General features: G+C 50.3%; 2 protein-coding genes and 1 long non-coding RNA gene across 4 annotated transcripts; 2 read left to right on the top strand and 1 right to left on the bottom strand.

The window, feature by feature from the left end:
• Positions 1 to 20,370: 20,370 nt before the first annotated feature.
• Positions 20,371 to 24,495, bottom strand: LOC149127212 (uncharacterized). The gene is made up of 3 exons (XR_016232919.1): positions 24,124 to 24,495; positions 23,286 to 23,522; positions 20,371 to 21,701 (listed from the first exon to the last, which is right to left on the bottom strand). It is a non-coding gene; the product is annotated as an uncharacterized LOC149127212 (long non-coding RNA).
• Positions 24,496 to 47,336: 22,841 nt separating this feature from the next.
• DYNC1LI1 (dynein cytoplasmic 1 light intermediate chain 1) lies at positions 47,337 to 83,031 on the top strand. Its single transcript, XM_002716249.6, has 13 exons — positions 47,337 to 47,496; positions 47,655 to 47,728; positions 66,608 to 66,724; positions 67,338 to 67,568; positions 70,604 to 70,773; positions 72,940 to 73,033; positions 75,324 to 75,459; positions 76,520 to 76,631; positions 78,372 to 78,431; positions 78,551 to 78,595; positions 79,188 to 79,308; positions 81,260 to 81,415; positions 82,170 to 83,031. The coding sequence occupies exons 1-13, from the start codon at positions 47,363 to 47,365 to the stop codon at positions 82,280 to 82,282; spliced, it is 1,563 nt and encodes a 520-aa protein (XP_002716295.3). The 5' UTR covers positions 47,337 to 47,362; the 3' UTR covers positions 82,283 to 83,031.
• A 16,071-nt stretch (positions 83,032 to 99,102) lies between these two features.
• On the top strand, positions 99,103 to 122,980 carry CMTM6 (CKLF like MARVEL transmembrane domain containing 6). 2 transcript variants are annotated; one of them, XM_002716248.6, is made up of 4 exons: positions 99,103 to 99,310; positions 110,697 to 110,873; positions 116,030 to 116,128; positions 120,256 to 122,980. In XM_002716248.6, the coding sequence occupies exons 1-4, from the start codon at positions 99,173 to 99,175 to the stop codon at positions 120,391 to 120,393; spliced, it is 552 nt and encodes a 183-aa protein (XP_002716294.1). In that variant the 5' UTR covers positions 99,103 to 99,172; the 3' UTR covers positions 120,394 to 122,980. The 2 variants fall into 2 exon arrangements, with proteins under 2 accessions (XP_002716294.1, XP_089187369.1); XM_089331243.1 differs by lacking the exon at positions 110,697 to 110,873.
• Positions 122,981 to 140,854: the final 17,874 nt, after the last annotated feature.

The following is a 140,854-nucleotide window of genomic DNA, read 5'->3' as shown; positions in this document are numbered from 1 at the left end:
CAGCAGAAGACGGCCCAAGTGCCCGGGCCCCTGCCATCCATGTGGGAGACCCAGATGTTCCTAGGAGTTCAGGCTCCTGGCTCTGACCATTTGGGGAGTGAATCAGTGAATGGAAAAATCTCCCTCTCTCTCCAGTCACTCTGCCTTTCAAACAGCTAAAACTTAATCTTTTAAAAAAGGAATGAGTTTCACCCCAAAAGACCAGTAAAAGAAAGTTTGCAGCAACTTCATTCGCAGTAGCTCCAAACCAGAAACAACCCAAAATCCTAGAGAAAAATGTGAACTCCAGCAGTCATACAAGGAGAGCCCACGCTGCCATACAAGAACGAACGACTGACACACTCAGGAACGCAAATGAACTTCCTTGTGTTCAGTGAAAGGAAACAAACAAGAGCGTGGACTTTCTGACTTATTTGCTGGAAGATCTTCAGGAACAGGTGAACTGATGGGAGCATATAGCAAACCCTCACGTGGTGCCCCCTAAATGTGCACACTTTTTACATGTCAATTAAAAATAGAACAAAACAGACAAAATGGATCCATGGTGATGGAAGTCAGAATGAGGGTTACCGCTTAATACACTTCAAGCTGTTCATTTCGTGCACTTCATTGTGTGATTTGTTTAAAAGACATTTATTAATTCATTTGAGAGAGAGAGAGAGCTAGAGAGAGAGAAAGGTCTTCCATCTGTTGATTCACTCCCCAGATGTCACAACGGCTGGAGCTGTGCTGATCGGAAGCCAGGAGCCAGGAGCTTCTTCTGGGTCTCCTACGTGGGTGCAGGGACCCAAGCACTTGGGCCATCCTCTGCTTCTTTCCCAGGCCATAGCAGAGAGCTGGATCAGAAGAGGACCAGCGGGGACATGAACCGGCGTGGGATGCCAGCACTGCAGGTGGCGGCTTTACCCATTACGCCACAGCACTGGCCCCATAAATAAATCTTAAAAAATCTTTACCTGCTTGGCTGGCGCCATGGCTCACTTGGCTAATCCTCCGCCAGCAGCGCCAGCACCCCGGGTTCTAGTCCCAGTTGCAGCGCCGGATTCTGTCCTGGTTGCCCCTCTTCCAAGCCAGCTCTCTGCTGTGGCCCAGGAGTGCAGTGGAGGATGGCCCAAGTGCTTGGGCCCTGCACCCACATGGGAGACCAGGAGGAAGCACCTGGCTCCTGGCTTCGGATCGGCACAGTGTGCTGGCCGTAGCAGCCATTTGGTGGGGTGAACCAACAAAAAAAGGAAGACCTTTCTCTCTATCTCTCTCTCTTACTGTCTAACTCTGCCTGTCAAAAAAAAAAAAAAAAATCTTTACCTGCTGTGCCACAGCGCCGGCCCCATTGTATGTATTTTATACCTCAATTATTTATTTATTTATTTATTTGACAGGCAGAGTGGACAGTGAGAGAGAGAGACAGAGAGAAAGGTCTTCCTTTGCCGTTGGTTCACCCTCCAATGGCCACCGCGGCCGGCACACCGCGCTGATCCAAAGCCAGGAGCCAGGTGCTTCTCCTGGTCTCCCATGGGGTGCAGGACCCAAGCACTTGGGCCATCCTCCACTGCACTCCCGGGCCACAGCAGAGAGCTGGCCTGGAAGAGGGGCAACCGGGACAGAATCTGGCGCCCCGATCGGGACTAGAACCCCAGGTGTTGGCGCCGCAAGGCGGAGGATTAGCCTAGTGAGCCGCGGTGCCGGCTTATACCTCAATTTTTTAAAAAACAACTCCTCATGCTAGAGGAACAGCAGACAGGTAATATTCATTTAGTTTAGCTCTTCCATAGGATCACGTCTCCAGCCTTCCCTGTTCCGCGTTCTGCAGTTGCTGACAGTGGCATGATCCCACCTGCTGAGAGGAACACACTGGTGTCAGCCTGCCTGCCTCCCCCTCCTCTCCAGGCCCCTGCTCGCCCCCACTGTCCTTCATGTTTGCATTTCTTAGACTGATCCCACTGACATCCTCTTCTGGAACCATAGTGAAGTCCTCTGGGTCTTGTCTGAATGTTGAAATCCAAGAGACAGAGTCCACGTTCTTATGGTGACGTAAACAGTGTCGAGTCAAGTGGGATAACAGAGGCACTTCTTAAAAATTAAAGTTTATCATTTAAAACATTATTTATTTGAGAGGCAGAGAAAGAAATGGAGACAGATCGTTCATCTGCTGGTTTACATCCCAAATTCCTGTAATGCTCAGGGCTGGGCCAGGCAGAAACCAGGAGCTGGGAGCTCAGTTCAGGTCTCCCACGTGGACGGCAGGGATCCAACGCTGGAGCCATCAGTGCTGCCTCCCGGAGTGTACATTAGCAGGAAGCTGGAATGGGGAGCAGAGCCAGGACTTGAACCCAGGCCCTCACATATGGGATGTGAGTGTTCCGGGATTTCAAGCAACTTCTTAACCACTAGGCCAAATGCCCACCCCAAATACTTTGTTTTGACTACAGGGCCATGTGGGGGAGAATGCTCTTTATTCTATGAAGAATATTCTGTATTTATGTGAAGAATATTCCCAGTATTCAAGTCAGGTACATCCTTTTTATTTCTCTGCCAGTGAGCTATCCAGCCTAGTAATCTCTCCCAAATTTAGTGGATTACACTGCAATGCTATTTCTCAGGGGTCTAAAGAGCAGTTGGGCCATAACGTGGATCCACGCGGGCCTGGTTGACCGCCGATGGATTCACTCTCGGGTCTGTGTCCGGCTGCTGGAGTCAGCCGAGGGCTGGTTTGTCTGGACTCCTTGGCTCAGGTGGCTAATTTTCTCCCGAGAGCTCTTATAGCCTGCCAACAGGTTAGCCTCTGCCTTTTTTTTTTTTTTTTTTTTTTTTTTTGACAGCAGAGAGGACAGTGAGAGAGAAAGACAGAGAGAAAGGTCTTCCTTTTCCATTGGTTCACCCACCAGTGGCCGCCGCGGCCAGCACGCTGCGGCCGGCGCACCGCGCTGATCTGTTGGCAGGAGCCAGGTACTTATCCTGGTCTCCCATGGGGTGCAGGGCCCAAGCACTAGGGCCATCCTCCACTGTACTCCCGGGCCATAGCAGAGAGCTGGCCTGGAAGAGGGGCAACCAGGACAGAATCCGGCGCCCCAACCGGGACTAGAACCCCAGGTGCAGGTGCTGCAGGCGGAGTATTAGCCTAGTGAGCCACGGCGCCGGCCTCTGCTTGTTCTTTTTTATTTTTATTTTTTTATTTTTATTTTTTGACAGGCAGAGTGGACAGTGAGAGAGAGAGACAGAGAGAAAGGCCTTCCTTTTCTGTTGGTTCACCCCCCCAATGGCTGCTGCGGCCGGCGCACCACACTGATCCGAAGGCAGGAGCCAGGTGCTTCTCCTGGTCTCCCATGAGGGTGCAGGGCCCAAGCACTTGGGCCATCCTCCACTGCACTCCCGGGCCATAGCAGAGAGCTGGACTGGAAGAGGGGCAACCGGGACAGAATCTGGCGCCCCAACCGGGACTAGAACCCCAGGTGCCGGCGCCGCAGGTGGAGGATTAGCCTAGTGAGCCGCGGCGTCGGCCTCTGCTTGTTCTTAATAGTAGTGGTGGAACTTCATGGGAGAAAGCTGGAAACCTGCGGGCCCTTTTTCATGTTTCTCTCTTGCATCAAGTTTGCCACTGTGTTACTGGCTGAATCAAGCCAGGGCCAGGTTGAGTTGAGGTATTGGTGGGTAGGCTACCAAAAGTGCACACCCCTAGGTTGGACCCTGAGTGCCATCGGCTTACTGTGCCTGCATCCCTCAAAATCATGTCAGATTTTTCTTGGCTTTGTCTTTCTGCACCTTTCTTTCCCAGGGTTTCTAAGTGATTCCTTTCTATCTGCTACTGAGACAAGAAACATGCTGTCTTTATTCTGTGATGAATATCACTTGGCTTCTTTAGTCTTTTTTAACTGCTTGAAATGTATTGCATGCCTCTTGAAACCATCCTTGCAGGAGCTCACGGGGATTTTGGTAGAAAGCGAATGCTGTGTTTAAGCTGCTTAAATAGCTGGTATCTTGAGGTCTCTTTTCGTAGCGCTCCTGGCGGCACCCTCCAGTTCCTAAACACATCTTCCCTCTGCAGAAAGGGCGCGTGGGAGGCAAAATCCCTACGATTTCTCCTACCTGGTGATCGTTCTGATGCCGGTATAACTTTGTGCCTTTGTTGGTGGTGTATTTCTTGGAAGCTTTTAGGCTCTCAATCCATGTTTTTCTCAAATTTCCTGGCTTGGGCCCTCAAAAAAATAAGTGGCTACCAGGCTGCCCGAGGCCTTGCAAGCCAAGGACGAATGCTTTGTAGGCAGTGCTGCTCCCTGTGTCTTTAATGACTCCCCTCCTTTGGTTCCTGCATTTTCTTCTCACTCACCTCCTGTTATTTGGCTGTGGGCCCTCCTAGGGGGTTTCTGGGTTCACGATCTCTATTTTCCATTTCTCTGATGTTGTTCCATTTACGGGGAGATGTCTTTTTTTTCTTTTCTTTTTTTATTTTATTTTTATTTATTTATTTATTTTTTGACAGGCAGAGTGGACGGTGAGAGAGAGATAGAGAGAAAGGTCTTCCTTTTCCATTGGTTCACCCTCCAATGGCCGCTGCGGCCAGTGCACTGTGGCCGGCGCACCGCTCTGATCCGATGGCAGGAACCAGGTGCTTCTCCTGGTCTCCCATGGGGTGCAGGGCCCAAGCACTTGGGCCATCCTCCACTGCACTCCCTGGCCACAGCAGAGGGCTGGCCTGGAAGAGGGGCAACCGGGACAGAATCCGGCGCCCGGATCGGGACTAGAACCCGGTGTGCCGGCGCCGCAAGGCAGAGGATTAGCCTAGTGAGCCACGGCACCGGCAAGATGTCTTTTTGTTCCTCAAACTCTCTATTGAAATTGTTATATTTGCCATTACATTTCCAAATATTCTTTCTTGAACACATTTTTGTGTTTTTTTTTTCCTCTTCCTTGCGTTCTGTTCTCATTTCTAAGGTGCGTAGCTTCTCAGATCTCTTTGAGGGCACAGAAAGACTTCTTTGTTGTTATGTTTTCTTCTCTCCATTTCCTCTGGGGCCAGTTGTTCCTTTGACTCACTCCTTCTTCGGTCTTAAATTCTCTTAATATTTTTAATAGTTCTTTGTTAATTGAACATACCCAAGAATAAGAGACTGGGTAGACTTTTCAAGGTGATTGATATTGGCTTCCTCCATTGGAGTATGTGTTCTCTCCTTCTCTCTCTCTCTCCAAGATTTATTTATTTATGTGAAAGACAGAGTGACAGGAAGAGACTGAGAGAGAGATTTTCCATCTGCTGGTTCAAGTGCCTGAAACGACTGGAAGCAAGCACCTAGAAGGGTCTCCCACCCGGGTGGTAGGAACCTGAGCGCCCGCGCCATCGTCCGTACCTGCTCGGCACATTAGCAGGAAGCTGGATCCGATGCATGGAGTAGCCAGGGCACGAACAGGCACTTCAATGTGAGACACATGGGGCTGGCGTTGTGGCGTAGCAGGTGAAGCCTCTGCCTGCGAGCTTCCATGCTAGCTCCCTGCTAATCGCCTGGGAAAGCTGCAGAAGATGACCCAAGTCCTTGGGCCCCTGCACCCACGTGGGAGACCCGGAAGAAGCTCCTGGCTCCTGGCTTCGGATCAGCACAGTTCCAGCCTTTGCGGCCATTTGGGGAGTGAACCAGAGGATGGAAGACCTCTCTATCTGCAACTCTGCTTCTCAAATAAGAATAAATAAATCTTAAAAACAAACAAACAAACAAACAATGGGACATAGGTATAAAAACTGGCAGTTGGGGCTGACGCTGTGGTGTAGCGGGTAAAGCCTCCGCCTACAGTGAATGCATCCCATATGGGTGCCAGTTCAAGTCCCAGCTGCTCCACTTCCGATCCTGCTCTCTGCTATGGCCTGGGAAAGCAGTAGAAGATGGCCCAGGTCCTTGGGGCCCTGTACCCGCATGGGAGACCTGGAAGAAGCTCCTGGCTCCTGGCTTTAGATAGACGCAGCTCTGGCGTTTGCTGCCAACTGGGGAGTGAACCAGTGGATGGAAGACCTCTCTCTCTCTCTCCCTCTCTGTGCCTCTCCTTCTCTCTCTGTGTAACTCTTTCAAGTAAGTAAATACATCTTAAAAAAACAAACAAACAAACAAACAACAACAACAAAAAACTGGTAGCTTAGCCTACTGTGCTAGAATACCCATCCCATCCCTTGGGCTCTTTCTTAACAAAAGTTCTGTTTACATGGATAGGATTTTGATTTAGAATGAAAAAAAAAAAAGACTACTATAGGCCTTAGTGTTATAAGATCTCAAGATTCTTGAATGGGGAAGGTTTCATTCAAGGAGTAGGCCCTAGTTATCTTCATGCAGTTTGCTCAGTGTCTTTGGAAAGAGTCAATGGTATGGGGACAGGGGACTGGCACAGAGGTTAACAGGCCCGCATCCCCTATCATAGTGCCTGGGGTAAAGTCCCAGCTCCTCCTCTGATTCCAGCTTCCCACTAGTGCACACTTGGGGTGCAGCAGCTGTCGCTCGGTGCGATGGATCCCTGCCACCTCCATGGGTTGACCTCCTGGGCTGGCTCAGACCCCGCTGTGGCAGGTGTTTAGGGAATGAACTAGTGGGTGGATGGTCTCTATTTTTTTTTAAGATTTATTTATTTATTTATTTGACAGAGTGACAGAGAAAGAGGGAGAGACAGAAAGAAAACGATCTTCTATCTGCTGCTTCGCTCCCCACATGGCTGAGACAGTCCGGGCTGAGCCAGGCAGAAGCCAGGAGCCAGGAATTCCATCCAGGCCTCCCACTGGGTGGCAGGGACCCCAGCAGTTGGGCCATCTTATTCTGTCTTTCCAGGCACATTAGCAAGAAGCTAGATTGGAAGTCGAGCAGCCAGGACTTGAACTAGCACTCCAGTGTGGTAAACCAGGGTCTATTCTGAGGCTTAATCTACTGCTGCATAATTCTAGCCCCTCTCTGTATTTCTGTGTCTGAATGAATAAATAAATACCGATCCATGGTTAACTGTTTTTTTTTTTAAGGATTTATTTATTTACTTGAGGTAGAGTTTCAAATAGAGAGAGGTCTTCCATCCGCTAGTTCACTCCCCAAATGGCTGCAACAGCTGGAACTGAGCTGATCTGAAGCCAGGGACCAGGATCTTCTTCCAGGTCTCCCACGTGGGTGCAGGGGCCCGAGGACTTGGGCCATCTTCTACTGCTTTCCCAAGCCAGCAGCAGGGAGCTGGATCAGAAATGGAGCAGCCGGGACTCAAACTGGTGCCCATATGGGATGCCAGCCCTGCAGGCAGAGGCTTAACCTACTATGCCACAGTGCCGGCCCCGTGGTTAACTGTTAACAGCAAGGCTCCCAATGAGTCACACTTCCCAGAGTACAGACTCCTTTTTTTTTTTTTTTTTTTTGACAGGCAGAGTGGACAGTGAGAGAGAGAGAGAGAGAGAGAGAGAAAGGTCTTCCTTTTGCCGTTGGTTCACCCTCCAATGGCCAGCGCACCGCGCTGATCCAAAGGCAGGAGCCAGGTGCTTCTCCTGGTCTCCCATGCGGGTGCAGGGCCCAAGCACTTGGGCCATCCTCCACTGCACTCCCGGGCCACAGCAGAGAGCTGGCCTGGAAGAGGAGCAACCGGGACACAATCCGGTGCCCCGACCGGGACTAGAACCCGGTGTGCCGGCGCCGCAAGGCGGAGGATTAGCCTAGTGAGCCTCGGCGCCGGCCTACAGACTCCTTTTTCAATGTGACTGGGTTGCCTCTGGTCTGCATCTGTAAGATAGTTGCAACTCAGAGAATTAACTGTCAGTAGTTCTAAAACGAGAAATTCAGCTAACGCTTGTTTCCTGCCCTTCTTATTCCAATACTCTGCCTTAGATATCTCTAAGCCTTGAATCTTTCTCTAAGGCCACCTGACTCAACGTCTGTTCTCTCCTCCCCACTTAGTAGCACAATTCTAATTTTAGTAGTGCTCCCAGCAAAGACAGTGTATTTCTTTTTTTAGAAAAACATTTATTTGTTTATTGGAAAGGCAGAGTTAGAGAGAGAGAGAGAGAGAGAGAAAGAATCTTCCATCCTCTGGTTCAATCCCCAAATGGTCACAACAACCAGGGCTGGTCCAGACCCAAGCCAGGAGTCAAGAATTTCTTTTGGGTCTCCCATGTGTGTGCAGGGCCCAGGTACATTGATCATCTTTCGCCGCTTTCCCAGGCACATTAGCAGGGAGCTGGACTGGAAGTGGAGCAGCTGGGACAGCCTGCTGGGATGCCGGCACTGCGGGCCGTGGCTAAACCTGATGAATCCCAAGAGGCTGTATTTGTAAGCCTCTTCCGTACCTAGGAGCTGCCAGGAAGCGATTCCAGACAATGGGAGAGTTCTGTGAGAACCAGCGAAGACTGCTTCAACGGAGCTGACCCACTAGGAAGGCCGCCTGTTGTTCTGCTCCTTTGTCCTGCCTGGCGCATGTAGCAATGGTTGCAGCTTTAGTTGCCACCTTGGCCCATGAGATGCCTTTGGATGAAAGCTGTAGGCTTGAAAGAGGAGACGATTGCTGATGGCACAGCAAAGCGAGCGGCCCGTGCAGCTCTGCAGGGCACTGTCTACTTCTGGAGTTCCTTTACTTGAGACAGGAATATGCTCCTGCTAACTTTCCTTTGTGTTATGTGTTTGACCCTAAGCACAGCTACGGTGATTCGGCTGCTGCGTGTCAGCCAGGCGTCCTTCTCCATGCACCATTGCCCGTGTTTTTCCTGGGTTGCTTCCCCTTCTCTGTCTCGTCTGTAGATGTTCCACTGGGCTTTTAAAGCATTTTCTGTGCCGCTTCTTTACATGCCCAATCTTTCCTTAGGCTTTGAACATGCAGTTTTTATGATGGTATTAACGCGTTTGTCTGCTAGTTCTAAGATCTGTGTTGATTTAGGTCTACTGTACGGATTGGTTTCTCACAGCTGGGCCTTTCTTGAAGTTTTATTTTATCTTATTTGGAAGGCAGAGTTACAGAGAGATGGACACACATAGAGATCGCTTATCTGCTGGTTCACTCCCCAAATGGCCGCAAGGAAGCCAGGAGCCAGGAGCTTCTTCTGGGTCTCCCACGTGGGTGCAGGGGCCCAGGAACTTGGGCCGTCGTCCGCTGCTTTCCCAGGCCATAGCAGAGAGCTGGATCGGAAGTGGAGCAGCCAGGACTCGGAACGGTGCCCATATGGGATGCGGGCACTGCAGGAGGCGGCTTAACCTGCTGCACCACAACACAGGCTTTCGGAAGCAGGTCTCAATGCAAGGGTTTGGACTGGTGATGATACCTACAGGAGCCGTAGAGGAGTAGGAACGTGAGACAGGAAGAGGAAAATGAGCCAAGGCAGGCCGTGTTGATGAGCCAGGCACTGCTGCGAGCACCCGGGGCCCACTCGAGCTCAGCGGAGTGGACCAGCAAGTCGAGATGCCCTGTCCGAGACACAAGGGGAAAGGACGTTTCAACACCAGTGCCCCTTGGCCATTGGCTGCAGGCAGCTCCAGGGAGATGATGTCTTTGGCACTTCTGTCTGCCCAAGCTGTGCACGACTACTGCAGCCAGAGAGAGCCCTGGGGCAAAGCTTCTTCAGTTCTAGAATACAAGGCCATTGGTATACAGAGGGATGGTGCACGCTGAGGGAATGTGAACCGGCCTCCAACAGTGTCCACAAACTACATCACCTACTTGGGAGTCTGAGTAGCCAATTCAACAGATAAAGAACTTGCCAGTCGCATGGAGGCAGTTGCCTCCCCTGCGTGGATTCTATTGACGCAGCCTGTGTTTCTCGTGGAGGTTTATTTAGCTCCTGGGCGCTCCATCAAACTCTGTGTTGTTCTAGATGTAGGCAGGCAGAGTTTTCTCACTCTGTATATAATCACACAGCTGATGAGGAAGGAGGACCCCAGCAGGCTCCCAGAACCAGGACACGGCCTCCCTCCTAACTGGGCAGCCAGCGCCTGGCCAGTCTGTCTGCAGTCTGTCATGATGTAATTCAGTTTCTAAAAACAGCCCCAGCCTGGAGTCTGATGGCCGGGCCGAGTGTGGTTCCTCTGCACAGAGAGCCTTGTCAAGGACGGGCATGCGTGCCCAGGGGACGTGGCAGAACTCGCCCAGAACTACGAGTGACTCAAGCTCTTGGAAATGCAGTCTGCTTATCTGAAAACGAGGAGCGTGTGCGAGGAGGTGATCATGAGAGCTGCTCAGGGACTCTGCCCTCTGGGTGCTGGCCCGGCCTGCAGTTCCACAGCCCAGTGTCGTCTCACGTGCCCCAGCTTTCTGCCGGGGACCGCTGATAGGAGGTGGGCCCTTACAACGCAGAGCCTAAACCCAGGAGTGCACCCCGACAAAAACACCCAGATGTCAAGTGGTTACCGCAAGTGTTCCACAGTTCTTTTTCTTAATAGAGTTGAAATTTACTGGCATGCTGAGTAAGGTTGAGGAATTGTGAGAATCTGGGGCTGCAGTTATTAAATCTTCAGCTACCTAATACTGCTTCTAATTTATCTCAGGAGTTTCTTCCCCAAAACATTGATCACAGCTGGATCGAAAGAGTATTTGGGGCCGGCACCGCGGCTCACTAGGCTAATCCTCCGCCTGTGGTGCCAGCACACCGGGTTCTAGTCCCGGTCGGGGTGCTGGATTTTGTCCCGGTTGCCCCCCTTCCAGTCTAGCTTTCTGCTATGGCCAGGGAGTGCAGTGGAGGATGGCCCAAGTGCTTGGGCCCTGCACCCCATGGGAGACCAGGAGAAGCACCTGGCTCCTGGCTTCGGATTGGCACAGTGCACTGGCCACAGCGGCCATCAGGAGGTGAACCAACGGAAAAGGAAGACCTTTCTCTCTGTCTCTCTCTCTCTCTCACTGTCCACTCTGCCTGTCAAAGAAAAAAAAAAAAGAAAGAGTATTTGGGAAATGTGGCCATGTTGTTTATGTAAACAGACTGTGTTACATGTCCATGGTAGATGCAAAAGGATTTTAGCCTTTATGGGATTTGGAACAAAAGAATGAGCAGGAAAAGCTATTGAGGTAGGTCTAGATCCTAAAAAAAAAAAAAAAAAAAAAAGTAAAAAAGTTAGCAAGTGTTATAAATGATAAAACCTTCTGGCACAATCGCTTCAGTTTCTTGACAACCCCCGCAGAAGACCCAGGAAAGCCTGGACTGTTTCCTGAAACAGCGGAGGTCGGCGGCTCTACCCTAAGAGTAGCTGTTGAGTATTCATTCAGAAGGAAGCTCATGACAGCAGTGCTGCAGACAAAAAGCCAAAGAAGAAGGGCCAAATGAAGAAGGGAGGTGATGTCCGGGCCGAATGGACACCAGTGCCATGGTCACCTGCGACACGAAAAGCCCCAGGCTCTGAAGCAGGAACGACCCAACCCCGAAGCAACCGCCCAAGAAAAGGAAGTGCCAGAAGTCTAGCTGAAGTCAGAACAGAGAAGGGGAGAGGAGGCCGGAAGATGCTGGACACCTCGATCCCAGAGCGAGAGTAAAGAAATGGCCCCGGAGGACAGCATTACAAAAGGAGCTCCGGAGGCAGGCGTTCGGTGAGGTCACTGCTTGGGGCACCTGTGTCCATTAGAGAGCCAGTTCAAGCCTGGATTTCCATCCACCTTCCTGCTAGTGCACCTGGGAGGCGTCGGAAGATGGTCCAAGTGCTTGGGCCCCTACTACCCACTTTGGAGATCTGGGTAGTTCCTGGCTCTGGGCTTCAACCTGGCCCAGCCCTGGCTGTTGTGGGTATGTAGGGAGTGAATCAGTCAATAAAAGATTTCTCTCCCTCGTTGTCTCTCTGCCTTTCAAATAAACGACTCTTTAAAAATAATAGTAAAAAAGAAACTTCAGGGACAAGCATTTGGTACAAGGTTAAGATGCCACTTAGGGGGCTAGAGCCATGGCTCCAGCATCCCATATGGGCGCCGGTTTGAGTCCTGGCTGCTCCACTTCCAATCCAGCTCTCTGCTGTGACCTGGGAAAGGCCCAAGTGCTTGGGCCCCTGCACCCACGTAGGAGACCCGGAAGAAGCTCCTGGCTCCTGGCTTCAGATCAGCGTACTCTGACCGTTGCAGCCAACTGGGGAATGAATCAACAGATGGAAGACCTCTCTCTCTCTCTCTCTCTCTCTCTCTCTTTCTCTCTCTCTCTGCCTCTCCTCTCTCTGTGTAACTCTGACTTTCAAATAAGAAAAAAAAAAAGATGCCACTTTGAATACTCACACCCCATATCAGAGTGTCTGGGTTCAAGTCCTAAGTCTGCTTCCTTGCTTTTTAAAGATTTATGTATTTGTTTGTAAGGTAGAGTTACAGAGAGGCAGAGAGAGAGAGAGAGAGAGGCAGAGAGAGAGAGAGGTCCTCCATCCTCTGGTTCACTCCCCAAATGGCTGCAACAGCCAGAGCTGAGCTGATCCAAAGCCAGGAACCAGGAGCTTCTTCCAGGTCTCCCACGTGGGTGCAGGGACCCAAGGACTTGGGCCATCTTCCACTGCTTTCCCAGGCCATAGCAGAGAGCTGGATGGGAAGTGGAGCAGCCGGGACTTGAACCAGAGCCCACATGGGATGCCGGCACTGCAGGCAGCAACTTCACCCACCATGCCACAGCGCTGGCCGCTAGCTCTGCTTTCTGAACCAGCTTCCTGCTAATGGGCACCCTGGGAGGCCTAGGGTGGTGGCTCAAGTGCTTGAGTCTCTGCCACCCTCTTGGGAGACCCAGATTGAGTTCCTGGTTCTCACCTGTGGCCTGGCCCAGCCCTGGCTGTTCAAAGCATTTGCATAGTGATACAGTGGATTGAAATCTCCCTGTCTGTTCCTCTACCTTTAAACAAATAGAAAATAGCTTAAGGGGCCAGCATTGTGGCATAGCGGATAAAGCCGCCGCCTGCAGTGCCGGCATTCCACATGGGTGCCTGTTCGAGACCCGGCTGCTCCACTTCCGATCCAGCTCTCTGCTATGACCTGGGAAAGAAATAGAACATGGCCCAAGTCCTTGGGCCCCTGCACCCACATGGGAGACCTGGAAGAAGCTCCTGGCTGCTGGTTTTGGATTGGCGCAGTTTCTGACATTGTAGCCATTTGGGGAGTGAACCAGCAGATAGAAGACTTCTCTCTCTCTCCCTCTGCCTCTACCTCTCTGTAACCCTGCCTTTCAGGTAAATAAATATTTGTCATAAATTTTAAAGAGACATTTCAGTTTCCAAAGAAAACAGAGTTATAACTTCTCTTTTGAGGTTAATAGACACCCCTCATTTAACATATTCAGAATGAATTCTGTTTTTTCTCCTCTGACCTGTTCCTCTTTCAGTCATCATCTTAGTAAATGGTAATTTCATTCTACCAGCTGTTTAGGTCAAAAAATCTTGCCATCATCCTCGATTTCTTTTTTAAAGATTGATTGATTGATTTGAAAAGCAGAGAGAAATATCTTCCATTTACTGGTTCACTCCTCAAATGTTCAGCTAGAGCTGAACCAGGCCAAAGTTAGGAGCCTGGAACTCCATCAGGGCCTCCCACCTGGGTGCAGAGGCCCAGGGAACTTTGGCCACCTTCTCCTCCACCCACATGGGACATTCAGGTGGAATTCTAGGCTCCTGGCTTCAGCCTGAACTAGGCCATTGCAGTCATTTGGTGAGTGAACAAGCAGATAGAAGCTCTCTCTCTCTCTCTCTCTCTCTCTCTCTCTGCCTTTTATATAAATAAATAAATCTTTTAAGGAAAAGACAAAAATGTATTTATGTGAAAGACAGGGAGAGAGAAGGAGAGATCTTCCATCTGTTGGTCATCCCCATGGGCCATAATGGCCTAGTTCGGGCTGCAGCCAGGAGCCAAGAATCCCACCTGAGTATCCCATGTGGTAGCTGGGGCCCGAGGACTTGGGCCGTCATCTACTGCTCTCCCAGGCGCAACAGAAGGGGCTGGATCTGAAGCAGAGCAGCTGAGACTCACATTGATACTCACGTATGGAAGCCAGTGTTGCAGGTGGCAGCTTGGTCCACTGGGCCACTACACTGGCCCCAGGGTTTTACTTTCTTTAGATTTAGAATTCCATACAGAAGAGGCAATGGATTATGGAAATGTTAAGCATGGTCTGTCTCTTAAAAACAAAAAGGGGCCAGCGCCGTGGTGCACTAGGTTAATCTTTTTTTTTTTTTTTTTTTGACAGGCAGAGTGGACAGTGAGAGAGAGAGAGACAGAGAGAAAGGTCTTCCTTTGCCGTTGGTTCACCCTCCAATGGCCGCCGCTGCAGCCGGCGCACCGCGCTGATCCGATGGCAGGAGCCAGGATCCAGGTGCTTTTCCTGGTCTCCCATGGGGTGCAGGGCCCAAGCACCTGGGCCATCCTCCACTGCACTCCCTGGCCATAGCAGAGAGCTGGCCTGGAAGAGGGGCAACCGGGACAGAATCCGGCGCCCCGACCGGGACTAGAACCCGGTGTGCCGGCGCCGCAAGGTGGAGGATTAGCCTATTGAGCCACGGCGCCGGCCAACACTAGGTTAATCTTCCACCTGCGGCACCAGCATCCCATATGGACGCCGGTTCTAGTCCCAGCTGCTGCTCTTTCGATCCAGCTCTCTGCTTTGGCCTGGGAAAGCAGTGGAAGATGGCCAAGTCCTTGGGCCCCTGCACCCACGTGGGAGACCCGGAAGAAGCTCCCAGCTTCTGGCTTTGGATCAGCACAGCTCTGGCCCTTGCAGCCATTTGGGGAGTGAACCAGTGGATGAAAGACCTCTCTCTCTCTCCCTTTCTCTGCCTCTCTGTAACTCTGTCTTTCAAATAAATGTCTTTTTTTTAAACAAGTAACAAATCCACAGAAGAATGACCAAAGGGTTTACAGTAATCCAAGTGATGGAATATGATCCAACTGATTGAAATGTTTCAAAGAATTCTCAGGGAAATGCAGAATCATGCAGCCTATAATATGCCATGTGAAAAACATACCACCAAGTCGTATGTGTAAGAACCCCAGCTGGTTCCGATACATGGTCATATACAGGAGCACCAATATTTATTTTTGCCTTTTAAATTTAGGTATTTTGTCTATAGTTTTATAAAAGACCATAAAATGAAATTGTGGTTGTTTTCTCCTTCACATTTTTTTCTGCATTGTCGAAGTTTTCTACAAGTACCAGAAATACAAGTATGTATTACTTTTATAAACAAAAAACAATTGTCGTTTTCAGAAGAGGAGTTGGAATGGTCTGTATCTGGGCTTTTGCATTGTCCGCTAGAGCCGTGATGTGGCAAGCGGCTCTGTGCCAGGCGGCTCGCACTCACCGGCGTGGTCAGGCGTCAGAGGTGGTCGGCATTGCCACTTGCATGACCTGGGGGTGACGGAGGCTGAGCCCCTGCTCCTTCCTGAGGCTTGCAGAGGCTACCGTCTCCGTGTTCCGCCGAACGTCGCTGGCATCATCTTCTCCCAGACGGTGCTGACTCCAGATGGAGGGGTGGCCTCCTCTACTCAGAGCGCAGTTGGAGTTGGGGGATGGGAAGTACAAATGCTGGGAGCTTCAGTTCCAAATTGCTTTTCTCCACAGCCCGTGGCTCTACCTGGATTTCCTGCTACTTTACTTAAAGCTACATAGACCACGCGAGCCAAAATGGTCTTTCAAGAGATCATCCTAGGTATTTTGAACGAGGACCGCGTGGTTCCTTTGTCAGCCTGACTTTGACCCTTGGAGCCGACGCTGCCTGTGCCCGGCTCAGGTGGCCTTTGCCTCCCAGCCGGGAGGACTTCCTACGTCTGTCTCAGAGCATTCTCTGAGCTGGGAGTGGGGGTTGTTCAGTCCACCCCAGAGCAGCTGGAAGTGTAGGAGAGTTAATGGCCCAGAAGCAGCCCTCGATCACCGATCACCGCAGGATGGGAACTGGCAGATAAACACCCCAGCCCTCTCTCCCTGGAGGGGAGGTTTTGAGCTCTGAAGATCAAGTCCCAGTTTCCCACCGCGGAAATCTCACTCACATGTGGGGTTTTTGTTGTTGTTGGCTTTCCTGCTCACCTTGCGGTTCTTACCTTCTCTCTCACTGTGATCCTGAATAACCTACTTGCACCAGAATTCTTGCCTCCGGGTCGGCCTTTGGAGGAATACAAACTAGGAGAGGCACATTCCTTCAGTATTTAGTGATGTGCTGGCCCATTTGCAACAAAGGGAATCACCTTTATCCCCCTCCAAAAAACAAGGTGGTATTAGAGGTATTAAGTTTTTGTTTTTTGTTTTTTTTTTTTTTTTTGGACAGGCAGAGTTAGACAGTGAGAGAGAGACAAAGGTCTTCCTTCCGTTGGTTCACCCCCCAAATGGCCACGATAGCCGCAGCTGTGCTGATCCAAAGCCAGGAGCCAGGAGCTTGCATCTGGGTCTCCCACGTGGGTGCAGGGGCCCAAGCACTTGGGCCATCTTCTACTGTTTTCCCAGGTGCATTAGCAGGGAGCTGGATTGGAAGCGGAACAGCCGGGACTCGAACTGGCGCCCATATGGGATGCTGGCACTGCAGGTAGCGGCTTAACCAGCTGTGCCACATAGCCGCCCCCATGAGCAAAATGCATGAAACAGGAAAGTGCTGTGAATTCCAAAAGTCTGTAACTTTCTGTAACTTTGCCTTTCAAATAAATAAATAAACCGTAAAAATTCTGTTTAGAAAAACCTCTTGGTGCAAGTAAGCAGCGAATCTTTCCTATCACTACAAAGAAAAACACTCTTTGCAGACACCGGCTAGAAAGGGGAGAGACCCCATTTCGTTTCCCCAGAGCACGGAAGACATTTCTCCACAGGCAAGCAAGAGATTTTAACTCACCGTGTCCTAAAAATAACCTCCTCTCTCCTGAGTGGGTTATGAAGAATGAAATGGCGGTTTATTTTCATCCCCTCGGAGCAGCCTTGCATGTGAGACAGGATTATGCAACGATGCGGTGCCATCCCCCCACTTGGCAAAGCGGAGCGCTGTTCTGTGCTGGGCTCTCACGGTAACGCGATAGACCATTTGAGGCTGTGTGCAAGGAGGAGGAGGAGGGAACGAAAAGGGGTGAAGAGTGACACAGCAGGAGAGGGTTGGAAAATCCAGGAGGATGGAGGACAACCAAGCCAGAGAGCCAATGTGAATGAATTATGGCTAATAAAAACTGGATTCGTGATTTTTGCCGGATTAATAGATTTTGGCTGCTAGTGTCACCAAAAAGCTTCACTACAGTAACCATTTTGCTCTCTGTATATAACTTGCGACTTCAGGCTGTAAACCTCAGGTATACACAGTACAATCCATCTTAGAAAAAGAATTCTAGTAAAGTTGTCAAGGATGGAATCTTCGGGAAGTCTGGAAGGAACTAGAGCCCGTGGGGCCCTGGAATAGGGCAATGCAGGACCGTCGGTGTGTGGCCGGCGTCCTGGCGTGTCTACTAACAGCATCCTCCCTCGACTCTGTGAATGCCTAGATTTGGAATAAGCGGCATAGGCACCCAGCCTAGGCATGGAAGTTCAAGGTCACTGGCTTGCTTAGCTGTCTCTGTGTGCCTCCGAATGAGCCTCCCCTGTTCATGTTTGCACAACTCCCACACCGTCCAGCAATCACCTGCTGCCGCCCCCGGTGCCTTGGGTATGGAAAGGCGTGGAGAGAGGGAATGACTGTATGGGAGGAGGCACAACCCGTGGCGACTACGAGGGCCTGGAATCACAGAGTAGACGGAGACAATCCCTCCACACCCATCTCGCAAAGGCCGGTGCGTGGACAAGCAGCACCAGAAGCACTTGTGAGATAGGCGGGTTCTCAGGTCCCGCTCGAGACCTGTGTCACGTTCGGTGAAGGATCTTCTGTCCCACCCTCCTCGCAAGCTAACAGTTAGCTCCCTGTTGACTCAGCGGTGCTCACAGAGGACACGAGGCTCTAGGGCCAGAGACAAAGGATTTCATTACTTTTTTTTTTAAGCTTAGAAACTTCCCCACAAGACGGATTTTATTGATGATTATAGTTTATTCCCTCCCAAAAGACCAAATGAAGTGAACAGTGACCTTAAGGTTTTATTGTCAAGGCCGGAATTGTGGCGTGGCAAGTTATGCCATTGCCTGCCAGGCTGGCCTTCCATATGGGTGCTGGTGGGAGTCTTGGCTGCTCCGCTTCCATCCAGCTCTGTGCTGAAGTGCCTGGGACAGCAGTGGAGGCTGACCCAAGTGCTTGGGCCCCTGCACCCATGTGGGAGACCTGGAAGAAGCTCCTGGCTCCTGGCTTTGGCTGGGCCCAGCTTGGCCCTTGTGGCCATTTGGGGAGTGAACCAGAGGACAGAGGAAGGAAGAGCTCTCTCTATCTCTGCCTCTCTCTCTGTAACTCTGCCTTTCAAGTGAGATAATTCTGTTACCGTGGAAGCCGTGGGGTGCGAGAAAGAATTCAGGCATGAGACAGAGAGCGGAGTGACAAGGCTTTATTAGGGACAGGGCATCCATCAGGATGGAGGGAACAGAGAGCGTGCCCAGTCGCTCGGACTGGGGAGAGCCAGGTTACATGGTTGAGTGGAGAGAACACACCTGGGCAGGCCAGGCGGGCGGCTCAGCAGAGAGGCAGAGGGCTGAGCGTGCAGTCTGGTTGGACTCCCTAGGTTTTTAAGGGAGTCAGTTTACCCACCTCCCCCTCTCCTACAGGACAAAGGATGGGGAGTCCTGGCGGAAGGGTTTGTTGGGTGAAAACCAGCAAATTCCTCCCCAGATTTGCTGGTGCCTGGGCAGAGTAGGGGGGCTTCCCTTAGGGCCTCTGAGGAGGTTTTATTGCCCCATGTTATCAGGTCAGGAACCCACTTGGTCCTGAGGAGAGAGAATTCTCCTGGGAGCTTTCCTTAGGGGGAGGGGCTGGGACCCCCTGGGAGGTCATCAGGATCTGGGCAGGACTTTGAAGTCCAAGATGCTGGGCTTCTGGGGCTTCCGCAGTGGGTGCTGGTCTTCAGGCCCTTCTCACACACACAGGCTCAATTTCTGACTTCCTACCTAACAATTCTTCAAAAAAGATTTAAGGAAAAAAGATTTTATTGTCTTCATAACAAAGCAGAAGGTGAAGGTGAGAACAGGATCAGCTGGGCCGTTCTCTACTGTGTCCTCCTAGTCCGAAATATTTCCATCTCTTAGTAGCCGGCACACTCCAGGATCTGCAGCTACACACACTCAGGCCTCGGCACCATCTTCTTTGTAGTTTTGGAAAATCAGCTTAGTCTGTCTGCTGTGGCCACTCTGCTTCCTATCATAACGCTGCTTTCCCAGGGCATACAGAGAGTCTTCCCCCTTCTGCTCTGTGCCACTTTGTGGGGCTGGTGCTTGCCACACTTCTTACAGAAGGCCCAGTGGGTTTTAGGAGCATTCAGCGATCTGTGGAGGCACCATGGGCATGGACAGTGGATTTTATTACTCTTATTACAGCAATCAGCTTGGGCGTAATGCTAATTGCATCTGTTCTCTATCCCCCACATCCCACAGATGTAGGAGATGCTGGGTTTGCATCACAGCTGGGGAGGACTGAGTTTAGGGGATCTACTGCTTTCATAGTGAGCAATAAGCAAGCTTGCTCTTTGTTTTGGGGGCTCAGAGGTAGGGTAGGGAAAGATGACCTTGTTCCCGGAGAAACTGCAGGGTTCTTGTCTTCACGCAAGAAAGAATTCAGGCGTGAGACAGAGAGTAGTGGGAGGTAAAATAGCAAGGTTTGTTAGGGAAGGGACATCCGTAAGGATGGATGGGCACCTCTCCATACAGGACCTGAGAGTGCAGTCGCTCGGACTTGGGGGGGAGGGGAGGAAGGAGCGAGGTTACACGGTTGAATGGAGAGAACACACCTGGCCAGACCAGGCGGGCGGCTCAACAGAGAGGCAGAGGGCTGAGTGCCCAGTCCGGTTGAGGCTGGGGGTTTTTAAGGAGATGGGTCTTTGTCTTCACACATCCCCTCCTGAAACAAAGGCTTTTATGGCTCTAAATATTAAGAAGCTCCTATCTGAGTTTTCCCTTGAAGGTATCAGACAGGAGGAAGCCTAGCTGGAGTCATCCTGGGTTCAGAGGAAGGGTGAGCAGGACCCCCTAGTCCCTCTTTAAAGGATCTGGCTTCTGAGCCAGAGACTGGAGCAGCTAGAAAGAAACATGTTTATAACTGAAGTTTAGCATCATTTCACATCTTGGCACCACTTTTAATCTAAACAGCCCGATTGGTTATTATCTCTGCAAGATGAGAGATATATCTTTTGACATCTCCAGGGGCCCTCTGGAGATACCAAAAGTCCAGAGAATTTAGAACTTTGATTTTCAGAAAGTCTGTTAAAGGTGCCAAGAGAACTTAGAGTATCTGGTCAAAACAGAATTCCTTAACATCCTGAAATGATAGCCATTCATTTGGGGTGATTTTAACACTTTTAGACCAGATCTAATAACAGAGACAGTAGAGTACACAATAGTTTACTTTGGCAGAACATGAATTCTATGTCTCTTGTTGTTGAATAAACCAGAAATAAAAACCTTGCACATAAGAGTTCACATAATTCAGAACTATTTAACAGAGTCAAAAAGAGCTTATAGGACCTAACTCTAGAAATGGCAGAGTAATCAATTAAGCAGACACTGTTAAAATAGACATTACAGTTTTTGCAAAAACAGATTCCAAGATTTATGATTTAGACCATTTCCAGATATTTATTAACATTAGTGCACATTTGAAAAAAAAACCCATTGTTATAACAGAAGATCAGACTTCAACTTTAGGTCAGTGTAATTTTGGCATTAGCACTCAACTCTGTAAACAATATTTTAAAATCGCAAACGTTTTAAAACTTTTCACGAGTTGCTCACACCTTCTGAAACTTTACACCCGTAGTTACTTTTACATAGTCTTGAATTGTCATGTATGGACAACCTATGAGAATACATGCTAACAAACTCAAACAGTCTCTCTTATCGAATTTAAGATGTGAAAAGTACACATAATACATTTGCCCACGTTTTGCTTAGCACTGATGCCTAGATGACTTAAGACACTGAGTTATTAATGAATACCACACCATTATCTGAATTAAAAGTCAAAATTACATTTCCATGCTTTTAAGTAACATGATAACACCTCCCGGACAGCAAACACGGACACTAGTGCATGTTTACAACTTTGAAAAAATCTTTATCTTTAAGAGAATCAAGTTTAAAGCATATCAAAGACATGTAACACTGAGCAAGTGAGCCACCAAGCAAACCGAGCAAACCGCAGGGCTTTTGCATTAACTCAATTCTCTGAACCAATCTGTATTGGTTTACTTTAGTTAACAACATCAAAGTCTTGTATACACAGAATTTACTCTCATTTTCTTAAGACCACTCTAGCTGGAAAGCAAAAACATGAATACAACATAGGTCTGACAACATTTACAACATTTTAATACATTTCACATAATCTGAATGGACTCAAACAGCTGTTACTTTAACACATTTAGAGTCCCATCCTTTGAGAGTTCCAGGGATCCGACTGGAAGCCCAAAGTTGGAAGACTCGGTTTAGAATTTAAGCTGACAGAGAGTCAAACAGTTTAGCCAACAATTAGTACGTTTCTGATCAGTTGGGTAATCACTCAAACATTAAAAACAGACAAATAACGTAAACAAACTTCGCGTTGCAGTTTTCCCAATCAAGACTCTTAATGGCAATAGAAAAACTCGAAACCTTCAAGACAGGTGAACGCTCTCATCAGATAAGTCAGGGACAGCAGCACAGAAAAGAACTCGTCATCGGCGGCGTATGAGCCCATTGCTTAGGCTTCCATTAACTGCAAAGAGAAAAACCCATCAGGTTGGAAAGGGTTAATGGATTACGGGTTCTGGCTCCCTTAGGTAAGGCCAGCAGTAGTATTGAATTGGAAATTCTCAGGAGAGGAAAAAAAGCAGCGCTGGGGTGGGGGCGCTCTCCCTAGAGATATCTGGCTGTGCCTGCCTGGGTGTGGCAGGCCACATGGCCTGGAATAGAGTGCAGAGAAAGGCTGGGGTCCCCCATTTACAGAGAAGACTGCGCACACCGGGCCTAGCAGGGCTGGCCGTGGGGTTGGATAGGTGCACCTTCACCAGGAGTGCTGGGAACCTCCTATAATTCAACCAAAGCCAGATCAATCAGGACTGCTGCAAACACTCAGTCAATTACAACAGATAGTTAACTTTAGCTCCTTTCCAGATTCAGTCCTCAGGCACTCAAAGCTTGGCAACAGTAACAGCGCACAAAAACTTTAAGACGCACCAGAGCTACCATAAGCTGCAAAGACAGAAACCTTCTACCAGGCTGGAAAAGGTTAACAGGTAACAGCTTTTCCCTAGGTGGAGAGACCTGTGGAATTTCCCTCTCCCTTTCTCCAGGCCAGCTGTATAGGAATGGAGATGAGCAGAGCGGAGTGGAAGAGTGGGGGAGGAAAGTGACAGAGGACGAGATGTGAGTGACTGCCCTCACCTTCCCCTACAAATCTCAGCTGGAGGAGAGCATAGGGAAAGGCCCTCATGTCTGGGGAAAGAGTGGGTGTTCCAAATCTCCTATCACTCAAGATTGCCCACTACCTAGTGGGCCAATATTAGCCTCGACTGAAGCTAAGCCCTGCTCACGCAGCAGTAGGCAGCGTGACCAGGCGTCCCTCCAAGAGAGGGACCTGGTCCTCGGGTCACAGTCCGGCCACCGGGAGGCCAAAGCGAGCTCAGGGGGTCTCCAGGCTCTCAGCCAACTGCCCTTCCTAATTTCCCTCCCGTTCCTTACAATCCCTCTGGAGTTCCGGCCGTAGCTAAGCCGTGGCGGGGGCAGGGGGGATACTCCGTGTTCTCGGAGAGCTGTGGGGTGCCTAACAACCTCATTCCTCAGTGTCACCCGTCTGCAAAAATAACCCTACAAATTGGCAACAAGTGGTCAGGGCCTTACGTTCTTGTCGTGCAGAGCAAAAATATCCAGGGGCCCTTGGGGCCCATGGTAACTGCTTCTCCCAACAAACCACTGAGTCAGCCTGCATTTGAGTGAGATGCCGTGGTGGTCTGTTGGCCTGTGAAGGTTGAGAGGTGCCTCTCCAGGGCTTATGCGAGCATCTGCCCTTCACATTGACCAGGCAGCCGAAGCTCGTCACCACCGCTGGCATCCACTGCTCTGCCTCTCACACATTTTCCATAGACCTGGTGTCATGCACAAAGCTGGGGAAGGAGCAGGGGAGGACAAAGCGTGCAGATGGGAGCTCGTGCACTAAGTCCCACAGGGGGCATTCTTTTCTCCTCTAGCAGGGGGTCCCCAGGGTGTCCTTCAAGACTCAGACCACAAATCCACCGTGCCACAGGGAACCCAGCTCTCCGGTCTTCTGTCTCCATCCTTAGCGTTTGGCTTTCACACTCACGGTTGCAAACAGCTGCACCTCCAGGAACCACATTCATATTCAAAGCAAGAAAACAGGAAGAAGAAAATCCATGTGTCAGATGAGTGTATCCCGTCCTTGTCTTTAAAAAGATCATTTTGCTGAGGTCTCATCCAGTGGACTTCTGCCCAGATCGCGTTGTTCAGGAACGAGGCACCTGGCCCGCCACGAGCCAGAAGGGAGACCAGGAGACTGTTTATTTAAACCATCACCTCGCCTCTGAAACGAAATTGTGGTTTTGTGAGCGAGGAAGAAGGGAGGAGAGGATACTGGAATGCCAGTAGCTGAAGCTGTTGAGCCCACGCAAGGTCCCTGGGGCACATGGAGGGTTGGGGGTGTCCAGTCCTACGGCCTCACAAAATTATCACAGATGCCAAGGGACTCACTGGGTTTGCTCTCACAGTTGCGAAGGGGCCTCGGACTTAGTCTTTTGACCTGGGCATATTCTATCATTGCATCTGTGTGGGTGTTTTCAAGTTAGGAATTGGCTCACTGCAAATCTTTAAAATAATAGCACATTTGTTATAATCTTCTTGTGACTTTTCTTTACTTAAAGAATTGTCAGCAGTCTGCAATGTATTAGTAGCCTATACGTCGCTCATTGTGTAGCCCTGTCATAACGGTTTAACTGGTAAAGTGGGCAGTTAAAGGGAGGGTGGGTCCCTGGGAGGGTGGGTCCCCGGGAGGGTGGGCCCCCACATCTACCACCAAGCAGTGCCCTCTGCGACCTGGAGAAGTCGCTGGAGCTAAGTAGGAGAAGACAGAGCACAGAGATTAGATGTGGTTTTGCATTTTCCCTTGAGTGGTTGAAGGTGATTACCTTGGGGCCTTAAGCTCCACCCGAGAGACATACATCCCTGGGTACTTCCCAAGGCAGTGCAGAACTGAATTCTTGCTTGCGTGTAGCCGAAGTCTACTCTGCAAGACAGGACAGGAGGCCGAGCTGTGAGTCAGGATCCTGGCACTCGGGGCAGCCGCTTTCTCCTAAGCGCTGGTCCTCTTTCTCAGCTGTTTCCTTTAGGGGATCTCAGTTTGCCTCCGGGGTAGATTTCCGGAAGGGGAAAGCCGCTGTAGTGGGTTCTTCTTTCCCCAAACCCAGGTGCCCGAAGCACCTGCCGCCCCGCCCCTCTGTGCTGCGCTGGCTGCAGCAGTGGCTTCCCTCTGACTGTCAGTGAAAGCACGGACCACCTTGAGTGTTGCTGCAGGACCACCTGCTGAAGACGCCGCCCACAGCTCAGCACCGACGGGGGCGGGGGGGGGGCTTGGTCGAGGTGTGCAATCTGAGGGTAGGTGTGTGGTGCAGTGGTAAGATGTGGCTCAGGGGGCCGGCACCTTGGAGCAGTAGGCTGAGCCTCCGGCCATGGTGCCGGCATCCCATATGGACGCCAGTTCATGCCCCGGCTGCTCCTCCTCTGATTCAGCTCTGCTATGGCCTGGGAAAGCAGTGGAAGATGGCTCCTGCAGCCAGGTGGGAGACCTGGAAGAAGCTCCAGGCTCCTGGCTTTGAATCCGCCCAGCTCCGCCATTGCAGCCGTTTGGGGAGCGAACCAGCAGATGGATGACCTCTCTCTCTCTCTCTCTCTGTGTCTCTCCCTTTCTCTTTCTGTAATTCTGCCTCTCAAGTAAATAAATAATTTTTTTTAATGTTTAGACTCCTATTAAAAAAAAAAAAAAAAAAACATGGCTCAGGATGCCCACATCTCATATTGGAGAATCTGGGCTCTGCTTCTGATTCCAGCTTCCTGCTAATGCACAGCCTGGGGCAGAGTGGTGATGGCTCAAGGGGTTGGGTCCCTGCTACCCACATGGGGGACCCAGTGGAGTTCCTGGCTCCTAGCTTTGGCTGGTCTAGCCCTCGCTGTTGCAGGCGTTTGGGGAGTGACCCAGCAGATGGAAGGTCTCTCTGTCTGCCTCTGTAGCTCTCTCTCTCCATCGCTTGCGAATGTACAACCTGCAGCGTGACCTCTGAAATTCGGAATGAGTACCTGCATTTTAACAAGAGCCCTGTTGAGTCATCCTCACAGTGAGGCTTGACTGGCAGCCCTCTCGATCACCAAACTGCTCACTCATTCAACCACCTTGTGGTTACAATGTGCTCCGTAGAAACACCTGTCTCAACATCCCGTCCCTCAGCTTCTCAATACCAGAGCTCCAGTGTTATTGGTATATCAGTGTGCCTGGCTCAGAGACTACACTTTGCAGTGTTCCTCATAGCTACACTGGTTACGAGACTCGACTCTCACCCACGAACAGTAAGCAGAAAGTTACTCCTGGGCCGTGGACATCAAGATAAGCCTCCAGCCCTCAACCTGAACCTCAAGGTCATCTAAGAAAGGGCACCACAGGCCGAGGCTGGCAGCACACACGGTGAAAGCTCATATCCTAGATGACACACTGGGTCTGCTACGGCAGCCTGGAGTTGTATGTGTTCAGACTTCTGTTATGGGAAAGAGAAACTTCTGTCTTATTTGAGCTACTGTAATTTGGGGATTTCTGTTTTAAAAAGGCACCATTTGTGTATCTAGAACCCACTGGTAATCAAAAATACAGATATTCAGCCTCTCAGCGGTTAAGACTCTCCTTGCAAATTAATAGAATAATAGTCTGGTTAATACATCAGTCTCTCTTTTCCTATAAATTTTTAAAAAATTTATTTGACAGAGTTAGTGAGAGACAGAGAGACAGGTCTTCCTTCCGTTGGTTCACTCCCCAGTTGGCAGCTATGGCCGGCGCGCTACACCGGTCCGAAGCCAGGAGCCAGGCGCCTCTTCCTGGTCTCCCATGTGGGTGTGGGTGCAGGGCCCAAGCACTCGGGCCATCCTCCACTGCCTTCCCGGGCCACAGCAGAGAGCTGGACTGGAAGAGGAGCAGCCGGTACTAGAACCTGGTGCCCATATGGGATGCTGGCACTGCAGGCGGAGGATTAGCCAAGTGAGGCATGGCACCAGCTCCCCGTCAGTCTCTCTTGACTTTTGCCAATGTGGTTCCACCCCTAAGAGATGACCCAGTGATTAAGTGCTGGGAGTAGGGCAGTACAGGTGCTGACCAAGGAGCATCCCTCTGGTTCCTTCGCAGGCAGCACACTTCCCTCTCTCTTGCTTTTCTTTTCTTCTTCTTCTCCTCCTCCTCTGCTGCCACCTCCCCCTCCTCTTCCTTCTTCTTCTTCTTTTAAGATTTATTTATTTATTTGAAAGGCAGAGTTACAGAGAGAGGTAGAGACAAAGAGAGAGGTCTTCCATCCACTGGTTCACTCTCCAGTTGGCTGCAGTGGCTGGAGCTGTGCTGATCTGAAGCCAGGAGCCAGGAGCTTCTTCCAGGTCTCCCATATGGGTGCAGGGGCCCAAGGACTTGGGCCATCTTCTACTGCTTTCCCAGGATTTAGCAGAGAGCTGGATCAGAAGAGGAGCAGCCAGGACTGAACAGGTGCCCATATAGGACACCAGCACTTGAGGCGGCAGCTTTACTCGCTACGCCACAGAGCCGGCCCCTCTTTATTGCTCTAACTTTAATATGTACAACCAGCAAGAGAAAGGCCCACAGAATTCCAGATTGAATAATGGATCCTTCAATCTCTAAGAATCAATTTATCTATAAATTATTTCTTGACTTATGAATTGATCTTTGTATGTTGACCTTGTCTTTGAATGTTCTAGATAGAAAATTCATCTCTCTTGAAGGATGTTGTTCTATTATCATTTTTTTTAAAAAAAGTTTTATTTACTTGAAAGGGAAGGAAAAAGGGAGGAAGAGGGAGAGAGAGAGAGAAAGAGAGAGAGAGAGGGGATAGACATATATTCTGTCTGCTGGCTCATTCCCCAAATGCCCACAACAGCCAGGGCTGGATCAGGCTGAAGCCAGGAACTCTATCCAGGTCTCCCACATGGATGCAGGGGCCCAGGCACTTGGGCCATCCTCTGCTGCTTTCCCAGGTGCATTAGCAGGGAGCTGGATCAGGAGTGGAGCAGCCGGGACTCAAACTGGCTTTCTAACATGGGATTGCCAGCATTGCCAGGGGTGGCTTATCCCACTGAGCCACAGCACCAGCCTCTATTCTTATTATTAAGCATAAAGAATGTCAGTGTAATTCTGGCATGTCAGCCACTTTCTAAACTTCAGTGATGAATGATAATATTTATATTGTCTCTTTATTACAGTGCCAGTTCCTTGTGTAGTTTGCTTAAGCCTCAACAGCTCTATGTGCAGGCATTCAGTCCATTTGTCTGTGCAAGAGTAAACAAAGACAGAGATGAGCCCAAGTAGGGATGAGAGGTCACCTACCAGCAGCGTGCTCCTCCTGACATGAAGACTGCGAAGCCCAGAGTAGTGAAATGATTGATCCAAAGTCTTAGGGTTGGAGAGCAGTCCTGCACCGTGCCCTCTGAGCCCCTCCACCCCATGGGGGCCAGCGCTCCTTCCAAGACATCACTGTCATTCTTGGTCAATTCCAAGCCGATTGTGGCTATAGCAGCCATGTTGGACCCCAATCAGGGTGTATGCTGGCCCAGTGTATCAAGATACAACTCCTGACCCTAATTCAATCTGGCCCTGACTTCCAGTGATTAACACCCAAATGAACCATTGGCTGTCCCGGGACCTGCATGTTAGTACAGGAACTGGTTCATGGAGAAGCCTCAGCTTGCCCTGCCGCTCTGGTCTTCAGTCAGCACATAGTCACCTTTGAATACCTTGAAGATGTGTTTGAAAAAAGCTAGGGCTCAATAACAAAGTAGCTTTAGACACAAATGTTACACTAGGGGGCTAAACTCACTAAACTGGCTTTCTATGTAAGCCCCAAGGAGTCGGTTTTTCTTCTGATGTAGGAAGTTTGGTGTTTGTTTGAGCATCAGACAAAATGGCTAACAATTAAGCTTCATTGTTAAATGAAAAAAAAAAAAAAATCCGTACATTTAGACACTGGAAACATCTCCAGAGCAGAAATAAAGAACCTTGTTGTGGAGTATTTGCTGCTATCCACTGTGTGACCATTCCCACTGTGGCCAGTTTCAAGTCAATGAACACAGCATGTGTCGGCCTTGGCACTCTACTGAGGTGACCAAGACTGAATTAGGAACCTGAGATTCATGTCTCTTGCTGCTGCTGCTGCTGCTGCTGCTGCTGCTTCTTCTTCTTCTTCTTCTTCTTCTTCTTCTTCTTCTTCTTATTTGTTTCAAAGGCAGAGCGATAGAGAGGGAGAGAGAGTTCCTCCATCTGCTGGTTTACTCCCCAAATGGCTGCAAAGGCTGGAGCTGGGACAGGCTGAAGCCGGGAGCCTGGAAGTCCATTCGGGTCTCCCAAGTGGGTGTCAGGGGCCCAAGTACGTGGGCTGTCACCCACTGTTTTCCCAGGCGCATTATTAGGGAGCTGGATCAGAAGTGGAGCAGCTGGGACATGAACCAAAGCTCTGACATGGGATGCTGGTGCTGTGAGCCATGGGTTAGCCCACTGCACCACAATGCCAGCCCCATATCTCCGGCTTCTGCCTCATTCCAGGGAATATGCTCCTTGCTCAGAGTATCAGACATATTGTGCGCACTACTGAATATTTGAGTGTGTATTTTTTTTTCTCATTCAGTTGAGTCAATGTAAATGAACTGTACCTATGATCCTTCTCTCCCTTAGCTGGAAATAGGCAAGGTACTTTAATTTATTATTTTTAGTGTTTTTTTTTTTTTTTTTTTTTTTTTTTTACAGGCAGAGTGGATAGTGAGAGAGAGAGACAGAGAGAAAGGTCTTCCTTTTTGCCATTGGTTCACCCTTCAATGGCCGCCGCGGCCAGCGTGCTGCGACCAGCACATTGCGCTGATCCAAAGCCAGGAGCTTCCCTGGTCTCCCATGGGGTGCAGGGCCCAAAGACTTGGGCCATTCTCTACTGCACTCCCGGGCCACAGCAGAGAGCTGGCCTGGAAGAGGGGCAACCAGGACAGAATCCGGTGCCCCGACCGGGACTAGAACCCGTTGTGCCTGCGCCGCAAGGTGGAGGATTAGCCTAGTGAGCTGCGGCGCCGGCTATTTTTAATGTTTTTAAAATTTATTATTTGAGAAGCAGAGTGACAACGAGATAGAGAAAAGGGAGGGGGAGAGAGAGAGAGAGAGAGAGAGAGAGATGGCACACTCATTTGCTAGTTCACTCCCCAAATGCCTGCAACAGCAGGGGATAGGCCAGGCCAGTGTTAGCAGCTGAGAAGTCAATACAGGACTCCACGTGGTGGCCAGGACCCAGCTACTTGAGCCATCATGTGCTGCCTCCTAAGGTCTGTGTTAGGAGCAAGTTGGGATCAGGAGCAGAGATGGAACTAGAACTCAAACCTTCCAATACGCGATACAGGTGTCTCTTTTAATTTTTTAAAAGATTTATTTATTTACTTGAAAAGCAGAGTCACAGAAAGGGAAGAAGAGACAGAGAGAAAGGGACCTTCCAGCCGCTGATTCATACCCCAAGTGGCTGCAATGGTTGGAGCTGGGCCAGGCCGAAACCAGGAACCTGGAACTCCATCTGGGTCTCCCACGTGGGTGCAGGGGCTCAAGGACTTGGACAATCTTCTGCTGCTTTCCCAGGCACATTAGCGGGGAGCTGGATGGGAAGTGGATCAGCTGGGACCGCACCCATACCGGCTGCCGGCATCACCAAGGGTGGCGGCTTGACCAGCTATGCCACAATTCTGGCCCCACCAGCAGTATCTTAACCACCTAAGCCTACCCTCGTCTGTTTAGTTGTAAGTGGTTGCTACGGTAACAGCTGTGCATGGTCATCAACTATCCAACTGTTCTCTTTCCTGGCCTTGGACTCCATCCAGCAGCTTCGTCTGCTGAGCGCACTGTGGGCCAGGGATACGTTTCATTTCTGGCCACGGCACTTAACAGCTGGTGTGTCTTCCCTCCTCCTGCACTGCAACCCAGGGACCCACAAGAAGGAAGGGTTCCTGGTTCTCTAAGCTGCCAGCCTGCCTCTCATTTCCTGATGTGCTGGGCCAGTGCTATTTTGTAGTTTATTGTTGCTACAGCACAGCTTAGTTAGTCTCTCCCGACTGCCACAGTGGGTGACATTTAAACTTACTGAATTGTACATGAACGCGTCTGCTCTCCTGACTTGTGCCGAGAAAGGGAAGCTGTGCCAAAGCCGGGTTTGACTTCCCGGCTGGCAGTGGTGTCTGGGGTGGAGTGGCATTCCCAGCTGGGGGGCGGGTATGAATTCTCTGTGTCACCCCTGTTCCCACCACTCCCAGGATAAACCCCTGGCGATCCAGCTGAGGGCAGTTGCCAGTTATCATTACTCTTGTGTAGTTGTTTTCTTAAAATCAAAGGGAAGGGAATACCCCTAGCAAAAGTGGAGAAGGTAAACACAGATCATGAAGGCTATGCACTTAAAGAAGTGACAAGAGAGTAATGTTCTTTCTTTAAAAAGGAATGCTTTCTGTGCAAAGCGTGTCTACATGCAGAGGACCACGAACCATGCTGTTCCGCAGTGGCTCATGGGAGAGCTACGAGGGGCTTAGAGGAAAAGTTGTCTGCCGAAAAACCTATTAACTGAAGATTGGGGCTTAGATGTCAACAGGGGTCCCTTTGATTGTGACTACAATAAGTGGTACTGCCGTGAATGGTCTTTGTGTATCAAGCGAGAAAATTATATGCCGTTCACCTTGCTCGCTCGCCTGCCTGCTTCCCTGAGGCCTCCGAGTCTGAACAGGTTGAAACAGACAATGCCTGGGGAATACCGAATGTGGCATGAAGAGTGGCCTAGCGCGGTGCCTGGCCTGCTGTTGGCTCTGAAAGGACTCATTCATTCCTCTTTTTTTTTTTTTTTTTTTTTTTTGACAGGCAGAGTGGATAGTGAGAGAGAGAGACAGAGAGAAAGAAAGGTCTTCCTTTTGCCGTTGGTTCACCCTCCAGTGGCTGCCACGGCTGGCGCGCTGCGGCCGGCGCACCGCGCTGATCCGATGGCAGGAGCCAGGAGCCAGGTGCTTCTCCTGGTCTCCCATGGGGTGCAGGGCCCAAGCACCTGGGCCATCCTCCACTGCACTCCCTGGCCACAGCAGAGAGCTGGCCTGGAAGAGGGGCAACCGGGACAGAATCCGGTGCCCCGACCAGGACTAGAACCCGGTGTGCTGGCGCCGCAAGGCAGAGGATTAGCCTAGTGAGCTGCGGCGCCGGCCACATTCATGCCTCTTGATTCATTCATCTTGACCCCAGGGAAGGATTTTGAGATCTATTTCCAACTTCACCCTGAAGCCCAGCAGCTCACTATCAGCACCGAAGCAAGGAGGCCGACAAAAGACATTGCATTGAACGGAGTGTGGAGACCAGGGAGGAAAGCCAGACTGAATGGGGAGAAGGGGGGCAGCGTGTTATCCATTCCCCTAATGACAAGCACTTTGCTTGATCCCACATCTTGACTACTGTGCTTGTCTTCATTTTATTTGAATGGTGGAGAGAGTTTCAGAGACGCAGATCTTCCATCTACTGGTTCAACCCCCAAATCCTTACAACCACCAGGGCCAGGCTAGGCACAAGCCAGATTCCAGGACTCTAGCCAAGTGTCCTGTGTGGGTGGCAGGGCCCCAAGTGCTTGAGCCTCTGCCGCCTCCAAGGGTGCACATGAGAAGGAAGGTGGATCGGAAGCAGAGTAGCCAGGACTTGAACCAGGCACTCGCATGAGGGAAGCCGGCGTCCCAGGCGGTGCTTGAACAGCGGTGCCAGATGCTGGCCCCTCAAGCTTGTATTGGCTGCTGTGGCGCTGCGGGTGCACTGGGTTTGGATAATGGGCACCAAGTCACGGTTAGGTGGAAGGAAGAAGTTTCCTCTAGTGCAGCCTACTGGGGAGCCTGTAGTTCATGGTGACCTGTATATGTGTGTGAACAGACAGAAGCAAGAAGCTCCAGGCCTCCAATCATAAAATAATGTCAGAGAAGGGGAGCTGTTGATTCTTCTGATTTGATCAGTACATGTTGTACACAAGTATTGCAGTGTCACGCTGTAGCCCACAAACATGTACAATTATTGCCAATAAAATGGAAATAAATAAATTTATAGAGCAAACAATAAGTAAGTATTGCCAAGTGTCAGCACCACTGAGTTTTGGGGAGCCTTGTTATGCAACATTGTTTTTTTTTCCCAACCCCACAACATTGTTGCAGTAAGAGCTATAGAGACTGCATATTGCATCAACAAAACAAATGCTACCAAGCATGCAATTATGGCAACAGGTGCAGAGGAAGCATTTGATAAAATACAACATCCATTTATGATTTAAAAAAACCCTCCAAAAATTGGGTTTAAAGGGAACCCATCTCCTAATAATAACGGCAAGCACTGACAAGCACATAGCCAGCGTCATATTGAATGGAAAGAAGCCGGAAGCATTTCTATTAAGATCCAGAACCAGACAGGGATGTCTGTTCTCACAACTTTTATTCACTACAGTTCTGGAAGTTTTAGCCAGGGCCATTAGGCAAGAAAAAGAAATCAAGGGGGGCCAGCGCTGAGGCATAATGGGCTAAGCCTCTGCCTGTGGCGCTGGCATCGCTTATGGGCCCCAGTTCTACACTGTGTATAGATTTCCTCCGTCAGCTTGTTCTCTCCAAAGGAGCTATTATCTGGCCATTTCTTAGGATTTTTCTCTCCCGTTAATGATAATAATAACAACAGCTAATACCAAATAACTTTTAGGTGGTGGACACTGTTTTGAGTGCTTGACAGAGTTTAACTTGTTGACCTACACGACCTACACAGCCACCCTGAGTGTTAAGTACCATTGATGTTCCATTTGAGAGAGAGAGAGAGAGAGATCTTCCATCTGCTGGTTCACTCTCCAAATGGCCACAACACCAGGGCCAAAGCCAGGAGCTTCATCTGGGTGTCCCATGTGGGCACAGGGCCCATCTTCTGCTGCTTTCCCAGGTGCATCAGCAGGGAGCTGGATCGGAAGTGGAGCAGCCGGGACTTGAACCAGTGCCCATATGGGATGCCGGCGCTGCAGACAGCAGCTTAACCTGCTGTGCCACAAGGCTGGCCCCTGAAGCTCGGCTCCTGCCTGCTGCTGATCTGGGTACAATAGCCTGGGCACACGCTGGGCAGAGCGTTTGCTCCACTTTAATTTTTCAGACAGAATTGTGCAAGCCGAACCAGCTGAGCTGTGTGTGCTGCTGACTGTCGCTCCTGCTGTTAATCTGTCCTCTTCAACTGGGGCGTGAACAAGTTTAATTTTTTTTCCCGTGTGCTCTGCAGCTGTAGGCTTCATCTCCCACACTGTCTGGTCCCTTCTTAAAGGGAATTATCCATTTCTAGACCGCTCACTTCTTGAGGGCATTGTTGCCATAAACTCCTCATAGACTGTTGCTCCCCCTCTTCGCGGAGGAACGACACAGGACCCTGTGCTGTTCTTTCGTCTGCTCGGCCCTCCCCGGGTTTGCTGCTGGTTCTTCCCGGGTTGGCTGGCAACCCCTCCACCTCCGTGGAAGGGCGGTTCTCCCTGCCACATTCCCCACTTCCGCGGGGGAGCGGCACACCGCTGGCCGGCTCTCTCGGGGGCTGCACAGGTGTTCGCCTTAGATGTTCCCTTAGATGTTCCTGGTGCATGCCGTCTCTCTCCTCCTTTATAGTCCTCCTCTGCCAATCCTAACTCGGCTGCCCACACGCCGAGTATGCTGCTCTCCTCCAATCAGGAGCAAGTCCTACAGTTTATTGGCTGAACTGGAGGCAGCTGTGTAGAAGCTGTTTTCTTCTCTCCCAGCGCCATATTGTGGGAGAGCAGATGCATAGAATAAGTCTTAATTCCAGTAACTTAGTCTAGTCCGAGTTGCTCCCCACAATAGACCATCAGTGATTTAACCCTTCTTCACCATAAATCTGATGTTTGTTCTTGCTTCAGTTTTTTTTAAAGACTTTATTTGTTTACAATAAGAGTTACACAGAGAGAGAGGGAGAGAGAGAGAGAGAGAGAGAGAGAGGTCTTCCACCTGCTGGTTCACTCCCCAAATGGCTGCAACAGCCAGAGCTGAGCCGATTTGAAACCAGAAGCCAGGAGCTTCTTCTGGGTCTCCCCCGTGGGTGGCAGGAGCCCAAGGACTTGGGCTGTCCTCCGCTGCTATCCCAGGCCATAAACAGAGAGCTGGATGGGAAGAGTAGCCAGGACATGAACCAGCACCCATATGGGATCCCAGCACCGAAGGCAGAAGCTTAGCCTACTACGCCACAGCGCTGGCTCCTCTTGCTTCAGTTCTCACGTAATTCACACTGTTCTGGTAGGAGCTCTATATAAACTGATGTCTCATCCTTGTTAGTGGTTCAAATTAGATCCTTTGTACACGTACATGGTGGAACAAACTAGTACAAGTTTATGTTGGTGCACACTTTATTTTTAGTCCAGGTATAGTTTTTTTTTAAGTATTCATTTTTATTTTGTTTAAAGATTTATTTATTTATTTGAAAGTCAGAGTTACGCAAAGAGAAAGGAGAGGCAGAGAGAGGTCTTCCATCCGCTGGTTCACTCCCCAATTGGTCACAATGGCCGGAGCTGTGCCAATCCGAAGCCAGGAGCCTGGAGCTTCTTCTGGGTCTCCCACACAGGTGCAGGGGCCCAAGCCCTTGGGCCATCTTCCACTGCTGTCCCAGGCCATAGCAGAGAGCTGGATCGGAAGTGAGCAGCCAAGACTCGAACCAGTGTCCACATGGGATGCTGGCACTGTAGGTGACTGCTTTACCCACTATGCCACAGTGCGGGCCCCCAGGTATAGTTTTTAATAATGCACATTTTCCATGCACTTTTTGAAAATCCCTTTTGTATCTAAAGGCCTAAGCAGCAAAAGAAAATATTTGGCCCTCAGCAGGAAGTTAGAGAGGATAATTAATGTCGTAAAATCAGAGATAAAACTTCTCGATTGCAGTTTTAGCCCCGGGAAAGGTCAGGCTAGACACGAAATAGCAGGCAAATCACCTTGTTTTAGGCAATCAGGAGGCAGAGCGAGTCCTCAGCCTTCACATCCAGCCGGGACCTGTGAAGCCTCGTCCAGCTGTAGTGTTGCACAGGGATCACAGAACGGTAAGCTCTTTGTGCAAGCTTAGGACTGAGCTGATTTCCAGGAGGGACCTGCTCCTGGCAACAGTAAAACAAGTTCTTTCTGGGGCCGGCGCTGTGGCGTAGCGGGTAAAGCTGCCACCTGCAGTGCCGGCATCCCACATGGGCGCCGGTTTGAGTCCCGGCTGCTCCACTTCAGATCCAGCTCCCTGCTAATGTGCCTGGGAAAGCAGTAGAAGATGGCCCAAGTGCTTAGGCCCCCGCATCCACGTGGGAGACCTGGAAGAAGCTCCTGGCTCCTGACTTTGGATCGGTCCAGCTCCAGTGGTTGAGGCTATTTGGAAGTTAACCAGCGGATGGAAGACTTTCTCTCTCTCTCTCTCTCTCTCTCTCTCTGCCTCTGCCTTTCAAATAAATAAATCTTTTTTAAAAAATAAATTAGAAAAACCATTCAGATATAGAGAAGTCATGCTCTGCCAAAGAGCCTTAGTGATTTATCTCAAATCAGTCTGATTCTGGAGCTGGGACAAGTAAGTCTTTATACCATGTATACCATTCCAAACACTGAATCCAACCATTTGGTTTCATCTAAGTGATGCGAATTAGCTGCCCATGCTCCTCTATTAATCATTAACATTGTTAGAATAATTCTTAGATTTGACGATGTGGACAAAGTCTAAAATGTCAGCCTCAATATAATATTGCTTTTATTAGCCATGAGCTCATATGGCCAGTCTATTCATTAGCCTACAGCCAGCGTGTCCAAAGAATCCATCAGAGTGAAAATTCTAGTCGTTTGTCCAGCTATTCCTCATTTACCCATAGGTGAACTGAAAGATGAGATGGAGTTGACTCTTCAAAAGAAACCTGACATTATCGGGGGGGGGGGGGGGTCACAGAGGACATTCCCCTGTATCTCAGCTCTCACCACCAGTGACTGGGTCAGGAGTGAGCACCCCAGAGTCAGGAGAATCTCCTCTCCTGAAACACCTTGCCAAAGACAACCTTTTTTTTTTTTTTGTATGGTGTTAAGATAACTGATTTATTTTGTTCATAAAAAAATTCCCACTGGGCAACTCTCTCATCCTCCTGCCATGAGGGGAAAAAAGAAACATGCAAAATGTTTTTGTTGGTGCAGAATAGATTATAATTCTAGCTTTACTTTTAGTAACTGCAATGAGAAACCATAATTAGCTCTAGAATAAAGTAGATTAAATTGCTATAAATATGAAATCACCAACAGCTACAAGAGAGAGCACGTTTCTAAAAGTAATAGGGAATTTATGTAATTTTTTTGTTTTCATTTTGCCTAATGCAGCTTCCACCAAGCAGAAAGACTTCATGACCTTTGTGACCCAGTGTTGGCAAATCTCAAACCATAAAATTAGTGATTAGATATCTTCTCCCTTAGGAAGCAAAGAGGGTGACACTGGACGTCTAAGAAGCGGGAAGCATCAACATCACTATGTGTAGAAACAGGGTAATGGACTTGACCTTCAGAATGTTTGATTACAAGGAAAGGAGACCCTCCAAATATGTGTGTAATAAATATCCCGTTAACAATCCATCCATCAGTGGACCTTCTTTCTTCTTTTTCAGTGGTAAGGAACAGATTAAAATCACAATGGCTTCTGCGCATCCTAGAACTCCTATCTGTTTTGTATTGGAAAATCCCTGATAAGGTCATTGAAACACTTAGAAGAACAAATGTTCTCGTAGCCTGAGAGGTTAAGTCTCTGGTTGGCCTTGTGCACTGCGCTGGCTGTTCACACAGGCTGCTGAGGGTGGGAGCTGATTCTATAAGCTGCTACTCTTCCATTAATCGCCCCATTTTTTTTCTGGGATGGACATGAGCATCGTGCTGAGGAGTTCAGTCTGAATTGAAAAGCAATGCTAGTGCTTACATTATCCTGAAATTAAAAAATATATATCTGAAGATTGTTTCACTAGCTGATGAAAACATTTCTTTGTAAAACTGATTCCTAAAATATTCTTGCTTAAAAATGCACACACACAGACTCACACACACACGTAGTTATTTTTTTTAAAGGAGGAGGATTTCATTTCAGATGTAAAAAGCTGTTTGCTAAGAAGAAAGTCTATTTCTACCTTTTTTTTTTAATTTGAGAGATAGAGAGAACTTCTATCTACTGGTTCATTCCCCAAATGCTGGCAATGGCCAGGACTGGATTGGACTGAAGCCAGGAGCCAAGAACTCAGTGTGGGTGGGTCTCCCACGTGAGTGGCAGGGACCCAGCTACACAGCCAGCGCTTGATCCAAGAATAGAAACGAAAGTACTCTAGTAAGGGATGTGGGCAGCTTTTTTTCTTTAATTTATTTACTTATTTGAAAGTCAGAGTTACAGAGAAGGGGGGGAGGAGACGGGGAGGCAGACAGACATCTTCCACCTGCTGGTTCACTCTCCAAAAAACTGGCCACAATGGCCACACTATCTGAAGCCAGGAGCCAGGGGCTTCGTCCGGGTCTCCCCTGTGGGTGCGGGGGCCTAAGCTCTTGGGCCATCCTCCACATCCCCCACTGCTTTCCCAGGCCGTTAGCAGGGAGCTGAATCGGAAATGGAGCAGCCTGGACTCGAACTGGCGCCCATATGGGATGCGGGCGGTGCAGCCAGCAACTTTACCTGCTGTGCCACAGCACTGGCCCTGGTTATGGTGTTTAACCCCAGGCCAAAAGCCTGCCCCTATTTCTACGTTCTATCCTCGGGCTATTCCCCATTTCTTTATTTGTGCTAAGATTGGAAGGGCTGTGGGGGCTCACTGGATACACCCCTAGGGGAGTAGCAGGGGAGGTGTTAGGTCTGTAATTGGAGAGACAGGTGGTCCATCGGTTCATTTCTTCTAAGGAGGCATATAAACATGCCTGGAAGGGAAGCAGAAATAAGCACCTTGGTGTGTCTGCTTTCCCTCTGGTCCCTGCCTGGTTCTGCCAGGACAGGCTGTGAGCAGAGAACAGAGATTCTGCCAATGCTAGTCTGGCCATTTGGTCTCAAATGTCAGGGATGCTACAAAAAAAAAAAAAAAAAAAAAAAAAATGCACGTGGTGGGTAGGCACTAGGACTACTTAAATTCCGAAGCGCTTTCCAACACTGTTTTGATATTTGAGTAGTTCAGAGTCAGATCTTAAAGGTCTACTCCCCTTGCACAATTCCTTTCAGTTTTTGGTTTTGGCCTTTCTGTCAGCTTTGTTTATTCGTCCAAGCCTGGCAGCTCCGGGCCCAGCAGGGGAAGCGGATCTTAGTGGAAGCCTGCTGCTGACAGCCTGTGGGAGCCGCCAGAACAGGAAGCTGTGGAGCGGCGGCTGCTCCGTCCAGGTTCCCAACCACGGAGGGAGGCAGCCCCACCCGAGAGAGGCAGTGCTGCCGGTCACCCCACCTCAGGGTCCCTCCCAGCTGAACTGTGTCTGCGAGCCCTCACGTTGCTTGAGGAAGTAGAATACCTGCCTGTGGCCTCGGGAAAGCTGAGGAGTGAGTGGAGGAGGCCGAGCCGCGGGGAGAGAAGGCAGACAAGCAGAGAGGAAAGACGTGCAGCCCCTGGGAGTGAGGATGGTGGAGGGAGAGGGGCTGTCCCCGTTCTGGCTCTCGGGCTCCATTTCCTGCTTCCGGGCCCAGGGCTCCGCTGATTCAGAAACACACTACAAGGCAAGCCTTGGGGACTGGTGCTGTGGCGTAGCTGGTTAAGCATCTACCCACAGTGGCGACATTCCGTATGGACACTGACATGGAGGCCCGGCTGCTCCACTTCTGATCCAGCTCCCTGCTGATGTGCCTGGGAAAGCAGTGGAAGATGGCCCAAGTGCTCGGACCCCTGCCACACATGTGAAAGACCCAGAAGAAGCTCCCGGCTACTGGCTTCAGCCCGGATGCTGTGCCCATTTGGGGAACGACCCAGTGGATGGAAGATCTCTCTGTCTCTCCTCCTCTCTCTGTAACTCTACCTTTCTTTCTTTTTTCTTTTCTTTTCTTTTCTTTTTTTTTTTTTTTTTTGGAAAGGCAGAGTGGACAGTGTGAAAGAGACAGAGAGAAAGGTCTTCAATGGCCGCTGTGGCTGGCACGCTGCGGCCGGCGCACCACGCTGATCCAAAGGCAGGAGCCAGGTGCTTCTCCTGGTCTCCCATGGGGTGCAGGGCCCAAGCACTTGGGCCATCCTCCACTGCCCTCCTGGGCCACAGCAGAGAGCTGGCCTGGAAGAGGGGCAACCGGGACAGAATCCGGCGCCCCGACCGGGACTAGAACCTGGTGTGCCGGTGCCACAGGCAGAGGATTAGCCTAGTGAGCCGCGGCGCCGGCCTGTAACTCTACCTTTCAAAAAAAACAAAACAAAACAAAGAAACAAAATAGGGTATCCCAGTAAGATCTGAGCATGTCCTCCAAAGCAACAGGGTACCATGAATAATATATTTTTAAATTTTATTTTTTTTTATTTTTTATAAGGATATCTTTGATATTTATTTATTTATTTATTTATTTATTTATTTTGACAGGCAGAGTGGACAGTGAGAGAGAGAGACAGAGAGAAAGGTCTTCCTTTGCCGTTGGTTCACCCTCCAATGGCCGCCGCGGCCGGCGCACCGCACCGATCCGATGGCAGGAGCCAGGTACTTATCCTGGTCTCCCATGGGGTGCAGGGCCCAAGCACTTGGGCCATCCTCCACTGCACTCCCGGGCCACAGCAGAGAGCTGGCCTGGAAGAGGGGCAACCGGGACAGAACCCGGTGTGCCGGCGCTGCAAGGCGGAGGATTAGCCTACTGAGCCGCGGCGCCGGCTTAAATTTTATTAACATGTAATACTTGCACATCTATATGGAGTCCGTGAGATATTTCAACACCTGTATACAGCACAAACTGATCAAACCAGGCAGCTGGCATTTCCACTTCCTGATTTGTTTTTATGTACGAAGCTTCCTAGCGCCTTCTTCCTGTTCTCTCCACGTTCTTAGGAAGCACAGCTGCTCCACGCACTGTGCACACTACCACTTACTGCCTCTCCTGGCTCTGTTGGGTGCATGTTATCCAGCTTCCTTTTGTTGCCCCTTTCCCCGCCCTTCCCAGCCTCTAGTCACTCTTTCTAATTTGGATAGATTATTGTTTCAAACTTCCACATATAAGAGAGAACAGGTGGTATTTATCTTTCTGTGTCTGACTTACTTCATTTAACATAACGACCTCTGCTTGCACCTGCTATGCTGCAGGTGTTAGGGTTTCCTTGTGCTTAATGGCTGAGTAGCGTCCCATTGAGCATGCCCACCATGGACGGGTACTTCCGGGGCTTGCATATCTTAGGTCTTGTGAATATTACTGCAGTCAACATGGGAGAGCAGGCATCTCTTGGATGGGCTGATTTCATTTCCTACAAATACATACGCAGAAGTGGCATAGCTGGGACCTAGGGAAAATCTATTTTTAGTTTTCTGAAGAACTCCATCCGTTCTCCATGAGGGCTGTACTAATTTTGCATTCCCACTAGCAGTGTACAAAGAAAAGTGTATCCTTTTTCTTTGCATGATCACCGGCACTTGTTATTTTTTGGTCTTTTGACAGCCATTCTCATTGCAATGAGGTGAGATCTCATCCTGGTTTTGAGCTGCCTTTCCCCGATAGCTGGCAATGGTAAGCATACGTCTGTGTTGGTTATAGTGCCTATGACGCGTGTCTTGAGACCAGGCAGAGCGATGCCTCCAGCTTTGTCCTCCTCGTTCAGGGTTGCTTTAACTATTCATAGTCTTCTGTGTTTATATCATATAAATCATAGGATTTTTTCTGTTTTAAAAAAAGATTTTATTTATTTGTTTGAAAGGCAGAGTTACAGAGAGGGAGAGTCAGAGGCAGAGAGAGAGAGGGAGAGAGAGCGCTCCTATCTGCTGGTTCAGTCCCCCAGATACCCACAATGGCTGGACTTAGGCCAGGTTGAAGCCAGCAACCAGGAACTCAATCCAGATCTCCCATGTAGGTGGCAGGAACCCAGGCACTTCAGCCATCACCTCTGCCTCACAGGGTCCACACCAGAGGTGGGAATACCTGGACCATTGGCTGTGTGAGTCATGAAAACATTTGGTCTGACCCTGCCAAGACAACCGCAGGTGGGACTCAAAAATTCAATAAATATGTAGCAGGCTAATTTAAAAAAACCTTTTATTTAATAAATATAAATTTCGAAAGTACAATTTTTGGATTATAGCAGGTTTTTCCCCATAACCACCGTCCCACCTGCAAACCATGCATCTCCTACTCCCTCTCCCATCCCATTCTTCATTATGATTCATTTTTAATTATCTTTATATACAGAAGATCAAGTCAGTATATACTAAGTAAAGATTTCAACAGATAGCACCCACAGGGACACACAAGAATGGTCAGAGCAAAAGTCGCCAAGCAAACGGGGCACACACAATGCTCGGAGAATAGCAGTAGGGCTGAGATGGCTGGAAAGGAGAGAGGAACACACACAGTCCCAGAGGCAAATGGCAGCCGGATACTGTGTGGCCTTGGGGGCCCTGTAAGGGCTTCGGCCTCCACTCTGATTGCAATAAGGAGCTACCGCTTGGCTTTAAGCAGAAGAGAGACACGGTCTGTCTCACACTTTTTAAAAAGATTTATTTATTGATTTGAAAGGCAGAGTGACACACAGAGAAAAACAGAAACACAGAGAGGTCTTCCAGCGGGTCACTCCCCCAATGGCCATAATAACCAGGGCTGGGCCAGCAAATGCAGTCAGGAGCTCCATCTGGGTCTCCCTTGTGGCTGGCAGGGGCCCAAGCACGTGGGCCATCTTCTGCTGACTTGCCAGGTGCACTAGCAGGGAGCTGGATTGGAAGTGGAACAGCCAGCCCCTACTTCATATGTTCAAAAGATCACGCTGAAGAATCATTTACAGAAATTCAAGCAAAAAATGGCAGCTCAGACAAAGCGAGTATCAGGGAATGCATGATAGGAAGTTGGATTGTGGGGCCCGCACTGCATGATAAGAAGTTGGATTGTGGGGCCTGCACTGTGACGTAGTGGGAAAAGCTGCTTCCTGCAGTGCTGGCATCCCATAAGGGCACCAGTTCGTGTCCCAGCTGCTCCACTTCCAATCCAGCTCCCCGCTAATGTGCCTGGGAATAGCAGCAGAGAATCGGCCAAGTGTTTGGGTTCCTGCCACCCATGTGGGAGACCTAGAAGAAGCTCCTAGGTCCTGGCTTCAGCCTGGCCCAACCCTGGCAATTGTGGCCATATGGGGAGTGAACCAATGGACGGAAGATCTGTCCCTCTGTCTCTCTGTCTCTCCCTCTCTGTGATTCTGACTTCCAAATAAATAAATCAATCTTTGAAAAAAAAAAAAAAAGACGATGGGTCTATTTTGAGGGTGGGAAACAACAGGACTGCTCTTGGACTTGACATGTGGGGTGAAATAGAGAAGTTGAGGATGACTTGGTTTTTGGCAATAAGGAGGGGCTGCCTAATGGGGAAGTGGATCAAGTCAGAAGTTCCATCTGAGGGATGTTGACTTGGAAATGCCTGTTAGATGAGTGGAGATGTGCAGCAGACAGTCGCGCGTGTTAGTCTGGAGTTCCAGATAGAGCGTTCGGCTGGAGAGACAGATTTAGAAGTCTTTATTGTAAACAAAGGTAGTTCAAACATGCTCATGGAAAATGGAATTAAAATGTTTATTTTGGTGCAAGAATTTTTTAAAAATTCATTTGTTTGAAAGGCAGAACAACAGAGAGAGGGACACACACACACACACACACACACGGTCGGGGGGGTAGGGGGAGGGAGGGAGGGCGAGAGGGAGAGAGATATGGCAGGCACAGTGGCATAGCAGGTAAAGCCACTACCTGAGATGCCAGCATCCCATACGGGTGCCAGTTCAAGTCCTGGTTGCTCTACTTCTGATCCAGCTTCCTGCTAATGGCCTGGGAAAGCAGTGAAGGATGGTGTAAGTGTCACCCATGTGGGAGACCTGGAAGAAGCTCTTGGCTCCTGGCCTCAGCCTGACCCAGCCCCTGGCCTCAGCCTGACCTAGCTCCTGGCCGTTGTGGCCATCTGGGGAGTGAACCAGCAGATGGAAGATCTCCCTCCTTCCCTCCCTCTCTCCCTCCCTCCCTCCCTCCCTTCCTTCCTTCCTCTTTCTTTAAACATTTTTTTTAGGGTTTATTTATTTGAAAGGCAGAGTTAGAGAGAGGAACAGACTGAGAGATGGTGAAGAGGAAACAGCAGAGGGGACAGCAGGAGCAGCTGGCTAGGGAAGAGAGGCCAGAGGACATGCAGCCTGGAAGCCACGTGAAGAAGGATACGCAGATGGATGACCCACTGGCCCTGTGCCGTCGGCAGGTCAGGAGGCGGGATGGGGATTTACCCCTGGGCCGAGCAACAGGGGCCCATGGACAGGGTGGGGGCAGTTTCTGTGCCATCACAGAGGCAGTGCCGAGGGTGAGGGGGAAGAGGAACTGAAGGCGGCAGACAAAGGATCCTTCTGAAAAAGAGCTTTGCTGTGAAGGAGAGGAAGGGAGTACGCAGTGAGGGGTGATGGAGGTTCACAGAAGTTCCTCTCTTTTTTAAAGGAGAGTTGGTAATATTTTTTAAAGACTTATGTACTTACTTGAAAGTCAGAGTTACACAGTGAGAGAAGGAGAGGAAGAGAGAGAGAGACTCCCCAGTTGGCCGCAATGGCCAGAGCTGCGCCGATCTGAAGCCAGGAGCCAGGAGCTTCTTCCGGGTCTCCCATGTGGGTGCAGGGCCCAAGCACTTGGGCCATCCTCTACTGCTTTCCCAGGCCACAGCAGAGAGCTGGATCAGAAGTGGAGCAGCTGGGACTTGAACTGGCACCCATATGGGATGCTGACACTGCAGGCGGTGGCTTTACCCACCACACCACAGCGCTGGCCCCGAGTTAATAATATTTTTTATGCTTATGGAAATGATCCAGCGAAGATCAGAAAGTGATGATGTTGAGACAGAGCAGGGAGAAGTGTGGGAGCACTGTCCCTGGGCTGAGGACAGGAGGTGGGAGGCAGCACGTGGACACCGCTCCAGCATAAGGACAGGAGATGGTGGACACTGCTCCAGCGTAAGGACAGGAGATGGTGGAGACCGCTCCAGCACAAGGGCACGGAATGTTCTTTGGCTATTTGGCAGGAATGGAGAATATGAAAGTGCAGAAACTGGAAGCCGGCTAGATGTGTTAGCAGGAATCTGTGGACGTTGTAAAGACTTCCAAGGAAGAAAAAACAGCACCTAACTGGGTGAAGAACTGGGATGGCTTTGGCTTTCTCGGTGGCACACTGGACTCCAGCAGACAAGGAAACAAGGCCTTTAAAAACCTGAAGGGGCTGGCATCGTAGTGTAGTGGGTAAAGCTGCTGCCTGGAATGCTGCCATCCCACAGGGGTGCCAGTTCGAGTCCCCGCTGCTCCACTTCCAATCCAGCTCTTTGCTAATGGCCTGGAAAAGCAGCAGGAGATGGCCCAAGTGCTTGGACCCCTACACCCATGTAGGAGACCCAGATGGAGCTCCAGGCTCCTGGCTTTGGCCTGTCCCAGCTCTGACCATTGTGGCCATTTGGGGAGTGAACAAATGGATGGTAGATTCTCTCTCTCTCTCTTTCTCTGTAACTCTTTCAATGAAATACATTTTTTAAAGAACTCAAAGGAAAATACCGTTCAGCCTAAGAATTCTGTGCTCAGCCAGATCACTGAGTGAGGGCAGATTCGATGCCTCTGCTCCTCCAGACCCTCTCTCCCCTGCTTTGTGCTCAGGAGGGAGACCACATGTTGGGTTCTTTTGTCCTCTGGCTCCCACTCAGCTTTGGTGGGGGGAGACCCTGGCAGGCTGGGGGTAGCGAGAGGTCGGTACTGGTTTCCTTTACTTAAGGCTCCCTGTCTGGTCAGACAGTCCTTACTTAACTTACTTATTTTAAAAGATTTATCTTTTTATTTATTTGAGAGACAGAGTTACAGAGAGAGCCATAGGGAGATCTTCCGCCTGCTGGTTTACTCCCCAAATGGCCCCAACAGCTGGAGCTGAGCTTATCCGGAGCCAGCAGCTTCTTCTGGGTCTCCCACGTGGGTGCAGGGGCCCAAGCACTTGGGCCATCTTCTACTGCTTTCCCAGGCCACAGCAGAGAGCTGGATTGGAGTTAGAGCAGTCAGGACTCAAGCCGGTGCCCATATGGGATGCCTGTGCCGCAGGCCAGGGCTTTAACCCACTGCGCCACAGCGCTGGCCCCCTTAATTATTTATTTAAAAACTTATTTGAAAGGCAGAGAGAAAGAAAATCAGGCCCCCGCGTGGGAGACCTGGGAGAAGCTCCTGGCTCCTGGCTTCGGACTGGCGCAGCTCTGGCCGTTGTGGCCAACTGGGGAGTGAACCAGAGGATGGAAGACCTCTCTCTCTCTCTCTGCCTCTCCTCTCTCTGTGTAACTCTGACTTTCAAATAAATAAATAAATCTTAAAAAAAAAAAAGATGATGATATGGTTAGAATACGCAGCAAGAAGTTTTAAACAACCAGGACAAGAATTTGAGAGTCAATTAGCATTAAGGACATAGAAGCTGAAGCAAATGAAAAACAAAATAGCTGATGATTGTAGATGTGACAAAAAAACTGGGCAAGAAACAGTCGTAATAATTAGCTTAACTGTAAACAGCACGTATGCAACAAAAAGCTGAACTCTCTACTTTGATAGACTGCCCCACAATTCCTAGGTTCCCTGTTTTTTTAATGTAGAAATTTGCACAGAAGGTATTGACCATAACAGCATCTGAAGTTGCCAGGATGTCTATATTGGCAGGATTTGACCTGGACCGCTTGACAGAGCAGAAAACAAAAACACCTGAACTCTGTGTGGCCCGGAGTGGGTCATTTAATTCTGGGGTCCCTTACAAAGTCTGAGGATGGCCGAAGACATCTGAGCACAGCACGAAGTGGGTCTTCATAAATGGCCCCCTTGGGTAGTCGTCGTAATGCAATCATGCTGGATAGGGATTTTGCAAAACTACAGCGAATTCAGGGCGTACATCAACTCCCCAGGGGCAGGGGCAGCACACAGCTCTCCGCACTCAGTCCCCGGGCACGACCCAGCCGGCTGTGCGCCCTGGAAAGCCTGGGGGCTTTCCTAAATGAAGAGTTCAGCTGCAGGCGTTCGACATTCCCAGCGCCTGGTCTGAAAGGCTCGGCGGAAATCGGCCAGTCGTTACCCAGGCTGGAGCGCTGAGGGTTTGCTAGTCCCTGTCCTCAGCCACCGTGCACAGACCATCCCGCACGGGGGTCTGCCGCAAGCCCGGGGCTGCCGGGTCCACAGCCGGCTGGACTTCCGTGCGGCCGATGCTGCCCTTAGCGACCGCACAGAGCTCACTCCGACTCTGGCCGGTCGCAGGCTGACACCAGGACGCGACTTCAGCGCCGGCTTGATTTCCCGTCGGTGCATCTCCAACGCCAGCTGTGGGTGGACCTGGCTCTGGGGCGGGTCTTTGCAAGCAAGCCTCGTCCAACCCCTTCACGTCGCTGCTTGCGGGCCGGGAGAACAGGGTCCTGGTGCAGGTCCAGCTTGATGAACGCGTCGCCACTGCTGAATTTTGCAAGGCAGCAGAGGCCCAGAGACCCCAGGCCAGAGCCGCCGGGCCGCGCGGGTGTGGGCTGGGGACCCGCCCGGGCTCAGCTTCCCTGGTGGGTGGGGCCGCAGTGACGGTGCAGGAACGAGGCCCCGACGGAAGGGCGGGAGGGAGCTGGGCTCGCCCGACACACCCAGGCCGCCTCGCTGCAGCCGGACGCCGCGGACGCACCCGCGACCGACGCTGTCACCACCGCACTGGCACGACTGCAGCTGCAGTCGCCGGCCGCCCGCGTCTGCGCCTGCGCACACAGAACCCGCCGCGGCCCGCCTGCGGCGCACGCGCAGTCGGTCCTCACTCGCCCGTCCCCGCGCCCCGCCCCCACAAGCCCCGCCCCGCTCCCGTGCGCCGGGCGCCCCATATCCGGGTTCCCGCCGCCGCCGCCGCCGCCGCCGCCGCCCCGCTCATTCAGCCCTGCGGGGAGTGGTGTGATTGCCGAGCAAGATGGCGGCCGCGGGGCGAGTCGGCGCCTTCGGTTCCTCCCCTCCGGGACTAGCCTCGACGTACGCGGCCGGCCCCTTGACCAGCGAGCTGGCGTCGGGCAGCGGCGGAGACGACGAGGACGGGCAGAACCTTTGGTAACGACCCCACCCCTCCCCGGCCTCGCGGTGCCTGCGGCGCCCGCCGCAGCTCGGCGTCCCCGGCCCGGCCCGGCCCGGCCCGGCGTGGGCAGCCCCGCGCGTGGCGGCTCCGAGGCCCGGCGCCCGGCACTCAGCGTGCGCCTTGCCCCCGCCAGGTCCTGCATCCTCAGCGAGGTGTCCACCCGCTCGCGCTCCAAGCTGCCCGCGGGGAAGAACGTGCTGCTGCTGGGTGAGTGTGCGGGGATCGGGGCCGGCCGCGCCCGGGGCTCCCGGTGCTGCGGGGCGAGAGCGGGCTCCTCGCGCGGTGCGGAGGCCCGCGGAGCTGTCAGCGGGGCGGCCTCTGCGGTCTCTGCGGGCGGTGGGCGTGCGGCCGGGGGCGGAGGGAGGACGGGCGGCAGGTGCACAGGCCCGCCCCCGCCAGCCTCGCGGGAGAGGGCTCTCCCAGGGGACGCTGTGACGGTCCGACGTTGAAACTTTGGGGCTGGCGGCTCCAGACTTTGCGCTCTGCACGTCTACACACAGGAAACAAAGAATCCGAATGCTGCTCGCCAGAGCCCCGGTTTCCGACGGCTGTGTAGAAGGCACTCGTCTTTCACCAGCTGCTTCTGGTCTACACTATTCGATTTTTCCAGCAGCGACACGGAGCTGGTTGAAAAACCGGCCTTTAGCTTTGTTTTCCCGGTGGGGGGGGGGGCTGGAAGCGCCCCGAGAAACAGCCCAGTCGCATCCGTGCCCCTGCGCGTCGGCAGGTGCTTCGAGCCCTGACAACCTCCGCTCCTCCGTCTGTGCGAGGAGTTTGCAGAAATAACAGCGCCTGCCACGCATGGCTTCGGGGCGGATTGAGAGAGGTGTTTGTAGAGTGGGTAGCAGCACAGGGACTCTTCGATGGCTTTATCGTCCCTGGATTAGAAAATATTTATTTGGTCAGAATCTCCTTGGGAATTAAGTTCGTGCCTACATAAGTGATATCGATAGCACAGAAAAATCCAGAAAATGTGTTTAATGTACTCATTTAAACGATTTTTACTAATTACTGAATTAAAATGGACCTAATAGTATATGCCCTTATTGAAACGGGTTATATTTTAATTACTTTAAGTTAAGTAACACTTCTTTCCAGCTATTGTAACAATAAGACGCCTGAGTTTTGTGTTCTTTTTTATTATTATTATTATTTTTTTGACAGGCAGGGTGGACAGTGAGAGAGACAGAGAGAAAGGTCTTCCTTTGCCGTTGGTTCACCCTCCAATGGCCACCGCGGCCGGTACGCTGAGGCCGGTGCACTGCGCTGATCCGATGGCAGGAGCCAGGTGCTTCTCCTGGTCTCCATCTTTAAAGTTTCCTCCGGTTCCTCCTGCACGCCAGACACCACACAGATGCCGCAGGGCTGCTCTTCCTGAGTGTGCCGGCTTGCACTGAGGGTGCACGTTGTGTGTGTGTCTGGGTCAGTGCGCGGGGCTGGGTGTGCGCGAGCTGCAGGCTCTTCCATCCTGCACACTTACGGTGGCTACCTGTCCCTCCTGATCCGTGTGAGTCCAGAAGGCCCCATCTAGTGTCAGGTTGCACGCACTGGAAATTTCATATTTTCTTGCAGGCCGTTCGGATTTTCATCAAAGCGCTTTTTGGCTTCGGAGAAAGCCGGTAACTGATTTGTGTACTGGGTGCATCAGGAGGGTGAATTTTCTGAAGTGCCTCCAGGGATTTCCTGAAGACATTTCCTGCCGTGTGTTACGTTCAGGCTGTTGTGGTGGGCATGGAATTATGATTTTCTTTGTTATGAGTTTGAGGGTCCAGGCAGGGTGCTTGACCCTACTATGTCTTTCATGAATGATGGTTGTCTTTGGAGTCCCATATTTGAAAGACCAAATTTGAGACTGTAACAAGGTTTCGCATTTCCAGAAACAACCTGAATAGGAATGATGATACAGGCCTATACACCAGTCTCTTCCCCTACTCCAAATTTCAGGGTGTGGTTTTGTTTTTTGTTTTTGTTTTTTTTTTTTTTTTTTGACAGGCAGAGTGGACAGTGAGAGAGAGAGAGAGAGAAAGGTCTTCCTTTGCCGGTGGTTCACCCTCCAATGGCCGCCGCGGCCGGCGCTGCAGCCGGCACACTGCGCCGATCTGATGCCAGGAGCCAGGTACTTATCCTGGTCTCCCATGGGGTGCAGGGCCCAAGCACTTGGGCCATCCTCCACTGCACTCCCTGGCCACAGCAGAGAGCTGGCCTGGAAGAGGGGCAACCGGGACAGAATCCGGCGCCCCGACCTGGGACTAGAACCCGGTGTGCCGGCGCCGCTAGGCGGAGGATTAGCCTAGTGAGCCGCGGCGCCGGCTGTTTTTTTTTTTTTTTTTTTTTTTAAGCTGTATTTATTTATTTGAAAGAGTTACAGTTAGAAGGGAGAGACAGAGAGATTGATCTTCCCATCTGCTGGTTCACTCCCCAGTGGCCGCAGTGGCCGAGTTTGGGCCGGACCAAAGCCAGAAGCCAGAAGCTTCATCCAGTTCTCTCACATGGGCTGTCAGGGTTCCAAACTCTTGGGCCATGTTCTGTTGCTTTTCCCAGGCCAGTTAGCAGGGAACTGGATCAGAAGTGGAGCAGCCAGGACACCCACTGGTGCCCACTCGTGTCGCAGGCAACAGCTTGACCCGCTATGCCACAATGCCGGCACCCCAAATTGTGGCTTGATCTGAACTTGCTTATGGCCTCCCTGCCCCCTGCCTGTGGGAAAAAGGAGTCAGGAGTAGGAATCTGCGGATGAGCCAGTCTCAAAGCATTCTCATACACATCTCACTCTGTCCCTCTGCCCTCACTGGTCCCAGTTTTAGATGAGGTAATGGATTCTGGAGACCTGTGAAGTGTGTTCTCCGAGGTCACACAGCGGTGAGGACCTTGTGTTCCGTGCTCTGCGGTGGCTGTCCAACTTGATGAAAGCCCCTGCCAGCTACAGGGATCCTGCTCAGGGCTTGCCTCAGAGCAAAAGTGCTGGTGGTTATTTTAAAACAAGATCCCAGTATGTGGTGGACTTTGGGATGCCGTTCACCGACAGACATGACTGTGGCCATGACACTTAAGTTGAAGCAGTCCTTTAGTCCTCTAGGCCTGACTCACGGTGAAATCTGCAAAGATTTAACATTACTGTTTAGTCCTCCTTTCTTGAAAGATTTTGAGGCTAGGTTCCAGAAAAGTCTGTTTTTTAGTGTTAAGCATAGGACTTCTTGTGTATGTCTTTTAAGTGGGACGTACTCATTCTAAATAGTCCTTTTAAAAACTATTCCTTTACTGCAGATGGTCATAATTAAATTTTAATAGCATGTTTCTCATGTGTTGATAGGAAAACACTAACAGCTAACAGAGCATTTACAAGTACCAGTCATGTAAGGAATGTTTACATTCTCTGATTATCCCTTGGAAGATCAGGAAACAGAGCTGTTAAGTAAGTTGCCCTGAGCACACAGTCAGGAGGCGGACACTGGGAGTTCCCAGTGTCTGCCTGGCTCCAGAGGTGAGCTCGGTGTGCACAGGCCGGCCTAAAGCAGGGCTGGGCAGGCCATGAGACCAGCCCCAGGGAATGGCTAGCAGGCGAGTTCTCAAGTTGATAATTTTGTATGGCCTGTGAATGATATTATAAGTATCCAAATGACCCTTGGCAGAAAAAAGGTTCCACACCCCTGTTAAAGAAAAAAGCTTTCTTTGTAGGAAAAGTAAGGGGAGGGGTAGTTACACCTGATTCTCCTGAGCGTATCTGATTTGGTTTAACTGAGTTCAAGGTCAGCTAAGACACTAACACAGTGACATCAGCGTAACTTTCTGATTCGCAGTCAGTGAATTAATGTAAACTAGCTGGTCTTTTGGCAAGTCATTGAAGCCTCATCTCTGTCATTTGCAAATTAAACTGTTAGGATTTAATGATGTCTAACACTTGTCTGATCTGACATTCTGAGTGTTCTATAACTTTTTAAAAACTCAAAACTTAAATACTTAATTTTTTTTTTTTTTAATTTGAAAGGCAGAGTTGGAGCAAGCGAGGTCTTCTACCCCCTGGTTCATTCCCCAAATGGCCACAACGGCTGGAGCTGGGCTGGTCTAATGCCAGGAGCCAAGAGCATTTTCTTCTGGATCTTCTATGTGGGTGGCAGGGGTCCAAGCACTTGGGCCATCCTCTGCTGTCCTCCTAGGCACCTAAGCAGGGAGCTGGATCAGAAGTGGAGGAGGGGCCGGGACTGTGGCGCAGCAGGTTAAAGCCCTAGCCCGAGGCACTGGCATCTTATACGGGCGCCGGTTCTAGTCCTGGCTGCTCCTCTTCCGATAGCTCTCTGCTGTGGCCTGGGAAAGCAGTAGAGGATGGCCCAGGTCCTTGTGTCTCTGTACCCGCATGGGGGACCTGGAGGAGGCTCATGGCTCCTGGCTTCGGATTGGCGCAGCTCTGCCTGTTGCCACCATCTGGGGAGTGAACCAGCAGATGGAAGACCTCTCTCTCTCCCTGCTTCTCTCTGTAACTCTGTCTTTCAAATAAAATAAAATAAATCTTTTAAAAAAAGAAGTGGAGGAGCCAGGCATTGAACTGGTGCCCATCTGGAATGCCAGCATTGCGGTCTGTGGCTTTACCTTGTTACAGCACAATGCTGGCCCCTAAAAATCACATTGCAGGAGACTTTGAATTAACAAAATATTTCCTTGTACATGGGGGCTGTTTAATTTTACCCAGAGAAGAAATTTAAAGTCTCTGTTGCTTGGCCCCTGGAGGCATTAGTCCAAGGTACTGTGTGTCAAGAAGTGTTTCTGAAGCAGGTGTCTTTTTTTTTTTTTTTTTTTTTTAACTGGAGGACAAAGCTTGCCTCTCATGTTTGGGCTGTTGCAAGTGGGAAGCCTCAAGAGGTGCACAGTGGAACCAGAGAAGTAACTTGTGACTGTCACAGGAGTACGTGGCTTTCTGAGAGAGCTCATTTTTAAAGAGACTGTTCGTCATCTTGTGAGGAGCCGGGATCAAGAGCGCCAGGGCTCTGTGACTTGCGGGCCGTGCAGACTTTCATTAGCTGGAGCATGTTAATGCTGTCCTCTGGCATCATTAGTTATGGGAATATAATGCAAGAAATGCAGTGTTATCACGTATACAATTTCAGAGGATTAATATGAAATTAGTGCAGTGCGTTACTGCTAGTAAAAAGACACCAAAGTAAAATATTTTGAGAGTCAGATCGCATATTAGTTACAGTATCAGGGTCAGCAAACTTTTCTGTACAGAGCCAGATATTAAATAGTTTAGGCTTTTTTTTTTTTTTTTTTTTTTTAAGATTTATTTAGGGGCTGGCCCTGTGGCATAGCAGGTGAAGCCACTGCCTGCGGCACCAGCATCCCATATGGGTGCCGGTTCAAATCCTGCCTGCTCCACTTGCGAGCCAGCTCCCTTCTAATGTGCCTGGGAAAGCAGCAGAAGATGGCCCAAGTGCTTGGGTCCCTGCACCATGTAGAATACATGGGAAAAAATCCTGCCTTCTGGTTTTGGAGCAGCCCAGCGCCTGCCATTGTGGCTATTTGGGGAGTGAACCAGCAGATGGAAGATCTCTCTCTATCTCTCTCTGTATCACTGCCTTTCAAATAAATAAGTAAATCTCTTAAAAAAAGAACTGAAAATTTAAAAATTGAGTCATTTATTTGAAAGGCAGAGTTGGGGGTAGGGAGAGATCTCTTCCATCCACTGGTTCACTCCCCAAATGACTACAACAGCTGGGATCGGGCCAGGCCGAAGCCAGGTTGGAGCCTGGAACTCCAACCAGGTCTGCCATGTGGTTGCGGTACCCACGTATTCGGGCCCCCGTCTGCTGCTTTCCTGGGAGCGTTAGCAGGGAGCTGGATCAGAAGTGGACCAACTGGGACTCAAACTAGTGCCCGTATGGGATGCCGGTGTGGTAGGCAGTGCTTAACTGGCTGTGCCGCAGTGCCGGCCCCACTGGTTTAGGCTCTGTGCAGCTGTTGGCTTTGTTCTTGTAGCTCTCAGACAGCCATAGACAACGTATAAATGAATGAGCGTGGCAGCATTTCAGTAAGACATTATTTACAAACAGGCAGCAGGTCGGTTTGATCTAGCTAAGGTGTGTGAATCCTGCCTTGGGTTTGTTGTGAACACCAGTGTTTTCAGTGAGCTCGGCTGTCAGTTAACAGAGGCTTCTGGTTAGCTGGCTGTGGTGTTTGGCGTGTCATCAGTTAACAGAGGCTTCTGGTTAGCTGGCTGTGGCGTTTGGCGCGTCATGGGTGCTCAGGGAAGGTGTGTTGGATGATACTTAAGGTATCATTGTTATTCCAGGTGGAGCCACAGCTTGAAAATAGGTGTACACATTGTTGAGAGGTCGTATGTTTCCCCCAGTGCTTCTGTCAAAATATCAGAACAGCTGGAAGAATCGTAGATGTAGCCCAGTAGAACCATAATTCAACTGGTATGAAGTCCATGTGAGAGAATGTTAGCAAACACACTATCAAAATTTAGCATGGGACTGTATCACTAAGAAGTGAGCGTGGGCGAATCTTTTTAGTCCTTATTTTCTTGAGTTGTAAAATCAGGGCAGTGTGTTTAGGGAGACCCAGAGACTGCCTCTTTATTCACTTGTTCGTCCGACATACGTGAGAAGCTTGCTATGCATGGAGACTTTGCTGAGTCACCTACGGAAGAAACAGGGCCGAGACTAGACGGGACCCCTTCCCTGCCCTCCAGAAGCTTAGGAACTCCTGTAGGAAAAGGCTCCAAACCAGATGTGTCAGCATGAAGTAATGCCAAAAGGGCCACAGCGGGGTTTGTGGGAAGGTGACACCTGAGTGACGTTTTGCTGTGGGAGGGAGGCAGGGGAACACTGGGTTCAGGGAACCTGTGAGATGGGCGGAAGTTGGGGAAGGGAACGAGGCAGCGCAGGGGATGGCGGGAATCCTGGCTAGAGGCACAAACGACTCTCCATCTGGGAGACTGGAGACGGTTGCCGTCTCCTGACCGATGAGATGAGATTGGTTCATATTTCAAAGGAGTAAAAGAACCACAATAAATTATATTTTCCTCTCAAAATTAGAAACCACTATTTTAAATTGTGGGAGCAATGGCATGTTTCTTGTCAGAGAGTGAGGGAAAAAGGTAAGAAGAAAATTAAAATAAAGCATGATTCCACCGCCTACAGGTCATTTTTCCTGTGCATATTTGTTTCTGACATAAAAATAGGCTCCTAACTTACACTGTGTCGTTTCCTTCATGTGCCATTACTATGGAGTTGGTGTTTTTCCATATTAATGGATATAGTTTTATCCCTTTTATTAACTCTGTGTATATGGCTATACCATAATTATGATTGATGAGTAATGGGTTATTATTGTTAGAGTTCATTTTCTGCTTGCCCAGTGATATCTTTGGAATAAATTCCTAGAGGTGGAATTGCTAGGTCAAAAGTATGTCTCTGTACGTTTTGAGGAATCTTACCGGTCTTCTAGGAAAGTTAGACCATTTTGCAGTTGTCCATTCAGTATGTGAGAGCACCTGATTGCCTAGCGTCATTGCCAACGCTGAGTACTGTTTGGTTGACTCTTTGCCTATCTGATTGAAGATTGGCATCTTGAAGTCAATTCGGTTGTAGAATATAGCCCATATTTGTTGATCAGGAACCATTGCTTTAGTGTGACTTTGACCTCCTAGAGCGTAGAACTGTTAAAAGCCACTGAGATTAGCATTTATTGTCCTTGGTGAATGTTCACTGAATTGAACAAAATGACTTTTAATTCATGTCTGAATGATTCTGTGAAAGTAAGGGAAATAGTAAGTTCTTTTTTTTTTTAAAGGCTGAATGGCATGCCTTTGTATATCTATACCACATTTTCTTTTTTTTTTTTTAAAGATTTATTATTTGAAAGGCAGAGAGAGAGAGAGACAGAGGTCTTCCATCCGCTGGTTCACTCCCCAAATGGCTGCAGCGGCCGGAGCTGGGCCGATCCGAAGCCAGGAGCTCCTTCTGGGTCCTCCACATGGGTGCAGGGGCCCAAGGACTTGGGCATCTTCTACTGCTTTCCCAGGCCCTAGCAGAGAGCTGGATTGCAAGTGGAGCAGCTGGGACTCAAACCAGTGCCTATATGGGATGCCGGCGTTGCAGGCGGTGGCTTAACCAGCTCCTGAGAAGTTCTTTTTCAGTGTAATGTGGATTGCTAAATAATGAAATCCAGAGGTGGGGCTTGGGCCAAGCCTGGGCGTGAGAGCCGACAGATGCTTTGCCTGTTCCTTTTGCGAGATGTTCTGCCGGCGCAGCTTACTGTTCTGCAGAGGAGGGTTTGCGCCACAGGTCACACAGCTGAGCGAGCATTAGAATCAGGGTTGTCTCTCTGCTTTACAGACTCTCCTGGCTACATAGAAAGGACTTCTTGGACAGGTGTGCCTACCCATTTACTTAAAATTACTGAGTCCTGCCGCTGGTCAGCAGCCTCCTCTTGATCTGCTGAGACAGGGAGGGAGGCCAAAGGCCCCACCGCCGGGTCCTCCCGATACTGTGTGGAAACCACGGAGACCCCTCGTGGCTCGTCCCTAGGTCAGGTCAAGTAGAACAACTACATCGTGGAAAGCCAGAGAGGCAGCTCTACCCTACAGATAACCTGTGTGGATGAGGAGGGGATGTGATGGGTTGGGACTCCCTGTCTCCTGATCGTTGTAGTGGACTGTCCAGGTGTGTAACTGAAGGAGGCTCTGCATGAAAGACAGGGCCAGGCACGCTCTGTGCAGAGCAGCCAGTGTAGTGTTTCAGCTGCAGCAGGAGAGGAGAGGGAGAAAGTAAAGCTAGAATATTGCTTAATTTTACCTGCTGTCATCCCTGCTTATTGTTCTCGGTGCAGATTATTTGTCCGTAGGCAGAGTTAGATATCTTCCATCCACTGGTTCACTCCCCAAATGACCGCAATGGCCAGGGCTGGGTCAGGACAAAGCCAGGAGCCCAGAACTGTCTCTGGGTCTCCCACATGGGGGCAGGAGCCCTAGCACTTGGGCCATCGTCTGCAGCTTTCCCAGGCACATTAGCAGAGGGCTGGATCAGTCAGGACTCAGTGGCACTGATGTGGGATGCCAGCATGGCACGAGGCAGCTGAGCCCGCTGCACCACAGTGCCGGGCCATCGCCCTCTATCTTGAACTGAGTGGAGGAGGACGGCTGCAGCGTTGGGCAGTGTTCAAGAACACTGGCTGGATTCAAAACCTGACCCGTTAGTGAGCAGCTAATCTCTCAGATAATACTGCTTACCTTTGAGGATTACTGTGAGGATTATATGAGGTAATGTTTGTAAAACACTTCCAATAGTGGCCTGTCTCGGAAGTATTCCCATGAGCAGTTTTCATTAATTGTTACGTGTGTGTAAGTGTTTGCTTTGGTTAAGGTAAACATGACTCGTATTTTATCACAAACACTGATGATGTGTTATAAAGGAGCTTTCTCTCTAATGAAGGACTAATGAAGGCTGCTGGTGAACTTTTCTTTTCCTCTATCAGAAGTACGTTAGTGAACCCCTTACAGAAATGGGGGCTTTGTCAGTGAATCTCTTACGAAGGTGATTGGCTGATGAGGATGACACTGAGTAACCCTTCAGATGAACTCATGAGTGAAGCCTATGAGAAATATGTAAGATCTACTGAGGACTGAAGCGGAACCCCTAAATAAACTAGTGGGGAGTAACTGTAAAAAGAGCACTGATGGGGCCAGCATTGTGGTGTAGTGTGTTGAGCCGTCACCTGCAACGCCAGCATCCCAGATGGGCGCCAGTTCCACACCTGGCTGCTTCAGTGCTGAGCCAGCTCTGTGCTGATGCCCGGGAAAGCAGCAGAGGGTGGCTCGGGTACTTAGCGCCTGCCTTCCACTGGGAGACCTGGGTGAAGCTCCTGCCTCCTGGCTTCTGCCTGGCCCAGCCCTGCCTGCTGTGGCTCTGCTTTGCAAGTAAATAAATCTTAAAAAAGGAGAAGTGTGTTGTGTAGCAGGTTATGACACCACCAGGGTTCCTGTGCTCCACTTTGGATCCAGCTCCTTGCTGATGGCCCAAGTGCCTGGGCCCCTGCGATGTACGTGGGAGACCCACATGAAGCTCCTGGTGGATGGAAGATCCCTCCCCCCCATAACTCTCTTTCAAATAAATAGAAAATCTTCAGAAAAAAAAAGAATTAATTAATACAGAACTTTAAATCTATCACCATAAAGATGATCTAATCCTATTCCTCTCCATTTAGAAGTCAGAGTAAATGATTTACCCAGCTGTGTGCAGTTAGCGACAGTGTTATGGTTAGAAGTTGCATTTTCTCCATCCTCACATTTTTTTAAAGATTTATTTATTTATTTATTTGGCAGGTAGAGTTACAGACAGAGAGGGAGATGAAGAGAAAGGTCTTCCTTCCGTTGGTTCAACCCCCAAATGGCCGCCGTGGCTGGCGCGCTGTGCCGATCCGAAGCCAGGAGCCAGGTGCTTCTCCTGGTCTCCCATGAGGGTGCAGGGCCCAAGCACTTGGGCCATCCTCCACTGCCTTCCCGGGCCACAGCAGAGAGCTGGCCTGGAAGAGGGGCAACCGGGACAGAATCCGGCACCCCAACCGGGACTAGAACCCGGTGTGCCGGCACCGCAGGCAGAGGATTAGCCTAGTGAGCCACAGCGCTGGGCTCCCATCCTCACATTTTTAACATGTTAATTATTATCAAGTTTAAAAACATTGCATCCTGTGTTGAGTTAGAGATCTCATGGAGATTAGTCTCATGAGCACAGCTTTATGCCTGTACTGTTGTGGTGACTTAGTGTGGAGTTTGAGGAGATTTTGTTTTGCAGTCTGAGCTGAGGAATGAGGTTTAATGGCCATTGCTGCTTTATGGTAAAACGATAGTTCTATTAACTGCTTGAATCTTAGAGTTGGCTTGCAGAGTGACTTATTTGGATGGGATCTAGACAAATAATTTGTAGTAAAGGCTTATCTGTTGTGGAAAATTCCACTGTAGCCTGATTAACAAGCTTTCTTTCGTCCATGTGCTAGGACAGTTTGGCGCATGGACTGTCTTTGAATGGCCAGCAAGCAAAGAATAGTGTTTTCTCTTTATTTAAAGAGGGGAGGAACATAAAGATGAAAGTGTGGTATACACTTATGTGGCCTACAAATCTTGAAATATTTGTTGTTTTACAAAAAGATGCCCAGCTCCTGTGTGTCATGAAAATGGCTTTATGACAATAGTGATCTAATGAAATGTTTTAGTTTGTTTTAAAAACATCTTTAAAATGTGCTCTCTTTGATGAAATCTAACATATACAATGCAAATTTAGATAAAATATTTAGAGGATAATGGCAGCATCCTCACTTGAAGGGTTCTTCACGGAAGGGCGCCCATCGTGGTCTGGGAGCAGGAGCTCCACTGTGTAGGTGTAAGATTGCAGATCATCAATTATTGGGCTGGCAGACCTAAAGCCGTGTATCTGTTTCGCTGCCGGCTGCGGTCGCGGAGCTGAGAGGTGGATGAATTCCTTCAGCGCCGTTTGAAGAGCTGTAGCCGCCACTTTAAAAGACACGTTGTTTGGAATAAAGTGTGGGTGAAAGGTCTATCTTGTTTTACTTTTCTACTTGCTAGGCTTTTTTTTTTTTTCCAAAAGTAACTTATAATTTAATGACTTTCCTCGTGAATGGTTTGCCATTAAAGTTGATTTTGAATGTGTATGCATGCCACAGGATGGGCATCCTCAATTTTCACATTTTTCTCTGCCTGGTAGAATAAAGAGAGTGCATTGCTGATGGACTGCTTATTGTCTTCAGATGTAGTGCAGCTTGGCTGTGGCGTGGTAGCTGAATAACTAAAGAAAGTTTTCCTTAGTGAAGGAGGAATGCTATATATTAAGTGATCTGTTACTGATGAGTGGTGGCCATTGGAGTTTCATAGGTATGGTAATGAATGATTTTTTTAAGGTTTTATTTATTTGAGAGGTAGAGTTACAGACATAGAGAAAGAGAGACAGAGAGAAAGGTCTTCCATTGCTGATTCACTCCCTAAATGGCTACAATGGCCGGAGCTGTGCCAATCTGAAGGCAGGAACCAGGCGCTTCTTCCGGGTCTTGAGTGCGAGTACAGGGGCCCCAGGACTTGGGCATCCTCAGCTGCTTTCCCAGGCCATAGCAGAGAGCTGGGTAGGAAGTGGAGCAGCTGGGACTTGAACCAGTGCCCATTTGGGATGCTGTCACTTCAGGCAGCGGCTTTACCCACTACACCACAGTGCCGGCCCCAAAAGAGTGTTCTTAACCAACCTTGTGAAATCTGAGAAAGCTTTCTGGAGACTGGAAGGATGAACTAGGGTTTTCGTAGGTGAGGAAAAGAAGAGTGTTCCAGAGAAGTGACAGCGCAGGGGAAGCGTTGAGTTGGGAGTGCCACCAGGTAGAAAGGCCCAAGGGTTCCTGTCTAGCATGTGTGCCAGTGAGAACACACTGATCTGAGCTGTAAGCAGAGAGAAATCTATTTGGGTTGACCAAGCCAAGATACAAGATGGTCTCCTGACCAAAACCAGACTCCCCAAGCAGCCAGGAATTACAGGTTTTATAGGGCCTTTTTTTTTTTTTTTTTTTTTTTTTTTTTTTTGAGGGAGATTGCGTGTATTCATGAACTTTCCTGGAAATCTCAGAATGGCTATACATGTTCAGAAGGGGATGGGCACACATGTTATTTATGTCAGTTAGAGTGGAGATTTAACATAAGGAGGGGGCTTTGGCTTTCTACATCAGAAAGGGCAAGTTGGGGATGAGGCTGTGGCGTAGGAGCAGGATCCTGGGCCTGGTCAGGGCCTGCCATTTTAAATCAAGGACGGCTCACCTGGGCGGGGGGGGGGGCGGGGGGGGGGCATCTTCACTGATCCACTGTGATTCATGTCTCCCTGCAGTGTTGATTGAACAGGGCTGGCTTCTTGTCTTGGGGGCAGCGTTAGGGTTAGGAGAGAAAAAAAAATAAGTGTCAGCTTTGTTTTGTTCTTTTCCCACAAAGCAGAATTAGAGCGTGAAGGGTTTTTTTTTTTTTTTTTGCCTCATAGCTTCTAAAAATTCAAAACATACAAGAAGTTGAAGGGATTTTACAGTTAATATTCACCTATCCCAACCTAGATTCTGCCATTAACATTTAACCACACTGACTTTATCACATGTATCCTACTCTGTGACCCATTTTTGGATGCATTTCAAAGTTGCAGATCTCCCTCCTAAATCCTTGAGTGTGCAACCCCCGAAGGGTTAAGAGTGGCATGAGGAGATGGGTAGAGGAGGGGCCAGGGGCTGCTGGGACCAGAGTGTGCAGTGCTGTTGGGGTGTCGGGGTTGCACGCGGTGGTCGGATATGGAGGGCAGGGTAGAGGAGGGTCCTGGGGCTGCTGGGACCAGAGTGTGCAGTGCTGCTGGAGTGTCGGGGCTGCACGCGGTGGTCGGATGTGGAGGGCAGGGTAGAGGAGGGTCCTGGGGCTGCTGGGACCAGAGTGTGCAGTGCTGTCGGAGGGCTCGGGGCTGCACGCGGTGGTCAGATGTGGACGGCAGGGTAGAGGAGCTTTTGGTCTGTAGACGTAAAAAGACAAAAACATTCTAAGAGATAATATGACTGGAGGAGACATAGTTTATTAGCAGGTGCACAGAGGAAAATATTATGCTTTCAATTTTTAAAAAGTTTGATTGCTGCTGGTCTTGTGGCACAGTGGGTTAAACCGCCCCCTGCTATGCTGGCATCCCATGTGAGCTCTGCTTTGAGTACTGGCTGCGCCACCAGTGATCCAGCTCTCTGCTAATGCTCCTGGGAAGCAGTGGAAGACGGCCCGAGTGCTGGGCCCCTGCACTCATGTGAGAGACCCAGATGGAGCTCCTGGCTCCTGGCTTTGGCCTGGCCCAGTCCTGGCCATTGTGGCAGTTTGGGGAGTGAACCAACAGATAAAAGATCGATTGATCTCTCTCTCTCTCTCTCTCTCCCCCCTCCCTCCCTCTCCCTCTCTCTCCCCTTGCTGCTATTCCCATAACTCTGCCTTTCAAATAAGTAAATTTTTTTTTTAAGTTTGCCTAAGTACTTGGGCCTTGCTACTCATGTGGGAGACCTGGATTGAGTTCCTGGCTCATAGCTTCAACCTGACCCAACCTTGGCCCTTGCAACACTTTGGAAAGTAAACCAGTGGATGGAAGATCTCTTTTCCTCTCTATATGTCTGTCTGCATCTCTCTCTCTCTCTCTCTAACTATGTCTTTTAAATAAATAAAAATATTAAATTTTTAAAAAATGTGTTTATTTGAAAGGCAGAGAGACATAGAGACATTACATCTTTTGGTTCACTCCCTAAATGCCCATAACAACCAGGGCTGTGCCAGGCCAAAGCCAGGAGCCTGGAATTCAATCTGGATCTCCCGTGTGGGTGGCAGGGACCCGGGTACTTGAGCCCTTCACCTGCTGCCTCCCAGGGTGCCCGTTAGCAGGAAGCGGAAACTGGGAGCTGAGCTGGGTCTTGAATCCAGGCGCTCCGGTGTGGCATGCAGGCATCCCAAGTGGTGTCCTTTTTTCTAAGATTTATTTTACTTATTTGAAAGGCAGAACTATAGAGAGGCAGAGAAGAGAGGGAAGTCTTCCATCCATTAGTTCACTTCCCAAATGGCTGCAACGGCCAGAGCTGGGCTGATCCGAAGCCAGGAGCCAGGAGCTTCTTCTGGGTCTCCCACACGGGTGCAAGGACCTGGGCCATCTTCTGCTTTCCCAGGCCATAGCAGAGAGCTGGATCGAAAGTGGAGCAGCCGGGGCTTGAACTGGCACCCACATGGGATGCTGGCGCTGCAGGCCAGGGCTTTACCCACTGTGCCACAGCGCCGGCCCCCAAGCGATGTCTTAACCACTGCACCAAGCACCCACCCGGGAGGCTGTGATTCAGATGAACTAGTCAGGGTGGGGTACTTGACCAGATGATTTGAGGAAGGCGAGAAAGTCAGGTGACGTGCGTGTTTCTGAAGAAGGTGCGCTCTGGATAGGAACATCGCACGTGTAGGAGCCTTGAGATGTGGATATTATAATTATGTGAGCGAGGGGTAAGTGGCAGGGTAGTGGTGCTGCCTTTGGACCTGTTGAAATGTGAGGTATTTATGGGACGGACGACCCAGTAGTGATGCCAGCGAGTGGTTCAGGAAGAGTTGGGGCTAGCAGGAAATCTGAGGGTCCCAGGGGATGGGTGCAATGGAAGCCCATGGATGGTGGAGACTCTGGGGACTGCACATGGAGTGAGCAGAATAGAGAGCTGAGAGGGACCCTGAGTGGGGACGGAAGAGTCTGGGGACGACTTCTCTCCGAGGTCCGTAGGCGGAGAGGGTGGTGGTACTCAGGTGTGGCAAGGCCGTCTCCTCTGACTCGCACAGCTTTGTCTTCTGCCAGCTCCCTTTGCAGCCGCCTGCCACCCCAGCACCCCAGTTCCGACCTCGCTCATTTCTTGGTGGGCTCCCACTGATAGTCTGCGCTCTCTGGTCTCCTGCTCTGAACTCAGTCCTTCCCAGGTTCTGTGCTTCTGCTGGGGCAGTGTTTCTAAAATGCCTGAACTGAGCCAGTGACTCGCCCCTGCCCGCCCAGGGAAGCGTAAGCTCAGCTGGGCAGAAGAGGCCCCTCGGGATCGGGCCTGCTCTCCCCTCACATCCTGCATTTCAGGCATTGAAGTGATTTGTCTTTGCTAGAAGGACACTGCCTTGCCTCCAGGTCCCTGCGCGAGCTTTCCTTGCTTCCTGGAGTGACTGACTCTGCACGGTTCACTGACCTCCCAGGGCTGGGCTGAAGTGTTCCCTTCTCTGCAAAGCCCTTTCTGGCTTCCAAGCAAAAACAGGCTGTTTCCTCTGGGCAGGTTTTCTGATTCGCACACCTCTGCTGTAATCCTGATGACAATATGTTGAAACTGTCTTCTGTTTGTTTTCCCTCTGCTGCTTATGAGCTCCTAGCAGACAGCAACATTGACATGTGAATCTGTAATGCCGGTGTTTGACAGTGTAGTAAATGCCTAATTATTGGTTTTCAAAGTTTGATCCCTAGACCCAGCAGTGTCAGCATCACTGGGAACTTGTTAGAGACGCAGATTCTCAGGGCTGGCACTGTGGTGTAGAGGGAAAAGCTGCCGCCTGCAGCGCCGGTGTCCCGTGTGGGTGCCGGTTCAGGTCCCGCCTGCTCCACTTCCAGTCCAGCTCTCTGCTGTGGCCCGGGAAGGCAGTAGAAGATGGCCCAAGTCCTTGAGGCTCTGCACGCACGTGGGAGACCCGGAGGAAGCTCCTGGCTCCTGACTTGGGATCAGCCCAGCTCTGGCTGTTGCAGCCATCTGGGTAGTGAACCAGTGGATGGAAGACCTCTCTCTCTCTCTCTCTCTCTCTCTCTCTCTCTCTCTGTAATTCTGCCTTTCAAGTAAATAAATCTTTAAAAAAAGAATTGCAGATTCTTGGGCCCCATTCCAGAATTAATGAGTCAGGAACTTAGGGATTGGGGCCCACTAATCTGTTTAACAGTCTCCCCAGCTAACTCTATACATGTGTGAGAACTATTGATGATTGTAGTGGAGTGAATGATTGACGGCCTCACTGAAAGGCATCAGCTCTGGCTGTGTTCGGGAAAGCGTTTCTACTTGTCTTCCGTCTAGAGAAAGGAAGTAGCCCAGCCGTGGTGATGGCTGCAGTACCTTAAATTAGGGAACCTCGTAGCTAGATGGTAATAGTTCTGCACGCTAATGTAGGCTTGGAGCTGTTCTTTTTTTTTTCTTTTTTTCCTTTTTGACAGGCAGAGTGGACAGTGAGAGAGAGAGAGAGAGAGAGACAGAGAGAAAGGTCTTCCTTTGCAGTTGGTTCACCCCCCAATGGCCATCACGGCCGGCGCGCTGCGCTGATCCGAAGCCAGGAGCCAGGAGTTTCTTCCAGGTCTCCCACGTGGTTGCAGGGCCCCAAGCACTTGGGCCATCTTCTGCTGCTTTCCCAGGCCACAGCAGAGAGCTGGATTGGAAGTGGAGCAGCCGGGACTTGCACCGGCGCCCATTTGGGATGCTGGCACTGCAGGCAGCGGCTTTACCCACTACGCACAGCGCCAGCCCCAGACTCCTTTTAAAGGAAAGTTTTCGTAGATCATCTCACACAGCAATTTAAATTATTTTTGTTATCAAGTCTAATTCTGGTGCCTGTTTAGGTGACATAATTTTTTGCTTTTGTAGTCTTAACTGTAAAATGAAAAATCATAAATGCTGTAGAACTGTGGAACTGAGAAAATTCCAATTAGCAACATCAATGCAAGAAATTGTGCTGTGTGCACATACAGCATTTGCCTCTCCGTCTCTGAACGGTGCCTCGGTTGAGTCCGTAGCTTCGCTATTATGAATAATAGTGCAGTGACCGTGGGAGTGTGGGCGTACAAATACCTTTCAACATACAGACTTCATTTCCATTGATGTTTTGCTGAAATTAAGTGCCAGTGTTGAGTTCAAAAGTAGAGGTTTATTTTTCATTAATTAACTTTAAAATTTTCATTTTAAACATGCATCATTGTCATTATCATAGCTATTACTGTTTTTAACCCACTGTGTTCCTTTTGACAGTGTACTGTAAGAATAGATTAAGAAATACATTCTCATTTAATGTCATTCTTTTTAAAAATGTATAAATTTATCATGCATGGTGTTTTGAAATATATATATCACACATTAAGGAATGGTTAAATCAAGCTAATTAATTCATCTGCTACCTCAGGTAGTTACTATCTTTGTGGTTAGAATACTTGTAATCTGTTTTCAAGAATACAGCATATTGTTACTAATTACAGTCACCATGCTGTATAATAGATCTCTTGGACTTACTCCTCCTGACGACATTTTGTGACCTTTGACCAACATCTCTCCACCCCCTGCACGGCCACCGCAACCACTGCGCTTCTCCCCCGTGCGGGAGCTACTCTGCCTTCCCCACGTCGGGTCACGCGGTGCTTGTCTGTCTGTGCCTGGCTGGTGGCGCGTACCGTGATGCCCTCCAGACCCACCCGTGTGGTTGCAGATGTGGGCTTGCACAGCGTTTGCTCTAACCGCCCGCCTTTGTGTGTGGACACTTGGGATGATTCCACACCCGCTGCTGTGCTCTGTGCTGCAGTGACCCGGGCTGGGAAACGGCTCATGGGAAACCAGTGTGCGCAGTATAACTGAGCACTGTGCCCTTGAGTACTCTGCTCCGAGTCCGTGCGCGCGCTTCCTGTCCTGCCCGCGTCCCCTGGGCTCCACTTAGCACCCCTCGGATACGAGCATTGTGCAGAGGTGAGCCGTGCAGTCGGGTGACAGCCAGCATTCAGGAGACCTGAGAGATGGGTAACTTGTTTGAAAATGAAAACAATTTTTAGATTCTGAGAACTCATGAATCTCTAGGAATAAGTCCCTAGATCTAAGCAAGTTTTGTATCTTTATATGATTAATACGGTACTACTAACTACATAATAAGTTCATGCAGCATTTGCATCTTCCCAGTATAAAAAGGTTCTTACCAAAACACTAAAACACTTGCTATACTGTGCCAAGTTGAAATCATATGATTTCTTGTTGTTACTGTTTTCAAACTTTAAATTTTGGTCTGTTCTGTATTCCTTCTGCCTTTTTTTTTTTCTTGCCCAGTTTATTCTGATTCTATCCCCAGTTTTTCTCCCATGCGTTATATTTCTTTCATGGTTCTAGTGAGGGCCATGCTAACTTGCTATGGTCAGTCTTGATGCACTGTCTGTTCTCCATGACTGCCTGTGCGTGGGCTCATGGCTCAGACCAGGCCAGTTCCGGGTCTACACTCGAGGTGCTGGTGAAACCGAGCTAGCAAAGGAGTGCTGCGTCCCCAGGATGTTGTTTACCTCGCTGTCTCCTGGCAGTTACACGGAGGAAGGCGTTTACGATAGGACAGAACCAGACCTCACAGAGAGCAGTGCCTGGGGAGAACGTCCTGGTGGTGACGGAGTCTGCGTCTCTGCTTCTGCAGCTACCCAGTTATCTTCCTAAAATGTCCTTTTAGGTTGAAGCCAGTTCCAGTTGGGTTTTTCACATAGCACCAGAGAGTATCCTCAAATAACCCATAGGATAATTTAAAGGTTCACCTTTTTTATGTGTATCTAGGTGAAGATGGAGCTGGAAAAACAAGTTTAATAAGGAAAATCCAGGGAATAGAGGAATACAAGAAAGGAAGAGGACTGGAATATTTGTACTTAAACGTGCACGATGAAGACCGGGATGGTGAGTCCTTTACCTGTGACGTGAGTGTTCTAAAGTGACTGAGGCTCCGACGTCTCTTAGGGCGTGGTTTATACTGGGACCCTGGGTCTCGTGCTGGTCAGGACAGTGCTGTGTAGGCATGCTGCATTGACGGGGATTGGCATTCATCGTGTGTGATGCTGTTAAGCGTCTTGGGGTATTCTGGGGAGCAGATGTTAGCCTTCTTGCCACCTTGGAAATCTTAATTTTTGCCTCCCTTTTCAAAGCCGTCTTATTTTCTGACAGAAATGTCGTCTGTCCCCGGCTGTTCATCTGCTCAGCCATTTCTTCTGTGGCTCACTTGCCTTCCCAGTTTGTATGTATCTAGCACATAGAACTCTATCTGCTGGTGGTAAAAAAAAAAAAAAATGTTGTTGTAGTCTCTGCTTTAAACTTCAGAAGTATGAAGTAGAGGATGCTGGTCCTCTGGTTGTCAGTTAAATCATTTTGGGCCTTTACTAAATTGGGATTTGTGACCTACATCACAGCTTTGTCAGTTGGTCTCTCCTGTGGAGATACCCTAAAATACCAGCTAGTGTTGCAGTGATGAAATGACAGTCCTGTTGCCTTAGTAACTGTCTCTTGTGTGTTGTAGATCAAACAAGGTGTAACGTGTGGATCTTAGATGGAGACCTGTATCACAAAGGCCTCCTCAAGTTCTCACTGGATGCCATTTCTCTGAAGGACACTCTGGTCACGCTGGTTGTTGACATGTCAAAGCCCTGGACTGCTTTGGATTCGTTACAGAAATGGGCAAGTGTTGTTAGAGAGCACGTTGACAAGTTGAAAATCCCTCCTGAAGAAATGAAGGAGATGGAACAGAAGTGTGAGTAGTCTAGAAATAATTAATAATAATTCAGATACAAGATATTTTAGCTGACTGTAGTAATTACTGGGATTCTTTGTCTCACTCTAAAGATTGGTGAAGGAAACTTATTGTACCGTTATTTGAAATGCACTTTGAGTAACATACTAACTTTTAATATAGTTTTAAACTGGTGACATAAACATGATGGAGGGTGCCTTTTCTTGCCAAAAAACTGTGTTCATTGTGAAAAATAATTTTTGGGGTGAAAATTTTGAGTTTTTTCTAGCTGTTTATTAGTTTCATTTAAAGATTTTCTTTTTAAATATTTATTTATTTATTCAAAAGAGTTACAGAGAGAGAGGGAAAGACAGAGAGAGAGAGAGATCTTCCTTCTGTTGGTTCACTCTCCAAATGGCTGCAACAGCTGGAGGTGGGCTGATCAGAAGCCAAGAGCCAGGAGCTTCTGGGTCTTGCAGAGTGGGTTCAGGAGCTGAAGGGTTTGGGCCATCGTCTGCTTTCCTAGGCATGTTAGCAGGGAGCTGGATTGAAAGTGGAGTGGCCTAGACTTGTACTGGTTCCCCTGTGGGATGCTGCCACAGCACTGGCCCCAGGATTTTTTTTTTTTTTTTTTTTTAATTTATTTGAAAGGCAGAGTTACAGAGAGAGGGACAGAGTGAGAGATCTTCATCTGCTGGTTCACTCCCCAAATGGCTGCAGTGGCTGAGGCTGGGCCAGACCGAAGCTAGGAACGCAGAGCATGATTTTTGTGTACAGGGGCCCAAGCACTTGGCCATTTCCCTGGCACATTAGCAGGGAGCAAAGGCAGAGTGACAGAGATGCGGAGTAAGAGATCTCCCATCTGTTGGTTTACTGCCTAAATGTCTGCAGTTGTCGGGGCTGGGCCAGGCCGAAGCCAGGAGACTGGACTTCTGTCCAGGTCTCCGACGTGGGTGCAGGGGCCCAGGCACTTGGGCCATCATCTGCTGCCTTTCCAGGCTCATGAGCAGGGGGCTGGATCAGTAGTGGAGCAGCTGGAACTCAAACTGCAGGTGTTTGTTACAAGCAGTGGCTTAACCATTGTGCCACAACGCTGGCCTTAGTTTCATTTCTCGATTAGTAGAGCTATCTTACTAACCCTGTCAAAACAAAATATGCCTGAAAAGGTGTTAACAGCATAAATAGAAAGACGTTAATCTGGTTTTTAAGATTTATAAAGTACATGGTATAGATTGCTCATGCCTATGTGAATTGGAAATTTTCATGGAAAGTATTAAAACGATACGTGTTATTTCTAACGTAAGCCAGTGACATTTTAAAATTTCACTGACAGCTCTTTATTTGGCAGTGTTTTACTTTACCAAACAAAATACATGAAATGCTTCATTATTATAAGTTGCTAACAATTTTTAGGGCGAAATGAACAGCTTACTAAAATTTATATCCTAAGGAAACAGTAAAAACCTAAGAGAATGTGACTCCTGAGTCATTAAAAAGATGTTTAGGTGCTTTTAAAACATACTTTTCTTTGCTTGTTGGCCATTGCGTGGAGGTTTTACCGTCCTGGCTCAGCGAAGGCTTACCCTTGAGCAGCAGTTTTCCACGTGTGGTCCCTGGACCGGCAGCGTCGCTACCAGTGCAGCTGGGAGCAGATTCTCACTGCTGACTCAAACTCCGGAGGACGGAGCCAGCAACCTGTGATGCCTTCGCAGTCTTCTTGCCTGGTTCCAGTCTGTGATGCTGTCTGAGAACCCCTGTTAAGGATTCAGCCTCTGATCTTTGGGCGCTGTGTCTCTGGAGGAACCCGGCTCAGCTATTCAGACCCCCCTCCCTGGCCCCCAGAAAACTAGAGCAGCTTCTTCCAGGTGCATCCTCCTGGGTGAGGCAGAGGGTCTGGCTCAGGATCACTCTAGAAAATTAATAGCATTTTCCTAGTTATTTCAGTAATATACATGGATTGCTTCTTAAAAATATAGTGGAGTGTACTTAGTATTTTTCCAGCTTTTTTATTTCTAGACTAGAATGATACTTTTATTTCCTTCTCTCTCTCTCTCTCTCTGTTACTGTTTTCCTACAGCTTTCAATATTTTTTATAGAGATTTATTTATTTGAAAGGCAGTGTTACAGAGAGGCAGAGAGAGAAAGAGAGAGGTCTTCCATGCACGGTTTCACTCCCCAGATGGCCACAACGGCCCAAACTGTGCTGATCGGAAACCAGGAGCCAGGAGCTTCTTCCAGGTCTCCCAGGGGGGTGCAGGGCCCCAAGGACATGGGCCACCTTCTGCTCTCCCAGGCCACAGCAGAGAGCTATGTTGGCAGTGGAGCAGCTGCTCTCAAACCAGTGCCCATATGGGATGCCGGCACCACAGGCGGTAGCTTTACCTGCCACGCCACAGCTGACACTTGATGACATCTTATGGCTCTGAGTAGTATTCCTGGTATGACTTTAATCCTATACTGTAGATAATTGTTTCCAGGTTCGCTGTTTTGAGCATGGTGAGCAGTGTTCTGTAGAAATCCCCGTGTGTGTACATCACTGGTGGTGCCCTTGAGAATCCCAGAAGGGCGATTACTGAGTTACAGCCTACATTACCACAGCTCCTGATAAGTCAGTCTTGCAAAAGGCTGCTAAAATGTGTCAGTTTTAGTAATATTTCCTTAGTTTTTACCAAGGATACAAAGTGAATATGGCCCAAGATTGAGATTAGGAGGAAGGTTTAGAGAGGGGAAGTTAGTATGAGAATCGGCTAAGACGGCTGTTTAAGTCACGTGATGTCTCTTCCTTGTGTTGATTAGGGGAGGGAGAAGGGTACTGCTGCACGTGACCAGCAGAGGAGTTTTGCGTTAGACCTGTGTCGGCCTGCTCTCTGGAGCCATCCCCTGCAGCGCTCTGCCTTGCAGTTACTGATGTGTGTAAACAGACGTGTCACACTGCTGTTCTTACAGGAGGCTAAATGATAAATAAAAGCTCTAATAAAGCGTGTGTTTAGATTATGGCAGGAAGAGCCACCTCCTGAATAAAGTGATTTCTAAAATATGTTTACTTTGGTTTTCAGTGATTAGAGACTTCCAAGAATATGTAGAGCCGGGAGAAGACTTCCCAGTTTCTCCTCAAAGAAGAAACACCACGTCACAGGAAGACAAAGATGACAGTGTAGTTTTACCGCTGGGTGCAGATACACTTACACATAACTTGGGCATTCCAGTACTAGTAGTTTGCACAAAGGTTAGTTTGCTTCCTAGAGATTTGCTGCTGATATTCACTGAGGACAAACAATTGCTTTGTTTTTCAGGGTTTTTTTGGAGCTAACACATTGTTTAGTTTTCTTAGATAATTTTTGTTAACATATAACAATAATATCTTAAAATGGCATATGATACGTGTTGCCTTTGTGATCTTAATCATAGTTCCTTTGAAAGAAAACACTATTTCAAATATTCTGTTATTGAATTTGTTTTTGCATGATTTCAATTAAGCATCATTATTTAGTAGAACTTACTGGTATAATGATAGCTTTTTAATTTTTGTAAAATAATATGTTTTCCACATTAAATTGTTGCTCTCTTAATAGCAGAAGATTGCATATTTAAAATAGATTTAAACACCTAGCATCACTCATTATAATTGATATGTAAATATCGAGGGTATCTTATTTATTTATAATAAAGGTGTTAATAGGATCACTGTTGTCAAAATTCTGTTCCCTTAGTTTTTCACTGTAGGTATTTTATGATGAAAACCGGTTTCTTTTAAGACTAACTCAATGGATAAAGTTAATACGCTCCCTACTCAGTCCCAAGTAGTATGTTTTTGCTGTTTGTAGCTCGTAGAATAGTTAATGTAATGACTACATAAAGCTGTTTGATACCTAATGTTTTTGAAATATGTAAAATTAACAAATAGTTAAAAGGAAAGTACAAAATTTATTTGTCTTTAAGATAAAAAATGATAAAAATGTAAAGCCTATCTTAGTTTTACATGAAATATTACAAAAATTGTCAGTAACAAAGGAAAGGAAAGGCAGCATTTGGAATAATCAAGTTAAAACCTGCTGTCTGCTTTTCAAATGGTGACTCGAGTTACTTAACACCTTTCGTGTCAAACAGTATTTTTAAAATTCACACTTGAATCCTTATATGTGCTTTGTTTTGGTTTTGTTTTGTTTGGCAAAGAGCTATTTATTAGCAGATGTTTCTCTTGTTTTATAACACAACTTGTCTCATAAAAAATTGTTATTTTCCAAAGGAAAAATGTTGAGTTTACAGGGTCCTTAATCAGTATCAAATGAGTCAGACTCATAAATTTTAAAGCCCAGAGAGATTGTCTGCTGTATTATATAGAATCTAAGGCACTGTCAGGTATACTTAGTTTATAAGCTTTTAAAATGTGCAGTGTGGCAAGGCAGAGAGGGTGGATGGAAGGGAGGAGGCTCGTCTCTGAGTTTAAAGACGCTGGAAATGGATTCGGGGGGAGACAGTTTGTGGCCGTAGGTCCGTATCCTCTGATTTCAGTTAAAATCTCCACTAAACTGTGCTTTACTGGAAATGTCATTGAGTCAGTGGTGTGGTTACAAGTATCTGTAATGTTTTGAAATACCACTCCCAGTATTCTAGAGGGGGCAGCCAAATGCTTCTGGTGATTGTCCCAGGAGCCTGTTCTATCATATGTATACATGTGTGTAACAAAGGACTAGAGGCCAAAGTCGACCCCAATACTCTTAGTTTGTTTCATATTAGAAGTTTCCATATTTCACACCTTCGTTTCAGAGGGGTTTAGTGAAGTTACTTGGGTCCCGCGATGCTCGAACATGTCTGCGTTGTGTGTTCCTTTAGCAAGCAGAGTCCAGAGTCACTCCACTGATCGCACTGGTGGTATGTTAAAAGCAGCCTGTGACCCCCTCACTTTGTTATTGATGAGATTGTTGTGAAAGTGAATAAGAGCGCCAGAAGAGAAATGCAGTTCAGTAGAAAGTGATCAGATAAGCAGAGGAACAGAAAGGACACGGGGAGCAGTCGAGGTCCCTTGTTTAAGACTGGGGTAGGTTTTGGATCTGAAAAGCTGCACTAAGACATAAACACTAGAGTTAGAAAATCTGACCTCTTGGTATGCGTTCAGTGTTATTCTTCATTCCTCAGCATGTAAATCTTCTCCTTTTGGTGTCTTGGATTCAGTATAACATAAAAGTTACTGCTTTTTAAAGAAGTAAAATTATTTGTTAGTCTTAAGACTCCAGCTAAATGTCTGTTGTTATTCTAGGTCCTACTATTCAGTCACTGTAGCAGAGTGATCGTTTTGTGTTGCTCCTCCATCCAAAAAGGAATGTGTTTAAGTTACTATATTTAATTTCTATTATATTAAGTTTACTTCTGTTTAATTATTTTAACTCAACAGTGTGATGCCATTAGTGTGTTGGAGAAAGAACATGACTACAGAGATGAACATTTTGATTTTATCCAGTCCCATATCCGGAAGTTTTGTTTACAGTGTATCCTTTTAATACCGCTTATCAAAGCAGTGCACCTTATCTGTTCTAATCTTATTTTAAGTAAAGGAACTACATGGATGGGTTTTAGGAGTTGTGTAAATGTTTTCCCGCATTCCCATTCGTGGGAGTTGAACTGCTTACAGAGAGCCTCACTGAGTAGGATTACTTGACACTGGCGTGTGTGGCCTTTTTGGTGTCTTCAAATATTTGAAAATTTGAGAACAGTCTGTAAATGTTTAGTTTATGTTTACTTCAAAATGTTACAGCAATGTCAGAAAACACGTTGTCTACTAAAATAGAAACACGATTGATTTAAGAGTTGCCTCATGAAAGTGAGATGTGTGTGTTTATCAGTGAGTAAGGGTAAGAGTTCAAGATCATCTGTCTTTATTTTATGTTTTAGTGTATTTCGTTTGAGAGACAGAAGGGTGGGTCCCATCTGCTGCTTCACTCCCAGGTGCCCGGGAGCCAGGAGCTCAGTGCGAGTGTGCTGTGTGAGGAGCGGCACTGCCTGCCCCCACCCCCTCCCTGGCTGTGTGCCCAGGGAGCCGGGACGGAGGAGACGACTGGGACCCCGGCCCTCCTCAGGGACGTGGGCACCCTGGCCAGCGGCGTAGCTGCACTGCCAAGCCCCTGCTGCCACAAGCCTCTCGACTGTGATTTCTCAGCCGTAGGACAACTTTCTCAGTCGTAGAAATCGTCCAGATCGCCAGCAGTGTGTTCTCATTACAGGGCCCGTCAGAAATGCAGAGCACACAGTCAGGCTTCTGTGGCGATTTCTGTATCCCACACTAAGGTGCACTGAGCACTTTGAGGTGCATAAGCCTCAGACACGTCCAGAGTGAGCTAGCTGCTTTCTGCGGTTTACTCCCCACGTGGATACAGTGGCCAGGCTGGGCAGGGCAGAACTGGATACAGTGGCCAGGCTGGGCGGGGCAGAACTGGATACAGTGGCCAGGCTGGGCGGGGCAGAACTGGATACAGTGGCCAGGCTGGGCGGGGCAGAACTGGATACAGTGGCCAGGCTGGGCGGGGCAGAACTGGATACAGTGGCCAGGCTGGGCGGGGCAGAACTGGATACAGTGGCCAGGCTGGGCGGGGCAGAACTGGATACAGTGGCCAGGCTGGGCGGGGCAGAACTGGATACAATAGCCAGGCTGGGCAGGGCAGAACTGGATACAATGGCCAGGCTGGACAGGGCAGAACTGGATACAATAGCCAGGCTGGGCAGGGCAGAACTGGATACAGTGGCCAGGCTGGGCAGGGCAGAACTGGATACAGTGGCCAGGCTGGGCAGGGCAGAACCAGGAACCTGGAACTGCGCGTGGCTGGCAGGGGCTCAGCTGCGTTTCCCCTGCTTTCCCAGCTGCATTCAGCAGGATGTTGGATTGGAAGCAGAGCGTCTGGGACTTGAACCAGCACTCTAATTGTGATGTCAGCATCATGTATTGGTGGGTTAACCGTGGCCCCTGCCTGGGATCATTTTTTTATATATATATATAATTGCAAGAGAGGTTGGTATTTTTTATTATTATTATTATTTATTTGACAGAGTTATAGACAGAGAGAGAGACAGAGAGGAAGGTCCACTCCCCAAATGGCCACTATGGCCGGCGCCGTGCCAATCTGAAGCCAGGAGCCAGGTGCTTCTCCTGGTCTCCCATGGGGTGCAGGGCCCAAGCACTTGGGCCATCCTCCACTGCCCTCCCGGGCCACAGCAGAGAGCTGGCCTGGAAGAGGGGCAGCCGGGACAGAATCCAGCGCCCATATGGGATGCGGTGCCGCAGGTGGAAGATAACCAAGTGAGCCACGACGCCAGCCCCCGGGATCATTGTTTGGTAGCTTCCTGTGGGACCTGACGGGGTGCTCCCGCCGCACCTTGGGTCTCCGAGTTGGGCATCAGTCTCACTTCCCGGGAGGCAGCACTGCTCACCGTGCTTGTTGAAAGGGCCAGCACGTCCTGATGAGCAGCCTCTGTCGTGACCTTCACAGCGATGAGAGGAAACGTCTCTGCGTCGTTCATAGCGTGACAGTGGTGGTGGTGTGGCTGGATTCACCTTCGTTTCTTTGCTTAGACTTCCAGTTTCCCAAGTCAAATTGATTGTGTAAAGATTATTTGCATCTTTGCCAATAAGTATTTAATACTTTAGAAATTTCTTTTCTATCCTATACTTTTGGAAGTTAGTCTTAAAAATAATATGCATGAGGTTATAAAGGTTGAGCTGGGAGCGCAAGATTGGGCGGTCCTTGCTCGCGGGGTTTGTCAGATTTTCTTAACTGCAGTATCCAGACGGTGCAGCGCTTATTTACACATCAGTAAAAGAGAACAAAAATATAGACCTCGTGTATAAGTACATTGTCCAGAAACTGTATGGATTTCCCTATAAAATTCCTGCTATCGTGGTGGAGAAGGACGCTGTATTCATGTAAGTACACTCCTCTGCAGGTTGTGTCGTCACTGTCCACTGTGAATCATTTTGAGTCTTGAGGGGGACGTTGGACCTTTCATGACGAGGACGCGAGTGCTTGCGCTACCTTTTTGTTTTACTGCTGGCCTGGCCCCGTTGTATTTTTATTTTATTTTTCAGATGATTTATCTGAGAGGGAGAGATAAAGGGAGGAGAGGATTTCCTTTCTGCTGATTCTCTTTGCAAAGCCCTCAATGGCCAGGGCCTCCCCTGAGGGTGGCATCACCTGAGCCATCACCAGTCCCTGGCAAGAACGATCCAGCAGCCGGAGTCAGGAAGTAAAGCAAAGCCCTGTGACGTAGTGTGTGGGCACAGACGCCTGCTCTCCCAACTCCTTTTTACAAGGGCTTGCTAATAGCTAACCTGCTTATTGGATGCAAATAATGGTTTATCATAACTACTTTTAAAAAAAAGATTTATTTATTTGAAAGAGTTAGAGAGGACAAGGGAAAAACAGGGAGATCTTCCATCCCACAGTCCACTCCTCAGATGGCCGCAGTGGCCACACTAGGCCAGTGCAGAGCCGGGAGCTTCATCTGCGTCTCCCACATGGGTGGCAGGGACCCAAATACTTGGGCCATCCTCTGCTGCTTTTCTCTGGTCATTAACAGGATCTGGATTGGACATGGAGTAGCCAGGACATGAACAGGTGCCCGTGTGTCACAGGCAGTGGCTTTACCCGCGACGCTACAATGCGAGCCCCTGTATCTGCTTACTTGTTTAATGGTTTATGATACATAAATGATTCAGTGTGCAATCTAGACATGCTTTTTAAGTTCATAAAATCGGGAGATAATTATTGCCTCCCCCAAGAAAAAACTGTAATCACATCTTTAAGGACTATTGGTCATCATTTAAAGTGGGAATTATTAAGACATAATGTGGACATCATCACAGTAATTGGGTTTCCCTAGTTGGTCAGGTTGCCTTCCTGAAAGTGTTCCCTTTACACGGTGATGGGCTGAGTACAGGTGATGATGTAAGTGCGTGACAATTCATCATGCGTGTTTCTTTGCAGTCCAGCAGGGTGGGATAATGACAAGAAGATAGGAATATTACATGAGAATTTTCAGACGCTAAAAGCAGAAGATAATTTTGAAGACATCATAACGAAACCACCTGTCCGAAAGGTAACAGTTTTGGTAAATGGTCTCAGCATTTGGGCTTTCCCACCGAGAGGGGAATTCCTGACTTGGAGGTTGTAAGCAAGGCTGTCCTCCTCTGTCAGGGAGGTTTCGAAGCCTATTGTGGGTGTTTCTCATGTGCAGTCGGCGTAAGGATTTGTTTTAGCAAAATGCAGATCAGCTGTTCAGCTCCTGACTCTTAGCTTTGGCGTATTAGCACATCTCCACCTTAGTGCAGAACGAGTCGTCTAACCCAGAGCCTTGGAAATCAGTGACTGGCGTGGCGACTCGTGGATCCTGAGCAGTGTGAATAGGTAGACGCTCTGAACTTTGTAACCTGGGCCCCCCCCCCCCGTCAGGAGGCAGGAGAGCAGTGTAGGGTGGTTTGCTTCACGCCCGCTGAGGCCGATCCCGGGTCTGCTTCCCAGTTACTCGTTACTCATCTCAACCCACAGCCACCCAGGAAGCTCCAGGCTTCTGTATTCAGTTTTGGTCTTGACTGCACCAGTCATTCTGTGACTGTTGGATCTGGTTCCAGAAGGCACTCTGCTTCCACTTACCTTGATTTGATATGAAGGAGTGTATGGCGTAGATATTCTGAAAAGTTGTATAAAAAGGAATGTTTGCATATAATGGTTCTCACTGACTTTTAATTTGAAGTATATTTCAGCAAAAAATAGCTTTGATTTAATGTATATTAAGATCTGTGTTTAAGGACCCAAACATTCACAATATAGAGCATTGGTAGGTTATAAATAATACAAAAAAGTTCAAAGGAAAAATTGTTAGCATGGTATTGAGTTTGGCTGTCTATTAAAAGAAATGTGCACATCTAAAAATGGTTCCCATTCTTTTACCAACAAAATGATGCTTTAAGGTTTTTTCTTTTATTCATTCCATAAAAGCTGGAACGCACCAGCTGAGGCACCGTTCGGGCACGGGGTGCTAACCAGACGGGGTGATGAAGTCGGTGGATGTGGAGTAGCGCGTTGGTTCAGGGCTGTGAGAGGACGGGGCCGGGCGTCCTGTTGGGAGGGGCAGGTCTCTAAAGGTGGATCCGAGGGCAGAGGGAGCTGCAGTGCACCTGCCCTGGGGCCGGAGGGGCAGCTCTGCTGGGCCTCACAGTGAGGCTTGGGGTTCCATTCTGAGAGGGAAAGCAGTTGGAGAGTTAGAGCTGAGGAGTAAGGTAGCCTTTTGAAAGGGTCCCTCTGGCTCCTGGAAGAAGGTAGTAGGCTGGGTGTGTGTGACGTCTGCACTTTTCCTGATTGTTCCGCTGGTAGAGGAGCCGTTACGTTTTTTACTTCAGGGAAAACAAGGACAACTGCATTTCACTCCACTGGACATTACTGAGCTTTTTCAAAGGCCAGTGTGGTGTAGACGTTTCATGGTTAACGTGCCTGTGGCTCTAGGGCTGTTCAGTACGGTGAGGCGCAAGTCACATACGACACTGAAATATAAAGCAAGTTGAGGGTTCAGGTCCCCAGTCACACCAGCTTCATTGACAGTGCTCCCCAGCCACTGGCGCTGTCGCGGGCTGAAGAGCAGATGCAGAGCTTTCACGTGACCGCAGGTAGTGCCTGGATGGCTTTGCTGTACAGCTGGGGTGCGGCGCCTCACTGCTAACTGTTCATGCAAGCAGCGTTCACCTTCGGGAGCTGCCTGTGATTAGTCTGCTCCAGAAAGCGTGTTCTCGGTGATGTCAGCGTAACGTGTTACGCCTGCTCATGTACACGTTGCTTGTTGCAGTTTGTGCACGAGAAGGAGATTATGGCGGAGGATGACCAGGTGTTTCTCATGAAGCTCCAGGTAGGAGGGCGCATCGGAAGCGGCCGGGGCATGAGCGGTGGGCGTGTCGTCCTGTAGAGGTTTTCTTCAGAAACAGCAGTGTGCACTATCACCTCTAAACTGAGATTTTTTTTTTCCAGTCCCTCTTAGCAAAGCAGCCACCAACTGCAGCTGGAAGGCCTGTGGTCAGTATTACAGATGCGACATTGTTAAAGTGCAGTACATAGTGCTTTGGTTCTTTTTTCTTAATCTTAGACAAATCTCGCTTCATAGTGGTATACTTTGATCTAAACTTGAATTCAGAATTATTTTGGAATTGTGAAATTTTTAAAAGAAACTTTACTCTTTTAGAATACTGAAACCTTACATAAAAACCTGTTTTGCAGCATTTGTTGTATGTGAGTTGCTGTATGAGCCAGTTACATGAGTTATCTTACAAACCCCCACAACAGCCTGAGCAGGTCCTGTTACTAGCCGCTGTCTGCAGAGGGGGAGCAGGGCCTTCAGGGGATGTGGTTTGCTGGAGATTACACAGCTGGTGGGATCAAGTCCAGGTTGTAGTCCCGGTCTGCCTGCCAGGCTTGAACTCAACCATGCTTCATTACTCAGTGTATTCTTTCCACTGAAAAAACGTCGTCAGGGCTTCCATGTAGAAGTACCCACAGAACACAGAGGGGACGGTTGCAGAGGGGTTTTTTTTTTGTTTTTTATAATACCTTTTGTGAAGCTGAAAGTGTCAGATTTTTCTATATTTGTGGTTTTCCTGTTTTTATATAGGATGCCTCGCCAAGGGTCCCAGGAGGCTCACCTCGCACGCCAAACCGATCTGTGTCGTCCAACGTCGCCAGTGTGTCACCTATCCCTGCTGGCGCAAAAAAGATCGATCCAAACATGAAAGGTGCAGCTCCTTCGTGGAGAAAACAACACAACACATTTTTAAAAAATATTTATTTATTTATTTGAGAGACAGAGTTACAGACCAAGAGGTAGAGACATAGAGAGAGGTATGGAGTAGCCAGAACATGAACCAGCGCCCGTATGGGATGCCGGCTGGTGCCAGAATCTTAACTTTCTACGCACAGCACTGGTCCAGCACGGTGCATTTTACAGTGGAGAAAAATCTTTCTGAATCCCGCCTTTTACTATAGCTGTTTGCACTTTCGTGCAGTACTTTATAAGGTTTGTCTAACCAGATAGATTATAAACCATTTTACAGTGTATTTTTTAATTTAAAGATTTATTTATTTGAAAGAATTAGATCTTCCATCCACTGGTTCACTCCCCAAATGGCCACAACAGCTGGAGCCAGGCCAGGCCAGAGCCAGGACCCCGATCTCCACCTGAGTCCCCCATGTGGTGCAGGGGCCCCAGCACTCGCACCATCTGTACTGCTTTCCCAGGCCAGTAGTAGGGAGCTGGATCAGCAGTGGGGCAGCCGGGACTGGAACCGGTGCTAGGGTATGGCATGCGGGCACTGCAGGGCCACACATGGCACCTCACAGTGCATTCTTGGTCCATCATCATGTCTGTAGTGAAAGTTGTGTCGTAGTTCATCCTCCTCCTATACTGGCCATTAAAGAAAAAATACGCATGATAGGAGTAATTGCCATAAGTGGGATCAGGAGGTCAAAGAGTGTGTGCGCTTTTATGCCTTCTGATAATGTCTTTCAAATGGATTTTTCAACTTTACATGTCACCAACCTTGAGTATTATAATTTTGCCACCAGCTAATTAGCATTTTTAAATACTAATAGAGAGTTTCTCTTCTGAGATTTCCTTTCTGTTTACATTTTGTTTATGTGAATTATTTATTGCTATCCTTTACCCATTTATCTCTTAGAACTTCTGGTTGTCATATAAGATTAGATATTTTTAGTGATATTAGAAGCAAGTATTTCTCAACAGTTCTATTTTTGAAGAATCTTTTTCAAAAGGGAGTTTTAGATAGCATCAAACATCTATTTATTTAAAATGCTTTTAGGGGCCAGCATTGTATAACAGTTGAAGCCACCACCCGCAGAGCTGGCATCCCATCTGGGTACTGGTTCAATTCCTAGCTGCCCCCCCCCCCCTTTTAAAGATTTATTTTTATCTGAAAGAGTTACAGAGAGAGGTCTTCCATCCACTGGTTCACTCTCCAAATGGCCACAACGGCCAGAGCTGAGCTGATCCAAAATCAGGAGCCAGGAGCTTCTTCCGGTTCTCCCACATGGGTGCAGGGGCCCAAAAACTTGAGCCATCTTCCACTGCCTTCCCAGGCCACAGCAGAGAGCTAGATCAGAAGAGCCCATATGGGATGCTGACGCTTTAGGCTGGGGCATTAACCCGCTGTGCCACAGCACCAGCCCCCACAGCTGTACCAGTTTCAATCCAGCTCCCTGCTAATGTGCCTGGGGGTGCAGCAGAGGAAGGCCTAAGTTCTTGGGCCCCTGCACCCACGTGGGAGACCCAAAGGAAGCTCCTGGCTCCCAGCTTCAGTCTGGCCCAGTTACAGCCATTGCGGCCATCTGAGGAGTTAACCAGAAGATGGAAGATGTCTTTGTCTCTCCCTTTCTCTTTGCCTTTCAAATAAATAGGTAAATCTTAAAAAAAAAAAAAAAAAAAAAGCTTTTGGCCTGTCAAAAATAATTTTCTAATGTTTAATTATAATCTTAAAGAATACTAATTAGCTTTACATGTGAATATATTATGTAATTACTCAACCTCAAAGATGAAAGTAGACTGAATTTGGGATATGCAGCTCTTATATTTGAGCCTTATTCATTCCTATGTATGTTTACTGAACTAGTTTATGGAAAAATCTAAAAGTTTTAAGTGAAGGGTTTTGCTTTTTGTTTTTATTTTTACAGCCGGAGCTACAAGTGAAGGAGTCCTGGCAAATTTCTTCAATAGTTTGCTGAGCAAGAAGACTGGCTCTCCGGGAGGGCCCGGTGTGGGTTCCGGCAGCCCTGGTGGCGGAGCTGGAAGTGGAAGCAGTGGCTTACCAGCGTCCGCCAAGAAGTCAGGTACGCGCACCTGGAGCGCGGCACGTTTCTTTGGTAACAGCTGTAGTGAGCTCCAGGGCACCCACGACATTAGCTGTTCATTACTCGAAGTACCTAGTGCAGGCTCCTTAACGAAGAAGGAGGCTTCCTTCGTCCCATGGTTTCGGAGGTTCACTTCCAAGATCAGGCAGGCCCCCAGCTTGTGTGGAGGAAGAACACATGGAGGCCAGGCGGTGGAGAGGTGGCCGCCTGTTCATCGTCACCTGTGTCCATGCCCGCCCACCCCCAAAGCCACCACTGCATCCTGGACTCCCCCAGCAACCTCTCCCGTCTGGGCACCTCCCAAAGACCTCACCTCAGACACTGGGATTGGATGACGTTTCTGCCCTTAACCCACTGACATAAAGCCTTAGGAACCAAGCCTTTGACGCGTGTCGTTTGGGGGACACCCTGTCTGATATCCAGACCAGAGCACCTGCCATGAAGTTCACTTTGATAAAGTGTGTAATGGTTGCAGTCTCTTTACAGACCTGTACAGATTATTATCTGCTTTGCTCTTTGTCCTGTGCCTGTAAAAGTACGTGTATTTTTCTGAGATTGAATGATAGGTGCCAGTTTTATATCCACAACCTAAAATGAGGGAATTTATTTGTTATGATTGTTATATAACTTAACAAGCTTGGTAACAGTGAAAGCACTGCAGTGTTTAAATGAAGAGACTTTGTGGGGAGGATACTTGGCTCTACCAAGATTTTAATTCTTTCCTTCATTGCAGGCCAGAAGCCTGTCCTCTCAGATGTCCACGCGGAACTGGACCGAATTACACGGAAACCGGTCCCCGTTTCTCCTGCAGCACCTGCATCTCCTACGGAAGGGGAAGCTTCTTGAAGACACCAAACAAAGCCATTTACCCAGTTTTTCTGGGGTGATGTCGCCTGGCCTCTGCCTTTTCCTTCAAAAGTGGAATTAGGGAGCTGGAGTGCTTTTACAGATGGACTCAATTTATGTCTTTTTTTTTTTTTTGTGGTTGCCCATTTTTTAAAAAGGAGCTAAATGGAAGGAAAACGTCTACATTATGTGGAATTGTTGTTTGCAATGCATTTTGCATAAAGTAATTTTGGATTTTGAAATCTCAACCCTTCCAGATCTGAAATACAACCATGTGACCGTACTCTAAAGGGTTCCTGAAACGCGAGGAGTGCAGGCAGGGCGGACAGTGCGCCATGGGAAGGCGAGCGTGTTCAGTTAAGATTGTTGAAATCATTTTTAAAAATTTGTGTGTGTTGCTGGAAAAGAAAATGATGAGTTGTCGGATTTTGCACACCAACATGGAACCGTCACCACCTATGAAATATGCTGAGAGAACTGTCAGACGCCACTCGATACACTAGTCGTAGTCTCAGTCCGTGCCCGTGCGTTGTCATCAGAATGAGTTAGAACACTGGCCAGCATGTTTCCTGACCTGCAAAGGAAAGAAAGCACACTGAGGAAAGGCTGAGAGCGGCAGAGGTTGTGGGGTGCAAGAGGCAAGTCTGGATGTGTTATACATATATATATATATGGCTCTGCCTTAATATCCTCCTTTTTTGTTTGTGACTTTCCACTGTAATCAGTTAATAAAGTATTTATTCTCTGCATTCAGGTTCCAATAACTTGTTGCATTTTCTTATATTTAAGTTTCTATTTGTCAGCTAGTCCATAAGAGTCATTAATAATATGAAATAGTTAATAGGAATAGTAAGCGTTCTGACCTTTCTAAGAGGCAAATGAGTACCTGAGATTCACTGTTTTCTAAGTTTCTTAATTTGGGAGTTTGCCTTGATGGGCATGTCTCAGTCTGTGGACTCTGTGCCAGCACTCCTAGCAGATAAAAAATAAAGCCTGTATCATTGTTTAATGAGAAGAAGCCTGGCCAGTATGCTAACGCCCAGCTCCGACAGGTCAGGGTGCTGCTGTTCGTCCGCCTTTGCAGTCCTCAGTGTCCCGTGCCTGCTTCGGAACTGTCCCAGGAGGAGCGTTTTACTGAGCTCCAGCTCACGAACACATCCGTGTGAGACCTGTGCAGTCACTTCCCAGAGCTGACAAAAAGTGCTCGGTATCCTTTCAAATAGTCTTTGGTACTACTTTTTTTTTTTTTTTTTTTTTTTTTTTTTTTTAGGTTTGTTTATTTGAAGGACAGAGAGGAGATAGATCTTCCATTCCAAATGCCCACAGTAGCCATGGCTTAGGCCAGGCCAACCCCCAGAGCCAGAAACTCCATCTGGGTCTCACACACGTGTGGCAGGAACGCCCCTCCTCCACTGTCCCCCAGGCGTGTTAGCAGGAAACTGGATTGGAAACCAGATTGGACTGAGGCACTCGGCTCTGGGGTGCGGGCAGCGTGGCGCGGCTGCGCTTGACCGAGGCACTGGGCTCTGGGGCGGGGCAGCGTGGCGCGGCTGCGCTTGACCGAGGCGCTGGGCGCTGGGCTCTGGGGCGGGCAGCGTGGCACGGCTGCGCTTGACCGAGGCGCTGGGCTCTGGGGCGGGGCAGCGTGGCACGGCTGCGCTTGACCGAGGCGCTGGGCTCTGGGGCAGGCAGCGTGGCACGGCTGCGCTTGACCGAGGCGCTGGGCTCTGGGGCGGGCAGCGTGGCACGGCTGCGCTTGACCGAGGCGCTGGGCTCTGGGGCGGGCAGCGTGGCACGGCTGCGCTTGACCGAGGCGCTGGGCTCTGGGGCGGGCAGCGTGGCGCACTGCGCGGCAAGGCTGGTCTGAAGGTTGTCTCCAGCACAGCACTTGAGGACGGTGCCTCTGTCATCTAGCTATAACTTTTCCATCACAACTTTGAAATCTGTTTGGTTTTATCGTAGTATTTGACACCTTATGACTTAACGTAAATGGTAAAAATACTTGAGAAGGTAATAACTTGTTTCCACGTGGGAAAAATGTAGGGTGTTCACAGGCATGGGAAAATTAATTCATGGAAACATTACATGGGCCGGCGCTGTGGCAAAGTGAGTAAAGCCGCCGTCTGCATCGTCAGCATCCCATGTGGGTGCCGGTGTGAGCCTTGGCTGCTCACTTCCCATCCAGCTCTCTGCTGTGGCCTGGGAAAGCAGTAGAAGATGACCCAAGTGCTTGGGCCCCTGCACCCACGTGGGAAACCCAGAAGAAGCTCCTGGGTTGGATCAGCGCAGCTCTAGCTCTTGTGGCCAATTGGGGAGTGAACCAGCAGATGGAGGACCTCTCTCTCTCTCTCTCTCTTTCTGCCTCTCCTCTCTCTCTGTAACTCTGACTTTCAAATAAATAAATCTTAAAAAGAAAAAACATTACATTTGGTAAAATATTTGAGATAAAATCTACCATTAGCAAAATGTTTTTAGTCCAGAAAGGATTCTGAAATACGATGGTGTAGATTTTTTTTCTACAGTACTTGATCAAATAAGTGAAACCAGTGGAGAAAGGAATATTGCAAGTTACATCACAGTGCACTTTGGTATCTGCTAATGTGTTTGGTGCGTAGATCGGTTGGTCATTGTGTGTGTGTCGGGCATGTACTAAGTCCTCAGGATGAACTTGTTACCTGATCACTCGTTGTTTACTCTCTGAGATGCAGTTCCAACTAAAGTCTTGCATTTGCCGTGTTTAAGCCTTAAGCCATTTTTGTACCAGCTTTTGCAAAGAAGTTTGTTTCTAAACTACTTGTTTTGCTGTTAAGGAAACGTTTTTATTGAAGTACACAGTACAGAAAAGTGTACAAGTCCTAAGTGTGTGGTGTGAAATACCAGCAGCACCAGGAGCTTCCCTGGGTGCCCCCGTCAGTGCCCCACCAGCAAGTAGCCACTGCCTGACTTCCAGATTCATATTTATATATAAAGAGAAATCTTAGCTTTTATATATATATATATTTTTGACAGGCAGAGTGGACAGTGAGAGAGAGAGAGACAGAGAGAAAGGGCTTCCTTTACTGTTGGTTCACCCTCCAATGGCCACTGCGGCCGGCGCACCGCGCTGATCCGAAGCCAGAAGCTAGGTGCTTCTCCTGGTCTCCCATGGGGTGCAGGGCCCAAGCACTTGGGCCATCCTCCACTGCCTTCCCAGGCCACAGCAGAGAGCTGGTCTGGAAGAGGGGTAACCGGGACAGAATCTAGCCCCGACTGGGACTAGAACCCGGTGTGCTGGCGCCGCAGGCGGAGGATTACCCTAGTGAGCCGTGGCGCCGGCAGCTTTTATATTTTTTAAGAATTATTTATTTATTTGAAAGGTAGAGTAGTAGAGGTGGAGACAAAGAGGGGTCTTCCATCCATAGGTTCATTCCCCAAATGGCTGCAACAGCCAGAGTTGGGCCAGTCTGAAGCCAGGAGCCAGGTGCTTCCTCCGTGTCTCCTATGTGGGTGCAGGGGTCCAAGCACTTGGGCTATTTTTTTTTTTTTTTAAGATTTATTTGAAAAGAGTTACACAGAGAGAGGTGAGAGAGAGAGAGAGAGAGGTCTTCCATCCATTGGTTCACTCCCCAATTGGCCGCAACGGCTGGAACTGCACCTATCCAAAGCCAGGAGCCAGGAGCTTCTTCCAAGTTTCCCACTTGGGTGCAGGGACCCAAGGACTTGGACCATCTTCTGCTATCCTAGGCCACAGCAGAGAGCTGGATCGGAAGTGGAGCAGCTGAGTCTCGAACCGGTGCCCATATGGTATGCTGGCACTTCAGGCCAGGGCATTAACCTACTGTGCCACAGCACCATTGGGCCATCTTCCACTGTTTTCCCAGGCCATAGCAGAGAGCTGGATCAGAAGAGGAGCAGCCGGGACTAGAACCGGTGCCCATATGGGATGCCGGCACTGAAGGCGGCAGCTTTGGCTGCTATGCCGCAGCGCCATCCCCTGTTTTTCTTATATATGTGTGTGTGTGTGTGTATGTATATGTATATATATTACTCATTGTTTGCAGGCGTTTTTCAGTACAACCTTGTATTCTGTGGTTCAGCCAGTTTTGTTGCCTGTAGTGGTCATTGTCCTCATTGTGTCATAATACTCCACTTTTTGACCATAATTTATCCATTTTGCTGTCAGTGTTGGTTTACTGCTACTGTGACAAGTTGCACCGTATTTAGAGGCTGAAAACAACACAGATTTACCCTCTTGCCGCTATGGGGGTCAGCGTTGGAAGTTAACTCACTGGGCTGAAGTCAAGGGATCTGCAGGGCTGGTTTCTTTAGGAGGCTGCGTGCTGACCTTGGCTCCTGGCGTCCTCTGCATCTTCAAATCCAGCACCTGTACCGTCTCCAGCTGCCTGCGTCCGTCATGCGCCTGCTCACTCAGCCCTCCCGCCGCCTCCTACAAGGGCCCCGTGGCTAAACTGTGCCCGCCTGAATGAACCAGCACATGGGGAATCCAGAATGTTCATAAAAAATGAAATTAAAATATAAGTTAGCAAAAAAGTTAAAATATCTACAAGGGGTCTTCAAAAAACCCATTGAAAATGTGTATCATGAAAAACTATGGATTCAAAAAGTTTGTTACACCAAAGTGAGTGTATAATTCCACTCTCCATTAGATATTTGGATTGCCCTGGTATAATCTCCCTTACTACTTAAAAAATTTAAGAATGTGTCCATTTCTTCAAGGCTATCAAATTTGTTGCTAGTTCATAGTAATCTCTAACAATCCTTTATTTTTTTTAAAGATTTGTTTGTTTGTTTGAAAGGCAGAGTTACACCGGGAGACAGTTCTTCCATCTGCTGGTTTACTCCCCAAGTGGCCCCATGACCGGAGCCGAGCTGATCCTAAGCTGGGGGCCAGGAGCTTCTGCCCAGTCTTCCACACAGGTGCCGGGGCCCAGGCACGTTCGCTTTCCCAGGTGCATTACCAGGAGCTGGATTAGGAGTGGAGCAGCTGGGACAGGAACCAGCGCCCTTATGGGGGTACCGGCGCAGCAGGTGGGGGCTTAACCTACCACACCACAGCGTCAGCTCCAACACTTTAAATTCTGACTCCACTCTTGCATGGTTTGTGAAGAGGAGTCGGGTGTAGTTCTTGCTCTTCTGTGTTCTTTCTTCCCTAATTTCTTTCAAGCTTTTTTTTTCCTGCAGTTTGAATATGGTACGTATAACGCTGGTTTTATTGGCCATTTCTCCTGCTTAATGTTCTCAGAACTTCCAGGAGCTGTGGTTTGGTTTCTGATGTTGATTTGGGAAGTTGTCAGTGATTGCTTCAAGTATTCTTCTCTTGGCCGGGCCACGGCTCACTAGGCTAATCCTCCACCTGAGGCGCCGGCACACCGGGTTCTAGTCCCCGTCAGGGCGCCGGATTCTGTCCCGGTTGCCCCTCTTCCAGGCCAGCTCTCTGCTGTGGCCAGGGAGTGCAGTGGAGGATGACCCAAGTGCTTGGGCCCTGCACCCCATGGGAGACCAGGAGAAGCACCTGGCTCCTGCCTTCGGATCAGCGCGATGCACCGGCCGCAGCGCACTGGCCGCGGCGGCCATTGGAGGATGAACCAACAGCAAAAAGGAAGACTTTCTCTCTCTCTCACTGTCCACTCTGCCTGTCAAAAAAAATATATATATTCTTCTCTTGACATGCCCATGATACATGATACCTTACACCTTTTGTAGCTGCCCCACAGTTCTTGGATATTTGGAACCTTTAAAAAATTTTTTTAAAGATTCATTTTATTCATTTGAAAGAGTTACAGAGAGGTAGAGACAGATCTTCCATCCGCTGGTTCACTCCCCAAATGGCGGCCAACAGCCAGAGCTGAGCCGATCTGAAGCCAGGAGCTTCTTCCGGGTCTGCCACATGGTGCAGGGACCCAAGCCCTGGGGCCGTCCTCCGCTGCTTTCCCAGGCCACAGCAGGGAGCTGGACCGGAAGTGGAGCAGCCGGGCCTCAGCACTGGGATCCACATCATTGCAGGCCTGTTGATTAGAGTTCCTTTGCCCGCACTGCCCATCTGGCTCTGACCCAAGTGGGATGCCGGCGCAGCGCTGCGGATGCGGGCTTTAGCCCGCTGGGCTGCGGGGCCGGCCTGCCTTTTTTTTGTGTTTTTAAGACTTATTTTCCTCTTCTGAAAGAGTTACTGAAAAGTAGAGAGAAATGTTTTAAAGCTCTGCTCGGTGCTTTTCAGTTCTGTTCTCCGGCATAGAGGTTGTTGCCCAGCCCCACCCAGTCTACCGAGAAACCTCACAGGCGTTCTTTTTTTTTTTTTTTTTTTCCACACTACAATAGTGAATTTTATTTGTTCAAGAACTCACTTTTGCAAGCGTTAAGGCAGGCCGTCCCTGGGAGTCTGAGCCGCAATTCGCTCAGACTGTGCCCCACACATGTGGATGACAGCTGTGGGCTCAGGACCCAGCACGTCCGCGTTTGAGTTTCTACACCTGCCACTCGGGAGTCACGGGTCCCTCAGGTCCTTCTGGATGTCCCGCAAAGTGTCCGCACTTCTTCTTCTTCTTCTTTTTTTTTAAGATTTATTTATTTGAAAGAGTTAGAGGCAGAGAGAGAGGTCTTCCATCCACTGGTTCACTCCCCAATTGGCCGCAACGGCTGGAGCTGTGCCAATCCAAAACCAGGAGCTTCTTCCGGGTCTCCCACATGGGTGCAGGGGCCCAAGGACTTGGGCCATCTTCCACTGCTTTCCCAGGCCACGGCAGAGAGCTGGATGGGAAGTGGAGCAGCTGGGACTCGAACCAGTGCCCGTATGAGATGCCGGCACTGCAGGTGGCAGCTTTACCCGCTATGCCACAGTGCCAGCCCCTGCACTTTTCCTGAGCCAGGCAGCCTCGCCATCCTCCAGCCTCTGGTTGATGACGCTGGTTCATCCCTGGGCACTGAGGATGCGCGGATGACCCAGGAGACCATACAGTGCCGTATGTGCCCTTCACCATTGTGGACACTGGGTGAATCCTGGAGAGACTTTCCAACATGGATTCAATGAGATCAGCCCCACGTAATCCAGTAGCCCAGTTAGTGCACCCTTTTAGCTGATGACTTTCCACCAGCGTCTTGTGTACCTCCTCCTAGTTTCCACTGTGGTCCGTTCTCATCTCTGGACTCAGTTCCTGGAGAGAGACACCTGCAGGCCACTCCAGGCAGCCACACCTGCTACCGTGTTCTCCCAAAATGCCGCCATGGCAGCTCTGGGATGAATGCCAGGTTTTCAGCCATGAGATAAAAGGCGTTCTCTATTTCTGTTCGTGGTACTTGTCCAGAATTTGGGTTCCTCTGCTTGTTACCCATGTGTTGATTAAAATCCTTAACATACTAATGAACAACTGTGTTAAATCCATGGTCTGACAGTTGCGGCATCCTCGCCTGGGGTCTGGTTCTGATCTCGCTCTGTCTCTTCAGACTCTTGCCTTGTGATTTTGTGTTAACAGCCAGATGAGAAGTGTGGGAAAAGGAACTGGGACCACAGGCCTTTGGTGATGGGGGAGGGGAGAGGGAAGCACTCCGCAGTCCTGTGGTTGGGTCTCAGTTCCAGGCAGCCTGAGCCCTGGTCTGTGAACGTCACCCCTTTTAGGTGGGTCCCTGTGGCCTAGGTTGAGTGTTTCCCTTCTACCACGCAGGGGAGGGGCTTATGAAAATAGCCTCTGAGGACAAAAGACCTTGGTAGGGAGAACAGGATTCTCTGGATCTTTGAAAATGCTTTCTGGCTGGCACCGCGGCTCACTAGGCTAATCCTCCGCCTTGCAGCGCCGGCACACCGGGTTCTAGTCCCGGTCGGGGCGCCGGATTCTGTCCCGGTTGCCCCTCTTCCAGGCCAGCTCTCTGCTGTGGCCTGGGAAGGCAGTGGAGGACGGCCCAAGTGCTTGGGCCCTGCACCCCATGGGAGACCAGGATAAGTACCTGGCTCCTGCCATCAGATCAGCGTGGTGCGCTGGCTGCGGCGGCCATTGGAGGGTGAACCAACGGCAAAGGAAGACCTTTCTCTCTGTCTCTCTCTCTCACTGTCCACTCTGCCTGTCAAAAAAATAAAAAATAAATAAATGGCTGCTTTCCCCTTCCCCTGCTGGGAGGATGTGGGGAGCCTTCTCTGGGCTGTCAGAACCTGGCGGAGCTCCTGGAGGTTGTCAGACAGCATGGGGACTGCCCTGGCTCCGGGTCTCCCCGGGGTTCCGGAGGGACAGGCTTGCTCACCGGGAGCCACCTGCGGTTCATCACTCACAGTTCCCGTCGTCCCGCTCCAGCGCGGGCTCCCTTCCAGGCATCTCCCTGGGAGTTCTGCTCCGTGACGTCGTGATTCTCTGTGCCCGTTTGTCTTCGGTGCTGGGCAGTGACTGACCCGACGTCGGGAATCTCTGTGTCTGCCCGTTTGTCTTTGGTGCTGGGGCAGTGGCTGACCCGACACGCTCACCTCTCTGACGGAGCTAGGCAGAGTTGTTAGCTTTCAGTTGGTTGAGCTTTTTACTTGCTCAAGGCGAATGATGAGTTGCAAAGTGGACCTGAGACCAAAAGTCAGTTTCCCCGTCTCGGGACAACCACACCTGCAAAGTCCCTTTGCCAACATCCCCAAGTCCCGGTGGTTAGAACAGGTTAGAACATGGGCATCCTTGGGGGCGAACGCTCATTCCCCCGTTTGGGTGACTTTGAATTACTCAATTGCTATTAAGAACAGTGCTTTGTTCCAACAACTCCCTGCTATGCTCCTGGGAAAGCAGAGGTAGAGGGTCCCAGGACTTGGGTCCCTGTCACCCACATGGAAGACCCAGAGTGGAGTTCCTGGCACCTGGCTCCTGGCTCCTGGGTTTGGCCTGGCCCAGCCCTTGCCATTGAAGCCGTCTGGGAAGTGAACCAGCAAATGGAAGGTCTCTGACGTTCCCTTTCTGTAACTCTTAACCTTTCAAAGAAACAAAGCCGGGGGTGCGGGAGGGGTGCGAGGAGGGGCGCTCTTGCATGTGGCTGGTGGAAAACGTCTTCATTTCTGCTGGGTGTGCAGGCTGACCATCCTTAATCTGAAGATTGAAATGATTCAAAATTTGAAACCCTGAGTCCTCACATTGTGACACCAGTGGGAAATCGCACGCCACGGACCTTTTATTCTGGGTACAAAATCATTCAGAATGCAGATACCTTCGGGCTGTGTGTGTGAGTTTCTGTGGGGAATGCTGAAAATACTCTGGAATTGTGCAATGTGAATATACTAAAATCTACTGACTTGTATACTTTAAAGGGTGAATGTTTGGTATGTTTCAATTAATTCAGTCCACAAACAACAATTCAACTACATAAAAGTGAAAATGTTTCACACTGTTTCCTAATACAGGAAGTTAGAAGGGGGCTGGTGGTGTTTAGGAAGTTAAGTCTCTGCCTGCGGCGGCAGCATCCCCGTGATCGGAGCGCCTGTTCTAGTCCCGGCTGCTCTGCTTCTGATCCAGCTCCCCGCCTCTACCCCTGGGAAGGCAACGGAAGATGACCCACGTGCTTGGGCCTCTGCCACCCTCATGGGAGACGCAGATGGAGACCCAGGCATCTGGCTTCCACCTGACCTGGTCCTGATTGTTGTGGCCATTTGGGGAGTGAACCAACTCAGTCCGCCTTTCGAGTAAATACATGTTAAAAGGTGGAAAACCAAAATCTCCTTTAAAAATGATTAGACAAAAACATGAACAAGTAATATAAAAATAGCGGTTGAATGTATGAAGATATGTTCGGCTTCCTTCCTGGAAGTAGTGCACTTTGAAATGAAGCTGAAATGTTTCTTCCTATGACAATGGAACAGTTTCAAAATCAGCCATTGCAGCCGTCTGGGGAGTGAACCAGCGGATGGAAGACTTTCCCTCTCTCTCTCTCTCTCTCTCTCTCTCTCTCTCTCTCTTTCTGTTTGTGTTTGTCTGTGTGTCTGTGTTTAACTCTGACTTTCAAATAAAAAAAAGTTACAGAGAGAGAGAGAGACAGCGACAGCTTCCATCCCCTGGTTCACTCCCCAGATGGCTGCAAAGGGCAGGGCCGAGTCAGACCAAAGCCAGGAGCTTCTTCCAGGTCTCCCACGTGCGTGGCTTCTAAGCACTTCTAAGTGGGTTCTAATCACTTCTAAGCCATCTTCTGCTGCTCTTCCCAGACCACGGCAGGGAGCTGGACTGGAAGAGGAGCAGCCGGGACAGAATCCGGCGCCCATATGGGATGCAGTGTCTCAGGCGGCGGCTTTACACACTGTGCCACAACGCTGGTCGCTTGCATAGATTTTTCATAACAGGCATTTCCCTGTGACCGTGTGTGTGTGTGTGTGTGTGTGTGTGTGTGTGTTTTCACTGAAGAAACACAGGAAAGATCACCCCAAACAAGACGTGGTCCCTAGCTAGGAAGGCGGGCAGGAGTGAGAAATGCGGTCACCTCCGGAGCCCTTATCAGATTTTCATGGAGAATGACGTCTGACCAATACCGAAGCTAAAGGCTGAGTTCTGAAGGCCGCAGGGTCGCGAGCAGAGCCCGGGGCTCCCTCCGTCCGGCCCTCACCTTTCTGGGGTGCATCTCTTACTCAAGGGGGACAGCCGGCCTGCACCGAAGTCCCCGAGTGACCGTGGCAGCAAGGAGGCTGCGTGCCCAGGGCCTTCCCCCTAGAATGCCCGGGCCGCGGGGAGAGGAGTCGCCGGCTCGCCTTGGCCCTCGCAGGGCCTGCTCATGCCGGCGGGACACGGCGGGCAGGCCCGGGCCTGTGCAGCCTCTGCTCCAGCCTTGCTGGGAGAGGAGCCTCGATGTGCGGTCCTTCTCGGTCTCTCTGGGCCTCTGCTAGAGACACCGCTCAAACGCCTCCTCCTCCAGGCCGCCTGCCGTGCTTTCCGGCTCTGACCACCCTTCCTCCCCTGGCTCCCCCTCCACAGTTCTGGCCCGATCCCTCTCCTTCCCTGGGTTCATTCCTTTAACATTTGTATGGCTTAACTCTGAGTGTCCAAAGTATTTTATTTCTTCCAACGCTCCAGTCTGTATTTGCAATTATCTACCTCCCGCATCTCACCATGCACGCCCCCTGGCACCTCAACCTCTGGGTGCCCCCTCTTATGGGAACCAATGGCCGGACACCTGGAGATAAGGCGAAAAGACCAGAGCAGTGTTTCTCCCACAAAGATCGGGTTCAGCAAGCCTTCCGGGTGATTCTGCTGGCCAGGCACCCTTGAGAACGGCCGAACCGGAGCAGGCTTCGGTGAGCTATGGTTTGTGGGCTAAACACAGCCTGTTTCTGCAAAGTGTGTTGGCACTCAGCCACACCCACGAGTGCACGCATTACCTGTAGCTGCTTTCATTTTGCAATGGCATTGAACTGAGCAGCTGAGACTGAGACCACAGAGCCCTGGTAGTCTAAGGCATTTACAATCTGGCCTTTTACAGAGAAAGTTCATGGCCCTCCAGCTAACACACTGTTACCAGAGCCCCCTAGGGCCCCCTGGAGGGGCGATACTTTTCTGAGTGATTACTGATAGTCAGCTTGGGCCTAGACTCCGTAATTAAGTTTCAAATGTGAATGATGTTGACTTAGTAGGGTTGCAAATGATGTCTTTCTGGTAGAGTTGATCACAAAGCTTACAATTTCATTGTCCTATAGGCCATTCACCAGTTTGGGATCTACCCTCGCAATCTTATTCCAGCATTAGTCTTCTTTCTTTTATTGAAAGAACACAGACACATACACATGTCTCAGCTCCTTCTCTGATCACTAGGAAGTTAGATAACGCTTTGACACGTCTCACATGTATGACGGCATTTTTTTTAACTTTCTGAAATGTGCCACTTACGGGAGTTAATTCCTCCCGTGTTCCCTGTCTTCGTCATTGCCCGCCCCAATCTCCTGGTGACATGGACTGGAATCCTTGACACCTGCCCCTGGTCGCTTACTCTCCAAACAGACCGGCGTCCCAGTCTTTGGTTGTATCTCCCAGGCTCTTTTGTAACTTCTGTTTCCCCTCTCCGGAATGTTACAACCTGATCCTTGAAACCAACCCAATCTGCAAGGCTGTTAGATACCCCAAGGAAAGTCTCTGTCATTTCACTCCCCACCCACAGCGGGTGCTGCTCCACTGCCCGGCAGTCATGGAAAGGAACCAGCTCGAGTCTGATCTGTAAGGCGCCCTGAAAGCTGATGTCACCTTACCGTCCCGGATCGCTCTGCTGGTCCCCCTCTCCAGCCACTGTGCTAACGCGCAGTTCTCTGCCTCCCTTCCAAGCATGGCGCTGTCTGACCAGCCTCTGCCCTGTCCCCTGCCCACGTCCAGGCCCAAGCATTGCTTAAGCCCAGGTGGACGCTCCACTGTGCTGATCCTCTTGGCTGAAATTCATTCTCTCCGCTCTAAATTCCTAACACATTCAAGTTGTGTCTCTTTTACGGCACCTCTCACTTTCCATTTTCTGACATGATTGTTAGGAACATTTCTGTGGGCTCATTTTAGCACAGCGCCGGCCCCACTATACTTAGCTGGGAGGAGTATTAGTCTCTAACTCCAAGAACCCAAGTCAGCTAGGACAAAGGAGGTTATGGCACACCTGCTGGCTGCCGCATATCGCTGTACACAGGTTCATGTGCAACGCTATTTCTCCATATGGACGGGTTTCTCACTAGAATCGCGTGAAGAACTATTTAAAAGTACATTTCCCGGGGTCAGCATTCCCCATCGCTGGTTAAGCCTCCTGCAACCCTTGCATCCCACATGGGTGCTGGTTCAAGTCCTGGCCGACCCACTTCCAATGTAGCTTCCTGCTAATGTGCCTGGGAAAGCAGCAGAGGATGGACCAAGTGCTTGGGCCCCTGCACCCCCATGGGAGACTCGGATGAAGCTCCTGGCTCCTGGCTTTGGCTTGGCCTAGCCCTGGCCATTGTGTCCATTTGAGGAGTGAACCAGCAGATGGAAGAACTCTCTCTCTCTATATGTCTCCCTCTCTCTGTAACTCTGCCTTTCAAATACATAAATAAATCTTTAAAAATAATAAATGCATTAAAGTACAAACCCAAGAATCTTTGGATGGACTTTAAGGGAAATACCAGACATCCGTTGTGTGCAGTGTGGGATGCTGCTAATGTGAAAAACAACAGAACAGCGGATCCTTGCGGATGGACTTTTATTGGACAGAATACGTGTTTGCCCAGTCTGGGAGGGCATTTAGAACGCATTTACTCAGAGGCAGCTGGCTGTGTAGACCGTCCCGTGCAGTAGTATCTTGTCACCGTTCTTTGGAATGGGAGCTTCCATTTCGTTACAAGAACACAGGGAGGTGTGGGGCCATGGAGGAGAGAGGATAAATGTGGACGCTGACGGCAGCGTGGCCCTACTCTCTTCCGTGGCTTTTGAGACCCTAATGCAGAGATGCGGATAGAGGCCGGGGTCTGTTGGGCTCCAGTCAGCCTCACAGTGCCGAATCAGACCACCCACGCCTGCATTCTGGCCGCTCCTGGCTGTTGGACCTTGGGTGTGGTGCTCAGCCTCTTGGCCTCGGCTGTCTCATCTATAAAATGAAAATAATGGCTGGCGCCGCGGCTCACCAGGCTAATCCTCCGCCTTGCGGCGCCGGCACACCTGGTTCTAGTCCCGGTTGGGGTGCCAGGATTCTGTCCCGGTTGCCCCTCTTCCAGGCCAGCTCTCTGCTGTGGCCCGGGAGGGCAGTGGAGGATGGCCCAAGTGCTTGGGCTCTGCATCCCATGGGAGACCAGGAGAAGCACCTGGCTCCTGCCGTCGGATTAGCGTGTTGCGCCGGCCGTAGCGCGCTGGCTGCAGCGGCCATTGGAGGGTGAACCAATGGCAAAGGAAGACCTTTCTCTCTGTCTCTCTCTTTCACTGTCCACTCTGCCTGTCAAAAAAAAAAAAAAAAAAAAAAAAAAAAGAAAGAAAATAATGACAGTACCTACGTTATGTCGCTGTGGAGACATGTGACTCAGTCAATGTCAGTTACTAAAGTACAAATAGGTTCCTGGATGCATTTTCTTAAGTTCACACAAAATAAGCTTAGTGAGTGTAGCTGTGGGTGGAGAAGAGAGACTGATAACTACATGATTTTTTTAAAGATTTATTTATTATTTTTAAGATTTATTTATTTTATTTATTATTTATTTTTTAAAGATTTATTTATTTATTTATTTGAAAGTCAGAGTTACACAGAGAGGAGAGGCAGAGAGAGAGAGAGAGATCTTCCATCCGCTGGTTCACTCCCCAATTGGCTGCAAAGGCCGGCGCTGCACCGATCTGAAGCCAGGAGCCAGGAGCTTCTTCCGGGTCTCCCACGTGGGTGCAGGGGCCCAAGGACTTGGGCCATCTTCTACTGCTTTCCCAGGCCACAGCAGAGAGCTGGATGGGAAGAGGAGCAGCTGGGTCTCGAACCAGCGCCCATATGAGATGCCGGCGCTTCAGGCCAGGGCGTTAATCTGCTGTGCCGCAGCCCCAGCCCCTAACTACGTGACTTTGATTGGTAAGCCTCGTAGGAATTCAGAGATGCAGGAGAAAGGTCCTTTCGGAGGATTTAAGATGAAGTCTAAATTGTTCCTCGTCCGCAAAGCCCCTGCGTCGTCCGGGCTCTGCCTGCATCTCCATCGTCATCCCCTCTCTCTCCCTGACTTAGCCCTCGTCCTACAATTCTTCAATGATTGAGGCAATTCATTAGCACTTGCTGTTCCCTCTGTGTGAAAGTCTCTTCCCAGATCTTGTAAGCCCGGCTTTGTCTTATGCTCCGAGTCTCATCAACACAGTTTCTCAGAGATGCCTGTTCTGAGCGCTCGGTTAACTCGTGGCCAGATCTCCATGGTCGGATCACGTACGGATGTTCCTTTAGTTAGGGTGGCATTACCAACTGAAAGCATTGTAAGTAGAAAATGCATCTTTGCGTGGGCACTTGCTGGTTAGACACCTGCGCTCCCTACCAAGTGCCTGGATTTGAGTCCCGGCTCTGCCAGTGCACACCCTGGAGGCAGCAGACAGTGGCTCAAGTACTTGGGTCCCCGCCACCCATGTGGGAGACCTGGATTGAGTTCCCAGTTTCTGGCTTCAGTCCTACCCCAGTCCCAGCCATCGCAGGCATTTGGGGAGCGTACCAGAGGATGGGAGCGTCCTCTGTCTGCCCATCTTTCTTCTTCTCCATCTCTTTCTCTGTCTCTCAAGTTAAAAAAAAAAGTATTTAGTGGGTGGCGGTGTTGTGGCACAGTGGGTTAAGCTGCCACCTTCAATGCCGGCATCCATATGGGCACTGGTTCTACTCCTGGCTGCTCCACTTCCGATCCAGCTCCCTGCTAATGCACCTGAGAAAGCACCAGAGGATGGCCCAGGTTCTTAAGCTCTGCCACCCACGTGGGAGACCCAGGAGGAGTTCCAGCCTCCTGGCTTTGGTCCGGCTTAGCCCTGGCCATTGCAGCTATTTGGGGGAATGAACCGGTGGATGGAAGAACTCTCTCTCTAACTCTGCCTTTCAGATAAATACATAAATCTTAAATTAAAAATGCATTTGACCCAGTGCACCTAATCTACCAGACATAACATCCTGGCCTACCTTTAACCTGCTCACTTAGGTGAGCTCACAGCTGAGCAAAATATTTCACACAAAGCCTATTTTATTTATTTATTTATTTTTAAAAGATGTATATTTATTTATTTGAAAGTCAGAGTTACACAGAGAGAGGAGAGGCAGAGAGAGAGAGAGGGAGACAGAGAGAGAGAGGTCTTCCATCTGCTGGTTCACTCCCCAGATGGCTGCAAAGGCTGGAGCTGTGCTGATCTGAAGCCAGGAGCTTCTTCCGGGTCTCCCACATGGGTGCAGGGGCCCAAGGACCTGGGCCATCTTCCATTGCTTTCTCGGGCCACAGCAGAGAGCTGGATGGGAAGTGGAGCAGCCGGGACTAGAACCTGCGTCCATGTGGGGATGCGGCACTTCAGGCCAAGGCTTTAACCTGCTGCGCCACAGCGTGAACCCCACAAAGCCTATTTTTTTTTTTTTGACAGAGTGGACAGTGAAAGAGAGAGACAGAAAGAAAGGTCTTCCTTTGCCGTTGGTTCACCCTCCAATGGCCGCCGTGGCTGATCCGAAGGCAGGAGCCAGGTGCTTCTCCTGGTGCAAGCACTTGGGCCATCCTCCACTGCACTCCTGGGCCACAGCAGAGAGCTGGCCTGGAAGAGGGGCAACCGGGACAGAATCCGGCGCCCCGACCGGGACTAGAACCCGGTGTGCCGGCGCCGCGGCTCACTAGGCTAATCCTCTGCCTGCGGCACCGGCCCACAAAGCCTATTTTATAATACAGTGTTGTCTATCTCATATATTAAGACGATAAAACGTCAAAGTACGATTTTGTGTACTGGTTTCACACCACAGCGAAGTGGAAACACCCGTTGAAAGGTCTGTAATTTCTTGTCGCTTATCAGTCCTGAAATCGTTACCACTTGCGCCTGCTGTTCATTGTCTGTTCTCTTGGAAGGAACACCTAGGGCTTTGCTACTTTGGTTGGTGTATACGTGGTTACACCCCAGCACCTGGATCAGGGCTCCTTGCAAAAAACTGCAGGAATGAATGAATATTTGGAAGGTGGGAGATGCGGGGAGGTGATAGGTCAAAGTCTCCCAGCTCTTGGGTGAAAGCCAGAATTCCAAGAGCTAACCTTAAACAAACAGGAAGGTGGGGGTGAAGACAGCGCAAGGACTGGGGCTGGAGGGGGCGGGGCGGACGGAAGCCCGGCGAGGGCGGAGGGGCGTGGCTGGGGGCGTGACTGGGGCGTGGCGAGGGCGGAGGGCGTGGCGTGTGAGGCGGCCGGAAGCGGGGCAGGAGGCCGGAGCAGTGACGGCCCCAGCAGCGGCGGAGTTAGAGACGCGCTGGCTGTGGCTGCCACGGCGGGGGTCCTGGGCGATGGAGAACGGAGCGGTGTACAGCCCCACCACGGAGGAGGACCCGGGCCCTGCCCGGGGCCCCCGCAGCGGCCTGGCCGCCTACTGCTTCCTGGGCCGGCTCCAGTGGCATCGGCGCGCCCTCAAGGGCTTGCAGCTGGTGAGTCGGCGGCCGCGGGCGGCTTCCTCCCGCGTCGGAGCGCAGCTGGGCCGGGCCGCCGAGCCCGTGGGGGCAGGAGCGGGCGCCTGGGCCGGGGACGCCGGGCCCGTGGGGGCAGGAGCGGGCGCCTGGGCCGGGGCCGCCGAGCCCGTGGGGGCAGGAGCGGGCGCCTGGGCCGGGCCGCCGAGCCCGTGGGGGCAGGAGCGGGCGCCTGGGCCGGGCTGCGAGCCCGTGGGGGCAGGAGCGGGCGCCTGGGCCGGGCTGCGAGCCCGTGGGGGCAGGAGCGGGCGCCTGGGCCGGGGATGCCGAGCCCGTGGGGGCAGGAGCGGGCGCCTGGGCCGGGCTGCGAGCCCGTGGGGGCAGGAGCGGGCGCCTGGGCCGGGGACGCCGAGCCCGTGGGGGCAGGAGCGGGCGCCTGGGCCGGGGACGCCGAGCCCGTGGGGGCAGGAGCGGGCGCCTGGGCCGGGGACGCCGGGCCCGTGGGGGCAGGAGCGGGCGCCTGGGCCGGGGATGCCGAGCCCGTGGGGGCAGGAGCGGGCGCCTGGGCCGGGGATGCCGAGCCCGTGGGGGCAGGAGCGGGCGCCTGGGCCGGGGATGCCGAGCCCGTGGGGGCAGGAGCGGGCGCCTGGGCCGGGGACGCCGAGCCCGTGGGGGCAGGAGCGGGCGCCTGGGCCGGGGATGCCGAGCCCGTGGGGGCAGGAGCGGGCGCCTGGGCCGGGGATGCCGAGCCCGTGGGGGCAGGAGCGGGCGCCTGGGCCGGGCTGCGAGCCCGTGGGGGCAGGAGCGGGCTCCTTGGGCCGGGGACGCCGAGCCCGTGGGGGCAGGAGCGGGCGCCTGGGCCGGGCCGCCGAGCCCGTGGGGGCAGGAGCGGGCGCCTGGGCCGGGGATGCCGAGCCCGAGGGGGCAGGGGCGGGCGCCTGGGCCGGGCTGCGAGCCCGTGGGGGCAGGAGCGGGCGCCTGGGCCGGGCTGCGAGCCCGTGGGGGCAGGAGCGGGCGCCTGGGCCGGGGCCGCCGAGCCCGTGGGGGCAGGAGCGGGCGCCTGGGCCGGGGCCGCCGAGCCCGTGGGGGCAGGAGCGGGCGCCTGGGCCGGGGACGCCGGGCCCGTGGGGGCAGGAGCGGGCGCCTCGGCCCCCTCCTGGCGAGGTCCCAGGCCGGGGGCTCTGTGCGGACTGCGTAGGCCTGCGCTTCTCTCCCGTGGCTCTCGTGGTCTTCCTCGCGCGGCCCACGGAGCTCAGCCCGGGTGGACCACGCACGGCTTGGTCCTGTCCCTTCCTGGTGAGCCCTCGACGGGTGCGCGGTGGACAGTGTGTGCGCGCGCGCGAGTGTGTGCAGGTGCGTGTGTGCGCGCGAGTGTGTGCGCGTGTGCAGGCGCAAAAACGGGGACGCGGAGCGCGGCTCTTTCCCTCTTTCCGTTCCGTGGAGCGAGTGTTTTCGCGTCTCTGAGATGTAAGCACACTTCGGCTTGGCACTCGCGTGGGTTTCCTGTGCAGTTTCAGCCAGTGGGGAGCGGCGTTTTCAGCCCGGAATAATCAGAGCTTAGGATGTTTTTCTGGGGGGGGGTAGGGGGGTGGGTTTTTCTTTTCTTTTTTTTTTAAAATCCTCCCGAATAAAAATAGCTCACCGGTTTCCTTGGAAAGAGCTCAAGTTCTTCCCAGGTAGAGGAGCAGAACCGAAATTCTTAGAACTCAGCTGGCCTGGTTGGATTGGATAGGACAACAGCAGCCTGGAAGGGGCACCGCCTTCCCCGCCCGCATCTTCAGGCCTGGGGAGAAGGCCCCCGGGAGAGGGAGAGCGTGCGTGCCCCGCAGCCTCACACCTGGGGAGGCACACACCTGCGGGAGGCACACCCCCGTGGGGGGGGGGGGCTCCTCTGCTCTGCCTTCGTCTGGAAGTCTTCCTGGTGCTCTTCCTCCTCTCAGCTGCCACGCGGTTGTCACACAGGAGCTGTGTACCCTGCACTGTCACACGGGAGCTGTACGTACGCCCCACTGCCGTATGCCCTACTGTTTCTACACGGATAGTCCAGCTCTCTGTACCAGAAGCCAACTCTCATCTGAAGCATTCTCACTGTGCAAAACACATCATCTAGGTCTCCCATTTTCCTCTCTAATCAGAAGTGACAGAGAGAAAGGTCTTCTTTCCGTTGGTTCATCCCCCAAATAGCCGCTACGGCCAGCGCTGTGCCCATCCGAAGCCAGGAGCCAGGTGCTTCTTCCTGGTCTCCCATGCGGGTGCAGGGCCCAAGCACTTGGGCCATCCTCCACTGCCTTCCCCGGGCCACAGCAGAGAGCTGGCCTGGAAGAGGAGCAACCGGGACTAGAACCCGGCACCCATATGGGATGCTGGCGCTGCAGGCGGAGGATTAACCAAGTGAGCCACGGCGCCGGCCCTTCGTGGGCTCTTTATTTGGAGGTGCAGCAGCAGGTGAATTTGCTTTGACAAAGTTGTTTGTTCTCCGTTGTCCTTAAGGGGGATGGGAAAGAATAAAAACTGTGTGAAACTCATTTATTAATGGAGAACTTACCACGTTACCGCGTGCCGATACGGAGTTGAAAAAGTGTTTTTTCATTATCGCCTTTCACTTTGATGGTTGCCTTTCTGCTTCCGTTTTGTCCACGTGATACGTCTTCACAATAACAAGATGTTACGACGTTACCTGGAAGGCCCCAAGGAAGTTCTGTATGAAGTCGGGAACAGCTGTCATGCAGCCGGGGCGGTGGACAAGGTCTCCTCTGCCTTCAGGTTGTTTACTTTTGGTGATTTATTGGAAAAAAAAACAACACGTTGCAGAGCTGCACTAAGGAGACAGCTTCATGGAGAATGCCCTCATGGGGGGGGGGGGCGGGTACAGCATTTTAACGAGGGACCCTCCAGCCCTGCAGTGTTATTCCAGATGTTGGACATCTGTGCATTATTCTGGACTCATAAGTCTTTTTAAAAAAAAAGATTTATTTATTTGAAAGAGTTACACAGAGAGAGGAGAGGCAGAGAGGTCTTCCATCCAATGGCTCACTCTCCAATTGGCCGCAACGGCCAGAGCTGCGCCGGTCCGAAGCCAGGAGTCAGGAGCTTCCTCTGGGTCTCCCACGCTGGTGCAGGGGCCCAAGGACTTGGTCCATCTTCCACTGCTTTCCCAGGCCATAGCAGAGAGCTGGATCGGAAGTGGAACAGCCGTGTCTCGAACCAGCGTCCATAAGGGATGCTGGCACTTCAGGCCAGGGCATTAACCCACTGCGCCACAGCGCTGGCCCCAGGATTCGCAAATCTTTTTCGATTCCGAAAGATTCAGGAGGGGAGGGACGCCTGTTCTAAAATTTAACAAACAGGCACGGTGCACTGAGCCTGCAGAGGTTGGGTGGACAGATCGCCAAGGCTGCTTGGACCTGCTGTGGAGAGCTGAGCACTCAGGGCAGGGGTTAGAGACGGCAGAGCCTGGCTTCTCACTCCCGGAGTCCGGAGCTGCGTCTTCTCTCCATTCGGCCGGAAGTTAGCCAGATGCGCCCCCCCCCCCCCCCCAAGCTCGGCGCCGCCGTCTGCCAGCTCCCGTTCCAGAGCTGAGGAGACACTACTGAGAGGCCAGGGTCAGGGCTTACTGCGGCCTGCATGTACGTCATTAGTCGTGTCGTTTATTCTATCGCTGGATTTTTTCCTTATGTTCATGCTTTGTTTTGCGAGGGTGTTTTTTTTTTGTTTGTTTGTTTTTGGTTTGTGTATTTTAAAAGGAGAGCTGACATTGGCGCCCTGATTGCTTGCTCACCCGCGGGTGCTGACCTGACTGTGGGTGATTCTCTCTGCGCCCCCCCTCGTGTCCGATGGCTGCGCAGCACCGGGACAGCAGTCACCGCGTGTTGGAGAATTCACCAGCGATCGCAGTTTATTAAATTCTGAGTAAGGCTCCTCCTCCTCACATTCGTGTTCTCGTTACTTGAATGTGAACATTTCTACCTGATAAACTGCCTGCTGATTTTTACCCTGGGGAAGATCCACAGTGTTAGCAAATGTTATCTTTGAACCCTTGTGATAGTCAATATTTGCCTAAGGCAAGGCCGGGAGGCATTCTTATTTCTTCAGACTGTCAGATTAAAAAAAAAAAAATTAGCCTTTTTTTTTTTTTATTTATTTCAGAATCAGAGTTACAGAGAGAAAGGGAGAGAGAGAGATCTTCCATCCACTGGCTCACTCCCCAGATGGCCACAATGGCTAGGGCTGGGCCAGGCCAAAGCGAGGTGCCAGGAGCTCCATCCGGGTCTTCCATGTGAGGCCCAGGCACCTGGGCCGTTAGCAGGGAGCTGGGTCAGAAGTGGAGCAGCCACCGCTATGGGATGCTGGTGTCATAGGTGGCAGCTTTAGCTGCTGCGCCGTGACACCAGCCCCCAGGTTTTTAAATTTGAGTGTTACTTATTACTACAAGGTTTGTAATAGCGAGTTTATTAATTTATAAAGTCACGAAGTTTTGTGGATGGAGCTTTATAGATAATGGCAAACATTAAAGAGTTCTTTTTCTACATTTTTTTATTTTTTAAGATTTTTTATTTATTTTATTTGAAAGGCAGAATTATAGAGAGGCTGAGAAAGAGAGACAGAGACAGAGACATCTTCCATCCACTGGTTCACTCCCCAGATGGCCGCAGCGGCCGGAGCCGCGCTGATCTGAAGCCAGGAACCAGGATGACTTCTGGGTCTCTCAGACACATACAGGGGCCCAAGGACTTGGGCCATCTTCTGCTTTCCCAGGCCACAGCAGAGAGCTGGATTGGAAGAGGAGCAGCCAGAACTTGAACTTGAACCGGTGCCCCATGGGATGCCAGCACTGCAGGTGGTGACTTTACCCATGACGCCACAGCAGCGCTGGCCCCTAAAAAGTTCTTTTTATAAAAATATTTTAAGTAGTAGACTTAAGGATAAATGATGGAGAACCAGTATTTAGTCCAAAGACTTAATATGAAGGAAGACTTGATGTTTTAGGGACGATGAAACTGAAGTGGGGATACAGGATAGTCCTTACCTGAATGTTTGAATATCGGAGCTGTGAGTAGGACCATCTTTGAGTCACTGAGATTTTCCTAAATGTATCGACTGCAGCAAATTGTCTTTAATTTATGATTTAGTGGCAAAAAGGGAAATGTGCAAAGCTAGGGCTGTAACTTCAGAGCCCAATCCTACAGGGAAAACCTACAGAAACGTACCTAATCATAAAACGAAAAACACTTCACTGGAGGACGAATCCAGAGTGGAAGCCAGAGGAGCTTGGTTTTCCTCTGTGCTGGCGGACTTGGAGCTCGGCCTGTTCGAAGCGTCATTCCCTCTGTAAGTGTGGTGGTGGGAGACGGCTCGTCCAGGCCCCCCCTCCCAACTCGAAAAGCTCAGTAGGTCCCTCGACCACGTTGGGGTAAGATCTGTTTGTCGTGAGGAGGAGTTACAGCGGGAATACAGTAATTGGGTACTTGGGGTAGGATTCAGTGAACAGTATTTAGTGCGCTGACTTCGTGTTATTGAGAACTTAACTGTTTCCAAAAAGTAAGACTTGAGCCTCTTCGCTGTGGGTCGTGTTCACCATTAGCGTGTTTTCCTGATGCGGCGTGTGTGCTCTGTCCTTGACTGCGATGTTTAATGTGGGCTGGCTTGCGCGGGTGTTCCCGTGCTCTGGTTCCCAGCGCGCTGATGTGAGGGGCGGACACCTTTCCCCGGGTGGAGCCTCTGTAGAGTAACTGGGTCACGGAGGGCCCTGCCTCCCAAGGATCTGGGGCGTTCTCAGGGACGCGGCCTCAGACGCGTGTTGGCACAGTGGGAAGTGGACCAGTAGACCACGCCCTTCTCAAAAGTCTTCCTGCCCTCAACGTTCACCCTGTTTTCTTTTGTAATAGAAAAGAAAAAGTGTCTGCTTCCCAAAGCAAATTGACTGAAAAATGATGAACACAAGCCTCACCCTCCCTCCTCACCCTCACACCCCAGGCCGCGCCTCTTCCTCCTCCTCCTCCCTTTTTTTTTTGTTTTCACACTGTGACTTGTTTGTCCTGTGCTGGTTGCTTTGCCCTCCTACTCTTGAACTAAACAATTCCTTTGCGCCCCACCCAGGGAGCTCTCCTCCCTTCTTCTAACCTGCTGAGCCAGGCAGGCTTCCCCGGGGCCTGGTCTGGATCCTTTACAGGGTCCTCACCCGACCACACCCAGCTCCTTGGCCGGTTTCCTCCTCCAGTCTGGTCAGTTAGGACGTTCTGGTCCCTGTGGGGCTTACCAGGCACATTCTTGCCGTCAAGCGTCTGTTCTTGTTCATCTCCCACTTGGAACGCCTTCTGCCCGTCCAGGTACTGCGTGTCTCCCAGCCTTGGTTTGAGCCTGTGTTTTCATTCATCCTTCTCCATCTACTCTGAACATTTTTCTGAGTGATCAAAACTTACATATAATGAATACTTAATTAGATATAAAATATATTATTGTTTCTTGTGCATTGGTCTTGTTAGTGTATCATTTTTTTTTAAAGATTTATTTTATTTATTTGAAAGAGTTAGAGAGAGAGGTCTTCATCCGCTGGTTCACTCCCCAGATGGCTTCTAAGGCCGGAGTTGTGCCGATCCGAAGCCAGGAGCCATAGCAGAGAGCTGGATTGGAAGAGGCGTAGCCGGGACCTGAACTCTTACCGGAGAATGGAGGGTTCTTGTCTTTGCACAAGAAAGAATTCAGGCGTGAGACAGAGTGGTGGAAAGTGAAAAGTAGCAAAGTTTATTAGGGTAGAGACATCCGCAAGGACGGATGGGCACCTCTCCAGACAGGACCTGAGAGAGAGCCCAGCCGCTCGGACGGTGGGAAGGAGCGAGCTTACATGGTTGAGTGGAGAGAGTACACCTGGCAGGCCAGGCGGGCGGCTCAGCAGGGAGGCAGAGTGTGTGTGTGTGTGTGTGTGTGTGTGTGTGTCCCTAGAGAATGGGGATCCGGAGCAGGGTGTTTGAGATGCAGATACTGGGCTGCACCTGGGAGATTGTGGAAGATTTGTCAGGCAGAAGGGGCGGGGACCCCCACCTGGCAGGTTATCAGGTAGAAGGGGGCAGGGCAGGATGTGAAGGCCGGGCTCCCCCTGAAACAGTGTCAGGACGACTCTGAGACGCAGCATATGCTGGACATAGACGGCTTCTCTTTAGGCCTTTATGTCACACACACATAAGCTCATAACTGACTTCCTACCTAACAGTATTGCTCTGAGACTGAAGGTCAGGAGGATGCCTCCTGTCAGTACACGTGGGACAGGACTTGTCACGGTGACACGACTGCTCCTGGGCCAGCTGCCTCCTGCCCGATTCTTACCAGAACAGACAAGCAGCCTGCGCAGATGGTATTCCCAATAGTCCGTTTTTGTAATAATAGTCCAAGAGCAACTGTTCTCAAACCCCAGTTGGAGTTGCAGGCTGGTTTCTTCTCACAGTTGATTGGCTTTTGTACACCTGAGGCATATTTTTGCAAATTTTTCAGAGAAATTCTTAAAAGTTGGAGAAGGTTTAATATGTAGGCAATAAAAAGCAAGTGGGATGTTAGCTATTTCGTATGTTACTATAATCGTGTAAAAACTCATCGTGAGAGCTGGCGTGTAGCTGGTGAAGATGCCTGCGTCCCGTATCCCAGTGCCTGGCTTTGCTCCTGGCTCCAGTCTCCTCCCCTGCAGACCCGGGAAGGGAGCACTGATGGCGCAAGGCATCTGGGGAGTCAACAAGCAGAGAGGAGCTTTCCCTGTCTCTGTCTGTCTGTCCGTCTGTCTGTCTGTGTCTGAGCCTCTCAAGTAAATACAAAAACTTTTTTAGAAAATAAAAGAAATAGGGCTGAGGAAGTGCTCTTGTAGTTTTCAGTCTAGATTAAGGAAGTACCATTGCACAGTGACCTTTGGGGTTAGTCTCTGTCGTTTATAGTCTGCAGGAGTATAAAATGGGAAGGCCTCACTTAGCATCTGCCTGAGGGCAGCTGTTTGGGTGCTGGGCTGTCTTAGGGAACATCAGAGGGATGGAGTCTAGTTCATCCTTAGACATTCTTCTGAGATATGTGAATTTTGTAGGGAATCCATTAGAGGCTTAGATACCAATTTAGATGTGACCTTTTAACCTTTTATTTTGAAATAATAGATTCATAGGAAGTTGCAAAGAAATGTATAGGGGGGTCCCCTGTATGTGTGTGTGTTCACGTGTGTGTGTGTGTGTGTGTGCAGTTTTATCACAAGGATAACTTACTGTGGTCGGCACCGTAATTAGCATACTGAGTTGTTCCTTCATTGCTAGACTTCCTTAACTCCTCCCCGTTTATAGCCACGCCTCCTCTCTCTGCCTGCAGCGCGAGTTTGTTCTCCATCAAGTCGCGGATGACCTTTTGCGATTAGATGACTTCTCACTTTGCATACTGGTGTGAAGGTTCCTCTAGATCAAGGTGTGTGTCCAGTGTGTCCAGCAGTGCTTGTGTGGGTGTGCCACGGCTTCTTTAACCGCCGGAGCGCTCTGGCTTGTCTCTAGTTTGGGGCTACAATGGATAAAATTGTGGAGAAGGCTGATTCACTGGTTTTTGCATAAGCGTAAGTTTCGTTTCTCTGGGGTGCGTGCCCAGGGGTGTAGCTGTTGGGTCACATGGTAGGTGCGTGCTCCCTTTTTAAGAAACTGCTGAACCGCTCCCCCGAGCGGCTGTCTCGCTGACTGCTTCCGAATGACAGTGTTTTGTAGAATGAGGTGTTTATCGTGGGCTCCGGACGGAGTGTGTCTGTAGATTTCGGCACAGTCCTGGGGCCGGAGTGTGGCCGCTTCCGCCGGCCCACCTGGCGCAGGTGGCGTCTCCCTTCAGCCTTCCACTTGGGCCACCTGTCATTGATTCTGATGGCTTTGGCTCTCAGAAGCAACTCCTTCAGTGGCCACAAAACCCACAGGAGCTGCCCAGGTGACCATTCTCCCCCGCCTCTCCCCCGCCTGTCTCTGACCCTCCCGCGCCCCCCCCCCCCCCCCCCGTTTCTGCTTGCGCTCTGAAGCACGCTCGGTTCTCTCTCGAGGTTCCCTTCCCCTGGACCTCACCCACTACCAGCCCGAGCGGCAGCTGCTTGCCAGCCACACTTGCGACTGCCGGGCCTGCGCCTGACTTCCTGACACCCCGGTACCGGGTAGTGTCCTTCAGCTCCCCGCTGAGGTCGACAGGGATTGTCCTGCTGACTGACGGCACCAGCAGGCTTCTCCTAGCTCAGCGTTGTTCCTGCTCTGCCCCTAGGCGACGTCTAACGCCCAGGGTCACTCTGTTTTTGTGGAAACGCTTCTTTGTTTTCTGCTACCCCTTGGGCTGCTGCTCCTGGTTCTTGGCTGATGTCTGCCCTCTGCAGTCCCCTTCAGTCTTGGCATCTCCTTGGAGTTCTGCCCAGGGCCAGCGTGCTCATTCTGGGTGAGCTTAGTCCCTCCCTCAGCTGCCTCCGATACCCGTTTGCATCTCAGACTGCTTGCCTGGCTCCAGATCCGTGAGTCATTCGCCTGCTAGCCGTATTTCCATCTAACTCTTCCACCGTGCCCCTTGGTCCTGGCACACTGAAGGCAGAGTTCATTCTCTCTTTGCTGTCCTACCTCTGAAAAAGAAAAAGGCCAACAGTTAACTCTGAGGCGGTGCTGTGGCATCGGGTGCAGCCGCTGCCTGCAGTGCAGGCGTCTCACCTCTGTCTCTCCCTCTCTTGCTCTCTGTAGCTCTGCCTTTCAAATAAATAAAATCAGTCTTTGAAACCAAAACCAAAACCAAACCAAACCCCTGCTTTCCTGCAGCGCCGTGCACTGCCCCACAGCGGGAGTGCCGTTCCGATGCACCTGCAGGTCATTGAATTGCCGTGTGAACTGGGGCTCCTGGAGCTAACCGCCCTCTCTCCACCGTGCCAGTCCCCCTGTGCCACACCTGCCCTCAATAAGCCGCGTGACCAGCAGTGCCCCTTCTGCCCTCCTGCAGGGTCCTTCTGTCACCAGCTGAGTCGTGTTGTCCCCCACCAGTCTCTGCTAATCTGTGGTCAGCCATTTAATGAGATATTACATAGACGAGTGTCAGAATTGTTCCTGTGTGGCTGGCGCCGTGGCTCACTAGGCTAATCCTCCGCCTTGCGGCGCCGGCACGCCGGGTTCTAGTCCCGGTCGGGGCACTGGATTCTATCCCGGTTGCCCCTCTTCCAGGCCAGCTCTCTGCTGTGGCCAGGGAGTGCAGTGGAGGATGGCCCAAGTGCTTGGGCCCTGCACCCGCATGGGAGACCAGGATAAGCACCTGGCTCCTGCCATCAGATCGGCACGGTGTGCTGGCCGCAGGCCGCGGCGGCCATTGGAGGGTGAACCAACGGCAAAAGGAAGACCTTTCTCTCTGTCTCTCTCTCTCACTGTCCACTCTGCCTGTCAAAAAAAAAAAAAAAAAAAAATTGTCCCTGTGGAAGCTAACTTGAGTGCTCCGGGAAGGCTGGGAGATCTGTTACTAAAATATGCGTTGACTGTGGGATTCAGTAAGGAACGCAGCTGGGGAGGATGGGTGTCTGCCCAAGGTTTGCTACCTCCAGGCCCTCTCCCTGTAGCCAGCGAGAACTGCTAGAAGCACAAACCGGATCGTGCGAGTCCTCGTTTTAGAGCCGTTAGAATCCAGACTCCTTAAACTGGTCGTGAGGACGGTAAATCTGGCTCTGCTCATCTCTCTCGTGTGAAGTGTGTTGTGCCGCCTCGTCCCACCTGCGCTCTGCCATGTGGTCGGATTCACTTGTCCGCTTTCATGGCTCAGCTGGGGGTGGTGGGGTGTGTGTGTGTGTGTGTGTGTGTGTCTGCGTGTGTGTGTGTGTGTCTGCTTTCATGGCTCAGCTGGGTGTGGTGGTGTGTGTGTGTGTGTGTGTGTGTGTGTGGCTTTCATGGCGCAGCTGGGTATGGTGGGGTGTGTGTGTGTGTGTCTGTCTGTCTGCTTTCATGGCGCAGCTGGGTGTGTGTGTGTGTGTGTGTATGGCTTTCATGGCTCAGCTGGGTGTGGTGGTGTGTGTGTGTGTATGTGTCTGGCTTTCGTGGGTATGGTGGGACGTGTGTGTGTGCGTGTGCATGTGTGCCGGGGTGGGGCAGCGCCATGCTTTCTCTCCTCTGGTCTTTGTGTGTGCTGCTCCGCGGTGGGGGCCCTCCCTCCCCTTCGCCACAAAGCTGACTGCTGCGCTCCGGTCTCGGCGCGCTGTCAGGGGAGCCTTCGCCGAGCCCGAGGTGAGTGGCTGCCTGGGCGAGCCTGTGCTGTCTAGATTGGTCTGTTGTTGACTGTCTCCTTCAGGGCAGGCAGACTGCAAGCGCTGATCTGTACCTGTTGTGCCCACTCTGAATGCTCGCGGGACCCAGTGGTGCTCTGTGCAGCGTGGACTTTGTGCAGACCCTGAAGGAGCCGTTCGCCCTTGCAGGTGCTGTCTCTGCTGGCCTTCGTCTGTGAGGAAGTGGTATCGCAGTGCACCTTGTGCGGAGGACTTTACTTCTTCGAGTTTGTGAGCTGCTGCGCCTTTCTCCTGAGTCTCCTGCTGCTGATTGTGTACTGCACGCCCGTGTACGACAGAGTCGATGCCCTCAAAGTCAAGTCATCGGTAAGCGCGACCAAGGCCTCGCCCTCCGTTAAGAGCGTAGCTGCTTTGTAGTCGTGTGCAGTTTTATCGTTCACAGAGGAAAACTTTGTTAGCAACATGCAAAGACACTGTCCACCATTTCAGCTCCCCACTCAGTCTTCCTGCCCAGAGGTCCGGGCCGGGCCAGAGCCAGGAGCCAGGAACTCCATCTGGGTCTCCCACAGGGGTGGCCAGGGTCCAGCCAACTGGGCCGTCGTCTGCCTCTTGGGCGCATCAGCCGGAAGCCGCATCGGAAGCACAGCATAGCCAGCGCTGATAGGGGACGCGCACATCCCACGTGGAGACGTAACCTGCTGTGCCCCAAGGCCGTCCCCGTACCTCTCGAGTTGTGTGCTATAGGAATCTATTACCTTTAAAAATATTTTTAAATTGAAGGATTAAAAAAATAAACAGTTGATGTCAAACAGTTAGAAGATAACTTTGAAAAACAAGTAGAATGTAAATTCACAAAGCCGTCAGGTGTTTGAGCGCCTGCGTGCGGTTCGGGGCAAGGCCAGTTCTCGCCTGCGGTGGGTGGATCCCTGTGCCAGGCACCTCCCAGGCAGTGGTGTAGAATCCTACCTTCTGCTTCGTTTCCTGTTGCAGACACTTAGGTCTGGATCGTTTAGCAGCTTGCCCAAAGGCAGCACAGTCCAGGGGAAGTAAGCTGGGGTTTGGGTGGGTGTTTGGTGTGGCGGTTAGGCATGTCACGTGGGACCTTCACATCCCGCATCAGGGGCCCAGGTTCAAGTCCCAGCTCTGCCGCCAGTTCCAGCCTCCTGCTAATGGTCATCCTAGGAAGTAGCAGGTGGTGGCTTAGGTAGGGTTCATGGCACCACTTGGAGGACCTGGACTGAGTTCCCAGCTCCTGGCTTCTGCCTGATCCATCCCAGCTGTTGTGGGCACTTGGGGAGTGAGCCAGTGGACAGGTGATCTCTTTATGTGTTTCTACCTTTCAGATAAATAAATTTTTTAAAAAAGAAAATAAACCGAGATTTGAACTCAGGGAAGCACTCCCATTCTGTAGTCTCCCATGCATGCTGGACAGAATCGCACAGCCAATGCCCAGCAGCAGAAAGGATGCGGGGGCCAGTGTCGTGGCATAGTGGGTAAAGCCGCCCACGTGACAGCGGCAGCCCACATGGGCACTGATACTGGACCTGCCGGCTCCACTTCCCATCCAGCTCTCTGATAACGCGCCCGCGAAAGCAGTGGAAGATGGTCCAAGTGTTTGGGCCCCTGCACCCCTGTGGGAGATCCAGACTCCCGGCTTCAGCCAGGCCCAGCCCTGGCCATTGTGGCCATTTGGGGAGTGACCCAGTGGATGGAAAATTTCTTTCTCTATATTTATTTCTCTGTGTAAATCTGACTTTCAAATAAATGTTTAAAAAATAATAAAGAGGATACAGGAAGCACCTTTAAGTTTAATTACGCTTTGTGGTCTTTGAAAATTCTTCCATTTTACAGATAAGTATGCTGGAGATTTGTACAGAAGACGCTGTCCTGTGTCTGAACTGGTGGAATTGTAGTTTGTTTAATGTTTATATATTAAACATTAAAGGTTAAAATCGATTTTTCTTTATTTATGTGAATAGCAAAACACTATCACTATCCATAAAAATATTTTCAGAAATAATTAACTTTGACTTTAATGATTCATCTGTAGTGCTTAAAGCACATTGATTTTTTGACAAAAATATCATATTCAGTTTAATATGTTCTAACCTAAACAAAATATAAAACATGCATTACATTAAACTTGAGTATTTATTATTATTATTATTTTTAAAAGATTTATTTATTTATTTGAAAGGCAGAATTAGAGAGAGGCAGAGGCAGAGAGAGAGAGAGAGAGAGGTCTTCCATCTGCTGGTTCACTCCCCGGATGGCTACAATGGCCAGAGCTGGGCCAGTCCAAAGCCAGGAGCTTCTTCCAGGTCTCCCACGTGGGTGCAGGGCCCAAGCACTCGGGCCATCTTCTGCTGCTTTCCCAGGCCACAGCAGAGAGCTGGATCAGAAGTGGAGCAGCCGGGACTCGATCTGGCACCCACGTGGGATGCCGGCACTGCAGGCACTGGCTTTACCCGCTACGTCACAGTGCCAGCCCCTTGAGTATTTATTATTTTATGTATTAGTTATTTGAAAGAGAGACCTTCCATCTAGTGCTTCAGCCCTGAGATGTCCACAGCTGTGAGAACGGGGCCAGGCTGAAGCCAGGAGCCTGGAACTCTGTGTCCTGTGGCGGGTGGCCGAGACCCAGGTCGCTGAGCCATCGCGAGCTGCTCACAGGGCGCACAGTAGCAGGGAGCGGGCTGGAGCCGGGCACTCTGACGTGGGAGGTGGTGCCCCAAGTGGAGTCAGCTTCCACCCCCTGGGGCCTGGCCGAGCTGCCGCAAGTTAGGCCCGCACTGGGGAGCCAGGCCCCATATCGCGGTGCCTGCTGCAGCCCTGGGTGCTCCACTCTGATCCAGCCGATCGCACGGGAATGTGCTTGGGAAGGGAACGGCGGCTGGCCAGAGCGCTTGGACCCCTGCCACCCCAGAGGGAGATCAGGAGGGCGTTCCTGGCGCGGCGGCAACACGGCCCAGCCCTGGCTGTCGCAGTCATTTGGAGAGTGGACCTGTGGATGGGAGACCTCTCTGTCGCTGCGCCTTTCAAATCAATACATCTTCTTAAGTTGTTTTTTTTTTTTTTTTTTTTTTTTTTTTTTTTTTTAACAAAGCTTGCTCCCAGGCTTGAGCATTTAGAGAGTTATTTTAGAATAAATGCTGGTTTAAAAATACTGGAAAAATAAAAGGCAGTCATTTTTATATGAAAAACTGTTTTATTGTTATGCTCTATTTCTTTGGCGTTTGTGTTTGTACTCACGGGTGAGTACTTGTAGTCATAGGACGGGAACCTGCTTTCTACCTCCCGTTGGAAGATTTTCACGTTCACCGTGGTTTACAGGGCACCTTTCAGAAGTGGAGCAGCCGGGACATGAACCGGCACCCACATGGGATGTCGGCCCTTTCGCTGTATGCATATGCCTGTGCTGCAGCTTCAAGTATTTTTCACGTGAGAGAAGTTTGCTGTTTGGCGTGTGCAGTGGTGTCAGTGTCCGGGGAGGAGCGATCTTTCTGGAGAGGGGGTCTCTTCTCTTTCCCGCTGTCGTGGATCACGTTGTTAAGAATGCCTGTAGTCGGCCGTGACGGCACTACACTGTGTGCCTGCAACGATCGAGTGCCCTCCGTGGCCGAACGCTGGTCTTTATAGCTACCTTGTGAAGAGGGTGCTGTGGTCATCCCCTCTTTGCAGAACAGAGGCACAGAGAGGTAAAGTCGTTGTTTCAAAGTCGCGTGGTTAGTAGGGGGTGCAGCTGTGTTCGGAAACTCATGTGGTCTGTTTGGCGGAGATCAGGAGTGGTGGTCCATGAGCTCGGTCTGACTGCAGAACTCGCGTTCAGTGAGCACTGCGCTCTGTCCCAAAATGATTGTCTCGCTTATGTGTCTCATTGAATGCACAGCAAATATTAGTGAATAGCATTCTGTGTGTCACAGATATGGAATAGCACTCAGAGGGATTCATGGAGGAAGTACTGCAGGAAATCAGCTCTCAAAAGTGAAGAGAAAACTTCTTAGCCTTTTTTTTTTTTTAAGATTTATTTATTTATTTGAAAGAGTTACACAGAGGGAAGGAGAGGCAGAAAGTGAGAGAGAGAGAGAGACAGAAAGAGAGAGAGAGAGGTCTTCCATCTGCTGGCTCACTCCCCAATTGGCTGCGAAGGCTGGAACTGCACCGATCCAAAGCCAGGAGCTTCCTCTGGGTCCCCACACTGGTGCAGGGCCCCAAGCACTTGGGCCATCTTCCACTGCTTTCCCAGGCCACAGCAGGGAGCTGGATCAGAAGTGGAGCAGCCGGGACATGAACCAGCGCCCACATGGGATGCCGGCACTACAGGTGGTGGCTTTACCTGCTACACCGCGGTGCTGGCCCCAAACTTCTTAACTTTTACAAATGTTAAGCGCGTGTCAGTGTAAGTTGCATTTTGGAAAACTCATACAGTGTTAAGCTTAAGCCCCTTTGGAGTGGCTGTCGTTGTGCAAGCCTGTCATTCCGAGTCAGTGTGTCAGGCACAGCGCGTGCTGAGAGCCCGTGAGCTACAGCGTCGGGGAGCACCGGGAGGCACACGTGTGCTGAGAGCCCGTGAGCTACAGCGTCGGGGAGCACCGGGAGGCACACGTGTGCTGAGAGCCCGTAAGCTACAGCGTCAGGGAGCACTGGGAGGCACAGCGCGCTGAGAGCCCGTGAGCTACAGCGTCGGGGAGCACCGGGAGGCACACGTGTGCTGAGAGCCCGTGAGCTACAGCGTCAGGGAGCACTGGGAGGCACAGCGCGCTGAGAGCCCGTGAGCTACAGGGTCAGGGAGCACCGGGAGGCACAGTGTTAGGGAGCACTGGGAGGCACAGGGAGCACTGGGAGGCACAGCGCGCGCTGAGAGCCCGTGAGCTACAGCGTCAGGGAGCAGCGGGCCCCCCAGGAAGCGCCTCGTGGTCGTGTCTGCGCTGTGACCGTTAGGACGAGCCGGGGAAGCCCCTGTGTGCTAGGTGAGCTCATTGTGCAGGCTCACTCTGGATTACCCACCTGGAGCAACGGGAGGCCTATGTTCCTGCAGAAAGCTTAAGTGTGTAAGAAACACACTGTTGGCAACATACTCTTTCTTTAGTTATTGGCGGACGATTCTTGGGCTTCTGTCTCTTCCACAGTGCTTTCAAAGTGCTGACGCACTCTCCGCACCCCGACACAGGCGGCTTGGGAAGAAAAGGAGAATGCGATCTTGGTTGAAGTAGAATGGAACTGTTAGGTCCTTTGGCTTTGAACACTGTGATGTCCCAGAAAAAGGAGGACACCCCACCCCCATGGCCCTTTAAGGAAGGTTTTTGTTAAAAGGGCGTTGCATACCCTGACTCTGCCCAGTCGAAACTGTGGATGGATGACGTTTGTTTATAGGGTATGAATTCTAGGTTTATTGCAGAGTTAGATTGGATTTTGTACATTTGTTTTGTATCAAGATAAAAGTCAGTCGTTGAAGGCTTGCACAGTTAAAGTGTGTGTCGCCATGACTCTAACCGCGCTGTGTTCCTTCTGTCCCTACACAGGACTTCTATATTACCTTGGGAACAGGATGTGTGTTTTTGTTGGCATCCATCATTTTTGTTTCTACGCATGACAGGACCTCAGCTGAATATGCAGCAATTGTAAGTACCTTGTATTTTTAACTTTTTTATTTTTGTATCTTTTGAAATAAGGAATTGTAAAATGATATAACATATGACATGATACAACATTTGAGAGTAGATTGTCTTTTATCTTGTTTTTTAGTGGTCTTTTGAATAGAGAACCTAAAAGCAAGTAACTGATAGCTTTTTACAACCTAGACCCTGTCTAGACTTTGAGTTTTGATAACACAAATCTGCCGACTTCATGTGTGAATTTGTCACTGGTCGTGGAAGTGGTAAAGCTGACTGTATCGTCTTAGACTTCCCCACTTTTCAGTTTAACAGAAGCACACCTGCGTGGCAGATGGTGTCCAGCAGAGGAGGCAGGAGACATGGCTCAGAGGCCGGCCTGTTAAGGGGGCTGTGGAGGTCAAAGTAAACGGTGTTAAATGGAGCCGCTGAGGCTGAGCCTCTCAGTGCCCTTCAGTGGGTTGTTCCTGACTTTGGAAGTTGATCCGGTCTCTCCAGGGAGTACCGCTCAGGCACAGCTGTGAGGAAACCAGCGTCCAGCTTCTTTACTCCTGTACTTCATCTTTCTTAAAACTAAGATGTCAGAGAGCTAATCTCCGGTGGAGGAATCAAGCCAGTTCTTCTCCACATTCCGTTTTGTAGTCAGCACCACTCCTCCACAAGAAAAAAAAAAAATGCTTGCCTGTCCCAGATGTCAGTGAGGTGCATTGTAAACAAGCAAAACTCCCCTGAGCACAACAGCGGGGAAATTGAAAATAAAAGTCGAGTGTTTGGGTGACAGGTGCTGGCACAGCAGTCAGGCTCCTTCTTGGGACACCAGCATCCCCTGAGAGCCTGGGTTTCGGTTCTGGCTCCAGCTTCCAGCTAATGTGTGCCCTGGAAGGTAGCAGGCGATGGCCTGAGTCACTGGGTCTCTGCCCCCCGCGCTGGGAGACCTGGGCGAGGTCCCACTGGGTGGGTTCCTGGCTGCGACTTGGCCAGCCTTGGCTGTTGCGGAAGAGTGAATCAGCAGACGGGAGACCCGTGACTCTGTCTCTGTCTCTCTGCCTTTCAAAGAAAATGGAGAAAAAAAATCCAGTTCCATGTGAAATCCTTGGAGTCAGATTGTTTTGTTTTTTCAGATTTCCAGGTATTGTGAGTTTGGGGAAGATACGTACTTTGCGTATAGTATATTATGTAACACCTTCAGAGGTCCTGGGGCAGCACCCTGGAGTTTAATGTTAATATTTCTGAAGCAAAGCATGAATATTTATGGTGAAAAGGATAAATAAAAGCTATGAATAGTCTTAGTTTGAGTCAATTTTGAGCCAAGTGAACCATGAAAATTTGTGGTTTTTTTTTTTTTTTTTAAAGATTTAGTTATTTATTTAAGAGGCACAGTTACATGGAGAGAGAAGGAGATCTTCCATCGCTGGTTCACCCCTCAGATGGCCGCAACGGCTTCCTCCGGGTCCCCAACATGGGTGCAGGGGCCCAAGCACTTGGAGAATCTTCCATGGGTTTCCCAGGCCATAGCAGAGAGGTAGATCCAAAGTGGAGCAGCCGGGTCTCGAACCGGTGCCCATATGGGATGCCGGCACCACAGACAGAGGCTTAGCCCACTACACCACAGTGCCGGCCCCCAAAACTTGGAGTTTTTATAGCTTTTTTAGATTTCAGAATTATAAATCAAAGATCGTGGGCCTGGAATGGTGCAAATATTGTGAACCTCAATGAAGTGTGAAAATCCTCACGCAAGTCCGTGGTTTCCAGTTGGTGCTTTTTCTTAATAAAACTGGAGCTGTAAGGAGCAGAGTCGTCAGCTAATGGAGCATTAAAACCACTTCTTACAGTGGAACAACTCGGAGGAGTTCAGAGTTGCATGGCCGAACTGTGGCTACCTGTTCATGTGACCACAGTTTCTTAGAAAGCCTAGAAATAACAGTGCTGAACCTGGACATATTCTAACAATAAACACTATTTACCCCTGGGTACAGGAAGCAGTGGAAGACACAAGAACCATCTTAAGTAAGGCCTTGTGGTAATTCCAGTCTGTATACTTTTGTTGCAGAGGAGTGTGACAAGGTAGTCAGTAAAATACTTCCGAGTATAAAAATATATTACTGTAAATTCAGCAGCGGAAGGAAAAGGAGTTGAGGAGAATTGGGTTCTGGAGGGGGGTGGGGAGGAACATGGCATAACATTCCTAGTAACTACTAAAGGAGAGCTTATTTATGACTTTTATTCAGGTATGACCATGCTTAGATTTCACTGGGTATATTTAATAGCGTCTGGTAGCTTCAATAAGTGTTTATAATATGCTGGGTATTACCTCTTAGAAGTATTTGAGTTATGAGAAGTTTTATAGACTTCAGTGAGGGAGTCACTTAAGAAGCTGGGAAGCATGGAGCAAAGATCTGGCACACTTCTCTGGGTTAGACAGGGGGGGCCCGTGTCAGGTGGACTTCACCGAGGTCGGAGATGGCGTCGCGAACACAGTGACACCCAGTCTGTGTGGGCAGAGCTCGGGAAGTCTGCCTCACAAACAAGGGGACAGATGCCATTCGGCCAGATAAAGACTCCGAAGGGGAGGAAGGCTTGGGGGGCAGTCGATAATTCAGTGGAGGTTGAGTGTGTTGGGGCCACCCAGGTGAATTAGTGAGCGTGGCGCTCAGTTGCAGTGTGGTGGAATGAGGCAGGATGCGTGTTCTGTAAGGCAGAGGGCTCGGGAGAGGAAGGGCCGAGACAGCAGCCTGTGACAGAAGGCAGAGAGGCGCACGGAGCGGGTGGCCGTGAGAGCTTGGTCTGGCGGTTGACTCCGGTTCAGACACCCGCAGGGGAGTTCAGCATCAGCTCTGGCTCCCGCTTCCGGCTTCCTGCTGACGCAGACCTGGGAGGTGGCGGTAGCGGCTCCAGTAGTTGTGTGGCAGGAACTTGGGTTGAGTTCTGGACTGGCCCAGCATTTGGGGAGTGAACCAGCAATAGCGCATGCACGCACACGCACACACACACACACACACACACACATACACACATACACATACTCTCTCTCTCTCTGCCTCTCAAATCAATAAATAAAACATGGAAAAGTGGTGAGTGAGACTTGGAAGATGTTGGCCGTCACCTGCTCTTTTCACAGAGCGTTTTTGGCCCCCGTGGCCTTCCGGGTTCTGCTGGTGAGGAAGCTACCAGGAGCACCGTCCTCTGTCTCTTGGCAGAATTCTCTGAGTGTCCGTGTTAGAAGACACAGTGAGGAAGTGGTTGGAGGAAGAGGAAGTGGGTGGTGGCGTCGTGTCGTTGTGTCACTGCAGGGTGACAGTTAACTGGAACATGCGTCATAGGTTGTTTAATGGTATTTTCAGAATGGAAGTTCGCTTTGATATTAATAGCTTCTCCCCTTTCACCCAGGCTGAGTCGCCTCTTCCCGTACTTCCCTTATCCCACCTGTGGATGAATTGATCCATTGCTAGTAATCTTGACTCATTTGCTAGACTTTTGTGTCATTTTAATTTTTAAAAGATTATTTATCTGAAAGAATTACAGAGAGGGAGTAAAGACGGGGAGATCTTCCATCCACTGGTTCACTCCCCAAATGGCCACGACAGCTGGAGCTGGGCCAGGCCAGAGCCAGGAGCCTGGAACTCCATCGGGGTCTCCCACATGGATGGCAGGGGCCCATGTACTTGGGACATCTTCTTCTGCTTTCCCAGACATGTTAGCAGGGAGCTAGATTGGAAGTGGAGTAGTCGGGACTCGAACTGCCCTCCCAAATGGGTTGCTGGCATCGCAGGTGGCGGCTTAACCTGCTGTACAGCCATGGCGGTCCCTATTTTGCATCTTTTATAGGATTGTATTTTCCATCTACTAACCTTAGTTTCATAGATTGATACCCCCACATATACCCATGAAACAGGACATTGTATTTTGTGGAATTTTGACTAATAGCCAGTATTCTAGATATTTTTCATTTGTAACTTCTTTCCACTTTTTGCTGACTTTAAAATTGTGTGTGTGTGTGTATGTGTGTTTACCACCAGAGGTTAGTATGTATAAGATAAAATCGATGGATCTTGTTCTATGAAATACCGTCAGAACCAGTGCAGGGTTCTGCTGTTCCAGAATTCCCCGTGTAACCCGTGCCCTTTACCCTTCCTCAGGTGTTTGGATTTATGGCAAGTTTCATGTTCCTGTTTGACTTCTTCGCTATGCTCTATGAAAAACGACAGGAGTCCCAGCTTAGAAAGCCCGAGAACACCGCGCGGGCAGAAACCCTCACGGAGCCGCTTAATGCTTGAAGACTCGGGAGCACGGACGCCGAAGGCAGCCCTGCGTGAGGCCTGGCCCTGGCGGGTGCCGTGTAAGATCCGTGTGACTGTGTGGACCACACACCATTTCTGTTGGCCATCAAGGGGCAGGGCGGGAGACGGTGTATCACACTGGACTGTTAGGCACTCACCACACCTTGGGCCAGAGGTTTTCACTTGTGTTTTTGTTCTGTTTGAATAACCAGCAAAACCTGTGTCAAATGGGGATTGTGGGGAGAGGAAGGAAGGGCCGGTGTTTCTAATTCACGTAGCTCAACGGATGAAACGTGATGATTGTTCCGTTGCAGAATGTCTCTTCCTAAGCTTAGCTTCCAAATTACGCTATACGGCTGTATGGACAGCGTGATTGTATTATCCATTTAGAATCGGTTTCATTTCTTAATTTGCTTTGCTACTAGTTTTTATGATTAGATGATCTGTGATGGAAACTTGTGTATTTAAGAGATCAGTGTTTTAAATGTTGGTCAAGGGTTTTTCCTCCCGTAATGCTGAATTCTACTGCCTCTCTCTTAGCCTTGAGATTATATTGTAACACTTCAGGATAATCATTACTAAGCCTTCTGAGACCTCCGGGTAGCCTAATACAAGACGTGTGGGAGATGTTGGTCTTCCACATGTACGGAAGCAAAGCCAGCAGCCTCATTTCTACTGCTCTTTGGTTGTTGATGCCATGCCAAAAAAAAAAAAAAAAAAAAAAAAAAAAAAAGATATTGCTATAACACAAAGAAAAAGTGAGGAAACTGATGCTACAACAGAGGACCAAAGATAAGAAAGACTTTTTGTCCAGTGTGGTGAAAGCGATGACCAGAATAAGCTTTGACCACTTACTAACGAGAGATGCGTTCATACTGGATTAGAAATGGTCCATTGCCCTGTTGATATTTGATTACTTCTACTTGAGTTAACGCAGCTCCCTGGATCCTGTTGATTGTTTTCTTTGAGCCAGTCTTTAGAAACCCCAGCCGTGGACTTCATCTCTAGGAGACGCTCCCTGTTCTGCGTCCTTCGCAGAATGGTTTCTGTGCTGCGGCCCCCTCTGGCAGAGGCCGGCGTCTGGGTTTCTCTGTTGTTGTCAGTGGCCTGGAGTCTTGGGCTCCTTTTCTTACCAGCAGTGGGTAGCAAGAGCTCTAGGGTCCCTTTTCCGCATAGGCATTGCTCTTGTTTCTTTCTGGAAGAAAATGAACACCCAGAGAACACTGCCCAGAACAGTGGCGTTGACGGTCTAAGAAGCTGGTCAACCGTTCCCAAGAGACTTGGCAGCCTGTTCTGACAAAGGGGAGAAGTCGCTGCTGGAGGCTGTGTGAGAGCAGCCGTCCAGAGGCCTGGCGGAAGCTGCCTGCCCGGGCGTGCACGGACCAGACCTTTCTTGTCCTCCTCCTGGAGTTTCTCCCTGCTCTCCAGCGTTAAGGCCCTGAGCCGCACATCAGGTCGGGAAATACTTCGGTGGAAGTCTCCCAGGCTGGTTTTCTCTCGGAAGCTGCAGAATCATGTTTCCTGTGGTAGTCTGATGACCTCATCCTTTTGAATTTCCCCTCTGCCTTCTGTGTGTTGTTAGGTGGGTTTTAGTGGTGTGGTGGCGGCTGACACGGTGCTCCGGAACTGGTCGGGGCGGCCAGGTGTGGCTCCTGCTCCGTCTCCCAGTCTCAGTACCTTGTCCGTCTGTCAGAGGTCGGATGCTGGGTTAGTGACGTCATCGCTCCTCCCTGGGAGATGATGCAACCAATCATGGGCACTGTGCGTCAGGAGCATGTCTTCCAAGACAAGAAGTAGCTGGGTCGGAGGTCCAGGAGTAAGGATTGGTTCAAAGATAACAGTTGTGGAATCTGACACAAAACTGTACCATTGCCGTCTTAGATGTCACCTAGACCCATCTGGCTTCACGGCAAGTGCCCTGGGCTACCTCAGGGTTAGCACCCACACACTGGGCGTGGCCGAGCCGGACGGCCCTGGCCAGCTGCCCTCACAGCAGAGGGGCTGGCACTGCGCTCGGCTCTGCCTGCTCGGAGCTTTACCTCGTCTGTTCCATCGGTGCAGAAGTGGCCTCTTGGATGGCCGCTTACTAACCCTTGTCCTTCAGAAAGACGGTTCGCTGGTGCTTTTGGTCACCCTTAGAGCCTTTCCCATTGTATGTTATGGGGACCAGGAGAGTCAGCCTCTCTGCTCTACTTCAGAAGGAAATAGTTATAAAATGCCTATTGTGATAAATAAGTTCAAGGAGAACTCGGGACCAGAAACGACTTATGTACAGAAAAGGGCAACCTCAATAAACTCAAATTTAAAATAATTTTTATTAACAGATATAGTAAATTTAATGTTATATTTTATACATATAAAATGTTTAAATGGTTCTTAAAATTATAGGGGAGATAATGCACTTTCAGTACAAAAATTTTATAATTACTGTACTTAACATTCTGTCTGGGGACTGGGAAGTGTATTTTTACATTGTTTATAGCCAATCATTTTTGTATAGTCGATTTAAATCCTGTGGGCCTTTTGTATCTCTCTTAACATCAAATTTTATAATCATCTTTATAAATAAATCCACTTAATGCAGTGTTCGTGTGTTTGTAGTTGTGTGTTCCGGAAGCCTGGTGCAGGGCCGAGCGCTCCCTCCGTAGTTGCGAGCTGGCTCTGTGGGCTTGTCGAGCGCCTTAGTGGGATGCTGGCTGTGGGCCTCCCTTGCAGCTGGGGCAGGCTAGCAAAGAAAGAACTCGTTCCCTGTCCGCCCACCGACCCTCTAGCTGGAAAGTTAGAATACACGTTTGAGCAGGGCTTGTTGGGAAGCCGCGCGGGGAGAGCTACAGCACTTCCAGAGAAGCACGTTCGGCCCCGGTCACGTTGCTCCGTTGGTCTGACAGTGCTAAAAATAAAAGGAGCACATTGTGTTTCGGACGCCCCACTGGCGGGGAAAGTGGGAAGCGGGACTAGAGTGGTTCTGGTAAAGCCGCAGCTATTTGTGTAGTTGGCAAAATCCCCGCCTCCGGTCGGTCTGCAAGAATAACGAGGTCTGTATGGCCATCAGGAACTCTCTGGAATTCGTACATTCTTAGGAGTTTTGTGTTTTGTTTTGATAAATAGCATTGTGTCTGCATGCAGGGAGCAGAAAGCCCAATGACACAGACCTCTGGGTGGGGCAGCTTCCCAGCTGGTGAATTCAGTGGCTCGGCTGGCGGTGTCCGGTGTCCCTGCTTTGCTGTGCGCCCCTTGCCTGCTGGGAGCCCTGTCCTCGGAGCCGACCCTCTGTGGGTGTCGCGCGGCGGTGGCCGGGTCTGCTTGCACAGCATTGTCCTCCACAGCGAAGGAGTGAATTGATTGCTATTCTCCGTCTCTTGGAAGGTGTTCCTCTTCTGCTGCTGTCTCAATAAAAGATACCGAATGCCCGTTTCTGTAGCACTTACTGACATACAGAGTGGAATTACTGTAATTGGCTTAAAGGAATCAAAATTTCCACACTTGAGATTGTGAATGGGTCTTTGACACTCTGTATCATAAGAAATTCGTGTCAGAAAAAGTGGAAAATACGGTCTTTTCTCCCAACGTTTTTGCCTTTGGCTACTTTCATTTTTACCATTTGAAACATTTCGTGCACCACAAGTAGAGGGGAGCACCTGTTGTAGGCACTACCCAACCTCAGTAGATCTTAACATTTTGCCATGGGTTTTTTTTTTTTTTTTTTTAACTTTTTGACAGGCAGAGTTAGAGAGGCAGAAAGGTCTTCCTTTGCCGTTGGTTCACCCTCCAATGGCCACCGCTACCAGCGCTGCGCTGATCCGATGGCAGGAGCCAGGTGCTTCTCCTGGTCTCCCATGGGGTGCAGGGCCCAAGCACCTGGGCCATCCTCCACTGCACTCCCGGGCCACAGCAGAGAGCTGGCCTGGAAGAGGGGCAACCGGGACAGAATCCAGTGCCCCGACCGGGACTAGAACCCGGTGTGCCGGCGCCGCTAGGCGGAGGATTAGCCTAGTTAGCCGCGGCGCCGGCCGCCATGTTTGTTTTAAGGTCCCTTGTCTAAAAAGAAAATAAAGTCATAGTCTTAAAGTATCACCAGCTCTAATCCTGTTCGCGTCCTCCAAAGGTGAGCACTGTGGAACCGAGTGGGCGTCCTTCTGTCTGTGTTCTCCACTCCACACTTGCAGACGGATCTATAGACGGCGTCTAGCATGGTGCTTGTGAGATCTCTATCTTTCATAGTTTACCTACCTTGAAATTATCTGATACCTGTAAGTGCAGTTCATTCCTTTTAAATGCTATTTTGTATTCTATTATATGATGTGTCACAGTTTACTTACCCTTCTCCTATAGATAGAAAAATGTAACGTATTTTCAGTTTTTGAGCATTTCAGTGTTACAGTGGGCAAACGTTCGGATAGGTCTTGTGCATACATGTGGTTGTGTCGGGTAAGCATTGAAGTACAGTTGGTGGGTCGGTGTCCATGGGCCTCTGAAGCGGGAGGCCCAGTCTGCCTGCCCACCAGCTGCTTCCCCTCTCCTGTCCTGCACCTGTTACTGCTTCAGGTTAGCATTGCTGCTTGTCGGCAGCCAGGTGATCTTTTTCATTTTACACTCCCCATGTGACCGGTGAGCACGGTTACCTTCTCAGTGGGTCGTAGACTTCTTGAGTTTTCCTGTTTCTCTGAATTTGTTCATAACCTTTGCCTTTTCCTCATGTTGAGTTTTTCTTCACATGAGAGTTCTTGGCACATTGTGAATGTTACCCTTTGTTAGAAATATTCCTAGGAGGCATCGCCTGCATTCTGTAATTTAGCCCTGGACTTTGTTTCTGTGGTTCCCCAAGGTCAGAAGTCTGTACTTTCTAAAGTGTTTAGGGATTTGCATCTTCTCTCTACCTTGATTTTGTGTATGGTCTGTTTCACGCCATCTTCTTTGTTGTTTTCCAGGTGTGTGTGTATGTGCCTATGTCTGTTGCTGGCTTCCTTGGCCTATTTTTCTATACCTATACTAATACCACAGATGTGGTAGAATCTTAATATTTGACAGGGAGGTTCAGAATCATTCTGTTCTGTACTGGTTTTTCCCTTAAGATTTGTTTATTTAAAGGCAGAGTTACACACACACACACAGAGAGAGAGAGAGAGAGAGAAATCTTCCATCTGCTGGCTCGCGCTCTACATGGCCACAATGACTGGGGCTGGGCCAGGCAGAAGGCAGGAGCCAGGAGCTTCCTCCAGATAGCCCACATGCTTGGGCCTTCTGCTGCGTTCCCAGGTGTATCAGCAGGGAGCTGGATAGGAAATGGAGCAGCTGGCCTCTAACCAGTGCCTATATGGGATGCCAGTGCTGCAGGTGGTGGCTTAACCCACTGCGCCACAATGCCAGCCCCTGTTCTGTAGTCTGGTGGTTTTCTTCATAAAGCTCTTTTCTCAGATTTATCCTACACACCTTATTTTTATAGGTGCCCAGAATGGGATCCTCTTATATAAAATTGCATATTCTGACTAGCATATTAGAATAGGAAAGTGTTTGATTTTTTAAAGTTTGTTCATTTTTTTGAAAGGCAGACTGGTTCACTCAAGTACCAGCAACAGTCAGGGCTGGGACCGTTCAGGCCGGCACCCTAATACAGGATGTGGGTGTCACAACACCCGCCCAAGCAGTTGGTTTTTTTTATACCCACCCGAGCAGTTGATTTTATTTTTTTTAAGATTTACTTATTTATCTGAAAGGCAGAGTTACAGAAAAAGGAGAGACAGAGGGAGAGGTCTTCCATCTGCTGATTCATTCCCTAATCGGCTGCAATACCTAGGGCTGAGCCAGGTCAAAGCCAGGAGCCGGAAGCTTCGTCCTGGTCTCCCACATGGATGCAGAGGCCCCCGTACTTTTTAATTAATTAATTTATATTTTAAAGAGCCGGCGCCGTGGCTCAATAGGCTAATCCTCCGCCTAGTGGCGCCGGCACACCGGGTTCTAGTCCCGGTCGGGGCGCCGGATTCTGTCCCGGTTGCCCCTCTTCCAGGCCAGCTCTCTGCTGTGGCCAGGGAGTGCAGTGGAGGATGGCCCAGGTGCTTGGGCCCTGCACCCCATGGGAGACCAGGAAAAGCACCTGGCTCCTGGCTCCTGCCATCGGATCAGCGCGGTGCGCCGGCTGCAGCGGCGGCCATTGGAGGGTGATCCAACGGCAAAGGAAGACCTTTCTCTCTGTGTCTCTCTCTCTCACTGTCCACTCTGCCTGTCAAAAAAAAAATAAATAAAAAAAATTTATATTTTAAGGAATATAAATTTCGTAAGTACAACTTTAGGAATATAGTCATTCTTTCCACCATACCTACCCTCCCACCCCACTCCCACTCCCCTTCCTAGTCCCATTCTCCATTAAGATCCATTTTCAATGAACTTTATACACAGAAGACCAACTCTGTACTAAATAAAGATTTCAACAATTTGCACACACACAAAAAAACTTTGAGAACAGGTTTTACTGCTAACTCTCATAATACAATTCATTAAGGACAGGGGTGCTGCATGGGAAGTTAGTGTACAGTGACTGCTGTTGTTAATTGATGAATTAACACTGTTATGTATGATGTCAGTGACCACCTGAGGCTCTTGACATGAGCTGCCTAGACTATGGAAGCCTTTTGAATCTGCAATCTCCATCAGTATTTAGACAAGGCCATGAGCAGAGTGCAAGTTTTCTCATCTCTGTAGTACCTCCTTTGATGACCACTTCTTTCCACTGGGGTCTCACATGTAGAACATTTTTTGCCATAGTGTCTTGGCTTTCCATGCCTGAGATGCTCTCACTGGCATTTCAGCCAGACCAGGAACCCTTAAGGGCTGATTCTGAGGTCAGAGTGTTACTTAAAGTGATTGTCATTCAATGAGTCTGCTGTATGAACTGTTCCCATGTTAGAACATTATCTTCTTTTTAATTCTGTCTATTATTATTACCATAAACTTGATCCTATTTATATGATCACTTAATCCTATCTATATTTCACTTTAACACTTAATTTGATCACTTTAACACTTAAATTGGCAATTTAAACACAGCTTAATGGGATTTGGGGTCCCATGATGAGTTTTTAAACTGTACCCTTAGAAATAAGTCTGTAGGAATGTATGCAGAACTATACAGCTTTACCGTTACAAACTTCCTCCTCCGTCTCTTATTCCCACTCTTATTTTTTTACTGAGATCCACTCTCAGTTGACTTTATAATTGACTTTATACACATATGATTAACTCTATGTTAAGTAAAGAGTTCAACAAATAGTATGAAGGAAAAAAATGAAAAAACAAAAAAACAAAACTTCCTCACAGTCAAGACAAGGGCAGCTCAAGTCATCCCTTCTTGAAGTGTCAATTTCACTTCTACAGATTTTGTTTTCGGTGCTTTCTTAGTTCTCACAGATCAGGGAGAACATATGGTATTTGTCCCTTTGGGATGGCTTATTTCACTAAGTATGATGTTTTACAGATTCATCCATTTTGTTGCAAATGACCAGATTTCATTTTTTATACTGCTGTGTAGTACTCCATAGTGTACATATCCCATGATTTCTTTATCCAGTCTTCAGTTGGCAGGCATTTAGATTGATTCCATGTCTTAGCCATTGTGAATTGAGCTGCAGTAAACATGGAGGTGCAGATAGCTCTTTTGTTTACTGATTTCATTTCCCTTGGGTAAATTCCCAGGAGTGGAATGGCTGGGTCATACAGTAGGTCTATATTCAGATCTGAGGTATCTACATACTGTCTCCAATAGTGGCTTTACCAGTTTGCATTCCCACCAACAGTGGATTAGGGTACCTTTCCCCCCACATCCTCGCCAGCATTTGTTGTTTGTTGATTTCTGTATGAAAGCCATTCTAACTAGGGTGAGGTGAAACCTCATTGTGGTTTTGATTTGCATTTCCCTGATGGCTAGTGATCCTGAACATTTTTTCATGTGTCTGTGGGCCATTTGGATTTCCTCTTTTGAAAATGTCTGTGTAAGTCCTCGGCCCATTTCTTAACTGGGTTGTTTGTTTTGTTGTTGTGGAGTTTTTTGATTTCTTTGTGTATTCTGGTTATGAATCCTTTGTCAGTTGCATAATTTGCAAATAATTTCTCCCATCTGTCTGTTGCCTCTTCACTTTCCTGAGCGTGTGTTTTGCAGTACAGAAACTTCTCAATTTGATGTAATCTCATTTGTTCATTTTGGCTTTGATTGCATGTGTCTCTGGGGTCTTTTCCAAGAACTCTTTGGCTATGCCAGTGTCTTGCAGGGTTTCCAAGTGTTCTCTAATAATTTGATGGTGTCAAGTCATAGATTTAGATCTTTAATCCATATTGAGTGGATTTTTGTGTAAGGTGTAAGGTAGTGGTCCTGTTTCATACTTCTGCATGTGGAAATCCAGTTTTCCCAGCACCATTTGTTGCTCTAGGGATTGGTTTTAGCTGCTTGGTCAAATATAAATTGGTTACATATGCTTGGATTGACTTCTGACATTTCTGTTCTGTTCCATTGGTCTATCCATCTGTTTTAGGACCAGTACCAGGCTGTTTTGATTATAACTGCCCTGTAGTTGTCTTGAAGTCTGGAATTGTGATGCCTCTGGCTTTTTGTTGTTGCTATAAGATCACTTCAGCTATTCGAGGTTGCCTGTGTTTCTGTATGCATTTCAGCATCATTTTTTCCAGATCTGAGAAGAGTGTCTTTGGTGTTTTGATTGGTATTGCATTGAATCTGTAAATTGCTTTTGGGAGAATGGGCATTTTGATACTATTGATTATTCCAACTCATTAACAAGGAAGATTTTTCCATTTTTTTATATCTTCTATTTCTTTCCTTTTTTAAAAAAAATTTTATTTGTTTATTTGACAGGTAGAGTTACAGAGAATGAGAGAGAGAGAGAGACAGAGAGAAAGGTCTTCCTTCTGTTGGTTCACTCCCCAAATGGCCGCTACGGCCAGCATCGCGCTGATCCGAAGCCAGGAGCCAGGTGCTTCCTCCTGGTCTCCCATGCAGGTGCAGGGCCCATGCACTTGGGCCATCCTCCACTGCCTTCCTGGGCCACAGCAGAGAGCTGGACTGGAAGAGGAGCAGTCGGGACTAGAACTGGCACCTGTATGGAATGCTGGCGCCGCAGGTGGAGGATTGACCTAAGGCGCCACAGCACCGGCCCCCAATGTTTTCTTCCTTTACCTTCTTTGGGAGCGATGACCATGTTCCTGTGTTTCTGTGTGCAGCCCATCCTTAAGCATCTTGTGCAGGGCTGGACGGATGGCGGCAAATTGTTTCAGTTTCTGTTATGGAAGGTCTTTATTCCACCTTCATTCATAAATGAGAGCTTTGCAGGGTGCAGTATTTTGAGTTGACAGTGTTTGTCTTTTAAGACTTGGACTATATCTCCCTATTCCCTTGTAGCCTGTAGGGTTTCTGATGAGAAGTCCTCTGTGAGTCTAATTGGAGATCCTCTGAGAGTAATCTGGTTTTTGGTGCACATTTTAGAATCTTCTCTTTATGTTTTATTGTGGAGCATTTGATTACAATGTGTCGTGGTGAGGATCTTTTCTGGTCACGTCTACTAGGCGTTCTGTGTGCTTCCTGTACTTGGATGTCCCTTTCTTTCTCCAAGTTGGGGAAGTTTTCTGTTATTATTTCACTAAGAAGGCCTTCTAATCCTGTCTCTGTTTCCACGCCTTCAGGAACTCCTAGAACCCACATGTTGGGCCGTTTGATAGTATCCTGTGGATTCTCAGCAGTGGTGTTGGTCTGACTGTGTGATTTCCTGTGCTTTGTCTTCTAGGTTGGAATTCTGTCTTCTGTTTCACTGATTCTGTTGTTAAGGTTCTCCACTGCATTTTTTATTCTACTGAATTCGGCATTCTGGTTTCTCTTTAAGATCTCAATTTCATGGGAGAAACGTTCTTTAATTTCATGACCGATTTCATTAGTTCACGCACTTGCGTCTGACGGTTTCTGAGTAATCCTAGGATCAGTGTTTTGAATTCCATCTCTGGCATTTCTCCAGTCTCATCACCTTCACTACCTAGCATTGAAGTGCTGTGTTCTCTTTGGGGCATCGTGTTGCCTTATTCTTGTTTCCTGAATTGGTGCATTCGTTATTCGGCATTTGTGGAGATACTTGTAGGTTTCTTTGTTTCTCGCTGTGGCAGCTTTGATCTTTGTTCTCTGCCTCTGTAGATGAGTGCAGTGTCTGCCTTCAGTGATGAGAGGCGTGTGCTGGGTGTGGCCAGGGAGCCGTGGTCAGTTCCCCAGGGTGAAAGGCGTGTCTAAGGTGACACACCCAGGTTTGGTGCAGTAAATCTCTGTTTTTTTAATCAGAGGGGAGGTTTATTGTGCTCAGCTGAGCCCCTCTCCTCGAAGGAGACCAGTGCCTGAGCGCTAGCCCCAGGGGTATAATATTCGTCCTCTCTGTCCCAAGGACCACACAAATGACCTGTGCAGTCCTCAGTGTGAGCTCAGATTCCCCTGCAATGTCTCTCACCAGGAAACCAGGGAGCCCTGAGCGTTGTAGCCTCCCACAGAGACGGCCCACGTCCCAGCCACAGTGTGAGTCCTCCTTTTTATTTATTTATTTATTTTTTTGACAGTCGTGGTCCTCAGTTTTTTTCACAGTGCTGGTTCAGGAGCCTCGCACAGTCACCAGCTCCTAGCCCCCTGTCAGTTCTCCCCCCAGAGTCAGGAGTCTCCACTCGGCTGGTTGCTGGGCGTGACACGACTGTTACATATGTCCAAAGTGTTGCCTGCTCTGTTGGCTTCCTACAGGACCCTGTTGTAAGGTGATCGGGGAGAGAGAAACATGCCCCTCCTTCTTCCTCTCCTCTAGTCTGGCAGGCTCACTGTGTCCCCCCCCCTCCCCCACGGGGCTCCAAGCTGGGTTCCCTGCAGGCTCCTCCTGCAGCTCTATCTCCAGTGGCCTGGACTGCTGTGGTCTGCTCTCACCTCACTCCCCCACGCTGGTGCAGGCTCTCGGCTGCTGGGGTCCTGAGCCGTGGATGTCCACGCCCTCCACGTAGGTCCACTATGTCCCTGTAATTTGCATGGAGTTCCCTCTGGCATTTTCTCCCTAACTCTTCCCTGAGACTACACTCTCCACTTTTTTAAGCTGTCCTCCCCTAGACCAGAGCAGTAAGCGCCCTCCCTTCTCCGCCATCTTGGAAGCTCTCAGGGGCCCAAGTTCTTTTTTTTTTTTTTTTTTTTTAAGATTTATTTATTTATTTGAAAGTCAGTTACACAGAGATAGAAGGAGAGGTGGGGATGGGGGAGAGGGAGGGAGGGGGGGAGAGAGAGAGAGAGAGAGAGGTCTTCCATCTGCTGGCTCACTCTCCAATTGGCTGCAATGGCCAGAGCTATGCCAATCTGGAGCCAGGAGCTTCTTCCGGGTCTCCCACATGGGTGCAGGGGCCCAAGGACTTGGGCCATCTTCTCCTGCTTTCCCAGGCCATAGCAGAGAGCTGAATCAGAAGTGGAGCAGCCGGGTCTCGAACTGGTGCCCATATGGGATGCAGGCAACGGCTTAACCCACTACGCCACAGTGCGGGCCCCAGGACCCAAATTCTTGAGCCATTGTCCTCTGCTCTCCGGGAGGCATTAGCAGGGAGCTGGATTGGAAGTGGAGCAGCTAGGACTTGAACCTGTGCCCATATGGGATGCCAGCATCAGAGGTAGTTCCAGCAATTGATTTTTTTTTTTTTTTTGACAGGCAGAGTGGACAGTGAGAGAGAGAGACAGAGAGAAAGGTCTTCCTTTTGCCGTTGGTTCACCCTCCAATGGCCGCCGGCCGGCACACCGCGCTGATCCGAAACCAGGAGCCAGGTGCTTCTCCTGGTCTCCCATGGGGTGCAGGGCCCAAGCACCTGGGCCATCCTCCACTGCACTCCCTGGCCACAGCAGAGGGCTGGACTGGAAGAGGGGCAACCGGGACAGAATCCGGCGCCCCGACCGGGACTAGAACCTGGTGTGCCAGCGCCGCTAGGCGGAGGATTAGCCTAGTGAGCCGCGGCGCCGGCCTTGATTTTTCTTTTTTAAGATTTATTATTTGAAAGCAAAGTTACAGAGAGCGAGCGAGAGAGAGAGATTCTCCATCCGCTGGTTCGCTCTCCAAATGGCTGCAATGACTGGGGCTGGGCCAGGCCAAAGCCAGGAGCCAGGAGTGTCCTCCAGATCTCACACGTGGAGGCAGGGGCCCCAGGTCTTGGGCATCATCTTCTGCTTTCCCAGGTGCACCATCAGGGAGCTGAATTGGAAGTGGAGCAGCTGGGACACTAACCTGCGCCCATGTGGGATGCCGAGGCTGTAGGATGTGGCTTAACTCACTATGCCACAGCGATAGCCCTGAAAATTTTTTTTTTATTTTATTCATTTATTTGAGATGTAGAGTTACAGACAGAGAGAGGGAGAGACAGATAGATAGATCTTCCGTCTTCTGGTTCACTCTTCAAGTGGCCACAATGGCTGGAACTAAGCCATTCTGAAGCCATGAACTAGGAGCTTCTTCCAGGTCTCCTATGTGGTTGCAGGGGCCCAAGCACTTGCACCATCCTCCACTGCTTTCCTGGGCCATAGCAGAGAGCTAGATTGGAAGTGGAACAGCTGGGACTTGAACCGGCACCCATAAGGGATCCACTGCGCGTGGAGGCTTAGCTGGGAGTTGAGCCCGGCTAGCCCAGCATGGGGCACAGGTGTCTCAATCACCAAGGCCGACTCCCACTCCCCGTGCTGCTCGTCTTAGGTACAGTTCTTCAGCCATCAGTAATACTTACACTTCTGGTGTGCATATTTGACTTTACAAAGACTTACGATCAGTCTTCCCCATCTCATGTACAGTACTGAGCTCTTAGAATTAACGACCATCATTCTTATGGTCCATTCACGATGATTCTTGCTGTCTCGAGAAATCTCACACCTTCTTCACGTATCTGGTAGTGTTCTTTCACGGTCTCCTTTCCAGCATGTTGCGGTTTTGGTTCACCTTTGCCTTTTTTTGTTCTATTCCTTTTTTTGGATTCTGGTTTCTCCCAACTCAAGTGTTGGTTATCCTTTCAGCAAGAATATGAAAATGTGTGTGTTTAAAAGATTTATTTATTTTATTTGAAAGATAGAGTTACAGAGAGGGAGAGGGAGAGACGGAGAGACAGAGATCTTCCATCTGCTGATTCACTCTCCAAATGGCTACATTGGCTATGGCTGGGCCAGACGTAAACCAGGAGCCCGGAGCTTCGTCTGGGTCTCCCACATAGATGCAGGGACCCAACTATTGGCCCTTCTTCCGCTGCTTTCCCAGGCGCATTAGCATGGAGCTGGATCAGAAGTGGAGCAGCCTGGTTCAGACTAGTGCCCATATGGGATGCCAGCACTGCAGGTGGTGACTTAACCCACTGTGCTACAGCGCTGGCCCCAAATGTGTTTATTTTGCCTATACTCTTCAAAATAGCTAAACTGGGCTCCAAATTCTAGATTAATATTTTTTTCTCATTACTTCAAAGATTATTCCATTGTTATCTGGCCTCTGACATTGAAAAATGCCATGAAGTCTTATTTAATGAGCCTTGGGTTCTGCTCGGCCGCCGGCATGAGCGGACTTCTGGATCCCTCGCGCAGCTTCCTCTTAGGCGCCCTCATCTGTATCAGAGTTATCTGTATTTACCTGCAAAACGATGCTTCTACCGGAAGCAGACTGGGGTCTGCTGTGAGCACTGGGCAAACATTTTCAACCCATTGCTCCTGCCCTTGGAATCCTCTTAAGTCCAGTTAAACCTAGAATCTTTGTGGGAAACACAAAAACACCGGCTCTTAATAAAACCTGCCTCTGTTAGAGTAGGAGGCAAGGTTAGAGACCTGAAGTTTCTAGAGGCTGGTGTTGTGGCGTAGTGGGTTAAACTGCCACCTGCAATGCCAGCAGCCCCTGTGGGCCTGGTTCAAGTCCCTGCTGCTCCTCTTCTGATCCAGCTCCCCGCTAATGGCCTGAGAAAAGCAGCGGAATACGGCCCAAGTGCTTTGGCCCTGTTATCTACATGGGAGACCCAGAAGAAGCTCCTGGCTCCCGGCTTCAGCCTGGTCTGGCTCTGGCTGTTGCAGCCATCTGAGGAGCAAACCAGCAGATGGAAGACCTCTCTTCCTGTCTCTCCTCTCTCTCTTTTTTTTTTTAAGATTTATTTTTTATTTATTTGAAAGAGTTACACAGAGAGAGAAGAAGCAGAGAGAGAAGTCTTCCATCCGATGGTTCACTCCCCAATTGGCCACAACGGCCGGAGCTGCGCTGATCTGAAGCCAGGAGCCAGGAGCTTCCTCCAGGTCTCCCACGTGGGTGCAGGGGCCCAAGGACTTGGGTCATCTTCTACTGCTTTCCCAGGCCACAGCAGAGAGCTGGATAGGAAGTGCAGCAGCCAGGACTCGATCCGGCGCCCATATGGGATGCCAGCGCTGCAGGCCAGGGCGTTAACCCACTGCGCCACAGCTCCGGCCCCTCTGTAACTCTTTCAAAAGTAAAAATTATTTTATTTATATGAAAGGTAGAGTTAGATATCTTCCATGTGCTGATTCACTCTCCAGTTGGCTACAACGGCCAGTGTAGGCCAGGCCAAAACCAGGAACCAGGGGCTTCTTCCAGGTTTCCCACATGGGTGCGGGGGCCCAAAATCTTGGACCATTTTCTACTGTTTTTCCAGGCCCAAAGAGCTGAAGTTTCAAACCTCCCTTGGCCCCTCCCGTATCTGTCAGCACAATGATGCGTACCGGCCTTGCTCAAGAGTCTGTGGGCTGTGGTGTAGGCTGCGTGTCTCTTCTGGTCTTGGCAGGGCTTGCCTGTGTTCTGGGCATGGCCTTGCTGTGGACTACAAACTCACTGTCCCCCCTTGTCCCTCATAGCCTCTGTGGCCCAGCACAGCGTCAGCGCAGTAACAGCAGGGCGAGAGAAGCGAGCCCTCAGCGGCAGATGCTTTTCGGGCCTCTGATCACGTTTGCTAGCTCTTCAGACGCACAGTCAGAATGAGCAGGCACCACAGGACGAGCGGGAAAGCGGCCTGGTGCAGTGGGGTGACCGATCAGGGCCGCCGGTGGCCCACCCATCTCCCTACGGCCTGGAGCATGCGCCCTCCTAATCGGGGGTTCAGACCCCTGTCTCTGATCGGTGCTCTGATTAAAAAGACAGTTCACTCTGTAGATCCAGAACACAGTCACGCAGTGGAATAGAGACGTCGTCTACCGAGAGTCCACTCAGTGTAGAGCCAGAGCACAGGCACACAGGGGGACAGAGACGTCGTCCACCGATATGGAAGTTCCTTCGCTGTGACACTGCTTCACGGCATGGACAGGAGTGAGACTTCTGGGGAGAAATGAGCACAGCAGACGTGGAGTGTGCAGTTCCCCCAGCTTTCCCGGGCCTGTAAGTTACACTGGGCACAGGTGGACTCACACGCGAGGGCAGCCTTGCCCCCTGGAGCTGCACAAGTTTACGGGGAAGTTGGAGGGGACAGCAGAGTCAAGTGTAACCTTTAAGAATGGGAGCTGCTTGGGAGAGGAAGCAGCCGCATGTTAGAAATGGGAACCGGCGGGGGGGGGGGGGGGGTCCAGGGCGGGCGGCAGTGTGCTGGTCCATTGTGCTGACCCGGACCTCCAGTGCTCTCTGTCGTCAGAATGAAGGGGAAATGGACCTCAGGACCTCCAGATGGGTCCTAATCACTCCTGGGCCCTGGGCCCTGCGCTGGGTCCTCATCTCTCCCGGGCCCTGTGCTGGGTCCTAATCACTCCCTGGGCCCTGCACTGGGTTCTAATCACTCCCTGGGCCCTGTACTGGGTTCTAATCACTCCCTGGGCCCTGCACTGGGTTCTAATCACTCCCTTTGGCCCTGGGCCCTGCACTGGGTTCTAATCACTCCCTGGGGCCTTGCACTGGGTCCTAATCACTCCCTGGGCCCTGTACTGGGTTCTAATCACTCCCTGGGCCCTGTGCTGGGTCCCAATCGCTCCTTGGGGCCCTGGGCCCTGCACTGGGTTCTAATCACTCCCTGGGGCCCTGTACTGGGTTCTAATCACTCCCTGGGCCCTGTACTGGGTTCTAATCACTCCCTGGGCCCTGTGCTGGGTCCCAATCGCTCCTTGGGGCCCTGGGCCCTGCACTGGGTTCTAATCACTCCCTGGGGCCCTGTACTGGGTTCTAATCACTCCCTGGGCCCTGCACTGGGTCCTAATCACTCCCTCGGCCCTGCACTGGGTTCTAATCACTCCCTGGGCCCTGTGCTGGGTTCTAATCACTCCCCAGGCCCTGTGCTGGGTCCTAATCACTCCCCGGGCCCTGCACTGGGTTCTAATCACTCCCTGGGCCCTGCACTGGGTTCTAATCACTCCCTTTGGCCCTGGGCCCTGCACTGGGTTCTAATCACTCCCTGGGGCCTTGCACTGGGTCCTAATCACTCCCTGGGTCCTGCACTGGGTTCTAATCACTCCCTGGGCCCTGTGCTGGGTCCCAATCGCTCCCTGGGGCCCTGGGCCCTGCACTGGGTTCTAATCACTCCCTGGGGCCTTGCACTGGGTCCTAATCACTCCCTGGGTCCTGCACTGGGTTCTAATCACTCCCTGGGCCCTGTGCTGGGTCCCAATCGCTCCCTGGGGCCCTGGGCCCTGCACTGGGTTCTAATCACTCCCTGGGCCCTGTACTGGGTTCTAATCACTCCCTGGGCCCTGTGCTGGGTCCCAATCGCTCCTTGGGGCCCTGGGCCCTGCACTGGGTTCTAATCACTCCCTGGGGCCCTGTACTGGGTTCTAATCACTCCCTGGGCCCTGCACTGGGTTCTAATCACTCCCTGGGCCCTGTGCTGGGTTTTAATCACTCCCTGGGCCCTGTGCTGGGTTCTATCACTCCCTGGGCCCTGCACTGGGTTCTAATCACTCCCTGGGCCCTGTGCTGGGTTCTAATCACTCCCTGGGCCCTGCGCTGGGTCCTAATAACTCCCTGGCCCTTCGCTGGGTTTGGAGGGGGTGACATGATTCTACAACCCAGGAACTGGAGAGGGGAAGGACATTTTGGAAAGTTTGTAACTGCTACAGGAAGAAAGAGACGTAACTCACTTCCCCGTGAATTCCACGTACTTCCCCAGTCTGATGGCTCACAGAGGACCAGTGGAGACCTGTCATTCCGCCCTCTGAGATGGCCCAGATTTGGGGCCTGCATACCTAATGGAGTGCAAGTCCTGCTGCCCCACTTCCGACCCAGTGCCTACTATCGCACCTGGGAAGGCAGCACATGTGCCCCCAGCACTTGGGCCCCTGCCACCCATGCAGGAGACCCGGATGGAGTCAGGCTCCTGGCTTTGGCCTGGCCCAGCCCCGGCTGTTGCGACCCCTTCGGGAGTGAACCAGCCCATGTAAGATGTCTGTCTCTCTTGCTCCTTCTGTCACTCACTCTGCCTTTCAAATTATCTGTAGATACACATACATACATACATGCCGTTCTAAAACATGAGGCAGATCTGCTTTTCTGGGTCCAGAAGTTGCTATTTTGTTGTTGTAAGCAGACAGTTGTCAGAGGAAGCTGACCTAGGACACCGGAGACAGGATTTCTGAGTTAGTGTATTCACATAGGGCTTTTTTAAAAAATAAAGTTTTATGTATTTATTTAAAGAGTTAGAGAGAAAAGTCTTCCATCTGCTGGTTCACTCCCCAGATGGCTGCAAATGGCCAGAGCTGCCCGATCCGAAGCCAGGAGCTTCTTCCGGGTTTCCCATGTGGGCACAGGGGCCCAAGCACTTGGGCCATCCTCCACTGCCCTCCCAGGCCACAGCAGAGAGCTGGACTGGAAGAAGAGCAACCGGGACTAGAACCCAGAGCCCATATGGGATCCCAGCGCTGCAGGCGGCGGCTTAAGCCCCTGTGCCACAGCAGCCCCATCACGTAGAGCTTTAAAAGAAAAAAAGGAGCTAGCGCTGTGGCGCTGACATCCCATACGGGTGCCAGTTCAAGTCCCGGCTGCTGCTCTTCTGATCCAGCTCTCTGCTGTGGCCTGGCAAGGCAGTGGAAGTTGGCCTAAGTCCTTGGGCTCCTGCATCCACATGGGAGACTGGAAGAAGCTCCAGGCTCCTGACTTTGGGTTGGCTTAGCTCTGGTTGTCGTGGCCATTTGGGGAGTGAACCAGCAGATGGAAGACCATTCTCTCTGTCCATAGCTCTGTCTCTCAAGTAAATTAAATAAATAAATAAACGAACCAGCCATCTATTCATGTGTGGATGTCAAAGCAGGTGCAGAATCCTACTTTGATTTGTCCGTAGGTGAACATGAACTAGTGGGCACTGTGGGACTCATCACTGAAGGGTTTGGTGTAGCTGACAAATAATGAAGTCTTCACAGTCGAGCTAATTCTCTCATTTCTTGCTCCTATCTGTCCTTTATGGTAGTTTCATACCTTCGGTGGATTTGAGCACAGGTTCTTTGACCTGTGGTAAAGATGGTGGCCACATATGTTGCTTGGCCTTTTCATTTTTTTTAAAAGTATATTTATTTATTTTTATTTTTTGACAGAGTGGACAATGAGAGAGAGAGAAAGGTCTTCCTTTGCCGTTGGTTCACCCTCCAATGGCCGCCGCGGCCGGCGCCGGCGCACCGCGCTGATCCGAAGCCAGGAGCCAGGTACTTCTCCTGGTCTCCCATGGGGTGCAGGGCCCAAGCACTTGGGCCATCCTCCACTGCACTCCCGGGCCACAGCAGAGAGCTGGCCTGGAAGAGGGGCAACTGGGACAGAATCCAGCACCCCAACCGGGACTAGAACCCGGTGTGCCGGCGCCGCTAGGCGGAGGATTAGCCTAGTGAGCCGCGGCACCGGCCTGGCCTTTTCATTTTAAATGCTTTTCTCTCGATGTGTTTGCTTCATAAACTTCATGTAACAACTATGATTTGGTAGTTAAGGTTACACGTTGCCATGGGGGGGGGGGCACCCAATATGTGGTATGTCTTTTTTCGTCCAGTCCTGGTTGGCCCAAAGATCTGAGCATGCGCTGAGCTGTGAGCTGTTCAGTAACCCCGGGGGCGGTGCACTGTGGTCCCACCTGCAGGTCACCCCGTGGCACAGCGCCCTCTGCTGGGAGCCAGGGGCCGTTTACCCTCACTGGACGCTGTAGCGTTCCGAAGGACCATCTCACCGCAGGTGCACGTGTGCCCTCATCAGTGATGTGTTCTCGTCAGGTGGGCTGTGTTGCAGGAAAGACCTTCATGGAAACAGCCCTTTGAGGGCCGACGTGGACCCGTGGGCTGCCTGCATCCCATGATGGAGTTCTGACTTGAGCCCCATTTCCTCCACTTCTAATCGAGCCTCCTGCTGGTGCCTACGGGGAGGCAGCAGATGGTGGCTCGGGCGATTGGGCCCCTGCCACCCAACATGGAAACGCGGGTGGAGTTCCAGACTTTGGGCCTGGCCCAGCCCTGGCTTTCATGGGCATTTGGGGGAGTGAACCAGCGGATGGAAGATCTGTTTGTCTTTCTCTGTCGTTCTGCCCTGCACATAAGGAAAAGAAATAAACTGAAAAAGACGCAGAGTTTTGGGGAAGCCATAGAGAAGGCCGCGTCTGCCTGGGGGCGGGCCACCAGCTGTTTGTGAAAAGGACTAAGGCTAAAGGGAAGATCCATTTCCTCCTCGCTGGGGGCTTCAGGGAGCTCGGCCACCTGGGGAGGCTGCTGATGGGTCCGGCTGAAGACTGCTGCGGTTAGGATGTGTCCCCAGAGCTTGTGTGCGCAGTAATCCCCAGGGCGTTAGCCTTGTCTGCCTGCTGCGTGATAAAGCCAGTAACTCGGGGAGGAGTGTTGAGGCCAAGGAAACACGAGGCTTGGGGAGACAGGCTGGGGTTGGGGGAGAAACTGGGGCCGGGGGAGACTGGGCCTGGGGGAGAGACTGAGGCTGGGGGAGACTGGGGCCGGGGGAGACAGGCTGGGGGAGACTGAGGCTGGGGGAGACGGGCTGGGGGAGACTGGGACTGGGGGAGAGACTGGGGCTGGGGGAGAGACTGGGGCTGGGGGAGACTAGGGCTGGGGCCGGGGGAGACTGGGGCTGGGGGAGAGACTGGGGCCGGGGGAGAGACTGGGGCGGGGGGAGAGACTGGGGCTGGGGGAGAGACTGAGACTGGGAGAGACAGGCTGGGGGAGACTGAGGCTGGGGGAGAGACTGGGGCTGGGAGAGACTGAGGCTGGGGGAGAGACTGGGGCTTGGGGAGAGACTGGGGCTTGGGGAGACTGGGGCTGGGGGAGACGGGCTGGGGAAGAGACTGGGGCCAGGGGGAGAGACTGGGGCCGGAGGAGAGACTGAGGCCAGGGGAGAGACTGAGGCTGGGGAGACTGAGGCTGGGAGAGACTGGGGCCGGGGGAAGAGACTGGGGCCGGGGGAGAGACTGAGGCTGGGAGAGACTGGGGCTTGGGGAGACTGGGGCTTGGGGAGACTGAGGCTGGGAGAGACTGGGGCTGGGAGAGAGACTGGGGCCA

The sequence above is a fragment of the Oryctolagus cuniculus genome, chromosome 4 (genome assembly GCF_051225735.1).
Source record: "Oryctolagus cuniculus isolate XC-2025 breed Fujian yellow rabbit chromosome 4, ASM5122573v1, whole genome shotgun sequence".
Lineage (NCBI taxonomy): Eukaryota > Metazoa > Chordata > Mammalia > Lagomorpha > Leporidae > Oryctolagus > Oryctolagus cuniculus.
This window is presented reverse-complemented; position numbering and strand designations above follow the sequence as displayed.

What these genes read in the sequence shown, in the direction of transcription:
- DYNC1LI1 (XM_002716249.6), top strand. Translation starts at nt 47,363, where the DNA reads ATGGCGGCCGCGGGGCGAGTCGGCGCCTTCGGTTCCTCCCCTCCGGGA. An exon ending in GAAGGAGATGGAACAGAAGT is followed by an intron (nt 67,569 to 70,603) that starts GTGAGTAGTCTA and finishes TTTGGTTTTCAG; the next exon opens with TGATTAGAGACTTCCAAGAA. An exon ending in GATCGATCCAAACATGAAAG is followed by an intron (nt 79,309 to 81,259) that starts GTGCAGCTCCTT and finishes TTATTTTTACAG; the next exon opens with CCGGAGCTACAAGTGAAGGA.
- CMTM6 (XM_002716248.6), top strand. Translation starts at nt 99,173, where the DNA reads ATGGAGAACGGAGCGGTGTACAGCCCCACCACGGAGGAGGACCCGGGC. An exon ending in CCCTCAAGGGCTTGCAGCTG is followed by an intron (nt 99,311 to 110,696) that starts GTGAGTCGGCGG and finishes TCGCCCTTGCAG; the next exon opens with GTGCTGTCTCTGCTGGCCTT. An exon ending in CAGCTGAATATGCAGCAATT is followed by an intron (nt 116,129 to 120,255) that starts GTAAGTACCTTG and finishes ACCCTTCCTCAG; the next exon opens with GTGTTTGGATTTATGGCAAG.